We start from the raw sequence: 141,415 nt of genomic DNA, 5'->3' as shown, positions 1-141,415 counted from the left end.
TTATAAACCTATGTAAAGTCTCCTCTTTTTATTAATGTGGGATCCTTAACATGCCCCCTCAAGATCGTGGCTCTTCTGACTCATCGATCTTGGTCGAATCTCATTTTTGGATCAGATGGTCGTTTGAACTTGTTGGGCTCGAATACAATATTAATATTGATGGGGTTTCATCTCAAAACCAATTGGCAATGAGATGAGTAGTTCATGGATCCTTAACAATGTATTAGTTTAAATTCACACATTCTCACAATTCGCTTCTTTCTTCCTAGTCAACCATAACGACTTAAACGACGCAAAAAAAATCAAACCTTGAAAGGAGAAAGATCGATAGCATGCATTTTTTTAGTTCAACACATCGGGATGTGGGATCAAACTCATAACCTTTTAATTTGAGATATATGTTAATTACCACTGAACTATACTCACTTTGGCATCGGTGACAAGCATTAATTGGATCAATCCAATATAGAACATGTGTTGCACGAATTGCGAGCTATGTTATTCTTCTGCTAATGATTTATTTATATTATATTAATTCATCAAGAATAAAATTAGTTAAATAATAACAAGTTTTGTATATAACACATGATGAGAGTAACAAGTCAAAATTTTGTCAATTTCATAGGAACATTATATATCATTCTACAGATTGAGAAAATAAAATTTTTAGTAAAATCTTAAGAAAATAACTCATAACAAACTAGATGGAACAAATTTACCAATTTGCATTTGGAAGGTTGAGATGTCCAAACAAACATCTTTCTCAATGACTTTCTTTATATTACATTAATAAATAGTTAAATAATCATTAGATCATAATTTTTTTACCATTGTTTTGTCTTAACCCTTCATGTAATAATATGATATAATAAACAACATATTTCTTTATTTTAGTTTTACAACTCAAGTAAATAAGCGTCTTATCAACGAAGTAATGTTCTAATTAACAATAAAAAAATATCTACTTAATTATAACATCATTTTTATAATTCATTTTCAAAATAAATGATCTTGTTGTAAGTTTACAAATTTGTGAAGGACCATTTTAATTTTTGTTTTTAGAGCTCTAACAATATATCTCTTTTGTAACGGTGCATTTCAAAATGACGAAGACTCTGTTTAAAAACTATTCTTAAAATAATTTAGTATGAAACCTCGCACAGAAGAACCAACCATTTTCTTTTTTTTTTAATGGCTTTTTAAATTTTAGTCCTTTTTTTCTAATTAATAAATAGACAACCAGCTTCAAAATCAACCGTAGATTTATCCACATATTATTATAATTTGAAAAATGAATAATTCTGATTATGACTCGAGAAAATCTCTGTTAAACAAGATCAAATTAGTAATATTCTCATTGATTTTTATTACAAGACGGCATATTAGTGGGACCCACTGAAAGCCGTTTATTGAAGGACACACTGCCACTTAACCTACGTGGACGGTCCTAATTGCTGACAGATATGGGCCATCATTGTCCTTAAAGGCCCACGTGGCTCTGTCAATCTTGGACCAACATTTTTGGAAAGGGCAACATTTATTTTATAATTATTTCTTTTTATTAATTTTCTTTTACCTTACAAATTCAAACTCTGCCTTTCCTCTGTTAAGCTATATTCATGTTGACACTTGATAGAAAAAGAGAAAGATATGTAGTAGAAAATATTTCATAAATTTTTTAAAATGTTTATAATATGCTTATCAATTTTTAATTTTGTGTTCCATAAATCCATGTTATAAATTTCTTTAATTAATTTAATCTCTATGCAGTATATTAGTTGAGTCAATTTAAAAATTAAATGGTAGGTTGATTTTAAACGGATTTACACTTTTGATGACATAAATATTAGACCAATATCATTGACAAAGAATACCTATTAAGTATGAAGTTTTTTTTTAACATATTAAATATGAAGTTAAGAGTTAAAAATTTATAAAAAGAAAAGAAAAAAGTTAAATTAGAAAAGTTAAATAAATATAACTTTGAAAATTAATAGATGATACTTATCATTTAACCTATATCTTTTTATTTGGGAAATTTTAATTGTCCCTCGTTCCTCGTTAAATTAGGAAATCTTTCACCCCAAGGAGAGTGTTCATGGGGACTTGTGAGGAAAATCGTTGTTCTTTTACTCTATAAAGTATCTTTTTGGAAAAAGTATAACATGTAACATGTATAGTATATGTATATACATTTATTTATTGGTGCTATGGGTAAAATTTCATATGTAAATGGTGGGCCTCGCCCAATCACAATAAAGATACGCCATCGAGTATCGAAATCCTTTGCAAAATACGCTAATTTCTTGTACACTATTCTTTCTTGCTCTCCTACTTCATTTACTCCGATTCAAGCACTAATTTAGACAACAAATGGTGTTAGGATGACACCACACCGGTGTTGAGTTTGATTGACTTTAGATGATTCGTATTGAGTTTGATTGATTTTAGATGATTCGTGAGGCAGGAGAATCATTCATAGGCGCACCAAATATCGCTTAGTTGCCCAAATATTGACATCAACATTTAGCATTTAAAGTAAATGTAAGTTTCTTTAACGATGCCAACCTATACATGTTGTAACATTTTTAATATTTAATTAAATATGAGTTTCCATTTTTTATTTAATTGAAGAGTTTAAACCTTGAGAGTAAATTGGATTTGAAAACGTATTTGGAATAGAGAGGCTAAAAAATCTTATTTATTTTTATGTTAAGTTACTAAACCTACATTTCTTATAAATACCTCTCTAACCTCACTTTCAATTCACAACCAAAACAACCTACACAAGTTCTCTACTTTCTCTATTTTCTCTATTTTGCTCTTTTAAGAGTAATTGGCCAAAAGATGGTGTTATTTGTTGTGGAGCTTTGAGCTCAACCAGAGTGGTTTGAGCTACACAACGATTCAATTGGATTATTGTATCCTGTAAAGGATAGACCAGAGAATACCTGGCGACTTGCCGCATCGGTAGTTGATAAAGAAATACACACTGCAAAAGACTTGAATCTCCTTAAAGAGAGCGAGATACTCGTACCTCAACCTAATTGATTACATGTTTGTTTTTCTCAATAGTTACTCAAAATATTTGTAGTTCTCCCAATACTACCTATCTCCAATCAAGAGTCTTGAGTTTGAATCCCACTCTACTAAAAAAATTTAACTAAAAGAAGAAAATGTAGTCAATGATACAATGACTATAACATATATTGATTCTCTTTCAACATTTTACTCGAATATCAAATATTTTTGAAGTATTGTTTGGTAATGTTCATTTTTTTTTCTTGCTCCTTATTTAATAAAGGAAAAAGAAAATTATGTTTAGTAACTGTTCATTGTTTTTCGTTATTTTTTTAAATAAAAAATAAATGAAAACAAATTTGGCAATGATTTATTATTTTCTACAATTCTTAACTAAAAAAAAGTAGAAACAAATTTGGTAATGATTTAATGTTTTCTACGATTCTTAATTAGGAAAAAGTAAAACTTTTATATGTTTTAAATGATTTTATTTATGTTTTAAAAAAATTGAAATGAGTGAAAGAAACAAAAAAAAACTTTTTAATTGTTTTCGAACTTCGATTTATTAAAAATGAAAAATGAGAAACAGGAACAACACTTATGTATCTAGAGACAGAAAACTAAGATTTTAGAATGCTACCAAACAAACTTTTATAGTTTCTTTTAGTTCTCATTATTCATCATAGTATATATAAAATGGGTTATAGGTAGAAACTTTTTCTTCCTATTTTGTCCTTTTAATTTTAACTATTTGAAGGTAATTTTGTCCTTCAAATATAAAATTTTCTCTCTCACTCCCCCTTACTCTCCCTCCCACGCCACTTTCCCCTTTTTTTTTCATTTCTTTTAAAATATTTAATTTTCATCGTTACAAATTTTACATTTCTCAAATTAATTTTCTTTTTCTAATAAACTCTCCATCTTAAAAGTTAGAATATAAAGAATTAGAATATGGAGACAGTCTCTTTATTTTTATGTTAAAAAGTTATAACTTATTTTGAATTATAATTAATAAGGAATTTCAAAAGTTTCGTAACTTTTTATTTTCTACAACTATATATAAAGAGTTTTTCCTTACTCTTTCTCCCAACTTTTCTTCATCAAAACTTGAGTTTCTTTTCTCTTTCGGTAGGTAAATTTTCTCCTTTAGTCAATGTCTTGTGTTTTCTTATATTTAGTTAGATTGTTTGATCGAATATTCAACTTTTTTAGTTATTTTTTTCCAATTGACTCAATCAACTGGAAAAAGGAAAGTGAAAATGAGTGGTAAGATCAAATCAACTTGGACGGATCCACTTTAGGATGACACCTGATAACCGCGAGGACTCTCTCAATGAACTCCTCCTTGGTAAGGTGATTATCGTGTGATGAAAATAGCCAGAGTAATCCATCGGAACATGGTTGCGGTTGGCATTCCCAGCGAGCTAGGGCAAGGAATTGGACCGGAACTCAAACATGGCAAAGAACGGCTGTCCTGAACGCATCTCTATCTTTCACTATTTTTTTTTTTGTCATTTTATTTTTCAATGATTCAAATAAGAAATTGAAACAAAGTTGTATTTACTTTTATGTATTGTTATGTTTAGGGAAAAAAAAGATGAAAAATCCTTGAATATGTATTTTTTTAGAAAAAAAATTTAAGTAATTGAAGAATAATACTTTTAGTCACACTAACCACATGAGTAGCTGATGAAAATTATTGAGACGTTGATTTATGAGATAAACATTGAAAATACGAAAAAAAACTTGGTGAGGTAAACATTTAGAGATAAAAAAAACCAAATTATATTATAAATTTTAACTATTTAATTAAATTTTATCTTTTTAAACATTGAAATAAAAACTATGAAATTTCTCGTGCACCGCACATGTTTCTTACTAATACTATTAAGTATTTAATCCCAAAGGGTGGTGAGTTCAACTAGTTAAGATACATATCTCCAACCAAAAGGTGTGAATTCAACTAGTTAAGACATTTATGTCCGACCAAAAGGTGTGAATTCAAAATCCTCACCCCAGGTATTGCACTAAAAGGTCTAATAAAATTTTAGGTTATCCAAATATAAGAAATTTTCGAAAGTACAAAAATAGCTACTCACCAATCAACACCTAACTATTTTCCTCTCCAAAATCAAAATCAAAGTAAGGTAAGGAGATTTGCAAATGAAAATTCTTCCACTGTATTACTTTCTTGTAACAAAATGTATAAAATATAAATAATTTTCTCAATTATTATTACTATAACTAATCATTAATTTCATAAAAATGCATAATAAATTTCGAAAAAATTTAAGGGTGGCAATTCACATTGCCTTATTTACAAGTATAAGAATAAAATTATAATTTTGCAAACATGATAATATTGTTTAAATTTTCCGCAGTCATGTCTAGATATTTTTACGTGATTTTCTTTGCATCATCGTATATTACTTATTTACATCTATCAATCTATCAATATCTGTTAAGTATATAGTCTAAACAAAATTAAAAATAGAGATGAGAACAAAGATAGGTTAAAATATCTAAGACGAAGAATCCAACTTGGAACAAAATTGGAGAATTTTTTTTCCCATCCCAATAAAATTGAACAATTTGCATATTGTAGACCAATCCCCACGTGAAAAATTGTAAGTCTATTTATAGAAAGATAATTTAGAAGTAGAATTGATTGGACATTAGACTTTTCAAATTGTTGGGGGTCATTTTTTTTTTTTTAATTTCAAGTGTATGGAAAAAGGGCATTTGCCCCAAGAATCCTTAATGCCCCATCACATCAACCCATAAGTATTGTCGCCCAATTCCACTCTACAATAATAGTAATTCCCACTTTTATCGTTTGAGATTTTTCCCATCATTTTTAAGTCTAAAATCTTATTTTCAACTCCAGGAAATATTATTGTTTAATATTTTTTATACGTGAGTCAAAACGAGTATAGTTAAACGATAATTGATATATATCTTCAATTAAGAGGTCGTGAGTTTGATACCCGTCCTACATGTTGTATTCAAAAAAGTCGAATTTTTGAACCTTTATAATCAAGAGTCTAAAATAAGTGGTTATTAAGAATCGTTCTAAAGGCCAATTTGAGTATAGCTTGGTTAAGACATATATTTTCGATCAAGTCTTGAGTTTGAATCTCCCACCTTACATTTTGATGTACTTAAAAAAAAAAAGTTGCTATAAAGATATACGAAAACAATGTGGTTGACGGTTCGGTGAGAAAGAATTTAAAAACTATATTTCAAATTTATATAAAAATAATTATTAAAAGTAAATAAAATTTAAATCTACATAATATTGCCGTAACAAACAACATTGAATACTCTAATGAGGAAAGGGATTGGTAAAAAAGTTGTACGAAGTTGGCAATATAATTAATTAATATATATTTTTGGAAAAGAAATTCAATTCCAGGGAAGCAGCGAAACGCATCGTTTCATGATCTGTTTGACTCCATTTGGCAAAGTGGGCCCCAGGCTCATGAAGTTAACTCTCTACTCACCGTACACGTGTCGCAAAACAGACGGTTAAGTTTTAGTTAAGAAAATTTGTGGACCACGTGTTTGGGTGTGGGATTTAATATTTTTCTCTGGAGAGGAATTTTGGCAGAAAAAGTGATGGCCTCCCAAACAGAAATTCACGTGATCGATTAGATGGATTTACATATTTTATTTTATTTTATTAATTTTTTTTTATCGACCAACTCACCAAACTTCCTCAAAATATTCCTTCCAAGATATCCTCAAAATGGCTAATAGCCAAAATTAAAATAATTATTCTACCCCATACAATAAATATATTAGTACTTTCTCTTCAAATTTTAGGGTAGATTTGATTGGTGATTTGAAAATAGAAATCTAAAATAAAATATTAATGAAAAATAAAGTTGAATATTATATTTTCAGTTTTAGAAGTTAAATCTTGTTTATGCAAGGATATGCACAACAGTGTGTTCCTGATTGTAGCTCGAACTCGGCCTCCGGACCGACCTGAACACTTGGGCGGACCTGCACAAAAAGGTGAGCACTCCGACGATCAAGTCAGTATAGGTCGGATTCCGAGTTTAGTTCGAGGCCAGAAATCATCGTACCTGATCGGGGAGTGAGGTCCTCTACTTATGGGTGGTGGTCCCGCTAATCTAGCGACGGTTACATTCGGTAATCTCGGGACCGTCGGTTACACCCGGTAATCTCGGGACCGACGGTTACGCCCGATAATCACGCCGCAGACAGTTGCTCACATCGGCCCCTACCGAGCTCCCCGGTAGGTCAGACCTGGGCCAGGTTCACCTCGGCCTCCATACTTAGCATTTGTCGGCGTTGGTGGCGGCCATCTCGGCTATCCGAGCTGGGCATGACTCATGAGCCATCTTGGAGCACCAATAGGGGTCCTCCACGTGTCCAGGGTATTCCCTTCCCCAAACATTGGCCCCCTCTCTGTCTGGTCCGATCTCGACCTGGCAGAGAAGTTCATTCGACTTGCTTTGGACACGTGGCGACTTCCTATTCGTGGGAAAATACAACCGTCGCGGAAGATTTATCGTCGGAATATTCAAATATTCCGACGCTTCGGATCTCAGAGAGGATCCTAGCCGCTCGTTGATTACACGTGTACGATGGGGAAATTCTTCCGACGGGCTATAAATGCCCCCAATCCTTCAGATCATACCTTACGTTTCTTGAATTCTTGGAGTTCGATCTGAAGGCAGCTCGAACCCTTGGTAGGTCGGTCTCTTCCCTCTCTCTTTCGAACGTAATTGCCATGTCGTCCTCTATTAATAGCAACCTAGGATCCGATTTAGCTCGTAGGTTAGAGTCCGAGCTCGAGGAGATAGAAAACTTTAGAATCTCCGATGACGGGGAGGATAGTGACGCCTCCACTTCAGGTCAGGGTTTGGAATACCCTTCTAGGATACCTGAGCACTACCTCGGATCCCTTCGTAGGGGGTTCGCTATCCCTGAGAACATCCTCCTCAGGCTTCCGGAGGAGGGGGAGAGAGCTGATAATCCTCCAGAGGGATGGGTCACTCTCTACTTCAAAATGTTTGAGTACGGCCTCAGACTTCCCCTTCACCCTTTTGTCCAAGAATTTCTCTTCCGGACTGGGTTGGCTCCGGCTCAAGTGGCCCCCAATGGGTGGGGTGTCATTTTCGCTTTGGCCATCCTCTTTTGGCTACGAGCTCGGGATAATGAGGAGGCCGAGCTGTTGGACGTAGACCAGCTTCTCGCGTGCTTCGAGGCGAAAAGGATAGCTAAGAAGCCTGGTCGGTTCTATATGTGCGCAAGGAAAGGCGCAGGCGGTATAGTTAAGGGGCCGACCTCCATCAAGGGATGGGTGAGGAAGTGGTTCTACGCTTCCGGGGAATGGCTCGCAAAGGACGAGTCAGGTCGTTCCTTCTTTGACGTCCCCACTAGGTTTGGGAACCTAGGTACGGAGTAGTTCTTGCTTTTCATAGTTTTCTCTTCTGTCATTCAGGTCTAACTCGGATTTTGTCCTCGTGCAGTTTCAATCCGACCAGTCCCTGAGCTTACGCAAGCCTTCTTCGATACGCTGAAATACTACAAGGAGCGCTTTCCGAGGGGTAGGAAGGTCGGAACCCTGGTAACCAACGAACTGCTGCTTGAGTCCGGGCTGCTAGATTACAACCCTGCAGTTCGTCCCATTGAATCCTCAAGGCCGAACTCTGAACTTGATATGCCGAGCTTGCCTCCCCCCTTTTTCCTCTAACCTTGTGTTGACCCCTGTTTTTATTTCGCAGCCATGGTTTGCGGATTTGCAAGCGGCGTGAAGCGCAAGTCTAAGGGCCGAACCCATGCTCTTGAGGCCGCCCAGAGTTCGAAACCTGCCACCCCGGCCGTGGCAGGGCCTGCCTCGGAAGATCCAGCCCCGGTGATCGAGCTGAGTCTTCTGGGGGTCCCTCGAGGGAGAAGCGCCCCAGGGATCAGACCGAGGCGGTGGACGCCCAGACCGAGACGGTGGACGCCCCGCCTTTGGGCGAGGAGGTGAGGGAGGAAGCCCCTCTGAAGCGAAGAAGGAAAAAAAAGAAGGCGATCTCCCCCTCGGAGGTCGGAGCTTGCAGGGTCTTGCCTGCAAGTTTCGCAGATCGGGTGGACGATCCTGCGGCCAGGATGGGCGGGACGTCCGACGTGACGGCACGGTTCAGAATTGAGCCGTCAAGTTCCGGGGTGAGGGACCAGGTGTCCCGCATCTCAGCTGCAAGTTTGGACCGCTGCCTAAGGAGGGCGTCCAAATTTGTGAGCGACCCTGGTTCCGTTCTGCAGAGGACCATCGACTACGCCGCCGAGGTAAGACTAGTGCCCCATTTTTGCTTGATTTCGCCCAACAGGTAGTTCGATCTAACTTTTTCCTTGTACCATTTCTCAGGCGTTCGTGGCTTCCATTCAATCGGCTCTGGCTGTCAAGGCCGAACTGGATGGGAGGGAAGTTCTGGCAGCGAGGGAGAAAGAGGAGTTCTCCGCTGCCTTGGAGGCTGCTTCCTCCACCATGAAGGATGAGCTGCTGAAGGCTCACTCTGAGGTGGAGGCTTTGAAGGCCGAGGTGGAGTCTCAGGCCGAGCTGCTGAAGAAGGAAGAGGACAGGCGCAAGGCCCAACTCCGAGCTGCCCACGCTATCACCAGGGGCTTGGAGAGGGAGAAGTTCCAGCTCCTGAAGGAGAAGGACGACATGCTTCAAGTGCTTGAAGCGAAGGACAAGGAGCTGGAGCACGCGACTGCCGAGCTGGAGACGGCGAAGGAGCGCCTCAGCAATGGAGTCCTATTGGAGGAATCGTTTAGGCAACATCCTGACTTCGATGGATTTGCCAAGGACTTTTCTGACGCGGGCTTCAAGTTTCTCATGAAGGGCATTGCTTCCGACATGCCCGACCTTCAGATCGATCTCAGCGGTCTGAAAAGGAGGTATGCCGAGAAGTGGGCGTCTGGGCCTGGCGGCACCCCTGGCCCCCAAGCGTTGGTGGATCAGTATGTCAGAGATCTGGACTCTGACTACTCCGATCCCGAAGAGGACCAAGTCGGCTCCACTCAAGAGGGCGCTCCTCAAGCGGGCTTTTAGACGACCACCCTTCACGAGGCTTTTCGCTGTTCTTCCTCCCTTTTCTTTGGTTTTGTAAGTGTCAGGGTAGAGCTGCAAGGTCTATAAGCCTTGGCTCTGCTCTTCATTCAATAAAGAGACTCCCATTTGCTTCTACTTTGTTGTTGGCAACCTCTTTTCTTTGCTTTTCCTTTGAACTGCAGCTTATGTCACCTCGCACCTCTTACTTTTGAGGTCGCCCCTTTAATTAAAATAATTTGAAAGTTTGAATTTGAATCTCTGTCTAGCATTCAATGCATTGCATCAACTCTGGATTTTTAACATTTCACCCTTAACTTAAAAAAGGTAACAAGGCTAAAATCCTAAGTCCGTAGCTATTCTTCATATCATTCCTCGTACCCCCAAGTTCGGAGGCTTGATCATTTTGAACTTTTCACATCGCCCCTTTGCCTTGAAGGTTTTGAATTTTAAGTTCGTCAGTGGCTTTGGCATCGCACCTCGTACCCTTAGGGTTCAGAGGATTGAATTTGAACCAACTGCTGGAATGCGATCGCGTGGGAGTCCGCGGCCCCCATTTAATTTCTGGTCGAACTCGAAAGCATGAAATTAAATCATCACATTTATTCCGATCATAATTCTTTTGGAACAGTCTTTACAGATTCGTTGAAAATCCTTTTGGCTTTTTAAGGATAATAACGCTTCAGGTGCTCCGCGTTCCACGGGTGCGCGAGGACGTCTCCTTTCAGATCGGCCAACGTGTACGTCCCAGGTCGGACTATGCCTTTGATCTCAAACGGGCCCTCCCAGGCCGGATCAAGGGCACCCACATGCGTTTGGACCCTCCTTAAGACCAGATGTCCGACCTGAAAGGCCCGAGGTCGAACGCGGGCATTGTAATGTCTGGCCATTCTGCCCTGATATTCCGCCAGGCGTAGCTGGGCCATTGCTCTTCTTTCTTCCAACAAGTCGAGGTTGAGGAGCAGCTCTTCCTCATTTGTCGTAGGCCCGTAATGCTCTACTCTGTCAGATTGCATGCCGATCTCAACCAGGACTACAGCTTCGGAGCCGAAGGCTAGGGAGAACGGGGTCTCACCCGTCGATTCTCGTTGGGTGGTCCGGTACGACCATAGAACCTCTGGTAGCTCCTCGGCCCACCTGCCTTTCTTGGTGTCCAGTCTAAGTTTGATGCCTCGCTTGATGATCTTGTTGACTGCCTCCACCTGCCAATTTGCTTGCGGATGTGCGGGGGACGAACTAAGATGATTTATGCCAAGTTTGCTGCAAAAGTCTTTGAACTTGGCGTTGTCAAACTGCTTTCCATTGTCTGTCACTATGGCCTGCGGTATACCAAAGCGACATACGATATTTGTCCATACTAAGGACGTGACCCTGGATTCCGTTATGTGGGAGAGCGCTTCGGCCTCGGCCCACTTGGTGAAGTAATCCACAGCAACCACAGCGAACTTGGTCTGGCCCTTGCCCAAAGGGAAAGGACCAATGATATCTACCCCCCACTGCGCGAATGGCCACGGGGCCGAGATGGGGGTGAGCAGCTCGGGAGGTTGGTGGATTATGGTTCCGTAGCGTTGGCAATTGTCGCAAGTTCTAACGAACTTCTTGGCGTCCTGGCTGAGGGTCGGCCAATAGTATCCTTGTCGGATCACTTTGGCTGACAGCGACCGGGCGCCTGAGTGATTGCCGCACACTCCTTCGTGGATCTCTCTGAGGACGTACAGGCCCTCTTCAGGGGTTAGGCATCTCAATAGAGGCAGGGAAAAGCCACGTTGGTACAGTGCCCCATCTCGGACCACGAACCGAGCTGCCCGCCTTGCCAACTTTCTGCGCTCCTTAGGGTCTTGTGGTGAGTTGCCCCTAATGAAGTCCGCGATCGGGTCCATCCATGAGGATTCTGGAGCGCTGATCTCCATCAGCCAGATCGAGGGGTTATCTAGGATCTCGACGGGGACCGACCTGGCCAGGTCGGTCTCGTACGCTGATGCTAACTTGGCCAAGGCGTCAGCATTAGAATTTTCTACTCGCGGAATTCGGCTTACTTCGTAAGTTCGAAACTGGGCGAGGTACGATCTGACCTTGCCCAAATACTTCTCGATTCAGGTATCTTTGGCTTGGTACTCGTCCTTGATCTGGCTCACAACCAGCTGGGAGTCACTGAAGACCTTAACACAAGAGGCCCCCAATGCTCGAGCGATTCGCAGGCCGGCAATAAATGCTTCATACTCAGCCTCGTTGTTAGAAGTCCGGAAGCCGAACCGCAAGGCATACTCAAATCGCTCGCCCCCTGGTCCGAGCAAGAGGACCTCGGCTCCGCACCCCTTCTCATTGGAGGATCCGTCGACATAGACTGTCCAAGGTAGGTCGGACTCGTTCAGCTCGGAAGGTGGTGTGAGCTCGGCTATGAAATCTGCCGCTGCTTGTCCTTTCAACGCAGTTCTGGGTTCGAACTGGATGTCGTACTCACTTAGCTCTATTACCCACTTCATTAGGCGTCTAGAAGCTTCCGGCTTATGGAAGATGCTTTTTAGGGGCAAGTTAGTGAGCACCACCACCGTATGGGCTTGGAAGTATGGTCTAAGTCGTCGGGCCGAGGTGACCAAAGCGAGAGCCAACTTCTCCAACTGAGGGTATCTAGTCTCGGCTTCGGTCATAGCCTTGCTTGTGTAGTAGACCGGGTTTTGCCGCGCTTCCTCTTGCCTGATTAGGGCCGAGCTGACGACACTGTCAGACACTACTAAGTTCAATTGGAGCTTGTCCCCCGGCATGGGCTTGGCGAGCAAAGGCGCCGAACAGAGGTAGCTCTTCAATTGCTGAAACGCTTGCTCACACTCCGCTGTCCATTCAAACGGCCCTTTCTTTCGTAGGACTTTGAAGAAAGGAAGGCACTTATCTGTCGACCTTGAAACAAACCGGTTCAGGGCCGCAATCCTGCCATTGAGGCACTGAAGCTGCTTCAGCGTTTTAGGTGCCTCCATCTCGATCACGGCTTTAATCTTTTCGGGGTTGGCCTCGATTCCCCGGATGTGCACCATGAAGCCAAGGAATTTTCCCGAAGAGACTCCAAAGGCACATTTAGCCGGGTTGAGCTTCATTTGATATGTCCTCAAGACCTCGAAGGCTTCGGCCAGGTCGGAGAGATGCGACTTAGACTGCTTGCTCTTGACAAGCATGTCGTCCACATACACTTCCATATTCCGGCCGATCTGCTTGGCGAACATTTTGTTCACCATTCTCTGGTAGGTCGCTCCTGCGTTCTTTAACCCGTAGGGCATGACCTTGTAGCAGTACAGACCTTGGTCCGTTATGAAAGCGGTATGACCTTCATCTGGGACATGCATCTTGATTTGGTTGTACCCAGAGTAGGCGTCCATGAAGGTGAGCAGTTCGTGCCCGGCTGTGGCGTCCACGAGCTGATCAATCCTCGGCAGTGGGAAGCAATCTTTCGGGCATGCCTTATTTAAGTTCGTAAAATCTACGCACATTCTCCACTTGCCGTTAGATTTTTTAACTAATACAACATTGGAGAGCCACTCGGGATACGAAATTTCTCTTATGTATTCAGCTTTCAAAAGTTTGTTAACTTCCTCAACAATTACATCACTCCTCTCCTTGTTTATAGGTCTTCTCTTTTGTTTCACAGGTCGGAATGATGGATCTATGCTGAGGCGATGCGTCATAATTCGCGGGTCAATGCCAGGCATGTCCTCATGGGACCACGCAAAGACGTCCGAGTTGGATCTGAGGAAGTGGATTAGCTCCTCTCTGTCGGTGGCCCCCAGCTTGGTTCCTATGCTTACCTGCTTCTCGGGACTAAGCAGAGGAACAAGCTCGAGCTCCTCAGTGGGTGCGGCAAACTCCTTCCTCGGCAGGTCGGCCTCGAACTCGAGCGTCCCATCCCTACCGGCGAGAGTTTCGAGGGCGCAGACCGACGAGCCTTTGAGTGCGGAGGCATAACACTCCCTCGAAGCGGTTTGTTCTCCTCGGACCGTGCCCACGCCATTGGGGGTGGGATACTTCAAAACTTGATGAAGTGTTGAAGGAATGGCCCGAAATGAGTGGATGATGGGTCTCCCAAAGATGGCGTTATAGGCCGATCTACCGTCAACTACCACGAACTCGGCCATTTGAGTGACCCGAGTTTGGTACTGCCCCAACGTGACCGGCAAGTCGATGCAACCCTCTGGGATGACCGATTCTCCAGAGAACCCAACCAGCGGCGTCGGGCTTCTCTTCAATTGCGACCTCGTCTAGCCCAAGGCGAGGTAGGTCGGTAAGGACAGGATGTTAGCGGATGCGCCCCCGTCTACCAGCACTCTCCTGACCACCACATGATCAATCAAAGGAGCAATCACAAGTGCATCATTGTGGGGCAGGTGGACCTCCTCCAAGTCTGCAACGTCGAAGGTGATTGGGCAGGTCGGCCCCTGCTCCCTGATGATGCACACCTCGCGCCTGGCTGCACGGGCTAACTCCTTTCTTTTATGCCCGGACTGACCCCCGCTTGGCCCTCCAAAAATGGTATTGATGACCGCAGGTCGGTCGGTGCGCCGGGGTGGCGTCCTTGAACGCTTTCGCTCTTCCTTTTTCTCTGCTGAGCTGGTCCTGGGCTTTCCCACAAACTTCTTGAAGTAGCCGTCTTGAATTAGATCCTCAATTTGGCGCTTCAATTCCCAGCAGTCTGACGTGTTGTGGCCGTGCTCCCGATGGAAGCGGCAATACTTGTCCTTGCTGCGCCTCTCCGGGGCTCCCCGAAGTTTCTCAGGACGCTTGAGTAGTTTTTCCATTCCAGACTCCTCGATGTTCGTTAGGATCTCGGAAATTGGAATCGTGGTCGGGGTGAAGCGCTCGTAAGGTCGGCTCCTGGTAGGTCCGCTCTCCGCCCTTCGATACTCAGTTCGACCGCTGGAAAAGGATCCCTTGTCCTTGGACTTGGGATCTGCCCTTTCATCTTTTCCACTTCTGCCCCGGCCGATCTTTCGTTCAAGTCGGCCGGTTTTGGTTCGGAGGAGCTCCTGTCCATCGATGACTTTCTTCGCCTTCTGGAGCACCTCGGCGAAGGTGGCCGGGGCCTCCTCTCCAAGTTTCACCGTGAGGGCTTCGTCGGCTAGACCGGTGAGGAAATAGCACATGGCCGAGTCATCGGAGCAGTGTGCAACCTTCAACTGCTCCTCCTGGAATCTGGTGACATACTCCCGCAGCGTCTCACCCTCCTTCTGCCTGATGGTGGCGAGATGGGTCGCTGTCTTTTTGTCATAGTGCCGAGAAGAGAACTGGGCGAGGAACTCCCTTCTCAGCTGAGAGTAGGTCGAGATCGACCTGGCTGGCAGTCTCCGGTACCACAATCGCGCGCTGCCAGTAAGCGCGATCTGAAAGGCGCGGCATTTGATTGCGTCTGATGCCGCTTGGAAGTCCATGAGGCCTTCAAAGACCTCAACATAGTCCTTGGGGTCCTTCGTCTCATCATAAGGCTTCACGGTAGGAGCTTTGAACTTCGGAGGGATTGGTGCTTCCAAAACGTCCGAAGTGAAAGGCGATTCTCCCAAGTCGCCATCGTTCAGTGAATCGTCTTTCTGCTCACATTTGGCCTTTAAGGCCTCCACCTGAGCATCGAGCTCCCCCCTCAGCTGGTCGAACTCCTCCCTTGTGATTATCCCTGCGGGATTGTGAGAAGATTCAGCCTGCTGGTTGGAGCTCCTGTGGGAGCGGGATGGTGACTGCCCTTTTCGGAGAGACGAACCTCTCTTTCTGTTGAGATGCTCACGGAGGTCTCCCCTCTGGCGAGTGTACCCCTCGCTCTCGTTGTCTTCGGGACGTTCCTCTTCGGCTGGGCCGAGGTGGGAACCCCTTTGCTCGCGTACGTCCATGCGCGTCACTCGATTTTCAGACCGGGACCCTGCGCCTGCAGCTAGCACCATTTCGTTATACATTGCCTCCATGGAGCGCATTTGTGTGCGCATTGCCTCCATCTCTCTCTTGAGCGCATCAAAGTTCTCGCTTGTTGGAGCCGGAGCTGGATCCCGGGCGCCCTTCTTAGAGGTCCCACCTCGGCCACGGGTGGCCTTAGACGTCCTTGGGTGCGCAGGCGGTAGGGCAGGCGCGGTGATCCGTGCCGACCTACGGAGGGGTTCCGTCGCTAGGCCGTCGTGACCTTGCCCCTCTACCACTGCCGCTCCGACCTCCCTTTGGTGGGCATCGCTGGCAGCTAGAGTCCTTCGATCTGTCGTATTGGTCGAATTCGCTGGTTGAACCATGTTCGCTCGCGTGTTGGTTTAAACGAATTGGGATGACTTAGATTGTCGCTTTCCCACAGAGGGCGCCAAATGTTTATGCAAGGATATGCACAACAGTGTATTCCTGATTGTAGCTCGAACTCGGCCTCCGGACCGACCTGAACACTTGGGCGGACCTGCACAAAAAGGTGAGCACTCCGACGATCAAGTCAGTATAGGTCGGATTCCGAGTTTAGTTCGAGGCCAGAAATCATCGTACCTGATCGGGGAGTGAGGTCCTCTACTTATGGGTGGTGGTCCCGCTAATCTAGCGACGGTTACATTCGGTAATCTCGGGACCGTCGGTTACACCCGGTAATCTCGGGACCGACAGTTACGCCCGATAATCACGCCGCAGACAGTTGCTCACATCGGCCCCTACCGAGCTCCCCGGTAGGTCAGACCTGGGCCAGGTTCACCTCGGCCCCCATACTTAGCATTTGTCGGCGTTGGTGGCGGCCATCTCGGCTATTCAAGCTGGGCATGACTCATGAGCCATCTTGGAGCACCAATAGGGGTCCTCCACGTGTCCAGGGTATTCCCTTCCCCAAACAAATCTCAAGTTAAAAATTATTTAGCTCGGGTAATATACAAATGATACTAACGTTCCATCTAAAATATTTTAATCTATTAATATATGTTATAAATTTTGTATAATTATTATTTTATAATATTATATTATTTATAATATATTAATTTTACATGTTTTAAAGTTTAAAAAAGAAAACAATTGAAATGGGTTCATAACATCAAATAATATATTCATCAATATGGCCAATATGAGCCTAGTCAGCGTTTGGATCAATAAATAATGAGTTCGAATCTCCATATGTATTTGGAAATGTTTTTGAATTTGGAATATGAGGTTGAATTACATTAAAAAGATAAAATTTTTGATAAATATATTATTTCATTTTATAAATTTATTTTATTTTTATTAAAATTAAAACACGTAAAATATAATATATTATAAATTATACAACGTTGTAAAATAATAATTATACAAAATTCATACAAAAATGTTAATAAATTAATTTAATATTATTTTAGATTAAATTAGATATTTAATTGTAACTACTGCTAGTTTAGGTGAACAAATTTGAATTGAGATTCAAATACCAAATCTGCTACCAAATGCATATTTGAAATAAAGAATACAATTTTGTTTTTTTTTATATTCTTTATTTTAGAGTTAATTTACTAATTAATTCATAAGTGGATAATAATTAAAAGAAATTTTTTTTGAGTTTTGTATTTTTCTTGTAGGGTTTTGAAATTTTACCGCACTGGGATGTAGATGGCTTGACCATTAAGTTATATACAAGTTAACACGTTAATAAGTATTTTCAATAGTCTTATTTGACTTTGGAATTAAAAAGAGTGATCTCTAAAATATTCATTCTATTGATAAATTATACAGGAACAAGGTCGTTGTTAATGCTGGACTTGACAATGTGTACCAATTTTTACCTAAATTTTTAATTTAATTAAATTGCACCGTAAACTTTGACAGGTGTTGTAATTTCAGCGTAAACATTAGAAAATGTTGTAATTTTTACGATATAATAATTTTTATTTGAAAATTTGTTGAAAAAGTAATGTTCAAATGAATTATAAAATATATAGTTAGTTTGAAATTAGATAGAAAAACGAAAATACAAGAATTTTTTTTGTCTTTTTTTTGTGCCCAGCTTGATATTTTCATTAAATTAGTGAATTTTTTTGAGTTTTTATATTTTCTTTTTGTTAAAATTAGTGAGTTAATCAATGAACCACTTATTTTGATGAAATTAAGAATTTATATTAAAAATTTGATAGGAAAATCTATTTTAGTATATACCTAATATTCCAACATGCCATGCATTCTATTAGGACTCATTTTGTAACACTCTAGCCCGAATGATAAAAAACAAGAGTAAATTTGAAATGTTTCTAAAAATTTATTAATTATTTTAAATTTTCTGTACCATAAAAAAAATTGAAACTAAATTATAATTGTTAATTCTGGAACAAACCGATCAAATACTTAATCGGAATTCAGGAGTTCGAATAGAAAGTATTCTCCCCACAACCCAAAATTAGTGGGTGGAAACATTAGAATTAGAATTGGGCAGGGGCCGCGCGGACGCAGGCCCCCACTACCACAAATTATGACGTAGGCTCTGCCACTTTGGGCAGACCTTAGGCGGGCACCCCTCCTAGAGTGCAATGGAGGTCACCAACCTAGGCCATGGGCCTTGCTGATCGCCCAAAGACCCCGTCCAGGTAAGTATGTTGTTTCGTGGCCCGTTCATCCGCTTTTATACCCCACCCGCGCCTCTCTTCTTTTGCACTTCACCGATGTGGGACTAACATAAACCAAAACTACACTTCTACTTTGGATTGAGAATAAGCACTATGGCTGAATCCGTTTCGATTTTTAGAGATTTCCTCACATATTGCAATACGAGTTTCTCTCTCATCTTCCTATTCTCCTAGCCACTTGAGCCACGAGAAAAATCTAAAATTTTTGCAACTCAGATGATATAATCCAACCAAACCCAAAAGTATAAAGAATAAAGGTTGGGTTGGTTTTTGCTAGGCTGATTCTGATACATCAGGGAGGAGTCCTCTAATCCAACCCGTGTACATTCCTAACATAGATGAATACTATGGAAATGTACCCAATAGAAGAGGATATAACAGTTACAACCAAATCCCAAACCATTGAAATTCTAGAGAAATTGATAGCTCTGTCTTTGCTCAAATCGCTCTTAAACATGTGTGCATTGCAATGGAAATGAAGTCTCACAAAAGAAACGAAGAAACGAGCATTAAATGTAGGGGTGAGCATCGGTCAGACGGGTCCCTTTTTGGCTGACCCCGACACTAAAAACTGACCTTAGAAACCAACTCCCTCTATTTTGTAACAATTTTTTTTATGAAGATGTTGGTGTCGGAGCCGTAGTTAGGCTTCTGTGCAAAACGAAGTAGAAAAAATTGAGAGAGACATAGTAGTATGTCGATTCAAGAGCTAGAAAGAAGAGAAATGAAGGAAGAATGAAGAACAAGATGAGGAAGAAGAATAGAGACTAGGGAGGTGGAAAGACGAAGAATGAAGAAGAAAAGGAAGAAAAATAGGGATGAGAAGAAGTAAAAATAAGAAGGAAAGAACGAGCAGAGAGGGGAAAAAAGGAATAAAGATAAAAAATATTAGATTAATTTTTTTTTGAAAGGTACCTTGAAAACGGATTTTTTTTAAATAATTATTTTTAAAAACAAATGACAAAACTAGTGTAGGTTTCAAAATAATTACAAAAGATTTGCGCAAAAAACGAGGAATAGGCTGCAATTTGCCCAAAATCACAGACGATGGCTGCGATTTCATCGTATTGCCTGCGACTGATGTCGAAATCACAATCATTGACCGCGATTTCACTAAAATCGCAGCATGGCTGCGACTTCTCCCGACGTGGCACTAATGGAGCCACGACGGCCCTTTGTTTTTGGTTAAATTTGGAAGTCCCACCTCTTCTTCTCTCTTTTTTTTGAATGTAGAAGTTGTAAGCCTCCACTCCCCACTAATATCCCTTTGCTCTTTTTTTTTAATTTTATTTAAAAAATCATAATTTAAGAAAAAGACTATCATCTTAATTTTCTCCATATTTGGAAAATAGCTCATGAATTACCTACAACATAATGGAAATATTCTTGTAATGCAATAATTTAAAACAAAATAATTATAAAACAAACAAAACCCTAATTATACATATCCCAAAATTTGGATTTTTAAAGCCATATACTTCGCCATGCAAATGACAAAACATATGGATTTCATGTAATTTATATCTTGACTTTTAGGTTTCTATTAATTTAATAATTTTTTATCGATTTAGTTTATATTAAATTTAAATGTTATTTTATAGAACATACGAAGATGAAACACGATAAGTTAAATGACATTTTAATCGGTTTTAATATAATTTTAAACTTTTAGACTTTAAATGACATTTTAATCAAAATTTAAAATAAAAAACAAAAAATTTAATCACATCTTAATTAAATTTTGCAATATTAATAAAATAACAATATATAAATTAAAATATTAATAAAATAACAATGTATAAATTAAATTAAATTAAAAAATAAAAAGGTAATGTCAGTCGGTTCGGTTGGAAATCACTTTTCCGACCAAAAAAATAAGTTTTATAAATGAAAAATTGACTCTGACCGAATCCTTCATCAAACCAACCAATGGATGTCGGTTCGATCGGTTTTGGTCGGTCAGTTCGTTTTTTCGAACTGCTTTGCTCACCCCTAATGAAATAGAACGACATCTTCCTTAAGTGTCTAAATACTTGACTGATTGAGTTTTAACATAGAATTTGAGGAATTAGTCTAATCCCTCTTATATTTAGTAGCTAAAATTATTCTACTCGTATTTACTCATCCCAACAGAAAGCTCACATTATCAATGTGTACGTTTATTAGGCATGGACCAAAGTAAAAATTGTTTTTTTCTGAGTAGTATTGAAAAATTAGGTGCTCCAAATAATTTTAGCTTCCACAATTATATCCAGTTAACAGTTATATCTAGTTAACTAAGTCAATCACACGACACAAAAGAGAAATATAGGGAAAGCGATAAAATGATAAAACAAATTTATACTGATTCACCCCAATAGTTTATGGGTTACACGTCTGGTGTTCCACTCAAATGTGAGTTCCACTATAATTAGATTGGATACAAGCACTCTCAAATATATCTCCTCACAAATACTCGCTTTCTAGAGGTTCCAACAAAAACCCCTAGCTTCTAAGTATTTAACACTATACTTAGGTACATTAGTGAAAATACTCACAAAATAATATCGAGATACAATTACCCCATAAACATCAATCTCGATATGCCTTCTTTGTGCTGTCAATACCTGAGTTGCTGCTACAAGTCTGCTGCCAAAAACCCCCCAAATTTGGGTGTTGCTACTAACCCTTCACATACCCGGGTAACCCTAAATGCTCATGCGCCTTTTTGTCAATGTTTGTATGTTCGGAGCGTTGAGCGCAGCTGCCCCATTTTATGTTTCTTTGATTTCGCACCAGTGCTGCGGTGCCACTCCCTCAGCCAAAATGGCATGCAATGCCCTTTTCATTGATTTTCATTCCCGCTTTGTCTCGACTCAATCCTGACTCGTTTCGACGTTGATTTAGCTCCACCAATCCCAATAAAACTAAAATAGATATTTTAAAACAACCAACATCAGAAAAAGTTGTAATTGTTTAATGTTAAGGATAACGGTATCTCAAGTATCTCTATAATGGTATGATATGGACATAACGCCCTCACGGTTTTGTTTTTTATTTCACCCACAAAGTCTTGCACGAGATAATTATCTTCTTTTATGTATCATGAATCGTCCATCCCCTTAGCAAATGTAAAACTTTATTCGCACTCTTTTACCGACCCAACGCTTACAACTGCACCTTATCTTCACTATGACATTTCCTTGGAATTTAGTTGTTGGCTCTGCCACCATTGCCGGCCAAGCATAATTCATGTCAAGCATATGCCCCAAAGCATATCCTCACCACACAGCCGTTCAAATCACCACCACCATCATCAACAACGATCCCATCATCGTGGCCACAAAATCTCGAGCTATGGACAACAGAAAGGTCGTTCTAGTCACCGGCTGCGGCAAAGGCGGCATTGGCTTCGAATACTGCAAGGCATTCGCCGACCACAACTGCCATGTCTTCGCCACTGACCTCCCCAAACGTGCCCACGAGGTGTTCGACCTATGTTCCCAAAGAATCGAAATGCTAGAACTCGACGTGACATCTGATGAAAGTGTAGCAAAAGCCGTGGAGACCATAATTTCCAAGTGTGGGCGTATAGACATCTTGGTAAACAATGCCGGGATCGGGAGCGCTGGCCCGCTAGCCGAGCTTCCGCTGCAGGCCGTGAGGAAGGCTTGGGAAGTCAACACACTTGGCCTGCTGAGGATGGTACAACAAGTGGTGCCCCATATGGCCCATCGCGGAAGCGGCATCATAGTCAACGTCGGAAGCATAGTCGGAAAAGTGCCAACGCCGTGGACAGGGTCGTACTGCGCTAGCAAGGCGGCCGTCCATGCCATGTCGCACACGATGCGGCTCGAGTTGAGGCCATTCGGGATCGACGTAGTGATGGTGCTACCCGGAGCCATAAGGTCTAATTTTGGGAGCGCCACAGTTGAGAATGCGAGGAGTCAAGAATGGAAGCTTTACAAGGGGTTTAAGGAAGCCATAGAGGAGAGAGCTAATGCATCACAGAGTGGGAGATCGACTGATGCAGGGGTGTTTGCTAGAGATGTTGTGAAGAAAGTGCTGAAGAAGAGGCCGCCAAGGCAAATTGTGTTGGGGCATTTGAGTGGCTTGTTATCTTTGCTTTCTTGGCTTCCACTTTGGGTGCAAGATCTCTACTTTTCCTATCGGTTCAACTTGAATAAAAAGGTTTGAGACTTCAACTTTTTTGTTTTATCATGCTTGGGATTTGTCATGTAGTGTCATTTGGGAAATGAGAGAATAAGTTGTTGTTGTTGTTCTCTCTCTTCTTGGCTTGCATTATATGTAAGTAGTTGAATAAAGAAACCTCCATTATGCTTTGAGTTTGAAGCTCAATTGAATGAATTCCATAATTGATACTTTCAACAAATTTAAATGTTGATTTTGCTGGTTGAATTGTCATTTTAATCCATTATGTTTTCGAACGTTTAGCAAATGGTAAACGAGCTAGTTTGTTTCTTTAAATTGTATTTTGTCTCTATACTTTTCTCATTTGTATCGAGTCCTTTGTACTCTAATTTATTATTTTCAATATAGTCGATGTAGTTTATTGTTAATTAGTTCAACAAACCTCTTCATATTTCTACCATCATAGTTTCACTTTTCACTTTTTAAACTCTGTGCCTAAAGTTTATCAATGTGAGACTGTATCTGTATCCCAACATCAATGAATATTAAAAAGATTGTAACTAGATCAATGCTATATATCAGTCGCAACATCAAAGTCAAAGTTAGTTTTTCGTTACATTTAACACCATTTATTAGTGCTAAGAACCATAAAATTGAGAAGGTTGAAATTACACATAAATGAAACGTTAACGTAAGAATTGTGAGATAAAAAATATAATTTAAGTTGAAATTGAAACGAGCGAAATGATATGGTATCATGATTCATGGGCAATGTTCAAAGTAACAATCACAATGGCGATTAACAAAGCCATGATATGCTCCATTGGACAGCTTTCTCCCATGTTCTACATTTTCTGTTGCATTTACTTGATGAGAAGTAGAAGCAAATTAAATTCTAGTCATGTTTTGTCCATGCAAGATCTCGAGTATGAAACAATCGTAAAAGTGGCAGTCATATTGAATATTGTTTCTCCGATTTATGCCCATTTTGTAACTTTCTAATCTCATTTGTTTGATCTTTATTTTTCACAAACTAAAAGTACATAAATGTACTTGATAGAGATTTTTTTTTCATCCTAAGAAATGATAACGTATGCTATTGATTTCGAGAAGGTCATCTCAGACCATTGATATGTACAGTCAGAGATTTATAGCAAATACGTGTAGCTTGTGGATCTACTTGTAATGACACACGTTCCTCCAAATGGTACTTCGTAAAAATTAAAATTCTTTATAAATTTCTCGAGGTAGGGACTAATGATGAAGGATGAATTCCGAACTTGACATGTGTCATCACTCAAAGGAGCTCAATTATGCGCATGCGAACTACAAATTAAATGGTCGAACTAAACTTCATATCATCGAGCAACACTTCATGTCTTAGATGAAAATTGTCCAACTGCACGGTTGGTACTAACCATCTAAGCGAATTCCACATCGAAGATCTCGTGGTATGATTACGTGTGCGATCTTCATGCAGTTACAACTACTTTCGCTCGTCTTTAAAATACCTAAGGAAACGGTAATAAGAGGTACCACGAATTCAATTATCGATTCGAATTCGAGAACTAGGATTGAGAGCTTATTTTGGCACCAGACTTCTAGTCCTCTATTTTGCAAGACTCATGGATTTGGATTTGAGTGCTTTGATCAATTTTTGACTGAAAAATAGCAATAGTCTATTTAGTTTATCATAGAGATTGCGTTAGATTAGAAGAGAGGAGCGAGGGAAATACAATTACCTGATGTGGTGGTACATTATTGCTCTCTGACCCTAGGGATTTTCTTATAATATTATTTAAAAGCCAATAAGAGTTATGTGGCTATTTTGGGAAAATTAAGGATTTGTTGTTTTTTTTTTCTAATTTTCTTAGGAAGTTTTATTTTGGAACATGTTTCTTGTTTCTTTTCTTTTTTTTAGAGCATTCTGTATCTAATTTTAGAAACAACCAAAACAAGTTTCTTTTCTTCTTCCTGGTTTTCGTTTCCGTTTCCAGTTTGCTTTCTAAAACATAAATAAAAAATTTATTTTATCATACTTGAATTTATGGATATTGGGACTGTTCAATTCAGTTTTATTAGTTAAAAATGAAGAAACATAAATAAGAAGGAGAAACATTACCAAACGGACCTATGCATAAACAAAGATAGTTTAGTCATATGACTCGTACACTAGCATACAATGAACTTCTTTTATAAAAATTTGTAACCCTTCATTCATGACTAAAATTTCTTCATTTTAGGGGAAAAAAAAAAAGAAGCAAGATGTTAGTGAGGACAAAACAAAGATATATTCAAAAGAAAAAGAAAGTTTAATTAATAAATATAACTAGATTTTAGAGAGCACTTTGAACTTTGAAGCATAAACTCCCATGAATTTGAAGAGACCCATCCACTTTAATTTCTCAAGCCTTTGCAAGCAAGAAAAAGCTCCAATTAAAGGGCAAAAAACCCCACTCTTATTGGATGAATTATCATATCTTCCTTCCAAAATCTTAAATTATTGCCATTTGGAGTTATGCTTCAAATTATTTCAAAATTCATTGGAGATTAGAGAGATGGGCTAATTAATGTTTTCTTTTGTGGAGCCCTATGGATCCTTGGCTCAAACAAAGCACATATAAAACATAACATACAAATCATTTCACAAGATATGTTTGGCAACTTGGATTTAACTCTGTCTTCATTTGCTTTTGTTATGTTCTAATCAAACAATTTATATCTAGATATATTATTAAATTCTATTTTGGACTCTAGTTTACTTTTATTTTTTAAGATGTTATATTTTAATCTTTAGTTTTTCTAATATAATAAAGATATTTTGGACGTCAAGAAAAATAGCAACATGTCTTAATTACTAAACTATGTTTGTTTCGAAATATTTGGATCTTTTAACTTATATATTTAAAAATATGTCTGGGTCAATTTCTTTACTATATTTAATAGGAATTTCATGTGACATGACATCAATTGATATATATATATATATTAAATGGGTGTTTAGCCTATATTTTATGTTCGATGATGCTCTGTGAAATTTTAATGACAAGGAAAAGAAAGAAAGAGAACAATAACTACACAAAATATTTTAGAATATAAAAATAAAAACTCCTAAAATTTTGAGGAAGAACATAGGACTTAGGGTTTCTTATTGGTGCGCAATCGAAAAATTCTCCCACTTGACATTCTTTTTTTATATAACAATTTTATTTTTGGATAAGGGTATAATTGGATCATAAAAATAACTTTATCTTATTTTCATGTTGATGTCATGATAATTAATTAATTAATTAATTGTAATATTGTTATATTGATTTCACACAAAATAATAAACTTAAAACTTAAAATAAATTAAGTCCAAAGCGAGTATAATTCAATTATAATTAACATATATCTCTAATAAGAGGTTATAAGTTTATCCTCCATCCTATATGTTGTTAAAAAAAAGAACTTAAAATAAATTAAACTCCTAAGACAAAGATTTAAAAAAGAAAAATTGTATGTCTCTCTCATGTGAAGAGGCATATTTCATTTCTAACATATAAAATTATCCAATAATATCATATCAAATTAAAAAGAAAAAGAAAAAGAATAGACACAAATTAATGAATATATATATTATATGTGTTTTCAGTGAGTTACTTTTAAGAGTTTTGAATTGAGAAGATATTACATAAATATATAATTTATATGCTTAATAAATCATGTCAACTTCTACAATGACTATTTCTATAACTGCTCACCACTAAACAAAAGTGAGTGCCTTTTCCTTTACTTTTTATTTATATTCTAAATATAAACTTTATAAAAGGTTTAGAAAATTAATTAATCTAATTTCTTATTGTTATATTAACTTTATGGTTTCAAGGTGTAACACATACAACAAATTCAATAATACTATTCATAGAATCTAAAACTATTGTAATTTAGAGTCAAATTTGAACCTAAACTAGTGGTTAGAACATTGATCATTACCTCCCTTGATCTATGATAATAGAACTAAATTACATAATTGATAAGTAACTTAGATGTTGATTGAGGACATGTATTGAATTATATAATTATTGGTTAAAGTAATTCAAAATAATAAATAATAATTGTCAATCTAAACATAGTTTAATGATTGATTAAGGCGTTCTGTTTCTTTTTTAGAGGTCGAAGGTTCGATCTTCCCTCTCTACATTTGTTGTATTAGGAAAAAATTGTTTTTTCCTTTCATGATTCATTGTGTTGTTATTCCAATTATATAGGTTTCAAATCTTATTTCTTTATTTTTTAAGTAATATTTTCTTTTTTTTAAAATCTTTTAAAAAAATGGAACCTAAATTGATACCTAGTGAACGTTTATAGCATAAATTACAACTATTGATCAGAAGCATCCAGCAGCGTCACACCGATTTAGAATTCGATTCATATGAATGATAAATGGGAGTTAATTCAGCTTAATTCAAACTAATTTGAATTAAATCGAAAAGAACTTGTGGGCAAACTCAATTTAATAAAGATTTCATTTATGTAAATCAAAACTAACTTAAATAAATATATAAATCAACTCAATTTAAAATTTTAGATTTATTTTTTTGATACATGTGGGGTGGGGGACAAACTCACAACCTTGTGGTTGGAGATATACGTCAATTACCGCTAGCTATGTTTGCTTTGGTCATATATACACACACCCCATTTATCCAAAATGTAAAATAATAATAATAATAATAATAAAGATAATATATATATATATATATATATAATTGCATTAATTTTTTTTTTTGAAGCTAGGTCATATATACACACATACACTCCATTTATCCAAAAGGTAAAATAATAATAATAAGATTAAAAAATTTTAAACTGCATTAATTATCCATAAATTATATTAGTGGTTGAAATTTTAGGGTATAATTAGAGAAAGCTCATAGAGTTTAATAATAATAAGGGCGGTTTATGCATTTTTAAATTGCAATTAATATTTTCTCAAAAAAAAAATTTCAATTAATAAATTTCATAAACGAGAAAGTTTGCTTGCTGTGATTTCATAAGGTTGTATATTTGCAAATAAAAATTATTAGGTTGGAAGGTAATTAATCAAATTAAAAATTTAAGAAAACTGTCCCTTAAAAGCATAATTCAATTAATTGAGATATTTGTAACTTTTATGAAAGCTCGTATATTTTCAAATCTCAATACTATTTGTTACATTAAAAAAAAATCAATTACGACCTCTCCTGATTTTAGTTTTGGGTGATTTTTGCAATTTTCCTCCCAAAATATTAATAGTAGGATAATTTTGAGGTTAAATTATAAATTTGATTATTATAGTTTAAAGTTTGAATTTTGTCTCTATAATTTTAAAATTTTCAATTTAGTTTTTAAAATTTAAAAAGTTTTAATTTGATCTTATGTAGTCAAACTTTACAAATCGTTCCTATCATTATCATATTGATCATTTATATTTTCACCTAGTAGTTTTCTATTTGAGTAATCATTTTAGTTGAGAGTATTAAAGTTAAAGGTGTAGTAAAAAAATAAAAGAAAATAGGTAGATTTTCGATCGGATAAAATATAATTTAACAACGACTTGTGAGGTTATAATTACCAATTTATAAGAACCAAATAGAAATTAAAAATTAAATTATGGGAGCCAAATGAAAGCTAAATCAAAATCATATAAACTAAATTGAAACTTCGATTTTGTTCGAATCAAAATTAAAGTTTCGATGTAAAGGCTAAATTTGTAATTTAATGTAAATTACACTAACCCGGACGATATTTGTCTACATCTTCACATAATAGTGGTGATCAGCAGCCACGTGGCACATGATTGATGGCGACATAGTTGTGGCCGTATAACTGGTGGGACTGACGGGACATGAAAGTAAATTGAATGGCCGTTAAAGGTTAATAAAAGGGAAAAAGAAATTTCCAAGGATTGATTGCAAAAGAAAATGCCACGTGGTATTTTCTTAGCTAGTAAGAAAGTGGACGTGGCATCTCCATTCGGATTCTAAGTGCTTCGCCTTTGTCCATTTGGCATCTCAACTAATATCTGTCTGTCTAGTCAGCAATCAAACAATTATTTTTAGATAATACTTTTTAAAAAATTACTGAAAATAATCCATAAACTTTAATGGGATATTTTCGTATGTATTAAATTTAATTAGTCTAATATAATTTTCAGAAGTAACAAGTCTAGCTAACATTCCATTGATGTCGTAGTTATGGAATAATTTTCATCACTATATTAATATTTTTGTAAATTTCAATATCTAGCAGTGGCAATAGATATTAATTAGTATTTTAAAAAACCATGAGAAAGTAAACAAAAAAGTCAAGAAATGGTAGAGAAATACTAATAAGGTATTTAGGACTTATTTTGGAGAGATTAGAATTTTTTATTTATTAGTTCAAAGTAGTTTATATGATTTTTTTCCGGCCAATTTGAATATAATTCAACTGGTCAAAGGACTTCTTTTCAATTAAAATGTAAAATGTCGCGAGTTCGAATCCTAACTACTATATATTTATAATTTTTTAAAAATCCAACCATGTCTCAATAATCCTAACTACTTCTTTTTTTTTTTTAAGTATTCAAAATTACTTTTGGAATATACAACAATGTATAACAAATTATTATCATATTATTATTTTGTTTATAACTTTCATATTATCGTGTTGTTTTATATTGTGAAAGTATATAAGTTTTAAAGAAATTATTTCCAAGGAATAGGCTACCTACCTTTACGGCCATGAGCATATTCTACCCAATTAATTATTTTCAACTAACAATTTTTAAATGATCTTCTAGACAACAGGCTTCAAATTGGAAAATTTTTAAAGATAGAAAATAAAGTAAATGGAATATGAATTAAAGAAGAAAAAAAAGTTTCCTTCAAACAGCAGAACTTCAACAAAGAAAAAGAAAAAGAAGAAAAAGTTTAAATTATTATTATTATTTTTTTTTTGGGACTATAAATACCAATCCAACTTCCCCAAGCACTGAAACTAAAGCATTCAAAAAAATAACAAAGTTAAGCTTCTCACCAGAAAAAAAAAAAAAAAAAAAAGTGGAGAGATTACTCTTTTTTCGATTTCCTCTGTTTCTCAAAATTTATCGCTAATTTTCTCTGTTTCCATGTTTCCAATCGCCAATTCCTTCGCAGCACCGTCCAGTTTTCTGGCAGTGATTTCGCAGGAGATGATCGTCGCGGTTGGATCCATGGATTTGACGGAGAAGGAATTTGTTTACCAGTGACATTCAGTTTTACGAGATCGTCTTCGTAAATTCTACGGAATTTTTTTGTTTCTCTCTGATACTTTTTACTGGAAATGGAATCTGTCAATTTCTACGACATAAGAGCGGAGAAGGCGAACGCGATCCTCAAGCATCGGCAGCTCCGGAAGATCGCTAACCTATTTCGGTTCATCGAATTGTGCCTCGTTCTCGTTCTGATCTCGAGATTCTCCAGTCATCTGCCCAGTGCCGTCAAGAACTCCGGTGAGTACTTCAGGTGCTTGTCGGTCACTTTAATCAGTCCGCGCTTCGTGTTTCTGATCGGAAACGCTATAGTCATCACTCTGTTCGCCAAATCGGGACAGTTCTCCGCTAAAGATCCGAGCAAGAAGAATTCGGTTGCCGATCTTTACGAGGATTTCATAAAAAACAGCGAGAAGAATCAAAAAACTCGACACGCTGAGATCGAGTATCGAACGAAGCAGATCGATGGCGATGGCGATGCCTCCGTCGCGGCAAAAAAAGTCGTTAATCCTGAAGAAATCAAGCTTTATCGGAGGAGTCAATCGGAGAAAATCGCCGTCGCGCAGCAGGAGAATCCGCAGCGTGAACTCCGCCGATCGGAGACGGAGAAATGCAAGAAACTCGTCCGATTCAGCGAGGGAGCGGCGAAAAGCTCGTATCCGGAAGACAGGATGAGCAACGAGGAGTTCCGGCAGACGGTGGAGGCGTTCATCGCGCGGCAGCAGAGGTTGCGAAGGGAGGAAGAACACTGTGTATTTTAGAAATTAGCCATGTAAATCAAGTTTTTCACATCTCGTAAATCCTGCAACTGAATAGGGTTATGTAAATCCTGCAACTGAATAGGGTTATGGGTTGAATTTTACTTCAAAAAAGAGAAGAACAACAACAAAATGGTAACTTCTACAGAGTTGTAACTTGTAACCATTTCTGTATATTTTTCTTTTTCTTATATACCTTTTTCTCCATTTTAATTTTCGTACATCTTTGAAGAAGTGTTTGGATGAAATATATAACTCATTCAAATTTCGAAGTATTTTTTATTGTTCTAATTAATTTTTCCTAGTCGAATTTTGAGTAAGTTATTGGTTCATTTGAAAATTTTCTAAAATTAGTTTTAAAGAGGTACTAAATTCAACATTTATGCAAGTTTTGGTTTAAAATTTGATGAGATTAAAAGTTTAATGCCAAAAATAAATTTATCGAGTTAAATATTAAAGTAAAGCTAACAATTTTGTTCAACCTTAATATGATTTTTAATAAAAGAACAACTGTGATTTTACAAATAGACAAACAAAATTTAGGTATATTTTTCTTAATATTAGAGCATATAAAATACTACCAATAATCTTTCAAAAGGAATAGAAAAATTAATTAAGCATGGTAAAAGTATAAATATAAAAAGGAAAAAGGATAGAGAGAGAAAAATAGAGGACTTGTATAAAAGTGCATGCATGATATTTTATAAAAAAAAAATGCCTTTAGTATAATTATTATTAATTTATGTTTCATATTATGATAAATAGCACATTTAATCATTCAAATTTAGAAAAAAAAAATCAATCTAGTTTTAGCTTTAGTTGTGATATTTGTTCCATATTTATTATTCTTGTGGCTTGAGATATTAGTAAGATTTGTTAGTTGATTATTCTCTTTGAATTACACCTATACTATTATATATATATTCTTGTGTCAACTCAAGTTTTATCGATAGATATTATTGTCTCATACCTATTCATAGGAATGTCCATAGTTCGATTCATTTTAGTTTTAGACCAAATTAATAATTGAACCATAATGATCGATTTACATATACAACAAATCTAAACCAAAACAATTAATAACTAAAATTGATTTTGATTGAATTGATCGGTTCAGTTCGATTTCTCCTATATTTTCTCAATCAATATTGATTTAGTGACTATAAATGATACTGGGTAATGTCGAGAAGATTAATATCTCATCTAGACAATATTCATGTTTCTTTCTATTTACTTTAAACAATATACTAAGTACCGAAATAAGTATAACTCAACAGTAATTGACATTTAATAATAAAAGTGGATTTGAGTTGAATTCATACCTTTTTTTAAAGATAAATAATTTAAAATCTAACTGAACCTTAATCTCCGACAACTCTTTAAAAGGTAAGGAGTGTCTTATTCTCTTATATATATCACTACCTTTCTATATAGTAAATCCTAATAAGTATCAAGCCAACACGAATTTAAAAACAAATCATGTTCTTAAAATATGAAATATGCTTGTTATGAATTACCTTTGTAAACTGTGCTATACTTTAAATGTTGTGTCCAACAAGCTTAATGAAAGCACTCTTCTATCCATACTTCAACGTGGAATTCGAACTGTGCTATACTAAGTTTTTTACACTTATGAAACTAAATTAACATTTCATAAAATAAAGCAGGTGTGACGCATATAACAACCATCATCACCCATTTAATATGTTTGAATCAAATTCTAATAAGATTTGGGAATCATGAAAATATGGTACAAGAGAATATATTTGGTACACTTTTCCATGAGATCACACATGCCATTGTTCCTTTCAAGTTCTAGTAATGAAACCCATAGTTTTCAAAACTAGCTAAGAATGTGACCCAAAAATATCAATGCTTTCTATATATTTATTGAAAAGCAAAACTAGACTATCTATTTTTTATTACATAACCCAATCTCAAAATTTGACAAAAGTACTTTTAATCAGCTAAAAAGTACTTTTCACCGTCTTAAAAATCATGTCAAACTCACCCTCAACGAAACCATATTTACGACCCGATACGATATTTGGATTTGGTTAACAGCTTAGAAGAGGGGCTTCTAATTTTCATTGAATGAGAAAGATAATGGTATTAATGGAAAGGGAATTTATTCAAGTGAGGTGTTAATTGGATAAAGAGAAGAAGCAGTTGAAGAATAATAATAATTCTATTCTACACACTCAAACTCTTATATGCTTTCTCATCTACAATATTGAAATCAAGGTAAGCAGTCCATGGGATACAATAAATACGTTGGCATCCTATTCCAATTCCTATTCCTGTCTCCAAACAAGAACCCCAGTTAAGGAGGGACTCAGATTCCACTACAATTTCTGCGCTCTTTTTAGATCATAGGATTCGCATACCGCTCTCGGGACACGGTTTACACTTTATCTCCATCATCGTGACAACTCGACTTTTCTCGAGAAAACCTACTTTTGTCACCACTTCAAAAGGGCTCCATAACACTTGAGCAAATTCACACTTGAGCAAATTCTAAGATCAAACCATAGAGTGGATGGTAGAGTAGCCTTGCAATCACGATTCATTAAGATTTCACCCTTTCGACTCCTGTAAAAAAAATATTTGTTTGAGTCGGGATTGATCATGTAACGTCTCGAGAACATGAAAACTCTCCTAATTTCTCTGGATACGAAATAGTCATATGATATTCAATCTAGCAAAGGCAGCTCTGCTAGTGCTATCTTTGGAGGTGCAAGAACTGGAAAAGGGAGGTATACACAATCCATCAAACTTGCCATCATTTTAAAACCAAATTAAGTCTGAGAATTATCGATCGAGATTACATTATATTTGTATGTAGCACGGTATTATAGTAGTAGCGACCGTGTATTTGTGTGTGAAACCGTTCCATGTTTAAATGAGGAAAAACTATAGCAAATACAAAAACCCAACTAAATCACTTTAGAACCATAGGAACTAAAGGATTCTCACTACACATAACAAAGTATAAAAGTATATCCAATTAGCACTTTTTATTTGCAGAACATATCAACCAAAGCCCCTGATGCTTGTACCTGAAATATCGATAAACTGCTTCAGTACCAAGGAAAACGTGTTCTTTTGTCGATTATTCAACCCAACAAGATCGATGACGATTAGAAACAGCTCATATAACATTTTCCATGGTAAATTTACTGCACTTGCCTCAAAATTTGGAGAACATGCGGTAAAAGTAACGGAGTCTCCTTTTGTTCGTTGGGTAGTTGATCGTGTTCTATACTGCCATTTTCATTGCTATCTTTTCATGAGGGTCGTAACCGGTTAGTTCGAAATCAGCTGCTATGAAAGAATCGATATCCTTCTTCTCAGGATTAATCTTCAAAATCTACAGAAACGTAAGGTTGGTGTATATTATAAACAGCCTGGTAATAAACGCTCGGAAGAATTGCATAATTATAGTTTTTCTACTTACAGGGAAAGGTTTGGGGAGTTTCTGGAGCTGCTCCTGCAATGGCCTCACATGAGTATGGTAAACATGAGCGTCCCCAATCACATGTATGAAGTCGCCTTGAGCGAGATCTGCACGTGGGAAGGAAGAATAGTTTCTAAATGTAGCTAAAAGTATAACTGTAGAGGAGGAAAACCGCTTTATTTTGTTCAGAGATTTTTAAATGCCAAGTTGATGAGAAATAAATTTCATTTTATAACTTTATCATTAAACAGATTGCAACTAAGTAATTTAAACATTCAGCCATCTCCATTGTACTAAAGCAAAAAAGAGTAGCATACCACAAACATGAGCAATCATGCATGTCAGAAGAGCATATGATGCAATATTAAATGGAACGCCAAGGCCCATGTCAGCAGAGCGCTGATACATTTGACACGACAACTCCCCATTCGCTACATAAAACTGCAAAAAGATAAATGAATAATGTAAGGAAATGAATGGAGAACAAAGAACCATGAACTTGAATCCAACCTGAGCGAACATGTGGCAAGGCGGAAGGGCCATCAGTTTGAGATCAGATGGATTCCATGCGGAAAGAATTATCCTCCGGTCATTGGGATTAGTTTTTATCTTGTTAATAACATCTAGCAACTGATCGAATCCTTGACCAGTGTAGTCAGCATGCATGTCAGTATACCTGTAGAAGAATTTGGAAAGCATTAAAGCTCAAATCCTGCAATAAAATAGAAACAAACTTCAAAGAGATCCTTGGAATAATCCACGAACCTAGCACCAAAGTGTCGCCACTGGAACCCATATACAGGTCCCAGGTCACCCTCCTCCCTTTCGCTCAAACCAATACTAAGATTACAAAGAAAAGGGGAAAAGGAAGAGGAAGAAGAAAAGAAAAGAGGAGAAAAAACAGAATTATAGCTTAAACTTTATATTGAACAAATTCAAATTATGAAAATGTATAAGTAATTGCCTATCGAGGTAATCTCTGGATGCATTGCCATCCCATATATGAATGCCTTTCTCCTGAAGAACCTGTGGATATTGCCGAACTTTAGGATATAAAACAAGTCAACTTGAAAAGGCATTCATTTATATCAATTCCTTCATAATCCTCATTCTTAATAATGATGTGTATATTTATTTGCACATGCTATTCCTAGGATGCAAAAATTCTTCTTTTTTTGGCCAAAAGACCACTTGAAGGTTACAAAAAAGGCCATATAAAATCATAGGCCAAAACAAGATTGCAATAGCCACCAAAAAATAATTACAATAAGTGATAATTGCAATAAAGGCCTCCAATCATTTGTAATCACAGAGAGGAAAAGCACCCTTAGATACAAAGCCCCAAAGGGAGGAATTAACATTAGCAAGATTTCAGACATCCTCCCTCTACTCCCTTAAAAAATATTCCTGTTCCTTTGGAGCCAAATGTACTCCCTTAAGAAATATGCATGTTCCTTTGGAGCCAAATGTACCGTAGGATTTGGGCATCCCCATTAGGAGTTTACCAGGAAAAAAAAAGGTATCCTTAGTAGTATCTCTCTCCCATTCTAGATACTTCTCCGATCTCTCTTCTCAAAGTTACTGCCATCATGCAATTATACTCCCATTAGGAGTTTACAGAAAAAGCAATCCAATATGTATTAATACCATGGGGACAGGATTGCAACAAAATATAGATAGTGCACTCCAAGAAAGAGATACCCAAGATACTGCTAAATCAAGCCTGTCCCTCCAGTAACCATGCAGCCGGAGACAGATTGCAAAACCTTCCTATACTGCTCTAAACCCAACCACGTCCCTCTCCCTCCAGTAACCTTCCTATATTGCTCTAAACCTGAATTACTCTTGTCAAAACCTTGTGTAAAAACTCATTTTTCTTATTAATGTCAATTCATGGTTTTCTAAAATCTCCTCGGGCTTATGATGTACTCTTGACATCTTCAATGAAAATATTTACTAAAAAAAGGGTTATGAAGAAGATGGAGTAAGCAAGCAAAAAGAGACAGGCTTTACAATAAAGCACATCAAAGGACTTGAGGATCCAAGTGCTTGGAGAGGAAGACCATTCGAGAGAGATAAAAGGAGTCAATGACACATCTACAGCTTCCCTACCAAATAAAGTTCCCTTAACAAGGAAGTTATGAGAGAAAAAAAAACCCCCAAATAGAGATAACAAAGAAATGTGCACGTCTATTAGGAATAGACTACACAAAGAGTGATTGAGAAAATGAAGGGTAAAAATGCAAAGCAAACAAAGAAGACCATAACCAATCCAATGACCCTCCTAGAAACAAACACGAAATCCATCTTCTAGGGAGAATTTAATGAAATTGAGGAAACTAGGGAGACTGAAATCACTTTCCATAAGTTCCAAAGTGCCTTTAGTCACCATAATAGTATCCAGCTACCCATTAGAGTGATGTTTGTACCCTACCAACCAACAGTGTCTAAAGCTATAAAGGGAAAAACCACAACCACAAAGACTAGCAAGCAAAATACTTAATTACTAAATTCGCGATTCCTACCCCTTCCTTCTCCCATGCCTTGAAATTCTGACTTGAGAACCGCACCCCTCTGATTCACCCCTTCACATAAAAGGTGAACCTTTTCCACAATTGGATCCCAAAGAAGAAATGTCATACTATGGCCCAAAGAAAGATATAAGTCAAGGAAGAAGGATAACTGAGCCCACCCCTAAACAAGCTTATAGCCTAATCACATTAATACCAACTACCAAAAAAAAATTTTGAGACAAAATACCAACTACAAAATATTTTTTCCTATTGACTCTAAGATCAACATTAGAGCCAATGACTTGAAAAGTATTTTAGAGATAACAAAAGCAACATTCTTGCTCAATCAGAATAAGATAGTGTTATTGACAAACTGCAAGAAGGAGACCTACATTATCCCTTCCACCATACTGCTTCAGAAATTTAATTTGGGTAGCTGATAAACCTTGAAGCTCATATTTTTTAGTGGGTATTCTTTTGGATTGGGGTCCCTTTATGCAATTTATTGGGCTCCTTTTGCTGGGCTGTTTTTTGTATGCCATAGTATATTCTTTTATTTTTTTTTTAATGAAAGATCGGTTTCACATACATATATTTAAAAAAATGCCAGACTCTTCCAACTCTCGAACCAAAAAATGTGCTGGTGTGGAGGACGGTCAATATGAAGCAACTATTGGCTTATCACCTTTACTGGATCTCTTCGTGACCTGAAATTAGGACTTTCTGCAACTAGTTCACCTTCTAAATCTCTGTCTTCCTGACTCTAGAGAGTAAAATTTAATTTGGAAGCTTTGCAACTCAGTTACTCACAACTAGTTCACCTTCTAAATTTCTGTCTTCCTGACTCTAGAGAGTATAATTTAATTTGGAAGCTTTGCAACTCAGTTACTCACAACTTTGACTCCTATATGTCCTCCCTCACACAACTCTGTCCATGATCAACATGTTTATAACACTATCTGGAGTCAACAATACCCCCAAAAGTAAGATTTCTCTTGTGGTGTCTCTGTTGAAAAGTTTAAATACAACTGAAAAGTAACAAAAGAAATTTCCAAGAATGGCGCTTCCCCATCTATTCTACACTATCAAACTACTCAGAAATCAAAATACTTGGGCTCTCCCTTCCAACACTCCAAGTTTCATTTGTGTCATCTTTGCTCCACGACTCGAGCAATATAATAGCTATTTTTAGGCCACCCCTTCAAAACAAGTGATGATTATTTGAAAATGCACAGTCAAAACTGGAAACGTGCTATATGAGAAACTTGGCTAAAAAAGAAAAACCCACAAGTCTTCAATGGTAAAAGTATAAGTATTAACCAAATTTGAGAGATCAGTCAAAAGCTTCTCCTTGGTGCTTCACTAGGTGGACTCTTTTGTAATTATAATACTTATTTTACCAATGTCAATTAGATTGATTTTTTATAATCACTTTTCACCACGGTTAAGTGTTGATTATTTATACGTACAGTCATAATATTTATCATATGAACGCAGAAGGAATCTTAAGCTAATTACATAAACAGATAGCAGCCATTTGGCTTGAGAGAAACAATAAAATGAATGCAGAAGGAATCTTAAGCTAATTACATAAACAGATGGTGGGCATTTGACTTGAGAGAAACAATAGAATTTTTATGGGTGGAGAGATCAAGGGAGTTTGTTTGGGGTCTTGAGATTTAATACTTTCTGTGGGGTCAGTTTCTAAGGTTTTTGTAATTATCAGTTAGGTGTATTCCGTATGTTCATTTCTCTCTATGAAAGCTTGGTTTCTTATTAAAAAATAAATAAACAAATGATGGGAAGAACCACTGAGCAGACCGCTTCATAAATGGAGCAGATCATCTAGTCTAGGTCACAAGGCTCAATCTAATTCCTAATGGAAAATACTACAGAGAGGGAAAAAAATAGAATAACAACCACCTACTAGTAAAGTAAAGCTTAAAGTTATGATAGCATTTAACCTTTGCATTGGTTGACCCACTGATGAACCAAAGAAGTTCTTCAACAACCCCTCGCCAAAACACTTTCTGAAGAATCAAACAGTAAGGATATATATCAACAACTGGACCATTTCCATAAATGATGCACGAGATTCCTAGAAATTGCAAAAGGGAAACAAAACAAGAAAAGAGGGAGTTTCGCTTTCACGATCCAGCTAGAAAGAAATCAAAATAGGAAATTGGCACATGCCTTAGTAGTAAGCAGTGGAAAAGTTTTGCGCAAGTTGTATCGCATCTGTACATATACCAGGAACAAGACATGAACTTGAAAGCGCATTAGAATTTGAAATAAAGCAATTGGTAGGAAAAAAAAAAAGGACATTCCAAATGATAAGATGACATTACCTGGACGCCGAATCTTGACAAAGTACCAGTTCCTGTTCTATCATCCTTAGAAGTACCATCTGAGATGATTTCCTTAACAAGATTTAGATACAAGTACTCCTCGTGCCTTTCAAAAATCTCCTTAGGCAGGAAAGAGAACTTCTTAGCCTCAAAATTAGAAGAATCGGGCCTACTATAAGAGACCAGACCATTGTTCTGATCAATGGGTGGTTCAATTGAGCTCCTCACACGAACATAACTAGTGAAAGAATATCGAAGGTTATTTTCCACCACAGGAAAGGATGAGTACCATGGCTGAAACATAGACTTATCAATAGCTGGTATGAAGGTATCACATTCGACACATGTCTGAATGTCTGTGACATGGATAGCATCACATTCAGGGGCATTCAGAGCTTCCCTGCATTAAACACAAAATCAGTGCACAGAAATAATAAATAGCATACACTAAGAGAGGACTGGAAAACAGGGGCACACCTTAATATCTCACCACCGCCTATGATAAAAACTTTCTCTATTGACAAACAGTAAGGAGAAGCTGCTAATAATTCCAAAGCAGACGTTATACTACCACATATTATAACATTTTCAACAGTTGCAATGTCAAAACTCCCCGAACGAGTTAGAACAACATTGAGACGACCAGGTAGTGGTCGATGCTCAGCAGGAATACTCTCCCATGTTTTTCGACCCATTAGAACTGCATTCCTTTTCCCATGATCTGATGTTGTTGTGGTTATGTTTTTAAAATATTTGAGATCAGAAGGCAGCCTCCATGGTAGCTTCCCATCCTTACCAATACCCATATTTTCAGTAGCAGCCACGACGACTTGGAAAGTCCTCCGCGGATCAGGTGGTGCAATGACATTGGCGTTGCCATTAGAACTTGTCAAAGGATCACCAGCCATATTACAAGTAATAACTCGACAAAACATAAATAATGGTGACTTGAATGATTTCTCCCCGCACACCCAACTTCTGCGGAAGTGCGGTAGAACCTGAAATTTAACACAACTGAAAAGCTAAGAAACAAATTGTATAGAATACAATCCAAATGATTAAAGCATTCAAGACTCTTTGTCTAAATAACAATCAGTTCCGTTTCATGGAAATATTTTAAACTTGTAACGAACTTGAAAAACTTCTTAGCTTGAAATAATGTAGATGGAGATATATAACTCTCCATAGAGAGATGGCAGGGGACAGATAATGAATATTTGCAAATCAAATCCAAATACTTATGAAACAGTGAAGTTTTTGCTTCACATTATTGGAGGTGGAGGATTACAATGCAACCAAAGCAACTAAAGAATAAATTGAATCAATTTCCAAATAGATTTTATTTTCACCAGGATTAGAGGTTTAAGAATATAGATTTTCCTGATTCGGCTTTCCAGACAAGGTAAATCGATGCATATATTGACAGTTGCCTTAATTTAGAAAGGTCAAAATGAATTACCTCTATAACTTTTAATCTAGTTTCAGGAAAAACAATTTTCAATAAAAATCGAGTTCCACATTTGAAGGAGGAGGGAGGATTAACGTAAATTTTCAAATGAAAGAGTAGAAGTTGAAATGAAATTTCATATTAATTTAATTATTCTTCCAAACAAATGAAATCAATTCCAAAAAATGAAACCAGCTTCCAAATCCACAGTTTTACATGAGTACAATTCATAAAAGAATCGAAATCAAAGAACAAAAGGAAGAGGATAACCATGTTAAACAATTGTTGCATTTTTTATGGTGCAAGCATCAAATCACATTTCTCTTTTTCCCTTCACTTTACCTCCAGATTCTTCCCTACTAACAAACTGGTGGCAAAATCAATTTATAAAAACTAATCCTAATAGCTCACTTTCGCTTGGCAAGAGAAATAAGGGATAATGTCATAAAGAGCCGAACAAGAGGTCGAAATACGCAGAGAGAGAATAAAACAAACGATACATTAGAAAAAGAAAATCACACATGCAATAAACTACTCATTTCGGCCAAATGCAAATTCAATCAACGAAAAGCACGAAGAACGAGAACAAGGGACGATGACCCAATTCGAAATACAGCAATTAGCCCCCAACCCAGAAAGCAAAAACAAGAACAGAAAGCAAAAATTTAGTCCCCAACAGTCCAATTTGAAAATGGCGAAACAGAATCAGAAAAAAAAAAAAAAAAACAAATGAGAGAAAGAGAGAATTAGATAGTCCAAACCCACCGATATTGAACGAGGGAAAACCTTCGACCAGAGAGAGCCTAAGAATCTTAGGCTGGTCTCCGACTGGAAGATGGTTAGGTTATGGAGAGCAATGGTAGTGAAGTTGTGGGTTCTGATATTTGAATTTTGGGGGTTTTAGGAAATGGGCATTTCTGAAAACGGGAACAGTAACGAAGAGAATGGAGACAGAGGGGAAATCCAGCAGCTGAAGACTTTTTTTTTCGGATGAAGAACTTGAAAGCCGCTTCTTCTTTTTTTTTTTTTTTTCTATTTGGTTTCGCTGTTTTCTCTCTTTTGTTTTCTTTGTCCAACGGAAGAGGGTATTATTGGAAAAGTCCGAGGAAGAAAACGGAGGAAAATCCAAAGACGCATTTCCTGCGGATTACCGCCGTCTGTATATGATCGGAAAAGGAATATTCAGTTTCTATTCTTCCTATCTACCCATCTTTCTCTCCTCTCCACTCCATTTTCTCTCTTTTCAACTGTTTTTAACCAATTGTAAAAATTCAATTTTTTTACTTTCCATCAACATGGTTGAATGAGAATCCAAATGAAATATTATTTCTTTACCAAAGTTTCAACGGGGTGAGTTCAAACATATTTATTCAAGGTTTGATGTGGTTACTTTTTGTTGAAATTAATGGTTAAATATAATGAAACATTCAATGGAAATGAGTTTATAATAACACTTGATTAATTCTGTCCGAAGGTAACAATTAAATTCTTATAGATATTTATTTATCTAGAGTACTAATTTAATTTTTTTAAAATGAAGGGTCTAAGATGTGTTATGGGTGACATTTCAACATCAATTAATCAATTATTTAAGAACTTAAAGTTACAAGACCGCCAAAACAGTAGAAGGTTCGAATCTTCATCCCACGTGTTGAACTAAAAAGTTTACAAAATACTTGAAAACAATGTCAAAGCTACCAGATGAGAGTGAGATTAATTGGGTTGATCAATTCATTTAGTAGGTCAGCCTAGCAGAGATAAGCTCACTTAGATGTACTAGTATGAGATGTTAAGTGATTAGACACAACATCATAATAATTAAATTAAGTGGCTTAGTCGTCTAATGAATCACTTGCAAAGCACCGGTTGTAATTATAACTTATATAAATATCTGAAGAAGATATAGAATCAAGCTCCCGGAAGAATTTCCACTACCATTGATAGGCCAGTTGGGCCTCCTTCACCATATCAAAATTTGAGATTCAAAAATTGACTTGAACATGGTAAATTTGATAGACATCACGTGTGCCTTGAAGATAATCTTATCTACCCTCCATTAGCACATCTACCATTACCAATTCAGCTAGTGGCTTATTCAAAATTCAATGAGAATATAATTTTTTAAAAAATATTAAAATTATATAGACTACAAAGTGAAATTTATTTTGTGCATGGATAAATAGCAAAACAAGACATTGACATTAGTACCTATTTTTGTAATACATAGTAAAAGAACAACCACTCAAAAAAACACGAGGAAAAGAAAACTAGCTCTTTCTTCAACATTCTAACCTGCCAATGTAGAATAAGAATAAAAAAAACCTACGAATTCAATATTTAAAGATGTTTACGATAGAGATAAGTATTATTTTAGTCATTTAAGTTTACAGGCAACACATGTAACAAACTTTAAATTTATTGAATAGTATTTCTCGGTATAACCATTGCAATATGCAAGTATAAACTTTTATTTTCATTTCCTTCGAAACAAATCCCTTAGAAAGAATAAAGGTTATTGGAGTCGATTATAAACTATGAAAATCTATTTGTGAATGTGTACCGACATTTTTAAGTAAAAAGTAGGATGCACTCCAGTTAAAATTGACTTAATGCCTAATTTTACATGGTCGTAAAACTTTGATTTTCATTAGAGGTCTCAATCATTGATATCATAACATTTAAGATAGAAAGTTTGAATATATTTCTTCTCCTCCCTTTTTTAAGAGTAGTTGAAAGATAATATTGATCCAAACATTCAAGAAAGTCAATAAAAATGTTTAGTTTAATTTGATTTTAAATCTAAAATAAATATCTCTACCTTCTAGAAGGTAGATTATGAAATCCATAGAAGTTAACTTTCTAATTTAAATATTATTTTAATTCTATTTCTTCATTCACATATAAGTCCAATTTTCAATCTCAAAAGATATGACAAAAAATTTGTTTAAAAATAATTATACTTTGATGGATTACTTTTTAAGATAAACATATTTTTGGTTCGTCAACTTGAACAAATACTTCAATTTGGTCTCTAAATTTAAAATACAAAAAATTATACTAAAACTCGAAGATAAAATTTATCTCTAACTAATTACATTTGTAGATTGGTAAGCACTCCAAGATTTTACACTCACATACATGTGTATGTCATTATAGAGTTCAAAATCCTTGTTAAATTTTCCCACTGGCTTCTCATTCTTCTTCTTCTGCTACCAGTTCTCCATAATCAAGACAGCAATTCCACCATAATTTGGTAACAAGTTCTTCTGTTTCTTTTTAATCTTTAGACACTGAATATAAGATGAGAAACATGATCACTTTTTCATTTGTTTTTAAAGTTTACACAAACTCAACAACAGTCTTTCTAAAACATTACTCAACTTTGGCCAACAGCTTGATTGAATAGTTGAAAAAGCCAAGCATACATGGGGGAAAAGGCCATAGTTGAACAAGAGGAATGGATGCGAATCTCCAGTCAAAGATTTTCGAAGAATCGTATGTGATCGTCAAATGTCTCCCCATGCCTAATTTTGGACACAGATCCATCGTCTTCAACCTAAATTCAAAGAATCAATTTCTTATAGTTATATAACTTCATTTAAGATCAGACAACCTCAACAAAACACAGCAACTTACAGAGCAATCAGAATGAACTTGCATTTCTTTTCAAAGGAACATTCAGTTCATTAAAGAGGAGAGTCAAAGTCAAATGCCAAAAAAGAAGAGAAAAACTTTGCTAAGATTTTTTAAGGTGGCATATGAAAGAGAGACATCATGTGATGTTAAAAGGAACAATGTACGAGCGACATACCCAGTACTCGGGAGGACGCATCTTGAGATTGTAAGTAGATGCCATACTCATGCAGTAAGCACCAGCATCATGGACAACCAAACCAGCTCCCTGCAAAGCATTACCGATCGGAAATATAAGTAGTGTATTACAGAAACATCGCATGGCTGTGACGGTTCTTAAAAAGGTAAGATACTACCTTGTTTGGAGTTGGGAGTTCTCTTTCCTTCCCTAAGAAATCTGCAGACTCACAGACAGGGCCAACCACATCAAAAGTCGAGATTTCGGAATCAGATGCTGAAGGAGCAACCAATTCTATGTGCTGCATCAAATACCAAGTCAATCTAATTATCGCCAGAAAAAAAATACTTAATCATGTATTCAACAGCCAAGATGTCCAACATTGCAGGTCTTTATCAGACCACACTAATTGTAAAGAGTGTTTAAGAAGTCTTCTTAAAGCAAAGGAGCATAATGAAAGGTGGAGAATTATGAAGACAGAAACACTGTGTTCATCCCCAAGCACCATCAGTAACATCAAGATATGGTTACCTACTAGAATACTTACTTGATAAGCATCATAAAGACTAGGGCGGATCAGTTCGGCCATGCTACCATCAATCACAATAAAGTTTTTAGTCCCATTAGTTTTGACCCCCGTCACTCGATTAACCAAACAGCAAGTATTGGCAATAAGTGATCTCCCAGGTTCAATGATTAGATTAAGATCTCGTGAAAGGACCAGCTCCCGTACCTGCATCAGCAGTGATATGAGAATGTTGACAAACCTTCATTTGACAAAAGCAAATAATTCCATTCATATCGCTCTCCTTGAGAGGCACCGCATGGCACGACCCCCAACTAGTATTTCGTATGTTTTCAATCCAATAGCCAAAATTTAAAATCAGGCGCAAATATATTAAATTTAGTAATACAGTGCAGGAAAAATAGACAAGTTCGTTGGAAAAAAAATGGAACCTGCGATCTAATGATTGAGCTCCATGAAGCATTAATATTTGAATCATAGCACATGAAGCATAAATATTGCAAAGGTAATACAGCTTTATGCCATGTACGATGTAACTGAACTACAAGTCCTAAGGATGCCAAATTGCCAAAGGGAAAAGAAAAAGTTACTATAACACTAAAGTAATTTTCAGATTCAGATTAGGATAAAAACAAATTTATACATAAGAGATAGTAAAATGAAATTTGATAGGCTGCCGGTTGTGAATGTTTATGGGAGGAAGAGGGGAAGAGAGAGTGAGCCATAGATGTGAGTGTGGGGAGTGTAATTCTGTTAGTTATGTGGGGGCCAGTAGTAGAGCTTGTTAGAGGGACATGGGTGGGTATTTTTCAAGTGTTTTTGTAAGTATGGTCAAATAAGTTAGGCGCAAAAGGATTGGTATTTTTGGCTATCGAGTAAGTCCGGTATTTGAGAGAGATCAAGGAGCTCTAGAATTCTCCCTTAGGCGCTATGTTCTAGAATTACTGGTAATACAGACCGTATTTATTAGATCTCTGGGAGTAGGAAGAACCGCGCCAGCATGATAATAATCTATCCCAAGTCCACCTCCAATGTTGAGGTAATTAACTTCAAAACCTTGATCTCTGATCTGGTCAATGTAGTTGACCATTAGTACTGCAGCATCTCTGAATATGTCCACCTATCATGAAGACAAACTGTATCAATCTTCAAAAAGAAAATAACAAACAAAAGGAAAGGAGAAAAAGCATAAACTAGAGTAAAAGTTATCTAATCAGTTATGCCAGGTGAGAGGTGACAAATGGAGAGAAAATGATCAATTTCATAAAATGACAGCCACAATCTGTAAAACTCTCTTGTGAACTTACACAATCATCTAATAAATGTTGTAAGTTATATAGTTACGGAATATAACAAGTCCAATTCAAATTTATTTAAGATTTTTACATTGTACCAAGGAAAAAGGACCACAACAGTTAATAGCTTACCTTGGTGATGGTGGAACCAAGATGGCAATGGGCCCCGACAAGCTTAAGCTCATCAGGATGCGCCTTGACAGCATCAAGAAACCACTGCAACTTCTCATTTCTAATGCCGAACTTGGAGTTTTTATTACCGGTTGCAACATAAGGATGTACCTAAATAAATATTATTCACATTCATCAAAACCCAGAATGATAACAGACATAACTAGAATGGTTTCTAGAAATTCTAAAGACAAAATAGCAAAGTTAGGCCACTTCATATATGCTTTTCAGTTGCTCTTGAATATGTAATAGTTGCCAGGAAGCCATAATTTTTTTTTCAAAAAAGGTGCAAGTATATAAAAAAAATTGGCAATAGAAGACCAACGAGAAACCATAAGCTTAACATGGCCCAACCCAACATCCTTTTTTTCATCTCAAAGAGAGAATAGTCAGAATGACACAGCAATCTTCGTGGTACCATAATTATGGTGAGTAAATATCGATTGCCATCAATGATATGATGCAAGTTACTCGGTTTGGCGTAAGTAAAAAAACAAGGTGTATGATAATATTATAAAGTGTTATCTAGTTTGTTACAAAAAGTACATATGTACTATACATTGTTCTGACTCCTTTTCTGCCTTAGAAACTGAATAAGGGCCTCATATTAGAACCTTTCCTTAATCAACCATCATGGTGCTTAGACCAACTTGCTTGCACCTAGACTGACTCACAGGGCTCTATCAAATAAGCTGATCCAAATAGTAATGTTGAATTAGAAGCTTGAACCAGACATCAATAGGGCTCCCTATTGTACATACTTATACAAGAAGAGCAATGACAAGGTAGCAGGACCAATTTTCCCACGCATATGTTTGAGCATGGCTAGGGAATATATATGAGTTGGGTGGTTCAGGTACGCTCTTGTATCAAGGGGAGGATATTTGTTAGAAAGTAGAGTTCCATGGTAGTCGGATTGGAAGATATAGCCCTCTCTATGAAAAAGCTATCATCAGCTTCAATACCTTATCAGAGAGGAAGTGAGAGTTACACTCAACGCACTAAGTACGCTCAAACCAGCTCAACCACCTGATTGGGTTAGAAATGGTGAACTGCCTCACGCAATAACCTTGTTTCCTAGATTAGCAGCAATTTCACTGTGTTCTATAAGGTTGGTTTACTTCAAGATGGCTCGTTCCATATTGAGTTTTTTGGAAAACTGACGATTCAAAATGAGGGACAAAACAGAACATACAAGACAATCATTCAGTTGAAGAATAATAGCAGTCACACACACCCATAACAACTAGTTAGGAATCCATACCTGAGGGTCGACATCCGGATTAATACGAAGTAAAACATTAACTTTCTTTCCAGCGATTCTTGCAGCAGCCACAATATTTTCCAAGTCAAACTCACTATCCACATTGACAAAAACACCTTGTTCTGCAGCTAGAACCAAATCCTCCAAAAGCTTACCATTTCCATTAAAAATGCATCTGTTTACCGATCATCAAAGTAAAATCAGTCCAAGAAAAATGGAAAACCATGGGCCGTAGCTCAACTTTTCAAGTAAAAAAGTTCCCAAACAACAGAATGATCAATAACAAAAAGAAGTTTAGCTTAGAAATTCATCATGAGAAACCCACACCCAATCAACTTTGTTCTAATAATAGCACTTAGAAATTTTCACCTGGTGGGATCAAAACCGGCATGAAGAGCCAACCGAAGCTCATTTCCACTAACAAGCACCGCCCCACAACCCAACTTCCTCAAATGCTCCAAAACTTTCAAATTATTGTTGGCCTTAATAGCATAGCCAATAATCGAATTCAGCCCTTCCAAAGCCTCCTTATAAGCTTCAACATTTCTAGTAATCTGGGGCTTGCTGTAGAGGTAGAAAGGCCGCTTCTCAACAGATTCCATGATGTCCTGCACCTTAATCCCCTCGCAGTAGAGAAACCCATCAGAGTATTTGGAAAAGCAATGCTGGAACTGGGCTGTTTGGGTCTGGGTTTTAGAGGGGTTTTGCGAGAGAACGGCTTTTAGGGAGAGATTTTTGGAGAAGCGTTTAAGTGGGCGAATCGGAACACGGCAAAATGGGTTTGAGTTGAGAGAATGTTTGAGGGTTTTGGGGAGGGAAGGTGAAGGGGAGGGAGAGTAGAGATTCGCAGCCGCCATAGCTAAGCAACTTGAATTCCACAGTCAATTTAGAAAAATGATGTTGGCATGTAAAAGCTTCAATTCTAGGTTTATGGAGGTCTGCAACTTGAATTTCGCACGCGTGAAAATGAAAATTACTCGGAAAAGAAACAATTTTGTCCGACCTTGCTCGATTTGTGCTAAAAAAAATTGTGTTTTTGAGCTATTCAAGGATTTTTTTTCTCTCTTTCTAATAAATACAACTTGGATTCCTTTTGTAATTTATTTGATATCAATAAATAAAACCAATCAAATTGAGTTAAAATTGATTACAATAGCCAACTTAAGTATAGCTCAGCACTCGTCTTCGATAGAAAAGTCGTGAGTTTAAATTTCTACCTTCGCATGTTATACTTAAAAAATGACTGAATTGAAATCTCATCAACTTGGAAAAGATTTGTATATTATTTTGTTAAAAATAACCATTATGGTTGAAAATATAATATAATTTTATATATCAATGGGACATTAACAAATAACAACATATTAAAATTTAATCAATTAACAAATTACATAAGAGTTGGGAATATAGATGTCACTTGCTAAGTTTATATTTATTGTTTCCATTTATGTTTTTTTATATAAATTAAAATAGAACTGCATTTGATAATTATTTTTTATTTTTTTGTTTTTTTCCATCATTGCACAAACATGTTTAGCAACAATTTTTTTATTTTTTATTCCTAATTCTCCGTACAAAATTGAATTAAGAAAATTAATTTGTTAAATAAAAATTAATTTTAAATTTAAATGTCTTTTTTTTATGTTTTTCTAAAAAAAGAATTATGTTTTATTCATTTTCTTTAATATTTATTTTGTAGTTTATAAGTTAAAAAAGATGGATAAAATAATGCTTTGTTTTCAAAAAAAAAAATCTTAATATTCTTATTTCTTAAATTTCTATGCAAATTTAAAAACATTTGTTAAAAATGAGAAATGAAAATATTACCGAACACTTGTGGCTAAAAAATTAGAAGAAAAAAAAAACAAAAACTTTAGGACTCGTTTAGTAACATTTAAGCTTCTTATTTCTGTTTCCAACATCCACGAATTTCAGTATGATAAAAAAAAATATTTCTATGTGTGTTTTTGGAAACAAATTAGAAATGAAACAAGAAAGAAATTTTTTTTTGTCATTTCCAAAATATCTATAAAAGGGATGAAAAATAAGAAATATAATTAATTGAAAAATGTTTAGATTTCTTAAAAAAATTAGAAACGGGAACAGAAAATAAAACTTTTACCAAAAGAGCGGTCGCCGCACTGTAATATCTGTAATATCTCATTCTGATATTCCCACCGACCAAAGCATGGGTAAAAAACAGAGCATGCATACTCAGATTTGGACACAACCAATCATGGGATGCCTGTCATAAAACAGATGTCCCTCTCTAGCTTCTGGACTGTGTTTGAATTAAATTATTAATGCCTGTTGTTGCCCTCCACAACCTCTTAAAAAAAAAAAAAAGAAGCCATTTTTCTAAGCAATCATACAATTCAGAATAAAGGGTCATTTTGTATTAAATTCTTTAACACAAATCTTCCATCTTTTTTTCCTCTCTTTCATGAACTCACAGCTCATGGAAGCAAATGTGGAGCACCATGATGACACTAAAAGCATTTCACTTTTGAAAACACTTCATATAATAAATAATAAAAGTGTTTGGTAGAAAAGAAAATTTTTGAATAACACAGCCTGTACTTCTTCATTTGGTGGTGGTTAATTTTAGGAAAAACAGTTGGATAAGTTAGTTAAGCTGCCATGGAAACAAGAAGAAGAACAAGAACAAGAAGAAATGGGGATTACAAAATTTGGGTGGAGTGGCTAAAAAAATGGGTAACTTTTTTTATTTTTTTTCCTTTGAAAGACTGTGTCAATGGTGATGAACCAGAAATCTCTCTCTCTTGGCTGTTCTATATCAGTCAGATCCCATCTTAGCTGTCCCTTTTGGAGGCCTATTTTGGGCAAAGTTTTCTTTCTTTTTATCTCCCTCTCTCTCCCTCCTTGCATTCTTTGTCAAAAGGTATTTTCTCAATCCCCTTCTTCTACTTCTTTTGCATATCTTTCTCTTCTTCTTCTATCTTCTCAAGGAAGACGAGACATATCTCCTTCTGCGTGTCCTTTTGCATAAAGGACAGAGCGAAGAAGGAAGAGGAAGGCAATTGGCACCTTAGTTCGTCTTAAATTCGAAAAATTATATATAAGACTTGCGGTTTTAAAGTTTTCTATCTAATTTGTCCCTCGTTATGAAAATTGTATACTTTTACTTGTTTGTAACAATGTTTGACATTTCTGATTGTGTGTTTAATGTGTTTAATGGAAGGTGTAGGCGCATAGAGAGAGGACTCTAAATATTGGAGTTATATAGTAGTAGAAGAGTGCTGGATTTTCCAGCCCTTTTGATCCTTGTCTCGGCGGAGCCACCTCGCAATATATAGCAGTCATGAGTGACACCACGTCCGGCCCTCTCGACCCGTCCGGAAAAACAGGTACGTAGAAACTACATTGTTCAAGGACGGAGCAAAGAAGGAAAGAGGAAGGATTCGTATATGTTAAAAGTTAGAAGGTAAATTTCTGTGCTATTTTGTTTTGTAGGTCTCACCGAAGTTGAGATGTCCGAGGAAGAGAGGAAGACAAGACTTGCATCTCTGAAGCAGAGGGCAATCAATGCCTCGAACAAGTTCAGGCATTCGATGAAGAAGACCAGAGGCCGGAGAAACAGCAGTAGAGTAATGTCGATCGCCATTGAAGACGACATCGACACCAAGGAATTACAGCAAGTAGATGCCTTCCGCCAAGCTCTTATATTGGAAGAGTTGCTGCCATCAAAACATGACGACCATCACATGATGCTCAGGTTCTTGAGGGCCAGGAAGTTCGACGTTGAGAAGTCCAAGCAGATGTGGTCCGACATGCTTCAATGGAGGAAAGAGTTTGGATCCGACACAATCATGGAGGTAAACGACATACATATTTCATATCACTGACCAAACGTTAAAATAAGTATATAAAAATCATTTGTCATGATTCAATCTCTTAGGTTAGAATCACTCCTAAAATCATTCTCATGCCTTTACAAACTAACACTCCTAAAATCATTCTCATGCCTTTAAAAACTAACACGAGATCCGACGAATGTGGACTATTATAGGAGTTTGAGTTCAAGGAGATAGACGAAGTGTTGAAGTACTATCCACAAGGGCACCATGGAGTGGACAAAGATGGGCGACCAGTGTACATAGAAAGGCTTGGCCAAGTGGATTCGACCAAGCTGTTGGAAGTGACCACCATGGACAGATATGTCAAGTACCATGTCAGAGAGTTCGAGAGGACCTTTGTTTTGAAGTTTCCTGCTTGCTCCATTGCTGCCAAGAAGCACATTGATCAGAGCACCACCATTTTGGATGTCCAAGGAGTGGTATGTCATGTGTAATTATATCATGTTCGGCAACGTTCTCGTTTCTCTCCTAATCGTGCCTCTGCTGCTCTGCAGGGGCTCAAAAACTTCAACAAATCTGCCAGGGAACTCATCCAGAGGCTCCAGAAGATCGATGGCGACAACTATCCAGAGGTACCCATTATGTTTTTACCTTTAATGGCCTAATTTGCCAATACCCATTTGAAAAGTTCCAAGCTTTTTATCTCTTTTCAAAAGGAATGGCCTAATTTGCCAATCCCCAGTTGAAAACAGAAGCTTTTTCTGCACTAACTTAACAATGCCCATTTGAAAAGTTTTGGTTTTGGGTCAAAAGACCCTATGCAGAATGTTCATCATCAATGCTGGATCTGGATTCAGGCTTCTGTGGAACACTGTGAAATCATTCCTTGACCCAAAAACCACAGCCAAAATCAATGTTCTTGGCAACAAATACCAGAGCAAGTTGCTCGAGATCATCGAGGCCAGGTGGGGATTAATTAATTTCTCTTTTCTTCAAACCAAAATTATACATAAAAGCTTTTCAAATTTTGTGTAAATTTTCAGAAATTTGGGTTGTGTGTTTTGTTTGTTACAGTGAACTTCCAGAGTTCCTGGGAGGCACTTGCACCTGCGCCGACAAGGGCGGCTGCATGCGATCCGACAGGGGACCATGGAACGACCCAGAAATTATCAAGGTGATCACAACAACAAATTCTGATATTAAAAACAAGAAATGGGAAACGAAAAACAGAAAACGAAAACAGGCCTAATTTTTCTGTGTTGTTTGATGAAATTACAGATGGTTCAAAATGGAGAAGGAAAATGCAGGAGGAGGTCAATGTCCAACGTTGAAGAGAAGACCATTTCTGAAGATGACAACACAGGAACCAAGGCAATAATTAACAATAACAATCCAATTCTTTTGAACCCTTTCGTTAATTTTGCACAATCTTGCCAAAAATTTTAAACTTTATTTCGTTTTTGCAGAGATGTGGTTCATTCAATTCAGAAGCAGCTGCAGCTGAGGCTGGCGGGTCTCCCAAGGAACCAAAACTCTCTTCTGTTCCAGAAGAAGTAACTTCTTCTTCTTCTTCTTCTTCTTCTTCTTAAGAATCTCTGGAAAAGAGAGAAAAAAAAAAGCTTTTTAATGTTATTGTTTGGTTGCAGATTCCGGCGGCCAAAAAATTCGAATCTCAGTATCAATATGACAAGTTCGTTCCAGTAGTGGATAAAGCTGTGGATTCAAGTAATTGGGCACTTTCAACTGAGAAATACAATATAACAAAAGGTATCCACACCCTCAACTTCTATTGTTAAGGTTTAGTTGACGGATTAGTTCCTAACATTCCTGTTTCTTATTTTGTTCTAAAGAAAATATTCGTGGTTGTCGGTTCTGGTTTTTCATTTTTAAGAAATATTTATAAAATTTATATAAAAATTTTGAAAATAGACAACATTTGATTTCTTATTTCTTGTTGAGAAAAACATTGACGAAGAAGTGATTCAAGTTTCTCCAATAATATTTTTGGATTTCATGTTTCATGTTTGTTGTTTCTTATTTTTTTTATTTTTTAGAAAATATAAAATGAAAAGTCGGGTTTTGACGATCCATTTTCTTGTTCCAAAATAGTAATGCATTTAGTATTGTTAAATACTCAATCACCAAAAAAAACTTAAATTTATAAATATGATCTTTATAGATATTTTAACACTTGCACAAAGTCCAAAAAATGATAATCAATATTAAATGAGAAGTAAATAATATTATACTATTTCGAAAACATAACTTACTACTCTGTTAAACTACCAATCGATCCGAATGGTAGATTTAATCTTTTACCGTAAGAATCCATCCAAAATCTAAAAACATGGTAACATGAACTTAGCCTAGCGGTATTGACACCTATCTACAACTAACTATGTTTTTTGTTTCTCATCTTTTGGAAACGTTATCAAAATTGTATATAAATCTTGGAAACAATCAAAACAGGTTTCTTGTTTCTTATTTCTATTTCCAATTTGTTACAAAACATAAATAAATATTGTTTGATCATTCTTGAATTCACGGGGTTGGAGCCATGCAATTCTATTTTTCTTTATTAAAAATGAAAAACATAAACAAGAAACTTGAATGTTAGAGCTCGTTTGCTAACATTCATGTTTCTTGTTTCTGTTTCTTCATTTCCAATACCAACATCCGTGAATTTAAGTATGATCAACAATATTTTTATTTATGTTTTGGAACAAATTGGAAATGAAAACAAGAACGAAGAAATTGCTTCCAAAATTTCTATATAATTTTGAAGATGTTTCCAGAAAAGAGAAACAAGAAACATACTTGTAAAATGTTTAGATTTCTTAAAAAATTGGAAACGAGAAACAAAAAACAGGTACATACTCAGACGGGTTAATGGATCATGCTAGACTAATGACTAATAATTGTGTTGTGTTGTGTCATTGGTAGACCCATTTGCAGTGCATGAAACATACAAAGTGCCAGACGGGTTCAGCAACCAAATAGTAGGAGGAATAATGGCATTGGTTATGGGCATTGTGACGATGGTGCGGCTAACAAGGACGATGCCCAAGAAGCTGACTGAGGCAGCCATCTACAGCAGCACTGTCTACTACGACGGCTCCATGACCAAGGGCCACCACCAGGCCCTCCCCGCACCCGCAGCCGTGCCCCTCAGCGACTACATGACCATGATGAAGCGCATGGCCGAGCTCGAAGACAGGGTCAATATCCTCAACACCAAGCCCGCCACGATGCCCGCCGACAAGGAGGAAATGCTCAATGCTGCCTTGAGCAAAGTCGATACTTTGGAACTCGAGCTCCAATCCACCAAGAAGGTCAATACCCTACTCCCTGTTTTCTATCTAAAGTGAGTTTGAGATGACTTTTTTTAAAAACAAACAGTTTTCTAAAAGGACAAACACAAATTCTGAAACACTCTCAAGGAATTGAAAAAACACTCCCAACCATACCGTTTACCTAAAGAACTAGTTTTGACCATAATGGTGTTCTTCAACTCTTTTGCATCAGAACGATGGCTCTTTTTACTCAAATAATCTGTAACTGGAACATTCTTATATTTCATAAATACTCTCAAACCCTAATCATAAATGGCGTCGTTGAAATTCTTCTACAGGCACTCGAGGAGTCCCTTGCTCGGGAGGCCGAGCTCGTCGACTTTATCGAGAAAAAGAAGAAGAAGAAGAAGATGGTAAGAAAGCTAAATGACCTAAATTCTCATAATATGTTTTTCACAAAAACTTTAGATAGTGATCTTATTATTATTTTCATACATCTGATTGTGTTTTTGCATTGTGATTTTTTGCAGAACCCATTCCGCTGGTGAATAATGTGATGTTGTTAATTAATATATATAGGAGCTTGGAGATATAAATCCAAAAGATTAATAAAAAGAAAGAAACATATTATAGAGAGAGGGTTTCTCCCTCCTCTTTCTCTCTCTATCTCTCCCCATTTCTCTCTCTCTCTCACTCTCCATCAATGGTTTAATCTTTATTATATGTATTTAAGACATTGATTAGTTGGTGTTAAGAGATGAATCAATGTGTTTTTGTGTACATTAAAACAAAATTTTCATCTTTCTTTTGTTAGAAACAATAAGATGAAGAAGTCATATATATGATGCCCACCATACATTGTATTGTTATTGTATTCTATTCTATTGTATTGTGTATTGTATTGAATTGTATTGTATTTTGTTTCTTTTTAAGAAAATTTGAGTTCAGATTTTATAATATAAGATACATAAAAGGTTAAGTTTTTTTTTATACATTTAAAATATAACAAATGCATGGAATAGAAAAGAAAAAATGACAAATTTTGTATGAATTAAGTAGAAAAGAAACTTCATATATATATATATATATATATATATATATATATATAATTTACAAAAATAGCAAAATGGCCTAATACATCTCCTTAGTATAATTAATGGGTAACTTGAAAACTTTGTCACGTGTACAATTATTTTACAAGTCACTGTCACGTCACTTTTCCATCTTCACTTTGAGGAAAAAGTTGACAGAATGGTAGCTTTTAAACAAATTTTTAAATTTAAGAGAAAAAAGAAAACTTATCTTAAAGTTCAAGATAGTAATGTAACCTAAATAATAAGGTAGGATAATGTTCTTTAAATGATACTTGGGACCAAAAATTTACTCACCCAATAACACATGTTTTCAAAAGTTATTAAAATCTGTGGTTTTAATAATATGTCTCAAATAAATAATAATACATCACATATCAATCAGAAATCTTTATTTAATTTTCTTAAAAAGATAAAAGATATCTTTATTTAATAATTGCTGTGAAATATATATATAAAAGCAGAAGAATCAGATTTTAATTCCTATTTATGCTGTAATATTAAAATCTACCTTTGTAATAATTTCTAAGAAAAAAACAAAAGGGAATGTACAGTCGAAAGTTAATTAGTGATTTCTAAAATATGTGTTAAATGTGAGTTGTATTTCGAATAAGTCCTTTGATTTTTATTAATTTTTTTTAGTAGGGTCTTTTAAATTATTCTCAGTGATTTTTTAGGCGTTGTTCTCCACACTTTGCAAGCAATCGAACTCCATTTATGTTTATGTTTTATAATAAATTAGAAACGGAAACAAGAAACTTGTTTTTATTGTTTCCAAAATTTTTATACAATTTCAAAAATATTTCCAAAAAATGAGAGACAAGAAACATACTTAATTACAAAATGCTTAAGTTTCAATAAGAAAATGTTATCCAACGAACTTTTAGTTTCTTTAAAGTTTAAACAAGTTATTCAAACAAACAAGTATTTTTTGTTATTCAAATCCAATTAACACTCTTGTAAGCTTGTAATAGAAATATCGTTGGTATAGATTTTTTATGACACGCTGGTAGAGCTTTGCTCCCCTAGCATCAACGTCAGCGCCCAACCTAAAGCTTATACCCATAGGACATAAAAAAATTTTTATATTAAACTCATCCGAAGGTTTGACTTGAGACCTAAAAACAACATGACCAAGAAATCTCAAACCCTGCCTACGGAACCGCTCATTAGAGCATGTTTACTTCCACAATGCCCATCAATGGAGGCATTAATGGGGAATACCCCAATATTATAAATAAAATTGCATTAAAATGGTCATAGTTTTACCTCCTGTGGTATCATTCTAACAATTTAAATATATACTTATAAGTCAGGAAGACCAAAATATTGGTCTGCACTTTGCAGTCGTGTATATTTGATTGATCAAATACTTTATTCTTATATATATATATTTAAGGAAGCCTTCAATCATACGACATGCAGAGATATATTAACTGTGGCGTTTCCAATTCATTTCGATGAAGGTGAAAAACACACAACAAAAAACTTACTGAATAAATATATATTCTTTCGAAACATGAAAACTTCACATGTAATCACACAAAGTATGCGCATATGTGCGTTTTCCTCCTCATCGGAGAGATAATCACATCATTGAAATATAAAGTCAGTCAGATCAATGACGAGCAGCGCACCACCACCTTCAAATCCCAAGTCATAGCTGATACACGAGACCCAGCTGCGCTTAGCGCATTCTCCTCTTATCCCGAGACCAAGCCACATATTACCAGCAGAATCTCTTCTTCTGATGAATGGAAAGGAACACACACATCAATAAGAGAAGAGACTGAGATTCACTGCAAACATAGAGACAGTTGAATATGTGCAAAAATATTGATAGATGGCTTACCCGCAACTTTGCTTCCTCTTGGCTATCGATGTAAGCAAGCAGTTCTTCTTGCCTCATCAACGCATCATGCAAAGCCTGCTCAGTAAAAGCGGGACTTAGACTACATGTCGGTACGATACAATGGACATAGATAAATAAATTCCAGAGGACAGAACAGAGACTAATTGACCAACTTAGGAGCAGTGTCATAAGAGCATAAAACAACCTATATATGAATAATCCACAACACTGTGCTTTAAAGATAGAGGAGTGACTAAATTAGCACAAGTAAAACATTCACATCACAAAAGTTCAAGCTTCCAAAGCTGAAAAGATAAAAGAGTATCGCATAATACCTTCTTGGTAGCAATCAGCTCAGCTTCCAAGGCATCCACGCGGCAGACAGCAGCATTCAATAGTTCCTCTTTCTCATATGGCATCTGGGATGGTTTCGATTGGAGTGTATCGACCTTCTCCTCCAGCTCACCCAGCCTCTTCGTTAGATTAGAGAGGAGTTCTGCTTCTGTAAATTTCGGAATTGATGAAGGGGAGCGATTCTGCTCCATGGCCATTTTATCAAGGGACAGTTGTTCTGGAGTGTGTTGACTAACATTAGTCAATTTCTTCCCACTTATCTGGCAAGCCATTGAACGGAAGAAAGCCAAGATGGCTATGAAAAAGCCCATGAATACCATCAACATTCGAGCACAAAGTGCTTCAGGTGCTTTTTCAGTGTTAGGCAGTGGAAGAGCTCCTAAAAATAAATAAATAAAATTTGAATTCATTAGCAACGATCATCTAAAATTCTAAAATTATGAAAGAACATCTGAAACAAGTACCGGATATGCACACCCATTTCATAGTTGGAACAAAAAAAAGGTTATTTATATGTGACACAAGACAGTTTTCAATATACTGTGTCCTCCAACCAGTGAAGTATACTCAACATTGCTTTTAACAAACTGCTAAGCGGACTTGGTTTGATTGATATGTAAAATATGTCCAAAGTTATTGGCTGATATGGTTCACAGAAGTTGCGATGGATCAGATTGGACTTTGCTAACCTCTAGAGGTGCTAGGTCGTTGGAGTGAAACTTGCTTCTTCCATTCAGCATCAACAGCTTTGTCAACCATGGGAACATATTCATCATACCCAGAGAAGTTAGCGGCAAAACCTCCTTTCCCGCCAACTCTAGCCTGCAGCAACCAATGAGAAACACTAAGAAAATTACGGCTGCAAAATTTCCTATAATCTAAACATATGTCCTTATAAAAACCCATCTTATAACTCCAAGATATTGTCGCATAAACTATAATGTAGTAGATAGCACTCAACAAATGAAAACTTACTTCTTCCCGAACAGGAGTCAAACGAAGATGAGAATAGCTCTTCATTGCTTTTGGAGAAGCAATGTCTTCGGCTTCAGATCCTGACTCTGCAGTGGACGTATCACTACCTTTCACCTTTTTTAAGATGGTTAAAAGGTGAAAAATGCTTTAGTGCTTTGTTATAGAAAAAGGAATGAGAGAATAGAATTACGCCCAAATCTGGAATGGTTTTTAAAAAAATAGAAGGTTACCATTGGGTATCGTGGCTTTGCATATGCAACAACCTTCCCTTCACTATTTAGAACTTTTACAACCTGTCTGGCACGTCTTGCCTCGCCATTAAGAATCATCTGCCAAAATAGACACATTCAACAATCACCACTAAAAAAAACTAATGATGAAAGATCAAAGGTAGAATACCGGAACAAAACCTTCAAAATTTCTGGGTTTCTCCATGGCCCCTTGTCTGAACGAATACATCCTCCCAGATCTGCGCAAGTACAACTTCCTCCCAGAAATTCTGGTAACTCACTGCACGATGCATACAATTGATAGATGAACAAGTTGTGTTCCCTAAAAAAGGACAGGATGAGAGCATAATATACAAATGAAAATTAATTACCTGGCATCAATTATTTCAAGTAATTTGTTTTGGTATTTATTTCCAAGAACCTAACACGAATTCAAATAGAGAACAGTAGATGTCAGAATCTAAACAAGATAAACGAATTCTTGAATAGTGATTCCATGATGCAACCAAGCGCCAAAGGAAAAAAAATCTCCAAGTACTCCATAAAGGTGTTTTTTAATTATCAAAGTATATCGAACCAAATACAGGAGATCAACCCTCTATATTTAGAGGATTTAAGCTAAGCCCACTAATTAAATGAAAGTTACAAAATCTTCCACCCTATACAAACTGCACTACATCATTCCAGATTATAAAAAAGAGGAAATTTACTACATACGTGAATTTTGGATGTTGTTCGGGGGTCAAGAAAAGACTTCACAGTGTTCCATAGCATCCGGAATCCAGGACCAGCATTGATAATGTACATTTGGGAGAGAGTCTGTACAATAGTCAATAGTTAATATATCAACTAACATAATTACAAGTCATATTGAACATCGAAATATGAACAAAATAAACATGGACAACATATAAACAATTTGATATTATGAAAAATATGATTACATGATAAATATCAGACCACGAATGTGTGATAGAGGAAAAGAAATGGACTTATAAACCCAAAAACGTGCTAAGTAAAGAAAAACTTTTTAGAATTGAGTAAGGAGGTATAGATATGTTGATCAACATGTTATCTAATATCAACATTACGACCGTTTGGTACATCACACCCTCTGAAAGCTCGACATATCAAGTGACTATGAATTCTGTGCATGGTATAATGAGGCATTATTTTATGTAAAGATTATGGAGAAAATCAAACAGACACTCTTACAATATTTGAGATCTTGCATCACAAGAAAGTTCAAAATCAAATACGCATGCATATGCATAATGAAAGATGGTTTTAATTAAAAATTTATTATTACTCTTATATATTAGTTATATTCATGCACAGTATATATATATATAGATGTTATACTCAAATCTACATGTTTGCCAAGTTGCATGCCGCAATGTTTCCACATCCCACAGGAAGAAAGACGTGCTACTAAGATAAAAGCTCCATACAGCATACTTCACAAAAGCATCAACTTCAAGTGATGTATCGAGGTCGAAGATTAATTAGATAGTACAAAGTATTTCAGGTTATCGTTGCAAAGAAGTGAAGTTGCTTACTTCTGGGTAATTGTCACCATCAACCTTCTGCAGCCGCATTATTAGTTCCCTGGCAGATTTGGTGAAATTCTTGAGGCCCTAAATAGATAAAAGACAAAAAATAGCAAGCTAAAATTAATTCGAATGGCTTGATCATGATCATGAACCAATCTGGTAAAAAAAATAGAAACATCAAGATCCAACATACCACGCCTTGGACATCTAAGATTGTGGTGCTTGAATCAATGTGCCTCTTTGCAGCAATAGAACAGGCTGGAAACTTGATTGCAAAACTTTTCTCAAACTCTTGCACGTGGTACTTTATATATCGATCCATAGTTGTCACTTGCATAAGTTTGTTTGGATCCACTTTTCCCAACCTTTCAATGTAAATGGGTCTTCCTTCCTTATCCACACCATGATAACCGTGAGGATAGTACCTTAGAACTTCATTTTTCTCTTTGAATTCAAAGTCCTGGGGGAAATTGCTAGCATAATAAGGATAGAGAGTTTCCATTAAAAAAAAAGGTAAAAAAAAAGTTCAACCTGTACTTACTTCACCTATTGTGTCAGCACCAAATTCCTTCCTCCACTGAAGCATATCAGCCCACATATGCTTAGCTTTTTCAATGTCAAATTTCCTAGCTTTTAAAAACCTGAAAAGGTGAATGGGAAGTTACAAGCATATCATCTTGAAACAATATGTTAAAAGCAGCTTATCAGAGGAATTGAACTTCGTGAAGTCAGGACATCATGAAGTTGGGAAAATGCTTTTTTAAGACACACAAGCTCCATAGATTCTAAAGCACAAGGCATGTACAAGCCTAAGTGAGACAAAAGGCACTAATATAGTTGGAAATAATTCTTTTAAGCATATGAGAATCATACGACGGATAAAATTTCTTTGGCAAAAAATTCCTACAGAAACTAGAAATGAATAAAGAAAAGTGATAGATTTTAATCTGTTTTGTACTAAAAACACAAGGCCAAAAAACAAGCTAATGATGGAGGAAAGACAGAGAATGATAGTTTTCTATATGAAAATAAAGTAAAACAAAGGTATTGGCTGATTAAAGAAACTACAGACTTCATTGAGGTGCAAGAGTTGTAAGACACACGCTTGAGTCAGGTAGGCAAATGATAGGCCTCTGTGTGTCTTTTAAAGTAGGGGTGGGAAAAATAGCCAAAAGATAGTAATTTGAGGCATACCAAGAAGATAAAGAAAAGTGTGGACAAAAGCTGCATATAAAAGGCACCAACAATCTAGCATGATTGAATCTGTCTCATGCTAGAAGAAAGCTCAAATTCAATTAGGCAGATTGTCAAACTGAACTATATAAATCTTTGTGTTAGAAAGACTTTTTTTTTTTTTTTGAATCCGTGTGTCTAGGTCAGCTTGCGCGCACCTCGATTAATCACGGGCCAACCACCTGATCCTACTACATTTGGTTGACAAGGTAACTCGTAGGATATTAAATCCTAGGTAGGTGGCCATCATGGTTTGAGCTCATTCTCTCTAAGTCTTTTGCTATTTACATTGGCCTTCATTGACCACTTGAGCCATCCCATGATGGTTTTGTTTTAGAAAGACATTTGCTTTTTGCTTCTGTTATTGTACCATTATAACACAACCTAATCTAAATAAAACCAATTTCCAAGCAATTTAAAGCAGTAATAGAATCGAATCCTCGCATTCGACCACATATTAGAGGTAAATGAATTAAGTGGGAAAAAGGGACCAGTAAAATTATGAAGGGGCATACATTACAATATGCACAACAAGAGAAAGGTTACAGACCTTAACATCATGTGATAATCATCATGTTTGTCTGGCAGTATTTCATCCATTATCAATGCTTGACGAAATGCATCAACAGCCTGCAACTCCTCAACATCCCTAACATCCTCAATAGAAACCGAGCTGACACGACCATCACTTTTTCTCCTGCTGCTCTTCTTCTTGAGGGAATGTTTAAATTTGGTAGATGCATTTAGTGCTTTCTTCTTTAGAGACCCAATTCTAGTTCTCCTTTCATCCTCCGAGTTTTCAAAATCAGATTTCCTTTCTCTTCTTTCTTCACTACCAGAGAACCCTTCAAAGCCTAACATTTAGAACAATGACCTAATAAGAGTGAGTACAAACACCAAAAATTTGATGAGGCTGAACAAAAAGACATGCCGTATGAGAACCTCCCAAAAATTAACTACTTCAAGTGTCAATTATGAACTGCCTACCTAACCTAACACATGATGACTCTGAAACTAAATCTCACAAGGGTCCGTATCCTCTCTCTCTCTCTCTCTCTCTCTCTCTCTTCTCAATTTTTTCTTTTCCATTAAGCACAATTGTGGGATTGGTGGCAAGTAGCACTATCTTTGCAAGAAGATCCAAACTGCATGGCATTAGCAAGTGATGACATAATCCGTCTAGAATGAGGGGAAGAAATTCCAGGAATTGATACGACTACATTTCATCCCCTTGAAATCATCCGCACATTGGACTAAACCGCAAACAAGACGATAAATTTTCCATCGAATTGTGCACTCTAAATTTAACAACCAAGATAGTTTGTTATACAATCTGTCTGGAATTGTCTAAAAGTCACAGTGGAGAGTCACAGCTAGATTAAGCAATAGCATGCGACTCAAATAACTAGTCAAATTTCAATAGCATTAAAGGTGGTTGTGGAAAACTTTTCTTTATACTAAAAGCATCTTTGATCCGATGCCAAAGTAAAAGATTTGAAGAAACTGTGACGATCACAGGATGGAAGTGATATGAAAATCCCCTAGGTTAGGTCACTTCAAGAACAGACCCCAGAACTAAAATTACATAAAACGAAACGCTCAAAGCCTTGTATGTTCGAATGATGCATGAATGCCCCACAAAAAAACTCCGCTTCCCCCTCACCAAATCCCCCCGTAAATTCGGAAAATTAACGCTCTTCAAGTTCTTTTTAACCCACTCCTCGGACTGGGAAGCCCAAATTCAGAGAAAATAAGAACTCCAAACCTACCATATCTCCAAATGCGTGGATAAAAAGAACCCCAATTTCAAAACAGCAGAGGTCAAAGGAAGGACAAAACAAAAGCAGCAATTCGGAGGAAACTCACATGGGCGGGCGAATCGATCCAAGGGTCCAGACATTCTCGGCTCTCCCACACAAAATCAAGAACGCAAACAGAATCCCTCTCTCCAACGGATCTATCTGGCACCAGAAAAGAGAAAAGAAGAACACACAAGCTCTCAACCGATCAGAATCCCGCCCACATTCAGGTCCAAAAACAAAACCCTAAAAAACGATCCAAATTCCAAACACCCAGAGCGCTCAAACAGAAAATCAAGAGGAAAATGAGAGAGCCAGCGTCTGGATAGGAATTAAGTCTCGTCAAGAAATCAGACGGCCAAGAACGCGTCGGCCGAAGAAGAAGAAGAAGAAGATGACGAAGGATCCAGCTGCAGTAATGGATCAGTAAAAAATAATAAGAAGAAGAAGACAAATAAACCCTACAAAAAAGATATGAATTAATCGCCCTTTTATACGCTTAAAAAAACCGCCGATTAGAAACGGCGAGAATAACAGAGAGGATTTATGGAAACAGACACAGAAGAGCAAGGGTAAATCAGCCCAAATAATCCTTCATCTTCTTATCTAATATTTAATTGGTTTTAATGCTATAAAGAAAATACATATTTAAATGGTTTAAATACTATTTTCCACATTTTATCCTCCCTTCAAAATACTTAAATTAGTTCTTGTAATATCGACTTTAGTTCATTTTAGTCATTTTAGTTTCAAAACCTACATTTTAATTCATATACTTTGGAAAAAGTGATCAATTTAATCTCTATTTATAAAATTTTAATACCAATTTTGTACCCAATAAATACTATGTAATATAAATCTATGACTCTTAAAGAATTGACTATTGAATTAGTTAAGCATCATTTAAACTTATAATGGAATAAAATACATAAAAATAAAAATATTCACTTTTTGAAAAGTACCATTATCAGAATAAATATTTTGTAACAAAAATTTTGAAAATATGGAGAACAAAATAAATTATCGAAATAAGAATATTTAAATAAGTTTTTACTTCGAATAAATCTGACACGGCCAATGGTAGTGAAAACGGGTAGGGTAAGTGGGACCTAGTGTGGGGCCCACAGATGACACGTGGCGCCCTTGATTAAGGGAATTCATTCGGCAATGATTTGGTCGAACCGCCGCGCAGGCGCAGGCCGTCGCCGAGGCCGAGGCGGCCCCCCGTCTTTTACTTTTCTTTTTCTTTTTCTTTTTCTTTTTCTTTTTCTTGCATGTGGAGATTATATTATTTAATTCTAAACTTTTTCTTTTTTTTTTCAATTAAAAATTATTTATAAAATATGCAAAAGTGGGTGATTTCATTTCACTAATTCTTCGGACATTTTGACTTTAAAGCATATTATTCTTCTCACGATAATTTTATTAGTTATTCCATTTTAATTCATTATCTCCCACGTTTTGTTCTATAATCATATTTCCGTACTACCTATTTTACTAAAATTACTCTCCACCCCCCTAAATTCTTTCCATTCCCATCCTTAATCTCCTTGTCTTTTTTAATTAGTCCCTAAATTTCATTTAAAACAATCACAAATTACTTCAACGTATAAAATTCAAATTATTATTTTGTTCAATTGATAGTGAGGGGTAAAATAATTTAGTGCATCCAATTTAAAGATTAAAACAAAATATTTAGAAGTTTATATATAATTTTTCTTTTACGGGCCAAAGTAAGAGTTATCCTCCACGAAGGTTCGTGTGAATTATGCTACGAAAAATTAAAAAGCACGCAGGAAATAAATTATTTATTATTATTATTATATTGTTTGAATGTTTGAAAGAATTAAGTAATTTGATTTGGAGGAGGGTTTAATTAAAGGGCGGTGGGGGCAAAAACGGATGATGGCTAAGATTGATTCGAAATCACGTTACCAAAGGGCTCATTCAAAGCTAAGTTAGCTGTTTCTCAAAATAAATAAATAAAATAGTAAATAATAAATAATAAATAAAAAGAGAGAAATAATAGAGATGTATTTATAGCTGTTACATTTCTTTCATATTATTCTCTCTTTTATATTTATTTCCATTTTTCCACACCATTGAAAGTGATGCAATTAGTTCCACCCACCACTCCTAAATTATAGGTTTTTTTATTTTGTAAAAAGAGTATTTAATGTTTTTCAGTTTATTTTGGAGGACTACAACTCAAAATGGAATCTAACATATTTATATTCGCAATAAAGTTTTTCTTTTTTCTTTTGTTTAGTATATTTTTGTTTTTTATTTCTCGTTTTTTGTTTTTGATAAACATGAAAGTTGAGTAATTGTATAAAAATTTTGGAAGCAACACAATCAGGTTGTTTGTATCTGTTTCCGTTTTTTTCTTCTCATTAGTATCATTATTACTATTGACTCATAAAACGTATAACAAATATAACATAAAAAATTTGAATATATAATTACAAAATTAAATTATAAATAAAAGATTTTAATTTTTTATTTAAAAAGATGAGAAAACACAAAACAAGAAATTGTTATCTAATGTTAACAATTTCTTGTTTTGTCCTAATATGTTTAAACCAAAAATATTTCCTGATTGAATGCACATATTATCTGTCTACCTAATTTGATGGACAAATTTTTTTATTTTTTTATTTTTCCTTGTGAGTTTTGGATGAGTTGAATTTGATCTCTTTACCTTCTATAAAAGTGATGTTTTATTTAATGTTTTAATATTTAAAAACAATTCCTTCCATTTTCAAAATAGGTTGATTCGGTAAAAGAGATTTTCATGGAAGATGAGAGAAATTGACTTTTTGGGTTTGATTTTGTCACTTGCTTGTAACTTTGAGGGGATTTTATGTTTAATTTTGGTAAATTTTGTTCGTTTTCATTTTTATTTAATTTTGTATTTGGTTATTTTAGCCTAAGAATACATTTCTATTAATTTTTTCACATAAAACTTTACCAAACCCATTTATATTTTTCTAAATAATAATTAGAATTATAATTATAATATACTTGTAAAAGAAAAAAGTAAAATAGTGGTATCTAAAGAAAAGAAAAAAAAGAAAACCCATTAGCATTGAAATAAGTAATTAATTATTATTGTCTAAAAAAGCTTTTTCGGTATATGGGAAAACCTGAGTTTAGGCAAAGATGCACTTGCACGCCAGCCGTATAAAGAGTGGACGATTCCACTATTTATTTTCTTTTTCTTTTAAATAAAAGGGAAAACAATCAATTGCACTTCAAATTTTGACATGAATAAAAGTTTGGTTACATTATATATATGCTTAGAATTTTGTATTTTCCACCTTATATTTATCTAGTTTATATATTTTAAAAGTTTTGATCACGTGTTTGAATTTTGGGTTGGATTTTATTTTAAGTTATAGTTAACGACATCGATTGATATAAACAAAACGTTGGTTAATTGATCATATTTTATTCATGAAATGGGTTAGATTGATATTAGTTTCGATTTAGCCCTTTCTATTTTTTTTTTAGTTTTAAAATATGCTTGAAATTCTTTCAAACCTAAACCTATAATAAAAAGTATTTAAAATATAAAGACTTAGTAAATACAATAATTCATTTTGACACAAGGTATAATTGGACCATTCGTTCATCCATCTAAATAATGTTCATAAAATTCTTGATTTTCACCATAGAAAAAATCCTCCAACAACGATATTTCCATCGACATTTTTGTTAACATCTTTACACACAATTTAGATTCCGACATTTTCATCCACATCAAAATGAACTGAAATGACGATTTAGGTAATGATATAGCTGTCCAAAGTATGGGATAAGTGTTATGATTTTTGTTTTGTAATAAGAGAATGTGTTGGTGTGGAGACACACAAGGCATGGAGCATGTGCTAAGCCATGCCATTGCTGACCTAAAATCCATTTGAAATTCCAAGACAAATATTGGACAAGAAAGGGGAAAGTGTCATGAAATGTCCTCTTTTTTTGTTCTATAGAATGGAGACCTCAAAACTTTTGTATTTTTCATGTCCTATGTTTAAGATTAGAGAGGCTTTTCTTAGATCCTTCCCTTCTCATAATGATTTAATGCTTTATATAACCTTATCTTATATTTTTAAGGGTGTCAATTCTATATCTAGTAGTTAATTTTGTTTAAAAATATTTTAGAACAGAAAAAAAATATTATCTGAAAATGTGATGAGATTTTTAATTATATTTTATAATACTTTTAACATGATGTGACAATAAAAGAATTGATGAAAGAATTTATATAAATTAAGAAAAAATGATATATATAAAAGTTAAATCTGATAAAAAGATTATTAAGCCAACTTGAATATAGTTCAATTGATTATATAAAGATTCAAGACTCAAATATTCGAATGTTTGTTGAACTAAAAATAATAAGAAGAATCTTAAAATATGAAAATTTTAGAAACTCGTCAAAATTATCGTAATAATACCACACGCCTTTGTAAGTGTTTTTTTTTTAATTTCTGAAAGTTTGTGTAGCCAATTTGGATCATGAAATATTTGAAAAATATTTTTAATTAGTTTAAAATAGTATTCCCTATTTCCATGTTTTTCTCTAAAACCCTAATATTTTCTTCCTTAATATTAAACAAGTTTTTGCCCTATAATTTTTCAATTTCTCTCAAATTGATGTATAATATGCGCATTTTAATATATACAATATTATTTACTGATTCAACTTTTGAAGGTCAAACCAATCATTAAATTTGTCATATGCAATAATAATAATAAATAAATAAATTTTATGAAGGTTAGGTCAACCATGAACCGGCCACCAAACAACACAATTCATTACAAGGTCAACTTTTTTTTTTCTTTCTTTCTTTTAACCTAACCTACAACTATATAATAATAATAATAATAATAATAATAATAATAATAATAATAATAATAATAATTGGGCTTTTTAATATTATTTAAATTTAAATAGATACGTTAAACCAATTAGACTTTAGCAATCAAATATAAATTGAATTTGTATACCATCTATTTTTACTTTTTAAATTTGTTTGGGAGAAAGGACAGACTGTAGATATTATTGGAATGATAGCTGGCCATTTTTGTAAATATGATCAATTTTGAATTGATTCATAATTATTTATCTATTGTATAAATTCCAAATATAAGTAGTGTTTACAATTGGGCTTGAAGAACGTCGAGTTTCAGATCCAATAATGGGCCCTGAATCATGTATTTCAAACGGGCCCATTTTCTAAAAAATTGAAACAATCTATGCAATCTAACAACCTGCTGACACTCCAAAAAAAAAAAAAAAAAGGAAAAAAAAGGACTCTTACGTATGGAATGACTTTAAAGTGTTGACGAGTTGGATGAGATTAGATTGCAAATAATTCTTATTAAATAATAAACTCAATCCAATACAATAATGAAATGTTTTGATTTTCGAGTCATCTGGATCACTCGATTAATTATTGTATAAAAAAAAAAGATAGATACTAATATTTCGAATAATTATTTACATATTTTCTAGCATTCAATTAAGATTAGTAAATCAATGTTTATTTATATGGCGAAAAATTACACTAAAAAACTTTAAAATTATTTTAAAAATCTATTGGAGGGTAAATAACCCATAAAAGAAATTATATTGAATGGAATAAAATTAAAATAAATGTATCCATATATAATTTTATGGTAATTAAAAGAAATAATTTTAAAATTAATAATAAGTTCGGGTTGATTCGATTTAACCAAAATTTATTATAGATAAACTCTTGAATCAACCCAACCATAGAGATTTCATTTGTCTTTGAGATTTACTCTCAATTTAGTTCTTGTTTTAGTACAACACATGAGGGTGAGGATTCGAACTCACAATCATTTGAGTTATGCTTAGGTTGTAATCTTAGTTCAATAATTGTGGGCCAGCGGGAATCGTAATCGTCGATCTGTAAGATCGTAATTACTACTTTATCCACTAAGTTATATTCAAACGAGATATGTGTTTGGTGGGACCCACCAAACACAGGAAATATCTGGGTTTGAAAATGAAACTATAGGATAGGTATGTGTAATGTTTATACATGTAAGTTTTAATTTTGATTGGAATGATAAATTATCACATCAATTCTTTTCCCCTTTCCTTTTTGGGCCGACACCATTAGAATTTAGAACAACCAAACTGCAAAAACCTGCCTCTTTTTTCTTTCAATAACTTTTCCCAATTACTATAGAGTATTTTTAATGGGTAGCAATTTTTTTCTCTCTCTTCTTCTTCATATTTGCCAATATAGCAACAATTTTTTGATTTCACAAAATAGGGTAAAATTTATGACATCAAAATATTATTTTTTCTTTATTCTGAATTTGTTCTTATTATTTCCAAAAAGCGACATATCTAATAACCAAATATATAAATGATATACTTTATATTAGTTATATCTTTGATAAATCTTCTTAGGGTTGAATATTTTGGTTTGAGTAACACCGCATGTTTATTATTGATACATCAATTATATTAGTAATATACTTGAAAATTGAGATGTACTAACTAGTACATCAGTCATACTAAATATATAAATGATGCATTTCGTATTAGGTATAATATCATATTAATAAATCTTCTTGATCAAACGGAAGATTTTAGTTTAAGTATTGTAGTAGGTTTCTTGTTGATATATCAAGATTTATAACTGATACACCTAACTAACATGAAGTAATCAATCACATTAAATACCACTACAGTGATATGCTTCATTTTAGGTAATCACTGATACAACTGATATAACCTAATATGAAGTATATAATTGATAGGTTTGATATTAAGTCTATCAACCCGATGATTTTCCTCATTTTTAGAAAACCACCCATTTTAAGGATATAGCCTACCTTTCCACTTTTATTTTTGGGCTGAAACCATGTTTTCTTATTTATTTTTTTTTTATTTTGCTATATTTACAAATCAGAAAAATAGTTACTATATTTTCAATCAACTATAAATTTGTTGTTATATTTACAAGCGGGGCAATTAATATACATATACAGTGTCAAGAGCATCGTATATTCCTCTATTTTCTTCATTATGAAGGCAACGTGCAATTTGAATGTAAAAGCAGCCATTCAAATCCATCTCAAAATATTCAATTGGAGAAAAAAAAACTAAAAAATAAAAAGGTAAAAAGATGCCCTTTCTAGCAACCTTGTCTTTAAAAGATTATTCTAGTCCTACTTGAATATTTTTCTTCTTTTATTTATTTTTGGAAAACACTCACTCAACCAAATTACTTGTGGAAAATAGAAAAGAAATTGCCCATTTATTTGAAGAAATTGTCCATTTTCAAAGTAAGAAGATAGGGTTTGAGAGCATGGAGAAGTGGGTTGGTTGAATGAATGGAGAAATGGGAGAGTTGCATGTTCAATTAGTGGGATTGTTTGAAAAGGGGTCTTTTTTCTTTCTTTGGTTCATAGGTTCGAGCTAGTATTTTGGTCCGGTACTTTCGACTTTAGTATATTGTACTTGTCTATTTTTGGTTTCTGTACTTTTAATTTTTGTTCATTTTAACTTATCTATTTTTCAAAAATACAAAATCAAAACGGATGTTTTGAAAATAGAAGAACTAAAATGAATAAAAGTTGAAATTACAGAGACCAAAATAGACGTTTAAAAAATAAAAGGACAAAAACAAGTAGAAAGTATAATAAAAAAATAATATTTAAACATTTTTTTTAAATAGGCTTTTTGGATTTTTCACTTGGAGTGAGGTGAATATTTGTTTAGAAAAATACTAGCCATAAAAAAAATATTAAATACTTCATCACAATTCTCTCATTCAATTATAACCACGTTATTTATTTATATTGAAATTTATTTTATATCTTAGTGCAGCATATGTCACTAATTAAGACACTTATTTTCGATCAAAAGATCGTGAGTTCAAATCTTTGTCTCCAATAACTCATTGTACTAAAAAAAACTTCCAATATATTGGAATATAAAAAAAATTACTATGCATACTTCATGGACTAAATAATATATGTATGTATATATCATCCAAAATTTTACGTTCTTGAATTTTATTTTCTATGTGTGGGTTTCACATTTGATGATTTTTTTTAATACACTCCAATTACATCTATTTTAAAATTTTAGATCATATATTTGAACTTATCAATTTTTAGTAGTCTTTGTCATTTGATGGATGTCAAAAATTTATTCCTAATATTAAATCCATTTCATTTAACGCCCCCTTCAAAGTATGATAGGGATCTTAGAAAGATATTAATATAAAGTTATTATTATTGTTTTTTTATTTATGTTTTTGACATAGATTATAACATGTATGATAGCATAACTCAATTGGTTAAAATAATACTTACCTTCTTAAAAGTTAGAAATTGGAAGGGTTCGTACCCAATATTTAACTAAAAGAAATATGTGGACTTAATCAATCTGATGTTGAATCTAAATTAAATTTAAGTTGTTGCCAAACTTTATGATGTTGGGATAATCCTAAGGCCTAAAATCTTTCCACTTTTTCTTTGTTTGGCATTCCCATAAAATCTAATGAATATCATTAAAGCCTCCACTTTTTAGTACAAGAAATTTAGGGTGCAAAATTGATCCACCTTCAACATTAAAGATAGTAATTGAATGCTTTATATCGTACTAAACAATAATGTTTATCTACTAAATTATATAGGTTGTCCATATGGAAACTACTATCCAAACCTGTTTTGGGGTGAAAATCGTCGTGTCACCTGGAGGACAACATACACCCACGTCAACATATTTCAATAAGGTCCACACCTCAAACTTGTCCGAAGTGGCATAGTTAGCTAGATTTCTGTCTTGATAATCATCCAATTGCACAATCTACACTAAGGGTCGACATGTCGAGACAGACACGTTCGACCTGACCTTCGACATCAATAACCACCTGTCGGGAAATTTGTCGGATCCCAAACCTATAAATAGAGGACATCATTTCTATAGTGAGGGATATTATTTTCTCCTCGAACTTTATATGAGTCCAAGTTGTTTATTGACTTGAGCGTCGGAAAGTTTGCCTCTCTTGTACAGGTCATTCCTTGGCCAACTTCCACGTGTCCAACTTTAACCAGGTTTGACCTCATCTCGTTTTTTGCATAAACAAAACCTAAAGCTACCAATAAATGATGTTTGAAAAGTACTTCCAAGTGATTGAAAAACATGTTAGGATAGTAATTTTCTAAACCTAATATATTAACTATTCCATTGGAGGCTTATTTCCAAAATAAGGATTTTTTTAGTACAATAAATAAGGTGACAGGTTCAACCCTCCCATTAAATAATTAACCTTGTTATATGTTCACGTTGGCTTCAAAACTAAGGTCATCAACATGTCTTTTATTCAAATACCTTAATATTCTGTCCATCAGACAGATGTTAGAACGTACTCCCATTACAATATATAAAAGTCAGGCAATAAAGTTTTAAAATGAATCAAAAAATTAGAAGTAAAGATTAAAATATAGTTTTTTGATTTCAACGCTTAGGAAGTAAAACAAAAGATTTGACTAGGTTTAAGAACAAGATTAAAATAAAAACAAAAGATAAAGAATTTAGGGTATGAGATGAGAGCATGGCCAAACCAAATACCAAAAAGGCAAGAGATAAGAAATATCCCAAACTTTAGAATATGAATTGGATTCTCAAAAAAAAAAAAAAAGTTATTTAAGGGACTTAGTTGATTTGACATTGATGGAACTAAAATACCCACCATTGGTTCCCATTCCTAAAGTAGACTCTTCTCTTTTTCCTACTTTCAAAATACATACAATCTTTTTTTTTTTTCTTGTTACTTTATTATTATTATTATTATTATTTTTCTATGGTTTGGCTTTTGGCTAAAGAATAAAGATAAGATAACTCAGTACATATAATATATGTTCTTTTTACATAAAGGAGAGGAAAAAAAAACACTCACACTCAAAATTGGTCATTCACATGCAACCCCTTTGTCCTAAAAGCCAACCCAACTTCCACACCCATATCCCCAAACTCCATGGGAAAGAGTTTTTTTTTTTTCAAATTTCCTTTTTTTTTTTGGTTTTTGATTTTTTAAAGCGTAGGATTGTGTATCGTGAGTATGAAATACATAAATAAATTAATCGTACCTAACAATTTAAAGTACTAGCATGTATTTGATTGATGAGTTTGTGATTTAGGAGCCTATAATGTATAGTTTGAAAAGCATGTTTTAGAAGTTTGGATTTATGTTGATCTTGGGTAAGGAGACTCGCCTATAAAACTTAGGTTTCTGAGTTCACAACACGTACAACCACATGATTTGATGTGAATTATCACAATTATTATGATCAGTACAAAAAACAAGTATGTTACAATGATTTTATTGAGCTATAGCGGTAGTTTTTAGCACTGTAGAACATTTCACAAACTGTTGGTAGAAGTTGCGAGGAATCTAACAACAATTTGTAATTGGTGTCAACATTTGTTTCTCTTTCGATGCAACAATTTGTTTAATCGCTACTACTAGACAAGCAACAATTTCTTAAACACTAGAAGTATCTAATAACTACTGTAATTGCTGATATTATGGTAGGAAACTTAAATCAACTGAATTAGAATGTTACTTGTTTTATGCATCATTTTTTCTTAAGAGTTACGTTCATGTTAGCGGTTTGATCCATCGTCTAACTAATGATCATTTTAAATTTAGACTAGATAAGTTTGTAGCTGTCTAAGTCTAAAATCTCTTTTGAACCTAATTAGATCCATCCTACATGCTAAATTTTCCTAAAACTTACATCCAATATATATAGTAATTTTAATCCAATGAGTCGATTAGAATATATTTTTTAGTACAACATATGGGAGCGGGAGGGGAAAAGTATGTTGGAATTAGAATTTAAAAATAATTTTCTATTTTCAAAATTAAAAAACCCTATTTGGTAAAATAATTTTCAAAATAAAATAAAACATCCGACAGTTCATGAATCCTCTAAAATCCAATAAAATAAAAATTTTGAAAGCTAACACCAAAATTCCAAAATCGAAAAAATCCAACACACCCTACCTAACAAAAAATAATGTTACTCATTTATAAAGAATAAAAAACCTACCAACAAAAGATATTAACTTCAAAACCCTTTTTTTTTCTTTCTAGATTTTCATTAATATCTCTAACTAATCGAGCTATTTTCATATTTACATTTCACCACTCATTCAAGTTCGAGTCCACTCTAACACATCGAAGAATAATCGAGAATTCTTTAATCAAATTACTAAAATACCCCTATAGTTACCAAAGAGAGTGTGTGGTCCACTGAAGTTGAGATTGGCACACTATACTTGTTCAATTGATGTTTCACAAAAACAAAAACAAAAAACATACATAAAAAAGTACAAAAACAAAATTGCCTAGGAAGACACACCACACATGGTCCATACTCGCAAAACAAAATGACATCTTTACCATACAAATCCCCAGAAAAATAGTGGAAAAACCAAGGGCATTTTGGGGAATTGGCAGGGGTAATAATTTAAAAAGGTGCAGAGTTGAGCTGGGAGTATAATGAAGGGGCGGTACCTAACAACACAACAACAAGATCTGCAAAATTTTAATTTTCTTTTTTCCTTTCTCAAAGCTCAAAAAATTAAAAATTAAAAAAAAATTAAAAAAAAGTACTAAAGTTTTGTCAGAATATCATCTGTAAAATGTAATGCAATTGCAAATATTAATATTATTTGAAGAACAAAATCAGAGACAGATTCTGATTCATAGTGGTGTGGTACTTGTGGCGGTGAAAATTAGGTTGTCCCCTCCCCACTTGTTCCCTGTCCCTAGAGACTCAAATTATCATAGAGTCACAATTAATTAAGAGTTTGTTTACATCAAATTATTTTATTTTACTTTTGTTAAATCAATATATACTTTTTCTACGTAATTAGTCGGATTTTATCTTGGGTAGGTGGCTATAAATTGAATCATTGCTGCCAAATTACTCGAGTCCATTTTCCATGCTCTAGTGTCATTAGACTAGTTCAGAGTGGTTAACTGATCATGATGTTAAAATATCAATATGAATTTAGTTCAATTAATTAAAATACTTATTCTTTGTTTGAATCATCACTAAAAAAAAATCATAGTGTTAATGGTTTATTATAGAGATCATAGGTTCAAGTTTCCATTCTTTATCATAAAAAATGGCACTTGCAAAAGTAGAAAAAAAAACTAATAGTTATTTGCAAAATTAGTAACCACATTTCAATTTTGTAAAAATTGATATAGAAAAAATCCAATTTACTCTCAAAGTATATTAGTGATAAATATGGTATATCGATTAACTGATATACTTTGTATGTAGTAAATTAAGGTAAATAATGTACCTTATATAAATGTCGATGTACTAATGATATGCCTGATTTGATATACCTGAAAATATAAAAAGGTAAAATTGAAATACAAGAAGATCGAAAATGTGATTTCAAATTTCTTGTCATATTCACAAAACTAAAAGGTTGTTGCTATATTATATGTATTTTTTGAAAAGAAAAAAAAATTATCACTCTAGTTTGCGAACTTCTAACACGTCTATTTTAGTTATGAATTTTTTTTAAAGAAAAATACTTCTCGTTGTCATTGCTTTGACGTTGTTACCTAACATTTGTTCATCCAATATTAATCTCAACTAACTTTTCATAATTTCAATTAACTTTTCATAATTTCAATACATGCTTCACGTCAGTACGTTGATACGTGTAGTCAAAATTAGTGTAAGATTCAGAATTTTTATTAAGAATATTTCACTTAAAATTTAGTTGAAATAATTTAAAAGTTACTGATTTCAAAATTTATAAATAAATTATTGATTTAAATACATCATAATAAATCAATGGGAGGTTGAACACACATGTGCCACCAAGCCAAGAAACAAACTTGTTAACTTGAGTTAATTAAACTATTAACTAATAATATAATATATTTCGAAATTTAAGGGAGTTCAAGCCCCCCTGACCTGTGTAAATATGTCCCTCTGCCCATGTTGGAAGCATATCTCGATAAAGATAAAAGACCAAAATAAATTCGTAAAATAGTTAAAGATCAAAATAAAAATTTTGAAAGTTCATATAGGAAAATAAGAATTAAATTTACAATTTTTCTTATATTTTGGGTACGAAATCTATTTAACTCAAAAGTTATAGTTATATTTTTAAATTTTGAAATAGGTTTATCTTTAGTTTTGTTTATTGACCTATGTTGATGGAACATAGTATTTATTATAGAAATTTGGATAGATGAAACAATCATCCTATAGTTTCTAGTTGGAGAGAAATTTTTTCAAAAGATGTTATTATATAAATTGAAAGTAAATCATTATATCAATTAGAAAAGCGAAAAAATATTAATATAAGTATGCGTAAACTTTCCCTACTAGTCTAATAGAAAATCTCTCCTTTTTTTTTTTTTAAGACAGAAAATCTCTTTCTTCACCTTAAAATTAATCTCAATATATTATGAAGATGAAAGATTAGAAATCAAAATAAATCAACAATTAATATTTTTAAAATAGCTTACACTATTTTTTTTTATCAATAGAATAAATTGCACTTAAAAAATCAAAAAATAACATAGTTTTTGTCCTTGTATATCTCATCTTGGGTATTTACTTTTAGATATAGTCCAATTTGATTTATAAACTTTCAAAACATCTATTTTTAATATTTTATCTTTAAGAATAGCAAGGTCTAAACTTTGTCACGAACTTAGATTAACATTTATATTTGACTAATAGGTCATATGTATCTCCAACAAATATCAGGTGTGTTGGAACTCTCACTCCACATATTATTGAAAGAAAAAATTGGGTATTCCCTCAGAAAATAAGATTTAAATCAGAATCTTGTATCACCATTTTCTTTTGATTTCAACTGAAGATCAAATCTTTCTCTTTAGAAAATTATAATAAGTAAATTAGGACTAGTTTGGCATACATCTCCAACGAACATGAGTTCAATCCCCCATCTCATGTATTGTATTAAAAAAAAAAGTACAAGTAAATTAAGACTAGTTTGGTAACATTTTCAACTCATTTATTGTTCTTGGTTTCTCATTTCAATTTTTGAGCAACACATATGTTTGATAACTATCTCTATTTCTCCTTTTCAAGAAACGTTCCAAAATTGTGAAAATAACAAAATCAAGTTTTTTAATCTATTTCTTGTTTTTAATGTTTTCTTTAACATAAATAAAAGTATGATTTTATTATTTTACTTATAAAAGGTTTAATAAATAAAAAATAGTAAATATAACATAATATTTATTAACATTCGATTTTAAAAAATTAAATTTTATATAAAAAATTACTTTCATGATTATATTGTTGTCAAACATATTTCTGTTTTATTCAATGAAAAAAAGAAACAAATACAATAATATTATATCTCATTTGATAAGGTTTCCATTTAATGTTTTTCATTTGATATTATATCTCATTAATAATTTTATTAGTAATTTTTAATTTTAAAAAACAAGTTTCTTGTATCTTATTCCCATTTCCAATCTGTTCCAATACAAATAAAAATATTGTTTTATATACATCGAAAGTCATGCAATTCTATTTTTGTTTATTAAAAATGAGAAAATAAAAATAAGAAATATGAACAAACATGTCGTTAAATGTTGCTAGCTATTTATCAAAGAATATAAGTTTTTTTTGTTAAAAAAAAAAATATATATATATATATATATATTTATTGTGGTTTTGTTGGTTCACAGCTGTAGAGGTACAGTAAGAAAAGCCTTTTTAACCCTTCCCCTAACCACACGGCCCACATGTCCCATCACCTTTTCACACACCACATTCCTATTTCTCTTTTCTTTCTTTCTTTCTTCCTTTCTTCTTTAAAATTAATTAATAATTACTTTTATTTTTCTTCATTTTTTTATTCACTTCCCTCCCCCAAAAAAAAGAAAATAAAAATAATAGATTTTTGTTTCTCACCCACACCACACCCATTAGCATTTCATCTTCAATCTCCTATAAATTGCCCCTCAATGCCTTCATTGCCCCTTCCCCTTCTTCTTCTTCTTCTTCATTTCCCCCATTTTCCCCATCTGGGTCTTCTCCACAATCCCCTGTTTCTCAGTTCTCACAAAGCTCTGATGCCCAACACTCTGTTTGTGATGTTTGAGATTGATGTATCTAATTCTGAGTGAAATCCTCCGTTGTGGTTGTATGATAAATAACTTCACATTCCGCCGCGCCACCCATCATCTCGTTCAATCTTTCTCCGTCGTCTTCCTCTACTGGCTCTACTACGTTTCATGATATAACCTAATCCCCAAATTAAAGAAAAAGTTAATTAATTTAATTGATTGATACATCTGTTTTTGTTTCTGTTTCTTTTCTGTTGTTGGGTCTGTAATGGGTTCCTCGAGTGGGACGTGTTCGAATTCGTCGGTGGTTCAGAGCTGTGGGTCGGAGGAGGAGATGCAGGCGGCGGCGTTGATGGAGCAGAGGAAGAGGAAGAGGATGGTTTCGAATCGGGAATCGGCGAGGAGATCCAGGTTGAGGAAGCAGAAGCATTTGGACGATTTAATGGCGCAGGTCGCCCATCTCACCAAGGACAATCACCAGATCCTCGCCACTCTCGGCGCCACTGCGCAGCAATTCGCCGCCGTCGAAGCAGAGAACTCCATTCTCAGAGCTCAGGCGGCGGAGCTCGACCACCGTCTTCAGTCCTTGGCTGAAATCATCCATTTCTTGAACCCCACTAATGGGATTCTCGAATCCGGATGCGGCGGCCCCGATTCCACCGCCGCCGCCGCCGCCGCTGGATACTTCTCTCCTGACCCTTTTGATATCTGCGGCGGCGGCGGGGGCAGCGGGGGTGGGGGTGGGGGGTCTTTTAATCCTTTGCAAATGGCTTTCTATATGAACCACCCACTCATGGCCTCTGCAGATATATTTGAGGACTACTGATTTCTCTCTCTTGGAATGAACTTTTTCTTGGCAGCCAAACAGAGGGGGGGGGTATTGTTGGGATTTTAGATTTAGAGTTGGAATTATGTCTTGATTGGTTGGCATTTGGGACAAGGAATAATAATGGGGGAAACAAGATGTTGGGTTATTTTTGGGTGTTATCTTGTAAAACTTATGGATCTAAGAGCAATGAACATGTAAATCTTGGCCTTCCTCCTTCACGGGTAATTTTCAATCTATGCATAACTCAATTGATTAAATTCGTTGATTTTTCTAAGATCGAAGTTCGAAATTTCATAAAATTCTTGTACTTCGAGAGTGTCATAGTTCCTTTCATGTATTCAAAATGATGTGGGATCCATTACTTCTATTATTGTGTAAACAAAAAAGAGTATAATATTCATGTAGTCCTGAATTTTTTATTATAAAGTTTTTTCAATTTTAGGGAGCCTCTAATGCTATGTTCCACATTGTCTATAACTATTCAATTATAGTCGACTAAAAATTATTTGAATCTTTTTTAGTACTACAAATATGGGGTGGAAGATTGAACTTTCTACTATCAAGAAAGTAATTAGTATCTTATTAAACGAACTATACATGAATTCACAATGGATTCTTTATATCTATTTTATGATCAATGGTTATAAAAGTGACGGTTATGTTGTATCCGTCACATTGGATCATTTCTTTCTTTTTTTTAAGACCTTATCTTTGGATTTTAGGGATCATAGCAATGAAATAATGGGATGGATTTCTATACGTTTTATAGTCTAACTTTAAAAACTTATGTCACTAGTTTCTATTAATCCCATGTTTTCGTTTTTTTTTTCTTTTCTAAATTTGCATTTTTCTTTTTCTAAATTGCAACGAAACTAGAGAAAACCTTGTCGGTTGGATTCATTTTAATTTCATTTTTAGTTGAAAAGTTCGTTTGTTTTTATAATCTTATTATTTAACAGTGAATTTTATGACGCGGGTGTCCATATTAATTATGGAACAAATCAATTATAAAAAGGAGATTTTATTATTTTCTTTTAGAAAAAGAGTTCTTAAATTAATTCTCTTACCAAATGCGACCAAAGATTATATTATATAAATTTTAAGCCTCAGAAATCAGATATGGCGATGTTCTTATCAGTGACGTTTTCATCTATTTTTCTAATGTTTTTGTTTGGTTAATGGAACTCTGAGCTGTTGGTTTTGCCATTTTTTAAATGCTTATTACAATAAAATAAATGTAGGCTTACTTCATTAACATTATGGACGTAATATATATATATATATATATATATATATATATATATATAACTTAATTTTAATTATTTTCTTTAAAAATGGTTGAGTTATAATTATAGTTTCAAATATAGCCTAAAATATATCTTCTGTAAATGTTATGAATATTTAAAATAAAGTTTAATAATGTGATTTTTTTAAAAGATGTGACAGATCGCAATGGTTGAACAACAATGAATTTAGACTGAATTTTATGCTATTATTTTAGCTAAAAAGCATTAGTAGAGAAATAGCATAAGACTAACAATATTTTAGAATCTTTTTCAATTTTGTGATATATTTTCATTTTTTTTCAAGTTCAGCCATCGCAGGGTTGGATAAAAAAATGACAATAAATATCTTATTCATTGAATTATGTTTAAATTGTCGAAATTGATCAACAATATATTAGATTTTTGTTAGATTAATTACGAAAGCATTTGGCAAGTCGTTTTCATCGAATAATAGGGACAGCTAATAATGAAAACTTTAAAAAGATAGGGAGAAGAAAAATTCATTTCCAATTCCAACTTTTCATAAAATTTTCTAATATCAACAAAATAAAAATCAACATCGTTGGCACTATTATAGATAGCATAAAAATATAATCATAGTTACGTCGTATGATTGTCTATCATATATATTAGACACGTAAATTATTCTATTACATAGTCGCAATCGGTTTTTATCTTAAAAATTCTTGAACGATTAAAGTTGTTAAATTAAAGCATTTTAAAGATTTAAAAATGAAAAGATAATACCAATATTGCTATCTTCCTATCGTGATGATTATTATTGTTTCAAAAATTTTATATTTTATTGTGGGTCAAAAAATAATTTTGCTATTTGGAAGATAAAAGAAGATTTGAAAGACCATAGGATCTCCCTTGACGACCACTTGTCGAAGGATCGACTTTCATACTTAATCGTAAAACTGTATGGTAAAAACCTCATACGGCGGAAGGTTTTACCTACTCTTGAACTTATGCACCCGACAACTCAACCTTCGAAACGACACATATAACTACCGATCAGATCCTCAACCTATAAAAGGAAGACTTCATTTCAAAATTATTTATAAAATATCTCCTCAACTAGACCCTTACACTTAGACTTAGAATATTGCATCAACCATTGGAAAAATAAATAGGCTAATCTTTTCAAAATTACTTTCGGAAAGGTAATGGTGAAAAAGCCGATTAAAAGGGATATGTTTGTTGGAAAGAACATGCAACACGTGCAAGCTACAAAATTTGTATACTTTTTTTTTTCCTTTTTAATGTTGTTGATAAATTAAGCTTTAATTTACTTAATAAAATTTGAAGAACAAATAATCGGTATGAAATAAATTAAAGAAAAAGTGATGTTATATATACATATGGAAATGTTTCTAAATACTGTTTGGAATGAAAATTAAACATATTATTACTACCAAAATATATATTCCATAAGAAATTCAAAATCACGATTTTTTAATCGAAGATGTATGTTGATATATGCTTTAATCACGTTCAAGTTGGCAGTCCATTCAAATTGTATGTACTAAATAGAATAATAATTACTGATGATTAATTATTATTATTATTATTATTTAATTTGAAATTAATAATAGATAGAGCGAGGATTTCACTTTTAACTTTTAAAAAGATTATTTTGTGCCTGAATCGATTAAGCTATTCTTCCGTTGATTAGTTACACTTAAAAAAAATATTAATAATAATAAAATAAAGTTTTATCTCAACGGTTTATTTAAATTCAACAAATATTATTTGTTAAAATTAAATAATTAATAAACTAGAAAAAAATCATTTCGAACAATTTTTCATTTCAATTTTTTGAATTAGAACGAAATTTGAATCTTCAATCTTTTGGTGGAAGGTGTTTGAGTTATTTTTAGATTTTAGACAACTTAATTCCTAAAAAATTGAATTTGAGAAATCAGTTATTATAAAGATTGTCTTTTTAAGGGATGATTATATCAGTTTGATAGGTTTGTTAGTGCTTCTGAGTGCATTACTTTTAATACATACACTAAAATTATGTATTAAAAGAATCCAAAAAGTGCATATTAATTATAATAATTTTTTTTAATACAACATGTGGAGTGGATGATCGAACTCAAGATCATTTAAACTATATGTTGAATCAGAAAATCGTTCAACACCGTGAATGTCGGTTCACACAGAATGAGCTGAACCGTGAATTTCGAGAGTCGGATCTGCAAAACAGAGTGAGCACTCCGATGCCAAAGTCAGCAAAAGTCCAAACTAAATCAAGAGAGAATCGGAATGTTCACGTACCTCACAATGAACGAAATGATTCTATTTATAGGCGAAGCCCTCGACAACATTCTCGACAAGACCTCAACGACTCTTTAAAGCAATCGGCTCAGCCAGTTAGTATGGGAACGCGATCTTTAGCAAACTTGTTCGGCTCGGCCACTGAGGATAGTCGGCTCGGTCAAAGGAATGAGCCGAGATGTATATACTTAGCTTCTTTGTGGAATGAATTCATGAGCCACGTGTCACATTTTGCATCTACTCATCACCTACCACGTGTATGTTGAAATTTACCTCTAACACTATATATGTCAATTATCGTTGAACTATGCTCGCTTTGATAATTATAATAATATTAGAGCAGCGGTAGTACTAGAAAATCATTATAATAATGATCAAAGACAGGAATCATGTGCTAGATTGCTGGAAATTCCTTTCAGTGTGTAACATATTTCAAATGTTCCAGAAAAAAAAAAAAAAGGCAAATTTGATATAAGACTAATTGACCAGTAAACAATGGGCTTACGTTTGAATCATCACATTCTAAAAAATATATTTTTTAACCGATCACTTTTTTTTAACTGCACAATTGAATAAAATTATTTAGTGTTTAATTTCTTTTAAAAAGCAATATTGCTCTAATGATACTAGAATTAACATGAGAGATGATGAAAATAAAAATCAATGGAATGAGAATTAAATCATCTAAAATTATATATATATATATATATATATTAGGATTTACATAGTTAAGTCGTTATTCTTGTAACTACTTCAATATGTTGCTGCCATATTCATTATATTTGGCCTTATGTTGATTAATAAGATTGAGCAAAGTTTAATTTACCCTCAGATCTCAATATGGTATCAGATGAAAATTTTGTCTGAGAGTTAGTTTTTGTGGGTTCCCTCCTGAGTTCAACTGTCTTTGTTAACTCTAGTTTTTCTTTGTTCCATCGCCATGGCTACGCCCACTGATTCTTTTGTTCCAATTGATGATACTCCATCGGATTCGATTACCCCAGCGATTCCAGTACCAGTTTCTGCTGCTTCTATTGATTAGTGTGGAAATCCTTATTTCATCCATCATTCAGACAATACAAGCCTGCCTTGTTCTTGTTCCTGAGTTGCTTACGGATGAGAATTACACCTCTTGGAGTCGATCTATGACAATCTCTCTCACAGTCAAGAATAAACTAGGGTTTGTTGATGGCTCAATTAAACGACCTACTGGTGAGTTACTCAATTCTTGGATTATTTGCAATAGCATCGTGATTGCCTGGCTTCTGAACTCTCTGTCCAAGGAGATTTCTGCTAGTCTCCTCTTCCCCGAGACAGACCGTGAAATGTGGCTTGATCTTCGTGAGCGATTTTGACGTCAAAATCGTCCAAGAATTTTTCAATTGCGTCGCGAATTGTCTTCACTCGTTCAAGATCAAATGACTGTCAACACCTATTTCACTTGATTAAAGACGCTGTGGACTGAATTAGCGTCTTATCGACCGTCGTGCACATGTGGTCGTTGTTCTTGCGGAGGTGTGCAAGCTGTTACTGATCACTTTCAAACGGAGTACGTTATGATGTTTCTCATGGGATTGAACGACTCCTTCAGTCAATTGCCCGCCCAATTACTCTTAATGGAGCCCGAGCCCTCCATTAATCGCGCGTTTGCCCTAGTCGCTCAGGAATCTCAACAGCGGGTCATTTCGTCTCCGACTGTGATTTCTCCAACTGCTCTCTTAACAAGAGCTTCTTCTCAATCGGCCGTGTCTGGCAATTCTAGTTCTTTGGCTTCTACTGGCAAGAATAAAGAGCGCTCTATTTGCACTCATTGTGGTTTACAAGGTCACACAGTTGATAGGTGCTATAAGCTTCACGGTTATCCCCTTGGGTACCGCACACGCAGTGCTTCACAGAGTTCTTCTTCATTTTTGACTTTTGTGAATGATTCTTCTTCCAAAGGTTCTGTTGTTTTCAATGATTCACTCGCTTCTTTGAATGCCGAACAGTGTCAGGGGCTATTGAATCTTCTACACAGCCATCTCTCCAAAGCCAAAGATCCTTCTGCTACAACCATGTGGCAAGTACTTGTTCTAAATTTTCTACGAGTGCCTTAGTTGATAATTGGATAATTGATTCAGGAGCTTCGGCTCATATATGCTTTTCGAAGGATAAGTTTTTGTCTTTGCAACCAGTTTGTGGTGTTTCTGTTACTCTTCTACATTAGTCTCTGTTTAGAGTCAAGTTTGCTGGGGATATTTTGGTGAATTATGCACTTACTATCCACAATGTCTTGTTTGTGCCTAAGTTTAGATTCAATCTATTATCTGTCAGTGCTCTCACGCGCAGTAACTTATGTTTGGTGAATTTTGTTGGTAATTCTTGCCTCATTCAGAACAAGCTCTCATTGAAGATGATTGGCAATGGTGAATTTTGGAATGGCCTTTACATGCTTGTGATGGTCGAGTCTCTTTTGGTTGTTATACTCCAACTAATACTGTTTGTGATTCTATTAGTATGTCTTCCCTTTCTACTTGGCGTAATAGAATGGGACACCCCTCTGATAAGCATTTGGTTGCATTAAAAGATCTCTTGCATATCAATAAAGATGTTTGTTTCTTTGAATCCATGTCTCATATGTCCTTTGTCCAGACAACGACGTTTGTCTTTTATTTCCCATTATCATCTTGCGAGTGCTTGCTTTGATCTTATTCACTACGATATTTGGGGACCATTTAAGTCATCAACTCATGTTGGTTTTAGATATTTTCTGACTTTAGTTGATGATTTTTCGCAATATACTTGGGTGTTTTTGCTTCGCCATAAGTCTGATGCATTGATTGTTGTTCCTCGTTTTTTTCGGCTTATTGAGACACAATTTGAGAAGACTGTCAAACAGTTTAGGCCAGATAATGCACCCGAGTTATCTTTTGCTGATGTTTTTCATAGCAAAGACGTATTGCATCAATTTTCTTGCGTGGGGCGTCTTGAACAAAATTCGATGGTTAAGAGAAAACATCAGCATTTGTTGAATGTGGCACAATCTCTTTATTTTCAGTCTCGGTTGCCTATTAAATTTTGGGGAGAATGCGTACTCACAGCATGTTATCTGATTAATCGAACACCTTCTCCTATTTTGTCTTAGGAAACACCATACTTTCGTCTTCATGGCCAACATGTTGATTGTTCCCACTTGAAAGTGTTCGGCTATCTTTGTTTCGCTTCTTTGTTGCCTACACATCGGTCAAAGTTTCACCCTCGTGCCATATCGGCTGTCTTCCTTGGTTACCCGCCAGGGGTTAAAGGATTTCAGTTATTTGACATTGAACGTGGTTCTGTTTTTGTCTCCCGAGATGTTGTGTTTCATGAACACATATTTCCGTTTCATAATGTCTCTCTTCATGACACTGTTGTGGATCCTTTTCCGGACATTGTATTGCCTCGCTCATTTGATTTCTCTGGTGTTGCTCCACAACCTCCTTCTAATTTGTCGTCTGGAGGTTCTGGTTTTTCTGATTCGGCCAGTCATGCGGATGTTTTGCCTGATACAGACCAGCCTATTGCTACGGAGACGAATGATCATGGAGTTACTGCCACTGATATTCTTTCACATACAATTGCAGATGAGGCTAATTTACATACTGATGTACCTCATGAAGCTATACCTTCGGCTATTGTGCTTGCTATGCCTCGAAGGTCATCCCGACCTACTCATATGCCTTCTTATCTCCAGGATTATCATTGCAATTTGGCCAAGTCTCTTGCACCACCAGCTTCAACGTCCAACTTTTATTTACAGGATTATCTCAGTTATGACAAGCTGTCTTCTCCTTGTAAACAGTTTGTTTTCAATATTTCTGCACATTTGGAGCCATCTTATTATCATCAAGTTGCTTCTCATTCCCATTGGCGTGAAGCTATGCGTGCTGAGCTGCAAGCAATGGAAGATAACCATACTTGGTCTATTGTTGCTTTGCCTCCCACGCACCATTCTATTGGCTGCAAATGGGTCTACAAGATCAAACATCGCTCTGATGGTTCCATCGAACGTTATAAGGCGAGATTGGTGGCAAAAGGCTATACTCAGCAGGAGGGTCTCGATTACATTGAGACATTTTCTCCTGTTGCCAAACTAGTTACCGTCAAAGTCTTGCATACATTGGCGGTGTCTTATAATTGGTCATTAGTGCAGTTGGATGTCAACAATGCGTTTCTACATGATGATTTGGTTGATGAGGTTTATATGGATCTTCCGTTGGGCTATAAGCATAATATGGTTGCACCTAAGGGAGAGCGTCTCGTCTGTCGTTTGCATAAGTCTATTTATGGCTTAAAGCAAGCCTCTCGACAGTGGTTCGACAAGTTCTCTTGTCCTCTCTTATCTCTTGGTTTTTGTTAAGCAAAATATGACTATTCTCTCTTTGTGCGTGGTTCCGGTGCCTCATTTATGGCTTTATTAGTTTACGTTGATGACATTATCATCACAGGTGCATCTCAGTCTATCATTACTGATTTGAAGTCCCGTCTTAATGCTGTGTTTAGGCTTAAAGATTTGGTTTCTTTGCGTTATTTTCTTGGGCTCGAGCTTGCACGGTCTTCAAAAGGGATTTTTCTTTACAGAGGCACTATCCTCTTCAACTAATTGAAGATGCTGGGTTGCTTGGTTCTAAACCAGCTTCATTGCCCATGGATACTAATATCAAATTGATGTTGTTTGATGGTGAGCTTTTGGAAGATCCTACTCTGTATAGCAGACTTATTGGCAGGCTGTTGTACCTTACCATCTCCCGACCAGATATCATTTTTGCCGTTCATCGCCTCAGTCATCTCCTTCGCTATTTGAAGGGGTGTTCTGGTCAAGGAATACTTTTATCTGCTTCTGTTTCCTTCCAGCTTCGCGCCTTTTGTGATGCCGACTGGGCCTCTTGCCTGGACTCCCGAAAGTCGACAAGCATTTTTTTTGGGAGATAGTCTTGTTTCTTGGAAGGCCAAAGAGCAGACCACAGTGTCTCGGTCTTCAGCTGAAGCGGCGTATCGTGCACTCACTGCTAGCACTAGTGAGCTTGTTTGGCTTGTTCATCTTTGGAAGGATTTACATGTGCCTTTTCAACCTCCTGCCTTGCTTTTTTGTGATAATCAAGCGGCTATTCATATAGCATCTAATCCTTCCTTTCACGAGCGCAGGAGACTGTCACTTTGTTCGTGATGAGGTTATTGATGGCATGATTAAACTCATGCCTATTCGCCCGGATCTTCAGTTGGCAGATATATTCACGAAGCCTTTGCCCTGTAAATCCTGTTCTCTTTTGTTATCCAAGATGGATATGTTGGATATTAACCTTCCAGCTTGAGGGGGAGTATTTCCCCCTCAAGATTTACAATATGTAATTAGTTAAGTTGTTATTCTTGTAACTACTTGATTTAAAAAAGATTCTGCAGGTATAACAAGCCTAACTTTTAAAACTATTAAACTAAAAAGTGGAAATATTATCAAATGAGACTTTATATTTAAAATTTTGACTGAAATTTTAAAAATAAATTAGAAATATACAAATTTTCTTGAACAAAAGGTATAATTGTAGTATGCATATCAAAATCGTAACTGAAATAAAATGTTATGAAAATATCAGCTTAAAAATTATTATAAGTAAAAACAAAAAGATTGAACACTAAAATTATTACGATTATAATCAATCAATAACTATCTAAAGAGAAATTTTACACTCTTAGGAAAAATAATAATAATAATAATAAAGAGAAATTTTACAACACGTATTAATAAATTTGTATAAAAAATTTTATATACATAATAATATTTATAAAATTATAAATATAAAGCTAAGTGTCACACTTCAATCAAAGCCTGCAAACAAAAAGGAATCAATGAAGAGAAGATTTGTTTGTTGGTTTTCTTCCAAACAATTAAAGATAAAGTTTTGAATCAAATTCAAAATTTTGTTCTCTTTTTTTTTTTAATTTAATTAATTTTCTACTCCACAAACTAAAGACATCGTTTGGGGTCCATAGTTGTCAAGTTTCAGTCGCAGTCGAAGGTTTTATAATATTGCTTGAGATTCCGTAAACACTTCTTCATCTTCCCAAATTTTCTCTGTTTTTTTCCGTAAAAAAAGTCTATATATATATATATATATATATAACAGATAGATCCGATGTTGTAAAGGATCTCACATTGAAAAGAGAAGGGACGTTGCATAAGTTTATAATATACCTGCACTACATTTCTCATAGCCAATTGATTTTGAGATGAACTCCATGAATATTAATAGATTTTGAAAAATAAAGGACTTAACAAAATAATTAACTTTAAGATGAAACTCAAAAGAATATTGATGCTTTATTCAATAAACTTTACATTTATTAATAAAAATAATTTTTTCGATCAATTCTTAGCTCAGCCTACACATTTAAGTACATTTTTAATATCTTTGAAACGTGACCTGCTCGAATGATTACTTGAGGAATCTATGATGGTTAACTCTAAATTTAATCTATGATGAGTATTCATTTTGGTCCTTACTGTTAATTATCTTTTTTTTTTTTGCATTTAATATAAATCATATTGAATTTGTCACGTGGCACAGAAAACAAGTCCACATATGGTGTTACATAAATCTTGTGTTAGGCTCAAAGTTTTTGTGCAGCACAAAAATATTAGATATCAAGGCATAAAGACCGAAAATAAAATGTAGATAAAAATCCTAAGAATAATGGGTCAAAATCATGGTTTTGAATATTAAATTTAATTGGCATCTATATTAGTCCCTATCCAACTTTTTGAATAAATACCAAAATTAATCCCTATTGCTTAGTTTCCATTAAAAATGATTAACAAATTTGGATTAAATACAGTGATGAGGATAAATTTAATGGTCTGAACTTTGAAAAAGAAATCAAGAAAAACATGTCTATAAAAGTAGACAAGTGATGTTGACATTGTTTTTTGTTTACCCTTAATCATTATTCTAAATTTATAGTAGTCTTCTAGATCTATTATTTTCCTTGAATTTACAATTTACTGAGCAACTTGGCAGTCAATTCCATTGAAAATCTTATGATAAAATACAAAATTCTCACTTAAAAATTATTAGCATAGTTATAATCTAATTATGCCATCAAATCAAAGAATCGTGGTAATGTCACCCATGTCGTTCAATCCAAAAATTTCAATCAATGTGTCGAAAGAAGTCGCAAAATTGACCCGACATGAAGGAAAAAAATCAACTTCACAGAACTAGTAATAAGTATTAGTCATGATTAATTAATAAACTGTCAATCTGAACATAACTCAACTAGTTAAGACATATATGGTTTGAATCTCCATCTCACATCTTGTTACTTGTTAAATTAAAAATATATATTAATTATTAAATAAGTGGAGAAATCGAATTAATTAAATAAAATCAATACTATAATTATTTCATAATTAATTTGTTTTAAATCAATTATTGAGGAACAATTGAAAAATTGGAGGGTGTGATTTGAGAGAAAGAAAGAGAGAACTTGGTTATATAGTTGGTTTGAAAAATAAGAAAAAGAAAAAAGTAAAATAAAGAAAAGAAAAGAAAAAACATAAGCATTCTTTTAAGAACCATTTTAAAAAGTATATATAGAAATAAAAAGGAAAGATTTGATGCTTCACATGATTGTTAATTAAAATAATTAGTCCATGCTTTTAAAATGATTTAAAAGTTAGGTTTACATTGATCCACATAAATATAATATTATTTTAAATAGTACGATTCAAATATGACTAGTTCAATTATATTTAGATTCACGTGAAATATAACATGACATTTTACTCCCACTAAAAAAATTAAAATGAATAAAAGAAAATAAGAGAAACTGCCAAATTAAAATATAAGATATTATTTGACTTGGAATAAATAAATGTATGATAATTATATATAATTTTGTATCATAATTATAAAAATAAATCAATAATAAAATGGAAGAAGGGGAGTCATATGTTCAAGAAATAATTCAAATTTGACAAATGATAACAATGGGTGGGTTTCCCACTTTAATTATCACAACTTCTAATCTCCCCATAGAAAAATTAATCATAAAAATTATCTCTTAATGGAGTATGAGAAAAAATTCTTATCCATTTTTTAATTACGTAAAATACTTGCAAAATAAATTATTTGAAAGTAATACAAGTTTTTATTTAAAATAATTCACTTGAATATTGGACTTACCTTTTTTTTTTCTCTCTCAAATTTTGCTAAAAGATCCTTCCAGACTTCCAGCGGTGAAAAAATCTGGGCTATTCTGGGAGATGTTTCTAGAGATGGTTTATTTAATTCTTATTTTCGTCAATCATTTCAAACTTTCAAACCTTCTATTTTAAAACACCTCATACCGACCCATTTATAAATATCCTTGAATACGATCCATTTTATGTATAATATGTAGTAAAAAAAATGAATTTGTTCAGGGACAAAATATCTATAATCATTAAAAATAGGTAATAGTCGCATAAATTTGCTAAGTGTTTGAACGTGTTTTTCTGTTGACAAACAAAGATACTGATCCTAAACCCCCTTAAACAAATTCATTTTTTACTACATATTATATATAAAATATGAATCGTATTCCAGGGTATTTATAAATAGGTCGGTATAGAGTGTTGTATATCCCTTAAGTACTTTTAGCACTAGATTGCTTCAGGATTGAGGCTCCTTCTAGAAGGGTACACAATAACATTGTGAATTTGTGACCCAAATTCCACTAAAGTAGGCTCTCAATTGACTAGGATTTTACTCTCTAAAAAATAACAATAATAAAAAGTTCTCAAGTTGGATTTTGACTCTTTCTTTTTTAATCTTTTTTTTTTTTCTTTAACTTTACTGAATATTAAGTCATTGAAGTTGAAAGGGGGGGAAGAAGTTGGTTTTGGTTGGTGAGACGTAAAGAAGGTTAGGCATGGTGGTTTCTAATCTTCTTTTTTATTTATTTTTTTAATCAAATTTTCAAAACATTCTGCCCATACCCTAAAAGAGGGAGCAAATAAAATACCAAATTCAAAATCAGAAACTTTTTTTTTTCTTTTTTTGGATCTGATTGCATTTTTGGAGGAAGAAAGAAACTGGCTGGTGGCTTCATCAGTTTTGGGATGGTGAGGAATATAATATGCTTCAACAATGGTGAGAAGCATGTGCTCAGCCATGTCCTTGATGGCTTCATCATGTGTATTGGGACCAACAATCTTATCATTTGAGTTAATTTAATGGGGACTTTGAGAAAAAATTATAGTCAAATGGTGAGGAGTTTTCTTTTCTTGGGCTTTATGTTATCTCTTAAAGGTGATTGTGGAAGGCTAATGGAGAGGGAAAAAAAAGGTTGATTAGTTTAATCTTAGAGATAATTACAAATCACACCTTCGTAGGTTGCTTATTCACTTATGAGTATGTTTTGGAATAGGGACGTTCGCCTTTTGTAACAAGTAGACCCATGATAAGACTAATAGATGTTCATACTTTTACCTGAAAGTGGGATATCTATTCATAGTTTGACTAGTCTCCCACGGCTTCTCGCTTTTATGTGAGTTTGACCCGCTTTTGATTTTGCTTGTTTCTGACCCCTATGAGCCATTTGACAACCTTACTTTTTCGAAGGATTAGCAGGACATGAGAGTTTTAGCTCATGCATCTGCTTACCAAAATCAACTCCATTATCCTACCTCCTATTCAAAAAGGCATTGTCGATTGTATATCTGCAATCATATCGTTTTGTTAGCCAGATAGATACATATGTAAAATAAGCTATATGTATCAATACCATGAAATCTAACAATGGTATATATATGGTTTATAGATTTTGCAACTCAACCGATATGAGCATAGCTTAACTGGTCAATCATAGATATCTAAATTTACAACGTGCTCTTTTGACTATTCTACCAAACCACAAGAAGTGCTTACTTTAAAGATGATACTGGTATGACCTAAAGGGAGAGAAGTAAGTGGGGCAGACTATGTAGTGATAATGAAAAACAAGTCTGTCCAGAAAATATTCTCTGCTACAACGGTTTTGCCATCGAATGTTTCACAAAATATCAAAGTATTGTGGATTCTGGCAAATGTGTATTTATTTACCTTAAGAGATGGGCATGGTGGGGGAGGGGGGAATCTCCAAAATATCCACGAGGCTGTGGGCTGCAAAGAAACCTTTCCCTCCATAATCTGTGGCTTGACATGTGAGCATATGAGGGGAGCAGTACCCTTAATAATGCTACTTTGTTCAATGTCTGCATCCAAGTAGTTTCCAGGAACAGTAAATATTCCATACTTGCACCTGAAGTTAAGCTTTCAATCGAAACTAGAGATCAGATCAACTGTATTCTTGTCGTGAATTCCTAGTAGTATTGAGACAGGTTGGATCCTAGATGTAGAAATCCAAGATGGGAAGAAATGGATCCACAAATCTGTGTTTTGATTTTGAATTTTGAATTGTTGGATTGAAGATGAACTAGGCGAAGGCACTATAGTGAATAGCTGCCTAAAGTAATCCGTCACTAGGTTCCGTAGTAGTGTTCTTCTCATCCTTAAACTAGGGCAAAGTCAAATAGTAGCATAAAGTAATCAATCACTAGGTTCAGTAGTACCTATTTTATATATATATTTTTATATAACTATGAGTCTGAAGCTTTACTCCCTTATACCCAAGTACACTCTCACCTGCTTCAAGGCCCGGACTCAGGTGACATCAAGGATTTTTGGTATTAAACTCACCATAAGGTTTTAACTTAGACCTCTAAGCCAGAATGACAAACCCCCAAGTCCTAAGACCTCAAGTCCTTGCCAATTGGGCTGCCCCTTTGAGGCCCTTTTTGATCCAATTCAGCATGGTATATTGGTTGAGTGGAGGTTGTAGCCGTTCTCTCAAAAGCACTTCTTAGAAGAGACTAGAGATATAGAACACCCAATGACTTTGTATTAGGCATCCACAGTTTGCAACTTGTTAACTGCAATGTGCTGAATAAACTGAATTGGTTGGTTCATAACTTCTGCATATGCAATTTTTGTATTCTAATTCAATTTTCTTCATTGCTTCTCTACTCGCATTGGATAGCTGAAGAATTTGGTCCAACCCACCCACACAGTACTTTTGCACTTCTCATCAGTATTGCTCTGGAAAAAATCGACCCGCTACTGATAGTCCTTGCAAGAGCAGTTGCCATTCCCGAAATGGTGGAAGCAGATTCTATCCCTCATTATGATCTCCCTTTCGTAAATCTTTGAGATCGGTTTCATAAACTCATGGCAGTACTCGCAGGACCATAAATTCTTAACAATTTGAATTTCAGAATTCATGTTTAATAGGATCAGTCCAACAGCAGTAGCAAGTTTTTTCCCTGTAATGTTGCAATTGGAAAAGTTTCAAGTCCATTTGAAACTACATCTCTCATGGACATTTTAACAAACACTTGATATGCAAGACCCGAGTCGCCAAATTCCGACGTACATTTGAAACACAATGTTTGCACAAAACAGTCCAACGCCAGACCCAACTTCAGAACCAATCCATGAGTCCATGACTCTGTCTTCCCAAGTGGGTAAGCCGCAAAAGGGCACACGAATTCAGGAGAAATGGATAAGAAAACTCATCCGGTCGAGCCCTCGTATTCGTTAAACAGTAAGAGCATTGTAAAGGTTTCTTCGTCTTCGGCTTTCTTGATTTGGTGATTCGGGCATGAAATTGCATGGGCTTCTCGCTCATGCCGCTGAATCTGAACCCCTTGGTTCACCAAACGAAATTTCTTGTCATTCCATCACTTACAGAAGCTGAGTTACAATACTTGAAGTGAGAACTGGGAAGGGGCCGCGCGAACGCAGGCCCCCACACTACCACAAATTATGACGTAGGCTCTGCCGCTTTGGGCAGACCTTAGGCGGGCACCCCTCCGAAAGTGCAATGGAGGTCACCAACCTAGGCCATAGGCCTCGCTGATCGTCCAAAAACCCCGTCCAGGTAAGTATGTTCTTCAGTGGCCCGTTCATCTGGTTTTATACCCCCTCCGCGCCTCTCTTCTTTTGCACTTCACCGATGTGGGACTAATATTCAACTAAACCAATTACCCACGCTTCTTCAGCAATACAGAGCATTTTTGGTTTCCTTTATAGAACTAAATTAAAGAATTAATAAACTTTACGTAAAGTTATATTTTATTATATTCAAAAAAAAAAAAAAATTACCATAATAAAAAAATGGCTATTTCGGTCACTTATTATATTTTTTATCTCATTTTTTCTATCACAATTTCAACATGACACTACAATCAATATATGTTTTGAAAAGTAATTGACTTTATAATAAAGGATTTCTATTATACGTATAATTTGTGTTAAGATTTTGTGAATATGAACCGAAATGACATTTTTTAAAAGTATAAATATCAAAACGGACATTTTGAAAGTACTAACCAAAGTTGAAAGTACATAGACCATAATAAACCAAAAGTGGAAGTATGGAACCAAAATAATAATTTAACCCAAAATTTTTAGTTAAATATTAACTAAGATATAAAATACGGATTTTTTTAGTTAATTTTAAAATATATATAATTTTTATGAATGTTATATAATATATTTTTTTAGCTCAACTATTATGGTATTCTCCAACGTGGAAATTGAATGTTATGAGATAGGCTAAGAGGGCGTTTATGTGATTGATAGTTTGTTTTGAGAACACTTCGGTTGCTACTTACATGGGTGTCAAAACTTGAATTATCTATTTTGCAATCTTCATATTCATCACATAACATCTTAATGTATGTCATGGCGTCGGAGTCTTTTGATGATCTCGTGAAGCATCAAGGTTACCTTGTTGAGCGCTCGATAATCAATGCACAAGGCTACCGCTTTTTCTGGAATAAATCAAACAAACAGGGACTCCCCGTAATGTCCCAGAGCCTGGCTATCGACCTGAGGCACCGATCGGGAAAGTCATAAAGGGACGTTAAACGTGAGGTATCCTCGTTAGAAGCGCACAAGCATGTCCCCCTACACCTCATCGAGACTCCTTCGAGTCATTTAATTTTCACACTAGAGCATAGTAGAACAATCGTCTCTTGCGATAGTTAATAAATACGTATCTAGCATGGATCTTCCCAACAAAATATGCATATTTGATTGTATTTATTTGTTTATCGTATATTACTCTAATCCTCAATAGTATATATTTTTCCTTTTTAAATCAATAATTGCAAGGGTAAGTATTATTTTTAGTACAACATGTGTGGGTAGAGGATTCAAACTCACGACCTTCTAGTCGTACATATATACCTTCACGCACTGAGTTAAGTTTAGATTGACGCAAGGGTAAATAATTGAACTATCCATTTTGAAAATGTTAGACAAAGTATTTTAACCACTAAATTATATTCGAATGGACAATTGTATGTATATATATATATATATATATATATATATATATATAATTTTTTTTTATTATTATAATTTTTTTTTTGAAGAAGGACAATTGTATACTTTAGTTTTATAATGTATTTTTTTTCAAGAAAGGACAGAGGCGAATCTAAGCTTAGTTGCTAAGTAAGATTTTTGATTTTTTTTTTTTTACCAGGACATAGCATAGGATAAAAAGAATCAGAGAAGATTTAGAAAATGAGACATTAACATTTAAGAATGGATGAGCTTAGGAACTAAATACGAAAATAAAGAACTAAAATAGGTTTAAATTAAGATAATAATAATAATAGAGCTTGCTTAAAAAAAAATAAAAAATAATAATAGAGCTTGCTTAAAAAAAATAAAAAATAATAATAGAGCTAATAAGAGAAATTACTGATCTTCCTATTTCCGACAAAATCCCAATAACGGTTAATGAAAAATCCTCTGGACATTACTCGTTGAGAGAAAATTTGTCTGAAACCAACCAATTTCCCAGTAACCACATAAAAGATCCAATCTGAACTTCTAAATTAAGAAACCTTTATTGCATTTGCAAAAAGATTCCGACCCGATTTTTCATCTTTCCACCATCTCCTTCTCAGATTCTTCCTCCGTCGCTGTGATCCGTGTCGCTGCCGCCTTCTTCAGCAATTTTTATATTAAACCCGTTCCTCGATTCCCTAATCTCAATCATTTGGGTACTCATTTCTAGGTCGCTATTTGCTCCCCGGATCTGCTTCCATCAATACCTTGTAAGTTCGTTCAATTTTGTGTTTGATTTCTTAGTTTTCTTTCGATATTCTTCCATGCCCGTGAGGTTATAGCTGAATTTTAACAACTTGAATGCCTTGGATTTGTTGGATATGATCATTGTTATGAAAAATGGTTATTGTTTTTTCATTTTGTTCGATTTGTTCTTTCTTTCCCATTTAGGCTGTGATATCATCGAACGTGGCTGAAGTTCAAAGGCTTTGAGACTCAAAAGATATGGTGAGGGAGACTGAATATTATGATATATTGGGTGTCGGCGTTGGTGCCTCCCCTGCAGAAATTAAAAAGGCTTACTACGTTAAGGTGATTTTCCATGCCATGATGATTAAATCTCTTAAAATTTTCCGTTTTCCTGAATCTCTGAGAAATATATGTTGCTTCTTTGTCTTAGCTGCATGTTGTTAACGTTGGGGATGTCTTATGTTATGGATGACGAAACTTTGTTAGATACTTTTTTGGGTTAAATTACAAGTTTATTGAACTTTCAAGATCGTTTCTAATAGGTCATTGAATTTTTTTTTTAAAAAGTGGTTAACAAGTTCTTAAACGTTCAATCTTGTATCTAATAGGTCCTTGATCTATTTCATATTTATAAAATTTCACGAAGCACACAAAATTGGATTCTACGTCTAATAGAATAGGACCATGATTTTTTAATTTTGTGTCTAATAGATATATGAATATTAAAAGATGTTCAGGAGCCTATTAGACAATTTTGAAAGTTTAAGGACTAAACTTGTAACCTATTTTTTTCACAAGAGAGTACTGGGTCTATACTCGGGCCACCGACTAGCCTTCAAGAAGGCTCCGCCCATCCCAAGGCCAGCTTGAAGACTTTAGAGAGTATCTTTAAACATCTCAAGTCTTACCACAGGGTATGTTGGGGCGGAAACTTTGTTAAATGTTGGGACATCTTATAACTTTGACGTCTACTTTTCACATTTCAGGCAAGGCAAGTTCATCCAGACAAAAACCGAGGAGATCCAAAAGCTGCTGATAATTTTCAGGTGAACTGAAGTTACTAACTCTGTTTAGTCTCTTCTCTTCTATTTTGTGAGCCGAATCTGTCTGTTTTATTGTCAAATAGCAAATCCGAAATGTGATTATTTATGCAATTGCTTGTAATGATCTGAAGGTACTGGGAGAGGCTTATCAGGTATTGAGTGATCCCGAGAAGCGTGACGCATATGATAAGTATGGGAAGGCAGGAGTACAACAGTAAGTTTCTTAGACTGAGAATGTGCTGTGAGGCATGGACTTCTTTTCTGTTTTGTGTTTTGTACAAAATGATTATCCCTTGGTGTACATAAAAAACTTGGTGTTATGTTGCTAGTTTGGAAACCGTTGGACCACTGCTAAAATCCAAAAACTTAAGTAGATAGGTTAGGTTATATATTTATTCTTTAACTTTCCCCTTACTTGCGGATTTAGAAATAGATCATCAAGTGAATATGTGAGAGACTTAATAGGGGTTGTTTGGGGAATAGTATTATTATTGTAGTTAGGGGCATTATGATAATTAGTTAAGGGTGAGTTTGTTATAAATAGAAGTATTAGGGAGTGAGGGAAGATATCTTGGAGAACAGTTTTGTGTAAGGAACTTGAGAGAGTTCTTTGGGAGAGAGATAGCCCTCTCGAAAGGCTATCGATATTGTAATTACTCTTTTGAATTGCAGTATAGTGTTCTAGTTAGGTTCTTGTATTGGGATCCTAACAGAATATTAATTGGGGAAGACGAGTTCTCCTACTCTAATATAGGTACGAGAGTATTAAACTGCCACTACTTTTAGGTTATAGTTTATGGCGTTTAATCTTTTATATAGATTCTTAACCGAAAGGTCCGAAACTAACCTCAGTCTTCTTGATAAGTACTATTTTATAATTACGTTTCACTGATTCTTTTCAACTGCTCTGTTTTCCGTTTATCGGTTTGTTTCTTATTCTTATGGCAAAAATATGGATAGGATAATCCCCTAATTATTTTCCCCGTTTTTCATAGGGACTCCATGGTGGACCCTGCAGCGGTGTTTGGTATGCTTTTTGGAAGTGACTATTTTGAAGATTATGTTGGGAAGCTTGCTTTGGCTGCATTGGCAACTTTGGAAATTGACGAAGATTCACCAGACCCTGAAATTCGCAGGATAAAATTTCAGGAAAAGATAAAGGTATGCTTTTTCCTCAAGTTCAGTGATGCAGATGTAAATGCAGACTTTTGCAATGCTATTTACCCATACTTGTAAAAATGCAGCTGTTTCAAAAGGAAAGGGAAGAGAAACTCATAAACATTTTGAATGACCGCCTCCAACCATATGTTGAAGGTCGGACTGACGAGTTTGTGAAATGGGCAAATTCAGAAGCGCGACGACTCTCAGACGCCGGTACCTTTAATCATTCAAACACTCTAGTTACCCAGGTTCTATAATGCTTGGGGAAAAAAACATTACTTGCCTTTTACCTCCTGCAAATTTACGCACAAGTTATTTGCAATCAGCTTTTGGTGAGACTATGCTGCACACCATTGGATACATATACACAAGGAGGGCTGCTAAGGAACTTGGGAAGGACAGACGTTATATGAATGTGCCGTTTTTAGCGGAGTGGGTGCGAGACAAAGGACACCAGATAAAATCACAAGTGATGGCAGCTTCGGGTATAATTCTCTCCTGGTTATAAAAGCTTTCGAACCTTTGATTTCGATCCTAACTTGTGCACTTTTATGCAGGTGCTGTTTCTTTGATTCAATTACAGGAAGAGCTGAAGAGGTTGAACGAAGGAGATAACAGAGACGAGGACCTGGAGAAAGCCATTGAAGCCAAGAAAGATGCTGTTCTTAACTCGCTTTGGCAGATTAATGTGGTCGATATCGAATCAACTCTATCACGTGTCTGCCAAACGGTGAGTCACGATATCATACTTTTTATAAGTTAAAACTACTATTGCCTAGCCCAGGACTGTCTAGCTCAGGATTGTGAGGTTGATTATATATTTTGCCTTGTAATAAAAAACTTACTCGAGATAGGTGTCTTGTCTACTGAGCTATATTCGAACATTTTTGTAGATTGGAAAAATATCAACTTTAGTAGTCTAATTTTTAGATAAGTGTCTTTCTCATTTTAACCGATCTTCTCGACCCCTTTCCCACCATTTGTAAATCTCAAGGAAATGAAAATGAACTTTCGATTAGTTTCACAAGAAAATGAGTAGTCTGTCCTTGGTTATGCCTTGAACATATACTGATGCACACGAAAAAGGACAACATAAATAAACTTCGAGTCATCTTCATTCACAGGAAGCATATATATTGATAAACCGTCTGTTCTCTATCAGGTTCTTAGAGACCCCAGTGTGTCGAAGGACGTGCTGAGGCTTCGAGCCAGAGCACTGAAGAAGTTTGGAGCGATCCTCCAAGTAAGAGCCATCAAAAGAACTTCCATATGAGACGGTTTCGTTACGTAACATGTATGTTTATTGAGCCACATCTGCTTGCTAACTTTTTCAGGGTGCAAAATCTGCTTACAGCAGAGAAAACAGCCTGAGGCATGAAAGTGAGAGAGCAATTGGTGTTGCTTCGACTTCTTGATCTCACACTTCCATGGCAACCGTTAGTCTCTCCTTAATGCTTTTTGCTTAAGGATGGTGGTGATCTGATGATATTCTTTTTGATTCTATATATTTTGAACAAAGTGAATCTTCTTGATATTTTTGTATGCTTTTGTTGAGAATTCCTTCTTTTTTTTTTTTAACATTTTCTATCCTATTTTGTAATTTGTAGTATATAATCTACTCTTCTTGTAAATGAACTGTAAGAAATCATATTTGAGAATTGGGTTTATAAATCGTTTCTTTAATTAAAAAAAAAAAAAGAGAATTTTCATTGCAACAGTCTGCAACATTTACAACTTGGTAAACTATATAGATACTAGTTAACATGTCGTTGGAAAATTCTAGCGGGGTGTAATTCACATTACCATATTTGCAATATGATGACGTGATTACGATTTTATGAATATGACAATTTTTTTTTTTCATTTTTCACGTGCCTGGTTAGACATATCTATGTAATTCTCTTCCTACCTTTGTATATTACTATCATTATCACTTACATTAATCTAGGATCTAGTTTATCACTACAGATTTTTTAATGTTATTTTAGTCTTTTCCATGGGTAGGTTAGGGTTGGCTTTTTTTTTTTTTTTTTTTTGCTTGCTATATTGGCAATGATGTTATATTATTATGATAAATCAATTTAGATTTAAATCTTATTTTGGCTTTTGAATTTTCATGTGTATTATTTTTATTTAGAAATTTCAGTAGGTGAAGATTTTTAATATGTATGTTTTAAAATGTTATAATTTTTTTTTCAACTATAGCATTAGTGTGACTTCTTTAATTGTGTTTAATTTGATTTGGATTATGTTAATTTGGTAAAATTTCAATCTTTTTGCTATATTTAAAATACATTCTTTTTAATACATATTGATTTTATGCTATTTAGGTAAATGCCCCTATTTTATTTTAGCTTAAACTTTCAAATGTTTTGATTTTGTTTATAAACTTTATACAAAAATATATTTTGTTTATTGCCACAAATTTTTTCATAAATCACTCCGTAGGTGATGATTTTCATTATACTACGTGCAATAGATTATAAGTTGTCTAAATGCATCTAAAAATTTGTAAAAAAAAAAAAAAAGACAATGAAAAAGTTAAACGATCAAAACAAGCATTTGAAAATCTTGGGATTGAACCAAAACCAAATAGGTATAAAATTTTGAAAATAAAAGTAGAATTAAAATTTTTTTTCTTTTACATATAAATTAGGGTAAGAACTTCTTTTTTTAGTACAACAAGTGGGAGTGTAGGTTCGAACTAGTGACCTCTTATGTGTCGATTACTTTTGAATTAAGTTCGGATTGACAATTAGGATGAGAACTGAAAAAGTGTTTTAAAATGAAAATATTATCACACTAGCCCTGAACATTATAAGATTCAAAGAAAAAGTCAGATAATCTCCATTATTTGAATCTTCATTGAAAAAAAATTAGTAGTTAGGTAAATATGCATTAATGGGTGGTGTCATATATTTATTTGATATCCAAAGATCTATCGTATCATAGGAAACCAAATACGTTATGTTTCAAATTTAATATACAAAATTGAGAAGATATAAAGGGGATAGTGGTGGATGTTGTATTGCTTTGCTAACAAAATTGTTAACCACTCTAATTTGTCAAATCTTTTTGCATAAATAAATATTTTATTGTTTGGTAACAAACACAACTCAATGAGTGTGCTTTAGTTGCACCACTGGTCCCCCAATTAAGAAACTTGGCATGCCTTTTTTTTTATATATATAATATATTAAAAAAAAACTTCACTTATTCAAATTTCAAAGTATCTTTTTCTTTTTCATTGAATAAATTTAGGTAACATTGATGAGATGGCAAATTAATGTTTTGTTAATGGTATTAATAGTATATAGTAAATAAAAGTATATTTACAACTGTCTTGGACTAAATAGATATAATTATTAAAAGTTATATGGATAATAATTTAAACTCTTTTGTGAAAAATATATCATATTTGGAAGAAAGATGAATGGGGAAGTGTTGTCTTTTGAGGTCATTGTTCAATCAATGCTCTTTTGCTTTTTGTTACCCATTTTCCTTTATTGTATTATGTTTTTCAATTTTGAAAATTTATTTTGTTTGATAGTGGTTTATATAATAGTATATAAATTTTCAATTGTTTTTCCTTGTAGAATATCGAAAATTAATTCATAGATTTTTAATTTATTGGTGTGATTTCGTCCTTCAACTTTGAAAATTGTCGAATTACATCTTTAGCGTTAACTCAGGTAATTTAACTTGATATAGCACACTAGATCCTAACATGACAACATGTAGAAAATTGTACATGTTTTTTACTCACTTTCACTTAATCCTAAACTCGTCCAATCATCTTATAAATCAACAACTAGCCCCACTAGTTCACCTACTCGTATTTAGTCCATCTAAACGTCCCCACACAAAAGAAAATGCCAAAAAGCTCGATTTATAGATTAAATATTATGTGCCCATATTGTGATACTAATCTCATCAAACTTCCATGCAATTCTCATCCTATTTTGATCCAATTTCAATTGGACTACTTCAACACAAAGATAAATTGAATCTTTTTAAGAAACACGACACTCTAAAAAATTAATTCTAACAGTCTATTTGCTTTAATCCATGGACGATCCCTTCTATGCTAACTTCGCCCACAAACTCTTTGGTATTTTTTTTTTGTTAATAGTTAGAATTTTTCACTATATATGGTATTGTTACTATTACAAGTAAATTATTCATAATCACTATCATCAATGGATATAGATAACATCTTCTTTAACAAAAGGAATATTTACTAAACTTAGGAGTGCATTTACTATTATACCCTACCTATTTGTCATCTATTATTTCATTCCCTAGAAACCTAGGCCCATAAATCCATACAATATGGGTTGATAAATAATAAATAGCAGTGTTGCACAACATTCACCAGCTGTAACAAAGTAATACTAATTTTAGCCTGGTAAAGGAAACTTTTCTACTTCAATACCCATCTGATATGCAAGAGAATATTGCCTTAACTACTAAAAAAATCAAAACTTTTCTATGGAATTCAAATTGACATTTCACCAAACTATTCATCACTGGATGGAGAAAAACATCCTCAAAATTATTGGACTCAAAAGAGGACTAAGCTTACAAAGTCGTAACTTTGAAACGCTCTTCAGCTACACTTCTAGACCAAAGTGTAGATACGACACACCTTATTTCTTGAAATTTGAATGAAGTGCATGCTAATGAGGGCAATTATTTGGATCAAGCTAATTAATAATCTGCCCACTCATATAGACTTTGATGTCATGTCACCTCGTGTAAATTTTAAGAAATGGAGTGTCATGCCTACATTTCTCCAGTTGTTATGCATCATAGAGATTAAACATCATAATAGTATTTAATCTATCAAACCAACTAATTTTATATCAAAATCTTAAGAAATGGAATCAAACTAAGCATAATCCAAAGTTTAAAGACATAATTATACACATATAATGAAGATGGATTGAGAAGGATGAAAGGGGAAAGATGGGGTATTATTTTAGTAGTAAAGATCCAAGAGTGCTATTGATCTTCATCTCTCTTTATTCTCCATGATGCAATTGTGTGGTGTGTTGAGTGGTATTTGGTGTGTTGCCTTTGTCTTTAAGGATAAATATATAATGGCACTATCATTTTCCACAAAAAGCTATAATATTTTATAAGCCAACCTAACTAATTTCTCTTTTTGAGGCACTAATTAAAGCTAATTAAACTAAACTAATCCATAAAATTGCACAATTGCATAAGGTCCAAAGTTTTTTTCTTTTTTCTTTTTTGTCCTTTCCATTACAGTCCTTACATACCCTTTTTATTACACAACCCAAAGTCATCACCTGCAGCTACCAGTGATCTGTTTGTTTCTTCCTTCAATATGTCAAAGAATATTTCCAAATCCCAAGGGGGTTTGCTCTTTTTTTTTTCTACCACACAGCAAGCAGAGTCTTTTATTAGTGTTCTTAACTAATGGATTAATGACTGCTCTCATGATTCAACTCTCGTTTTTACTTTCTGTTAAAAAAAAGCTGTGTTTTGATTCTAATTATTGCCTTTTTGATATATCCCAGTGATCGTTATTGAATAAAACTTGGGATTTAAGTGTTTGAGAGAGTATGATTAATTAATCTATGGTGTGATCACTTTGGTTTTAAACCATCATTTTGATTTTTTAGTATGTTTAGATAGAAATTTGAGTAATTGAAGGCGTTTGGTAATATTTTTGTATCTTGTTTCTTATTTTCTCTTTTTAGTAAAGAAAAATAAAATTGTATTTCATAATTATTTCTTGTTTCTTTTTTTCTTAATAAAAACATGTTGGATAACTATATTATAAAAGTGAGAAACAAGAAACAAAATTAGTTACCAAATACTTATATTTCTCCAAAACTAGAAATAAGAATGAGAACGTTATTAAATGGACATATATAATATTCCATATTTACATGTTTGAGAGTTTTTTTTTTTTTAAATAGAGATTTATTTTGGCCTTTTGTTTTAGAATTGTGATAGGTTTGTGTACAAATTATCTTTCACAATCTCATAATGTGCTTTGAGGAGGAAAAAAAGGGGGGAAATGGTCGCTCGTGAGAGAACAAACAAAACGATAAATCATTTAGAACGACTTTATAAACTAATCACTCAACACATATTTTCACTACATTTTTTGTCCTAAAAATAAATATCATTTTTTTATTCAAAATCCACTCATTTTAAGATCTATTTAATTTTTTTAATTGGAGTAGACGGCCGGCCACCCAACACTATAACTATCGTGTATGACTCGTTCCTGAATGGAGGAAGCTCCGGCTACGCGTCCTACAAGGTTCAAATCGAGGAGGAATAACTCCACTCGACCACAAGTCCACTATGCCACCACCCGTGGATGATCTATATTAAATGTGTTACGAGCCCAACCATTAATTTTGTCCGATGCATAAAATTTTGACTTTTTTTTTCTTCTTCGTATTACCTTGAAGGGGAATGAGATAATTTCAAGTGGAGCGGAGCTATATTATATATCTTAAAACCCAATTAGTCTTGTTAGCTAGACTTAGTGCCCCAACAAAAGAAAAGTGGTCTCTTTCTGCCTTTTCCATTTGAATTTTAAACTCAAAAGCATCAAAGCAACAATTGTGGTCAATTCTTTATAATTTGTTCGCCAACTTTTAGCTTTATCTATAAGACCCCATTACTTTGGCCAATTCAATGCCCTTAAACCATACATAAGGACGAAGCATTATTCAGGCCAGTCTATGCTCTTTGGAAGAACAAGAGAGAAAAAATAAGGGAAAAAAAGCCAAACTTTGAAAAACACACAATACAACATCATTAGGGTTGTTATCTACCATGTTTCTCAAGTACAAGTTCAGCTTCCTCTTCTTCCTCCTCGTCTCGACCTCGCTCTTATCAACTACTTTCGCTGCAGGTTGGTCCTTCAATCTTTTTTAGATCGTTTTGTTGAAAGTTTCAAATGACCCTTTTATATATAATGTTTTTTTCTAACTAATTTTATGTCGGTGTTGTCGTCGTCGTCCATTTTCAGCTTGGGTTTTTAGTACAGGTCCATATATTTTAATTTTGAGCCTTTTCACTTCTAAATCAGTGTGGTAATATTCAATATTTTCTCAAGGGTATGACATGAACTCAAGGTGTTGTTTTCTTCCGGCGTATCTTTGGCAAAGTCGTCTTTGAAAGCTACTTTTTATATGATGTTATGGTCTATTTTCTTTCTGACTTTTCTAGTACATGTTTTTGAAAGAAAACCCAAGTAAATGATGAAATCAGTGATGTTGATTGAAATATCTCGGGGTTTCAATTTCTCAAATTGATATCAATAAATATTTTCAAAAAGCAACAAATTTATAAAAAAAAAATTAAATTAATACCTAAGTTCTTTCACGAAGTTATATATATGTAATTTTTTATGTTTCGTTAATATTTATACAAGCTATATGAAATATCGATATATTTATCCATTCAACCCTACCATTCACACATCTATCTACAAATATTTTACTCTGATCTTCCCTTAAGAACAATGAATGAAAAAAAAAAAACAATTATCCCAACATGTTCTTTTCGACAATTAGAGAGAATCTTATTTGCATGCGCAGCATGTCAGTGGTGCAAATTAAGGAAGAGAGAACTTTTATGGCTTATAATGCTTGTTTTATTTTTCCCCTCTCTCTTTTCATTGGTAACTGAGCTGTTGAGGTCTCTGACAATACATAAACCTCGTTATGTTTTTTTCTTTTTTATTTTGTCATAAAGCAAAGTTTTTAACTTTTAAGGTTAAAAAAATGTGTTGAAGCTTCTTTTGGGTTGGCTCTGGCTGCTGCTTTTCTGAAGTGTTGTGCCTTTGCTTGCAGGGAGACCTTCTAAGTTGGTTCCTCAGGCTGCTACTGGTGGAGTTGTGCATCAGGTTTGTATTATTTCTGAATTTTCTTTAGTTTTTATGAGTTTTTCTCCGATTTAGTACCGCGGCGATTTATGCCGAACCCGAGTTAAAATTATTTGGTCCCTTTCGGGTGACTCAAATATAGTTGGAACAGTTAAAACATATTAAAAAAAAGTATCTGAGTCCTTTGAAATGATAACAAATTATGAGGGGGAAAAATAATAATTCTTTGATCCAAATGGATGTTTGGGATGTGAAAAAAAGAGGAGGCATTTAGGAAATTTGAGTTCATGATGAAATCATTTAGGGTGTGATTGAGAGTGAATTACTTTTGTCATTGCTAAAATCACTTCCTTTTTCCATGATTGGCAAATAAAGAAATTGATTTTGAGACAGTTTAAAATCACTTTAAATTTATTTTTAAAATATCACTCGAATGATGATTTTGAAAAATCAATTATACTTAAATCTCTTTTTTCAAAATCATTAATACTACCATCACTCTCAAACACACTCTTAAGAGCTTCTTTTGTGTAACATTTTTATTTTCTTTTCAAACGACGTCTCGTGCCCTAGAAACTCATGAACACCCATATTAAGATCAAACTAAGGTTATTCGAGTTCAACAAGTCTATAACATATCATTGAGTTCAAACCTACATTGATCTTTTAACGTAACGTAAACACCCATATTATATATATTGAAGCAATCGAGATCACCGAGCGGATAACGAAAAATCTAACGGGATTGGCCTTATAACTAATCAACTATTGTGATTAAGTGATTAGATGAAATTAGTTTTGAAAAGATATATATATATATATATTATCAGGATGGAAGGAGGAAGAGAATGGGTGAAATGGAAGACATCCATGAAAGGCTTCTGAGGGCAAACACCAAAGATTATGGAAGGTATGATCCAGCTCCAGCTTTTGTGAAGCCTCCTTTCAAGCTCATCCCCAACTGATGAAACAAAAATCCATCACCAATATCACATCTCACTCTATGAGTAGTAGTAGGCTCTATGAAATAATCAGTACAAATATCCATGTGTTTCATAGTATAGTTATAATATATATATACTATCATAATATATGTATAATTAATGTATAATTTTGGTCATATATATATATATATATATATAAAGCTTTGGTGATGTTTTTGTTTTGCTTGCTACTATATATTTGTATACTTTGGCATAGGTTATATATATTATGATTTTTGGTTGAGTGTGTATATATGTCTACTCTACCACTTGTTTCTTGTTTCTAATTTTTTTACTCATTAAGAGTTTGTAGCTGCATTTTTTTAAAACGTTCTTGAAATTAAATATAAATTTTTGGGCACACAACAATAATATGGTTCCTCGTCCCATTTACAATTTTTTTAAAGATGTAAATAACATCATTATTTTACCATCAAAATGTGTAATAAATATGAAAGATATTAATATTTTGTTCTAAAGAACAAAATTAAATAAGTTTTGAGGGAACAAATTTTTTTTTACCAAATTATTTCTATAATAAAAGATAAGAAACAATAAACTGTAAATACTTGTCAAACATAATTTTAGTTTCATATTAATTCATTGAAATAATAAATGAGAACGTGTTACCAACTCCTTAATATTTTGGTAAATTTTTTTTTCAATGTTTCACATCGTTGGGAAAGCATGTAGATTATAGTTATTATTGGATTGTTATATATATAATGTTTTTGCATGGTCTAATTTAAAAAATAATATAAATTATTGGTATATTAGAAACTAGAGGGAAAACCAAGATTTTACTATAAATTACATCAATTTTCAACTTAAAAGCTTTCAATTCCGTTTAATTGAACTATAAAATTAGATAAATGTTGCAATTATTACTCTCTATTAATTTCAACTAATGCACTCACTAATTTTACCAAAAAGAAAGAAAAAAGAATAAAAAGACTCCAAAGAACTCATTGATCTAATGAAAATTAAATTTTATACAAATTTAATGACGACTTTTATTTTTGATTTATTGACACAGGAGGGCTGGATCATGAATGTCAACACTTAAACTCTTGTCACTGCACCAACACCCTAAAATGTACCAAATTGACAATTAAATAACTTTGTCAAAACTTTCAAATTAAAAAAAAAAAAAGAACAAGCTCTATTATTTTTTAAAAATATTTATCAATTTCATATCAAATATTAATTTTATAACTCAATGTACACACATGACACTATTTTTTCAACAATTTTTTTTCTTTCGAGGAAACTATTTTTTCAAAAATTCTTCAAGAATAAACTTAGTAGGAGATAAAATTGCAACATTTCTTAAAATTTAGCAGGAGATAATCTCTCACTCCTAGCTTTCTCTACTTTCTGTTTGTTTATTTTTCCCTTTTTTGAGAAAATTTAATGATTATATATAGAAAATAAGAACTTTTGTTTCAGTTTAATACTAATCCCACATCGGTGAGGCTTCAAAGAAGGGAGGCGCGGAGGGGGTATAAAAGCAGACGGACGGGCCACTTAAGAACATACTTACCTGGACGGGGTTATTGGGCGATCAGCAAGGCCCATGGCCTAGGTTGGTGACCTCCATTGCACTTCCGGAGGGGTGCCCGCCTAAGGTCTGCCCAAAGTGGCAGAGCCTACGTCATAATTTGTGGCAGTGGGGGCCTGCGTTCGCGCGGCCCTTTCCCAGTTCTCACTTCAAATAATTAATCTTGTTTCTATAGTAAATGGACTCGAGTTTTCGGTATATTATTCTTCGTTTAAACAAAACGGAAAATGGCCTTTTTTTTAAGTCCACTATTCTAAGGTTTTTAAACAAAGTAGAAAGGTTTATGAAAATAAGTATTTTAAAAATTGTTAGACTAACTTAATTTTTTGGAAGGCGTTACGTTTAGAATATTAAAGCTCTTTGTTGTTACCTATAATTTTATTCTCTTGTGCTGGTGCTTTTCTCTCTTCCTTTTCTTCTCTCCCTTCTCTTCTTCCTTTTTTCCACTCCAACAGACATTTCAATTGACAAGGTTGTAATTTACCATGCAATCAACCAAGTTTATCAGCCACCAACCATATATTTTAAAAAAAGTGAGTCAAGCTAATGCATATTGTTTGATCCTCAATACTGAAAACGATGAAAACGGTCAAGATATGAGAGCTGCTGACGTCTGAGGTACCAGCAAGACAATGTTAGCACTCTGACAAGCAAGTTACTACTCAATCCGATTTGGCGATAATTAGCCTCCAACACACACAAATAGATAGACCAGGAGGTCAACCTCTTTCATTATCCATGGCCTTTTATAAGTCATTTTAGAAATATCTCATTTTCTAGTTAACATATGTTCTACCACATCATTATTCTCTTAGGTCAACAAATGGTAAATTCCACTTAGGACCAATTAGAAACCAAACTCAACCTCATATGCCAATTAAAATTTAATTCAAACTTCAAGACCAAACATATCACTTTTTAAACTCAATGACCAAGTCGAAGAAAAATTTAATCTCACAAGATGAAAAGTAATTCTTTCTTAAACTCAATGACCCAATAGAAACTATGTCCAAACCTGAAAAATCAAAACTGTACTTCCGAAACTTGAGAATCAAATGGAAACTAAAGTTAAATGTCATGAAACTAAAAGTGATGGCTTTTAAAACTAAATTATAGAACTTTAAGATTAAATGAACAGCTTTGCTAAATAAATAAATAACAAATAACTTCCAGTGGCGCTCCAATTAACAAATTGTTTAAGAGAAAAGAAAAGGATTTTAACAAAAATAAAGCATAAAAAACCAAAGGTCGTCTTTGTTCCGAAGTTCATGTATTTGTTCCACATCGGAAGAGTTCAAAAGAAGGGTTGGGCGCATGGGCTATAAAACGTGATCCACTGGCCACCGACAAACATACTTACCTGGACGGGGTTGTTTGGGCGATCAATAAGGCCCATGGCCTAGGTTAGTGACCTGCATTGCACTTCGGAGGGGCGCTCGCCTAAGGTCTGTCCAACGTGGCAGAGCCTACGTCATAATTTGTGGTAGTGGGGGCCTGCGTCCGCGCGGCCCCTGCCTAATTATAAATTAAAATGTTTGTTCGGTTTTAAAGTGCATCTCCTATTCGTTTCTCTCTCTAATTTACTCTTTGGCCTTTATGTCGGCGTTCGTTGAATTGAAATGCATTCTTAAAATTTGATACACTTCGTTTAATCAAATAATACTAAAGAAAATTTATTGATTATATATGGACAATAATTAACAAAATGAGAAAGAAAATACATTGAGATGGCTTGTTGCAGATCAACCTCGTTTTTCTGGTTGATCTTGATCGGCCTTTTGGACTCATTGATCTTTGATCGACCTTCTGGCTTCATTGATCTTGATCCAACCAAATTCAAGGTTGGATTGGATTATGAAAATTTTCGGTTTGAATTTGATTGAATTTTTTGAGAACTGAAAATTCGGTTCGATTTGTGGATTAGATGAATTTTGATCGGTTCAACTCGAACCGAACCAAACCAATCACAAAATTTGAAAATATATACATTAAAAATTAGGGTTTGTGCCGCCTTTCTCCTTCCCCCACTCCTGCGCCTCTCTCTCTCCCCCTTTGGTATTCTCTCACTTCCCTCAATCTCCCTCATCTTCCTCCCCTTCTCTGACCTTACCCTTCCTCTCCCATCTCCCTCCACCCTTTTCTCACCCCCCTCAATCTCACTCTCTCCCCCCCTTCTCTCACCTCCTTCAATCTCACTCATATCCTTCCCCCCACCTTCGCTTTCCCTTTCGTCGAACTTCGCAACGTACGAACGAAACCCATCATCGATCGTCGCAATCGAAGAAAATTATGGACGGAAGGTTGGTGATGGAAAAGCAAAAGTTGTCTTCAGTTTCTTCGCCGATCTTGCCCTCCTTCGCAGCAAATAAAATAAGCTGATTCAAGCGATTAGGGATTTCAAACATTTTGGTCCATCCTGCCCTCATTCACAGTAAAGAAAATAAGCTTCGTTGGAACCCGATGACCCAACCTGAACCAACTCGAAAAATATAGGATTGGGTTGGGTTGGTCATTCACTTCGGTTCAATTGGGTTTACAAACTAACCAATCCGAATTTTTGGATTTGTCCACAAAATTCCCTTAATCCGACCCAGAGATATTTTGAGAGAATTTATCCACGATTTTGATCATTTCCAAGATGAATTAGATGGTGAATGAACCCTTTATTTATAAGGTATTTCATGAACTTGGGGTTTACCGAATGAACTATTGCTAACTTGAACGTTTTTGCTAACTTGAGCCTATTGAATTTTTAATATCTTTTAATTTAATTTAAAGACACAGTGAAGTTCTAATTGGTCTTAATTTAATGACATAAAATTTTGTCATTGTTACGTGACATTTTGTGATTCGTCATTGTCGAAATGTATCAAATCAACCCACGTACATTTAAAAGAACATACACGCATCAGTGTCTTTTTTCATTTTTAATTTAAATATATCTTCCAGGAAAATGTTATTAATTCTTTAATTTAATTCTATTAAGGAAACGGAAAATGGGAACTCTACTCTACTGCTCAAGAAGCGAAGCAGTAACCAATATTCAAACAGAAATATTAGATATTAGTCCCACATCGGTGAGGTTTCAAAGAAGGGAGGCGCAGAGGTGATATAAAACCAGATGGACGGGCCGCAGAACAACATACTTACCTGGACGGGGTTTCTGGGCGATCAGCAAAACCTATGGCCTAGGTTAGTGACCTCCATTGCACGTTCGGAGGTGTGCTCGCCTAAGGTCTGACCAAAGCGGCAGAGCCTACGTCATAATTTGTGGCAGCGGGGGCCTGCGTTCGCGCGGCCCCTTCCCAGTTCCCACCTCAAATATTTCGTTTCGCTCCATAACTCACAGCTTGGTTGTGTTATGGTTAATATTTTTAATTTGACTTTGATTTTTCAATCTTACTTATTTAAAACAAACTGAACTCTTCTAAGTTTTTATTAAAATAATTAAATGAACATTTTGGAAGTTTTAGGCTGACTACTTTTTAAAATGGATTTTATTTATTTATTATTATTTTTTCAGTAATAACATGAAGTTTGGATTTGGTCCCGACTTTAAAAGAAATATTTATTTTTTGGTCTTCAGTTTCAATTTAGTTGTCGATAGTTTCTAAGCTATTTATTCCAGTTTCTTGGTAAAAAAAAACTATTTTGATTTTGACTTCTAATTGGGACATGAATTGAGTTGATTGTGGGTAAAATAACTCTTTTGATTTTTTTTTTTAATTTCTGGTACATGAATTGAGTTGATCGTTAGTTGAATAAATAGAATGGCCATGTTTTTAGAAAATTAACGATCATATATAATTTTTCTATTCTATAGAAAATATTGAAACACAACCACAATATGCAAAAGTGTTTCACTCATATGAGTTCTAAGTATCTGAACACAATTAATACTTAGGTACAGGAATAAAAAACTCAAAAGAATCCAAGATCTAATTACCTCGAATATGTTGATCTTGATTAAGCCTCAATGCCTCTTCCAATACTCGAGCCTCTCCCTTCAAACCGACACAAAAACATTCTGAAAATCGATTGAAACGACTCCAAGTTCGATTAGAAAAAAATCCTAAAACGGAAAACTGCTGTTTATAAACATCGACACAGTGCTATGGCGCTACGGACGGAAAAAAGCGCCCAAGCGCCCATCAGGACAGCGTCGAGGCGCTGCACTTTCGACTCCATTTGCCTATAGCGTCTGCTTCCCTTGTTTTTTATGACGTCGTTTTGGCTCTACCAATCCCAACACATGTGATAACTAACATATAATTGTGATGTCCTCCGTTTCTTTCGGAGGTTGGGCAGTACCTCTCAACAAGATTGATCTGTTTGAATCTTGGTCCCAAGAGAATAAAGAGTGAGTTTAGTTTTTTTTTTTTCTTTAATACAATATGTTGGGGAGGAGATTCAAACTCACAATTTTTTGGTTGGAGGTATATGTCAATTACTGAGCTATACTCACTTTGGCAGGACTGAGTTTAGTTAATGCATACAAATAGACGACCAGGGATGAGGTTAACCTATTTCATGATCCATGATCTTCTCTAAGTCATTTGAGAGATCTCTCGTTAATTAGTCAACCTATGTTAATTTCATTCTAATACATCATCATTCTTTTACCATTGCCCAACCAAAGTCTAGTCCAAGTTCTGCCGGAAAGTCTCTCTGTACCAAATAATACTTTTCAAGCTTTACCTTATTCTGATTGTTCAGAGGGTGATCGCGGAGTCACTAAATGAAGTCCTCTGTTTCTTTCGGGGGTTGGGCAGTACCTCTCAACAAGATTGATCTTTTTGGATCTTGGTCCCAAGAGAATAAAGAGAGAGTATTGCCTGGAAAAATTAAAAAGAGAATCTCAGGCATTTTTTGTAATTGACACATGTTTTGTTAAACGACCCATATGAACCATATTCTTACTTTTATCTGGAGAATATCAGGCCTTTGAGAGCGTCTGTTGTCTTTGTAGAGCAACAATACGATCCTGGACTGGCCCCATTCGCATGACCTAAAAGTCCAAATTGCCACAACATTTTGTGAGCATTTCAAGGATAGGGATCACCCGCTCGGCAATGCTACCTTGAGGAGAATCAAACTAATGTTCAATTCAACACGAGATCAAACTCAAATTTTAGGGACCAATTAAAACTTAAATTCAAAGTTTAAGAATTAAACGTGTCACTTTTGAAACCTAAAGACTAAATAGAAATTAAATTCAAATTTCAAAGGTCCAAAAGTGATGATTTTTTAAATTTAATGACCCAATAGAAATTAAGTTCAAATCTCACGAAACAAAAGTATACTTTTGAAACTCCAACATCAAATAAAAAAAAACTAAATTTAAACCTCAAAAGGACCAAAAGTAATAATGTTTTAAACTCAATGACCAAATAAAAATTAAGCCCAAACCTCATAGATCAAAAATATACTTTTCAAACATAAAGTCAAAATAGAAATTTAAATCTCAATAACCAGAAATTATAACTTTTAAATTGAAAGACTAAATAAAAATAAAGTTCTACCTTCAAGTTATAACATTTGAATTTCTCTGGCATTCTACGTTCCCGAAATGGATCCTATCAAATATTTCACATTTTCCATGATCATCTCTATTTTAGGTATTCGGAGAATCCTCCTTAATACATGAAATATTCCTATTAGGTAAATGCCAATTGAATCAATGTAATTCGAACTTTTTCCTATTTTTCGTTTCTTCAGATGATATGATGGGTCAATCATTTGCTTCATTGATTCCAGCGGTGGCAGCAGCGGAATAAGCTATTAGGTTAAGCCATTTTCGTTATTACTTTCCGAGTCCGAGGGACTATTACTGTAAGTCTCAAAAATCAAAAATGTATTTTACCATTATTTTTAGCTACTATATTTTAAATGAATTTAGGACTAAATTAAGAGCTTCTTTTTCCGAAGTGTATGTGTGTGACCCACATCGGAAGAATTGCGAAGAAGAGATGCGCGCATGGGCTATAAATGGAGATTTACTGGCCACCGTCAAACATACTTACCTGGACGGGGTCTTTGGGCGATCAACAAGGCCTATGGCCTGGGCCGGTGACCTCCATTGCACTTTCGGAGGGGTGCTCGCCTAAGGTCTGTCCAACGTGGCAGAGCCTACGTCATAATTTGTGGTAGAGGGGGCCTGCGTCCGCGCGGCCCCTCCCTAATTCTAAACTTAAAATATCGTTTGAGTTCAAAGTAATTAAATTTGGGTGTTAAATCTTTACATTCGTTGAACTTCATAAAAAATTAAAGAATAATTTAAAATAATGGAGGTGTGCCGATCTTTTATATTTAACTTTTCAAAGATAGTTTATTAGTTTATAAATTGAGAGTTTAAATCTTATAGTTTATTAGTTACTCAAATCATGAGTGTTCAAAAACCCAAACATTGGGTTGGATTGTAATAATATCTTTATCTTCAATGTTAATTGTCTATTTAGTGTTAATTCTAGTCATCTCAACTCTCCGCTGTGATAATTAAAAAAAAAAAATACAAATCGGTTGACCATCCATCCAATTCAAACCCAATTCTTATATATGACCAATTCGAAAATTCTGATTGGTTCCAAAACCTCTCCTAATCCAACCCGTGAACACCCCTAACTAAAATCTTCACGAGGAGTGAATAAGAGAAATTTAACTCCATGATACAAAATTAATATTAATATGTATTTTTTAAAATGTCACAACCTTTCATTGTTTAAAAATATAGCATAATTTTTTGACATTTAGGTCACATTTAAGTTAGACTCGAATGTTTTGTAAAGTTTTAAACTCTATGTTATATTTGAAAATACATATTTATTTTATGCTATTTAGATAATTTTTTTAAGTATAAATACTATTTAGATAATTGCTCCGAGAAATAATTAGTTTTTTTAAAATAAAAAATATAATGAATCTAACGAATATGAAAAAACGTTTTAATGTCAACTTAGGCATTAACTCACCTGTAAGATTGTTTGACTTTTCGTCGTCATCCATTCCCAATGATTATAGTAAAATTATGTACTAAGTTTGACATTTTAACTTATATTCTTATCAAAAGAAAAATAAAATTAAAAAATAAAAAATAAAAAGCCCTACTTATAATTGTACTAGGAAAAAACTTTACCTATTACATTTTGTCAATTGTCGATAAAAATTTTTCACGGCCCTTTATTTATAAGGAATCAGAATGAAAGCAATCAAAATAGATATATTACTCATTTGAGGTTGTTTACCATAAATTTTCTGAAATCGAAATCAGAAATCATTTAATATTATTTAGTAAAACTGTTTATATTGTATGCCTCTTTCTTATTTTAGTTAATTACAAAAATATTATTGTGTGAAATCTTTTAAATTTAAATAATAATAAATTTTGTTTATTTATTTTACTATTTATTGATTCTAAACATTTATTATTATAATAATTTATTTAATATTAACAAATAATAAATAATTAACATCAAATAAAGTAATTTTTATTAGAACAGCTAACATTTAATAATAAATATTATTAAATTTTAATATTTTTATTAATATTAATTAACAATAACAAATTAAAATTAAAATTAAGCAATTAAACAAAAAATTTGTAATATTTTATAATAAAAATCACATCAATTAATACAAGTTGTATAATTTTTTATTAGTAGTATAAATAAGAAAGAAATAATAAAAGTGTAAGATGATTATAAAGTAATTATTATAAAGGTGTGAGTCTTACATAATAATAAATTTGAATGAAATTGATGAGATTGTAGGAGTTTAACTAGATAAAGTTTTCTATCGAAATTTACAAAGAAACGATCCAATTGATCAAGATTAGCTAAATCTTCTTCACGTACAACCTCACTTTTAAGGGGAGTGATTATAAGTTCCAACTGAATCCCACCAATTATTTAATTCATACCATTTATTAACATCATTCAAGGGAATTGGATTACACCTTAATGAAAATTACCCTCAAAATATCAATACGAACTTAACTCAGTAATTGGTACCTATCTCTGACCAGAAAATCATGAGTTCGAATTACCTACAACAAATTGTTGTACTTAAAAGAAAATTGCCCTCGAAATAGTTTTTTTTTTCTTTTTAAATGTGTACCTGTTACATCTATCAAGAAATCATATGTTGCAAATAATTAACTTTTTTTACTACTCTAAAAACTAATATTTACCAGTCTCTCAACCACAAATTTAAAAATAAAAACAAAACATTGATGAAATCAATTCACCAAAACAAACGAGTTTTGGGAGTTGGGACCCATTTTTTCTATGAGCAAAACATGGAGTAAAAAGAAATTCTAATTTTGCATTTTTAATTCGATTTATTTCTTAATTTTTACGTTTATTTTCTTATGCTCTATTCAGTCTTACTTTTCTTTTTAGAATAAAATTAGCAACAAAGTTCTAAGCTATCAATATTATTTCCCTTTATTCACAAAGATCAAAATGGTAAAATTTTCAACAAACTTGTTTGAGGTGAGGTTATGAAACCGTTGTCACGGGAACCCATTTTTTGGGCTTCACTTTGGATATGCCGAGAACAAGGAGATGGTCTATAACTCATTTGCCCCCTAAATGCGAGCTTAGCTTGAGCCCAACCTCAAGATGCACATTATTATTGATGCAGACAATTCCTCAAGTTTTGCAATAAATTCGTTGGTTGTTGGATACAGAGAACCCTTTTCAAGGCTCTCTTGTAAAAGGTGGAGTCCCCTCCTTATAAATATATGCAATCTCTATGCAACCTTATTAAGTTCAACTTGACGTTAACTTGGACTAAATTTTAACTTAATCTTTGAAGTGTGCGTGTTCGAACATCACACTGATGCAAAATACTTTTTTCAGGTCATCAGTCTAATATATTCAAAATTTAGCTAAGTTTTTCCACTGACGTGTCAAATCGTCTAGAATTCTTTTATCAACGAAAATATGTCATTAACATGAAATTATTTTTCACATACCCTAAATGACAAATTGTTTTCCGTCTTTTAAAATTAAAATGTATTTCTAAAAGAAAAATAATTTGGATTTTTTTTTTAGAAAAAAAGCTCATCAAAGAATAAAAAGAATTTTTTTATATAATTATATACATATTGGGATGCTTGCGTGTAAGGTGAAAAGCATGATTTTGCGTATTTCCCACTCTCTATTTTTCATCGCAAAGCCACCACCACCTTCTTCTATAGCTTTTTTTCCCCACTTTTTTTTGTCCTAATATTTAAATTATACTCACTTTTGGGCGCCTTTTTTTTTTTTAATTTTAATTTTTAGGTTTAAGTTATATTTCCATCATGAATTTCATAGTTTACCGCGGGAGCCAATTTCATACTTTCTTGAAAATATCACAACATCACAACATAGGTACGAGAGCATGGAGAACATAAGGTATCGATAAGGGTCCATTTGGTAAAGTTACTATTTATTGTTTCTATTTCAAAGATTAAGTTAAAATTTAGTTGTCAAATGCCCAATTGTTTTTAAAAGATTAAAAACGAGAAACAAAAAACAGAAACGTTACCAAACGGGTTCTAATGATCTTGTTTCTCGTTTCTTGTTTCAATTTTTTGAGGAATATGATCATTTGGTAACTGTTCATGTTTACCCTTTCTCATTTTTAATAAATATTTTCCAAATTATGTATAAACTTTAGAAATAACAATATCTTTCTTAAAAAAAAAAAGAAATGACAATATCAAATTTTTTGTTTTTTCGATATAACATATGGGGACGAGGGTGCGAATTCAAGACCTTTTGGTCGAACATATGTGCCTTAACCAATATAGTTATACTCAAGTTGTCATCAAATTTCTTGGTATTATTCTTGTTCCATTTTTTTTTTCAAAACTTAGTTTAAAATATTATTTATCATTTTTAACTTGTAAAATACATAATAAATATTAAAAACTAAATATAAAATAAAAAATGAAATGAAATGTTATTATTATTTTTTACAAAAAAAAAAATCATTACAAAACGAAATTCTATTTTTCTTAATGGAAGAAATAGGAAACGGAACAAATAATGAACAACATTGGCCTTAAATTTATAATTAACCAACTTTTTTTTAATTGTTAAAAAAAGAAGGATATGTTTCCTGCTGTACGTACTGGCAATAGTGCTTCAGTACACAACTACTTAAAGCATACTTTTGAGGAATTTCTTTTTCTTTTCCTTTTTTTCTTCTTCTTTTAATAATTAAATAATTAAAGTGTAATAATAAAAATAATAATAATATTGTAGATTGTACACGTAGGCTTTCATGGCGGAAAAGCTCCCAAGTAACGACCGTACATGAAAGAGAAAAAGGTTAACTCGCCGTCAACTTCCAACGTCACTGTAGAGGGAGATTCTCCAAATGCCCTAACGCCGTTACTTTAACCGTCTAGAACGACCGCTTTCAGTCTTTCTGTGTTGTGAAGAAAACCCAGCTTCTGGCTTCTCCCCACTTTCTCCCTCTAAAACCCTCTTTCTCTCTCCTCTCTCTTCTCTCTCTCTCTCTCTTGCGCGTTTGAGATTGGCCTCTCTGAAGGTACGGTTTAGATCATTTCGGTGTATTGATTGCTTTTGTTTGTTTGTTTGTTTAACTGATTGGGTTTCAGAATCTAATATGGGTCTTTTGTTTTGATCAGTTTGGGTTTGGATTTTTTTTTTCCTTTTGATTTTAATGTTTTATTTTGTTGGGTTTGATTTTTTTTTTCTTTTGGGGGTGACATTTGACTGATTTTTTGCTTAGTTTTGGCAAAAAATTCGGATCTCGCTGACTTGTCCTAGTGATTGAATCTCTGTTGTTGATATATTTTTTTTATTTTGTTCCATTTCTAATTTTAGGGTTTTCGATTTAGACTTACTCACAGCTTCCACAAATTTTGCAGATTGAACCGATTCTGTGCCCTTTTTTATTCCGTGAAAAAATAGTTCTTTGTGCGGTTGTGTCTGTCTGCGTTTCTAGTGAGTGTGATTAATTAGTTACAGGAATCATTTGGGGGAGGTAGAAAGTAGATGTGTTAATAGAGAGGGGTTTTGATTGGAAGTCTCAGTTTGCTTAAGGAACTAGAAATACATCAGGATTTCAATCTGATTGTCGATGTACTTACTTGTGTTGTGAATTGTGATGATCCTGGAGTGATTTGGAAATGGGAATCGAAATCCATGAATTCATTTACCATCGGGTAACTTTCGTGTAATCTCAGTTTTACGTCTTCAGTTTCGGAGATGCTCTTTTGTGTTGGGTTAGCTGTGCTTGAGTTCTTGTCTGTACTCTGGAGTATGTTAGTTTATATTCTGTTTTAACTGGGAAATGTTCATACAGTTATGTTGGATGGGCTTTTTATCAAATGTTTTTGCATCAACAAATTTAGGTGGCTCTTTGTGTTTTGTGGGAAGATTTTTGTGTAGTGAAGTGTGTACTTCTTTTCCCCCCACTGCCCATGGTTTCATAATCCTATCTTATGATAGCTTTCTTCTGTTTATCATGATTCTAGACAAAATACTGTTTGGTGTTTCCTTGAGAGGCATGGTGCTGGAATTATTCTCAGACTTCTAATTTTGAAAAGCTTCAGCAACTCTTGTGGCAAAGTCATAAAAATCTAGATCTTGGTCCTTGTACAGCATGGGATCTGCTTGCTGTGTTGCTGCTAGGGACAAGACTATAGTAAGTGGATCTGGAAGTGAAACCTTATGTAGGAATATAAGGTATTCGCCTAGTTGGAGCTTTCGATGGGATAATCGTGGTCGGGTGGCAGGCGAAGAGACCTCGATAAATTGGTTTTCTGATGGCGTTAGCCACAATGATAGAGTTGAACTGAAGTGTGAGTCAGCGTATGCATCAGAGGATGGAAGTCCACTTGATCATCTCCGTAGATGTACATGGCAAAAGTCCCCACCGCAAGAAGGCACAACTAATAGTTTGAGGACTCCTAGTTCAGGTAATCATTCAGATGATTGGATTAATTTTTTTTTAATTTTTTTTATATCCTCATTTGAGAATATAGTGAGGTTGATATATTCAAAAAGACCTGAATTTTTCATTCCCCCTTACGTTCTGCATTTGATTTTCCGTTTTTCAGGCTCCTGTTATAATAATTATTTACCCCATGTACTGAATTCTTTGTTAGTTTATTCTCAATCTCATAGGTTAAAGAATTTAGATCTGAGTTCTTGTTCAAAATCAATAAAGTATGGATCCAAATGAGGATATGAAACAAGGAACATGGACAGAGTAGTAACACGTCAGTTTTAAGAAATAATAAAACGGAGTACTTGAAAGATTATATTCATTTAACGCTTTAAAGTACCTTTATGAAGCTAAAAACACTACTAAATTCACCATCCCCTGACTGTCACCTGCCACTCAGCAAGCAAAGGAAGACATTGGAGAACAGTTAAGCTCCTGACTGGCACCTGCCACCTAGCGAGCAAAACTCCTAGGTCTGTGGTTTTGTTATGTGACTGTCTGTCTGTCTGTATCTCTCTCTGATTTTTTGGGTGAATTCTCTCTCTTCCCTCCAGAATGTTCTTAACTAAGAGTCACATGGAAGATACAAATAACAATAGTTTTCAGCTTCGTAGTGGCGGGATCCAATTTTGATGACATTTACACTATTGGCAACCAAATCACCAACGCCAAGTGATAATTTGACGGTGTACAGATATTTCTTCTGTTTTGCCTCCAACATCGGATGGCAAAATCCTGCCTATTGAGAATGCAGGGATAACTGAACTGGCTTCTTTGTTGTGTTTTTTAATGAACATATGTGGTAGGGGTGAATGTAATTAATAATTAAAAAACTGATCAAACAGACTGGACCAACGTAACCAGTGTTAGTTCATTTGAAGAAGTCGAGATATCAGTTGCAGACAAACTGATCGTCTGTTGGTTGGTGACCCTTGTTATGTCTAAACCTACCGACCAACTGAAGTCGCTCTCTAATGCATTGCTATTTTTCTTCTTTTTCCATCTCACGTTTTCACTTCCTCTCTCTCAACTAATTGTCCCTCCTCTTTTTCCTATAAGAAATGCACTGCCCTACCCAACTTTACCGTCTTTATCATGACCTTCATTTTTTTTCTCACCCTTTCCCTCCCTGTATCTCTCATTCTTCCTATCAGTACCCCGGCCCTGCCTCACTCACTCACCCACTATAATACCTCCATTTTCCTCAACTCCTTTCATTCTCTCCACCCCCTCATTCTTTCTATCTGCACCACCAACCTCCATAATTATCTCTCTCACTTGCACTGCAGTTTAATTCTGTCTGCTGTCCCTCTCTGATGTAAAAATAGCCACAGCAGCTTAACTTGGAGTCTGCCCTTCACTAACCATTTGATCGATAGTTCAGTCAGGTTTCATAAACCAATGGTAATCCTCAGTTTCTATCTCACCGAGCTGACTGTTCGTTTGGTCTTTGGTTCTAATCCTACTCTGAAACCAAGTTTCACCCGTGCAAGTATGTGAAAATTGAAGAGAGAGGATAAGGAACAAAGTGCAGTTTTTTTTCTTTGAGGAGGTGGAGGTGCGGGGTTGGAGAGGTTGTAGTTTCAGATAATAATTGAGGATATCGTATAATACATGTCTTATATCAGTGTTTATAAAATTAGTGGTATTATTCGTGGTTTATGCTCTTTCCGAGCTTCTTATTTTGCAGACAGAATAACTGAGAAAATAATGACTATCTAACGGTACTTTCTATAAATACTTATGAAAAAAAATATCGTACCCACCTTCTATAAATAAAATTTGTTCAAATTGTGGTACTTGCCAATACTTTGTTATAAGGCTTCCTGTTTGAATCTTCCTTGTAGTTTTCCCCCCTCCCCTTAATTAAATGATCTAATTACCAGTTTAAGAAGATTGATAGCCTTTTTTTTTATTGTGTTCATGTCTCACATCATCTTTTTGTTTATGACAGGTCAATCAAATTCAAGGAATGTATCGTCAGATGTGAGTTTAGAACAGGTAACATAAGGTCTATTATTCCAGTTATCTGTTTGTTTCCTGGTTTTCTAAACCCGTTAATCCTGGTCAATTGAGATATGCAATTTTCTCTGTTCCAAGCAGGTGAAGGAGGCTGCAGAATCTCCCACAGCCTCATACAAGTCTCCTGCAAAATTGTCACTTTCATTGCCTTCAGCTTCATCTTTGTCAACATCTCCTTTGTCATCACAGAGTTATCTGCCCCCAACCAATTCATCCCTAACAAGATGTTCACATCGATCTCCAGGACATCAGCTGTTGCGTCAAGTGTCTGACAGCCGAATCCGAGGATTAAAATCACCAAGTAGCTATTTAGCTTCTGAAGATAGACCAACGCTTCCCTCTTGGAGCAATGAATCGGTCCGGGATTCACATGGAGGGTCTTCAGATTGTTGGTCTGTCCATGCTTTCTCCGAACTCATGGCCACTTCTCATAGAGAAAGGTGGTCTTTTGATAGTGACTCATTCGGCTTTAACGGTGAGAAAATAGCCAGATCTAGTAGCCGAATTTCAACTTCCTCAGTTGATTTGCAAACATGTGGAGTTTGCTCGAAGCTGTTGACCGAGAAATCCTCGTGGAGTAGCCAGAGGATTATTGCTAACAACGAACTTTCTGTTGCTGCTGTACTAACCTGTGGACATGTTTATCATGCTGATTGCTTGGAGAATATGACACCTGAGATTTACAAGTACGACCCGGCTTGTCCTGTTTGTACCTTCGGGGAGAAGCACACGCAGAAGTTGTCCGAAAAGGCGCTCAAGGCCGAAATGGACTGGAAGAGTCTATACAAGAGACCCAAAAACTGTGTTTCAGATAGTGATTTTGATTGTGATTATGCTGCAAACGATCCCTTCAAAAGTAGCGCGCGTCTTGAAAGAGGTTCCAAAATGTCTGCTAGTTCTAGCATGAGAAGCTCCTCGGGAAAGCCTTTCTTGAAACGTCACTTCTCCTTCGGCTCAAAGGGATCTTCTAGAGTGATGTCTGATAATCACTCCTCAAGAAGGAAAGGATTCTTCTGGGCAAAATCTAGCAAAGTATGAGATTTTATAACGCTCCCGACTGCCAACAGTCGCTTTCTGTAGGTGTTTCGTGAAACAGGGATCATCAACTTGTGTGCCTCTGTTAATGGAAATATGGCCATAAGAAGCTCCATTGCATTGCTTGCAGCCGATGAAATGGTGCTCCTTCAAGCAGAATCAGAATCAGGTGCCCTTCAAGAAATTGTTTGTAGTGTTTGAAGTTTCATGAAACACAAATTGTTAGTCAACTTCTTCATAACTCCAATTTAAACGTCTGTATACATATCAAAGATATGATATATAAATGTTATTTGAGTTGAAATTCTTTCTCTGAGGTGGTTGTTTTGTTTATACACAGTGCCATTTGTGTAAAACATATTCCTTACTCATTGTTTCTAGTCACAAGCATATATTAATTAGCATACATATGTTTTAAGAGCTTCACTAATCATCTCCATACTCAACTTATTAGAATATCCTGTCCAAGGTAGGTGTGTAGTGGAGTAACAAAATTTTCAATTGGTCGAAGTTAGATATTGTAGGAAGTAGTTAAGGAAGTTGTGGGTGGAATGGTGGGTCAAAAATAGGGTCTGGTCGATCAATTTGTAAACAACAAAATAGAAGAAAATAGGAAGAAATTATAATCCAGAGAGATCTCAAAAGTTTGAATCTTTTCGACGAGTTTAACGTATGCTTGACGCTTGGGAGGGATGCGAATGTCTCTAAATATAGAATGCTCTGACACCTCGATCCATAAAATGCTTTTGAACGATAATATCATAGGTGTCGTTTCAGAACTCCAACATGAGTCATATGTTTCAAGGTTTGAGGAGGCCACACGTGTTGGGAAGAGGGCGACACGTGGCTTATACGTGTGAAGTTGTGGCTACATGCAAAGCCATTTATATATTCGGAATTAAGGTGGAGGTAGAAGCTGATCTTCTGCTGTGTGTTTGTTTTTGGATCATTAATGGCGGATGTACGTGACGAGCGTGGGAACCCGATCCAGCTCACCGACGAACGGGGCAACCCGGTTGAACTGACCGACGAATTCGGCAACCCCATGCACCTCACCGGTGTCGCCACCGCCGCGTCGAAGCTCGAGTCCACTGGTGGCGACGTTGGCCAGACGCAGCTGCTTCCGGATCCCGCTCCCGACCAGGCCGGCTCGCCTCGTCGCTCTACCAGCTCCAGCTCCAGCTCGGTGAGCCCATCTTAAGATTTTGAGTCCTTGTTTAACTTGGTCATCAAAATCATTTTGATTATGTTTGAAAAATTAAAAGATTGATTTTAGAAAGCTTAAAATCACTCGTTATATCATCATTTTCAAACACACCTCTACTCGTCGTCGCTGAACATTAATTTCAAAGTAAACAAGAAGTGAAGTTGAAAATTTGAGAGATGAGGTGATGTGTTTGCAGTCAGAGGACGACGGGCAAGGTGGGAGGAGGAGGAAGAAGAAAGGGTTGACGCAGAAGATAAAGGAGAAGTTAACCGGGAGCGGGAAACACAAGGGCGAGGCTGCCCCGGCACCGGGCTGCCACCAGTACACCACCGTGGAGGCGAAGACGACGTCGACCGTCGACGTGGAACCACATCATCAGGATCGTGAGAAGAAGGGGGTTATGGAGAAGATCAGGGAAAAATTGCCAGGTCACCATTAATAATTTCACTACTGTCCCTGATCTCCTTGGAGTTTGGATATATGGTTTCCAAATTCCAACTGTCTTTGTAATTAGTTTAATTTGGTTATTTTGTTTTTGTTGGGGTCTGAATTGTAATATGTCACTATGTTGGTAGTGGTACATATATTTGTGGCTTTCTGGTTTTGTTTGAAAGCTTTATGTGCTCATCTCTTCTTTTCTTTGCAACAACAAACTTTGTTTTTCTCAAAATAAAATAAATGAAATGAAATGAACTTTGTCTCCCATTTTCCTTGCATCAAGATTAATTAATTTTTTATTTTTTGAAAGATCATATTCAATCTCTTCACAATTTCTTCAAAAAGGGTCTTTTTACCAATCTAATATTGGTATATTTTTAAAATATAATTTTAGTCATCTAAATTTAAACTAAATTAAGTTCTCCCTGCTGATGACATATCCATATTTTTATTGGGTTGGGTTCGACATCGATACGAAGGAAAAAAAATAAATATCCGCTTATATCCATCACTATTTTGTGGATATTTTCATGTATCAGACATTTTGTTATATTTTCATAAACATTTAAATCCTCCCTTTAAACTCATTCTAAATAAACTTTCATCGATATTTTCATCTCAATTTTCATGAATTGATATCTCACTATTTCCGTCGACATCTAAACTCATCCAAGATAAATAAATATTTTTTTTTCACGTCATTCAAAAATACACCGTTGGATAAATATTCCTTTCTTGTGTAGCCGACCATAACATATTTTTATTGAAGTTTAGTTTCGGTCGACAGGGGTCAAGTGGTCATTTCTTTTACTTTTAATTTTATATAGTTAATATAAGTTTTTCCTGTACATTGATGGATAGAGATTATAATTACATGAAATGATTGAAATTTATGAAACAATCTAAAAAGAGATCAATCTATTTTAGATGGTATCCATTACTCAATTTAGTATGCATTAGTATCTCACTTTAATATTAATTAATTTTTAAATAATTAATATCTAAAATTGATTAGTTTGGAGATTACATTTTAAATCTCTTAAATTCCAATTTAAATTTTGTCTAATTAGACTTTTCAAAAGTAAAAAATACCAGAAAAAATTCGAAAACCTCTCTCCTCCGACTTTTCTTCTTCTGTCGTTCTGTTTCCGTCCATTCCTTCGTCTCCGATCGTCGTCTACGTTCCTTCGTTTCCGACTGTTATCTTCGTTCTTCTTTGTCGTCGGAACAATCCGTCTAGCTTCTTCTTCGTCTCTAGTCACCCGTCCATTGTTTCCATTCGTTTATCCTGAGGCTTCTTTTTTATCGTCGGTTGTCCGTTGATCATTCGAACCCTCCGTTTATCCCAACTATTGTCTAGTCGCCGACCAGAAGTTTTGTAGGTTATTTGTTTTGTTTGTTAATTGTAGAAGGATATAGCCGTATATACTTTATAGTCAGATATATGTTATATCTCTGTATATTATAATTGCTATAGTTTATATCACTATTATTAAGTATATGTTGCTTAAGTTTATAATCGGATATAGTTTATATTTCTATATAACTTAAAATGTAATCGAATATAGTTTATATATATATATATATATTCATATAAGTGTGTGTTATAATGACTATATTATTGAAATTTGGCCAAAAATCGTAATAAAATGAAAAAATATTTGTAATAAATTTCATTGTTTAGTAGAATATATTAAGGAGTAAATTAGGAGATTGTGAGAATGATTGATTTAGGTCCCACAATAATTTAATGTTTGCAAAATCAAATTTGGAATATTAATCTTTTGCATTTAAATAGAAGACGAATTACAATAAATATAAATGTTATAAATAAGGGTAAATTTGGTATTTGAAAAAAGTTTTAAATCCAGAAATCTAAGACTGTAAAATTTGTAAACATTAGATATTTATGAAAATAAATTTCCAAAATAGCTTATCTAAGACATTATCTCTAAATTTTAAGACCCATAAATTTAGTCCATATGGGAAGTACAATGTGTGCTTCATGATTGGAAAAGAAACTTAGAAGTACATCGTGTGCAACAATCTTTCCTATCCTATATAAAAGGATTCTATGATTGGAAAAGAAACTTAGAAGTACATCGTGTGCAACAATCTTCCCTATCCTATATAAAAGGATTCTATGATCTTGAATGGGTAAGATCGCAAATTCACCCTAATAAAAGGAGGGGAAGAAACTTGGAAGGATTCCATGATCCTAAATCGATATTACTTGGATCACTCAGGATAAAAGAAACAACAAATTCACCCAAGATAAAAGAAACAACATGTAGAATCAATGAGATTCATAATATCGAATCGGTGATAAAGTAGTACTTATCTTCAATCGGCTTAAATGATTATAGTTGAAGCACTCAAATCTACTTGATAAAAGAAGTACTTATCTTCATGGTTGAAGCACTAATCTTCTTCAATCGACTTACTTGATAAAATAAGTACTTATCTTCATGATTGGAACACTTATCTTCTTCAATCGACTTACTTGATAAAAGAAGAACTTATCCTCATCGTTGAAACACTTATCTCAGATCATTCGAATCTTCCCCTTAATATTTACTTTTCGTAAATTTGACCAATAAATTTAAAGATAATTTTTGGAAGTTTAAACCTAATAGTTGAATAATATTTGTATTATTTTCTTTTATGACAATTGAAAAAAACAAGTATTATAATATTTTCCCTCACCTCCACTCTACTTCTGCAGTTGACTGTTTTTTGACAATTGAAAGACAATTTGCCAATTTTGTGCTGCTTTCCGCTCATTGAAAAAGCTTGTGCCTTTTCCTTTTTGAGCCCACTTCCCAAGTCCCAAAGAACACCAAAAGCGCTTCTTCTTCACGGATTGCCCGCTCACTGATTTGCCCTTTTCTTCAATCCCATTGCCACTCCCTGCTTCTCTCTTTCTCGTGCGCGCCAACAATGTTCTCACTTTCGCGTTCGCTCTCTCAATCTGCCACCAATTTTCCCTCTGTTTCCACCGCTTCAATCCCCTTTAAACCCACCTCCCAATCGCCCCATTTCCCCACTTCTTCCCCCCAATCTCCTCCTCCCCTCTTCGTCTCTCTCCCTCGCCGCGGTTCCAAGTTCAGTTCTTCCGTAATGTCGTCCAATTCCCACTTCTCTAACGATGTCGACTCTGCCATTGACGTGGGTTTCGAGGGCCACGACCTGGACCGCTTTGCGGAGGTTGCCAATAAGGTCGCGGATGCTGCTGGGGAAGTGATTCGGGGATATTTTCGCAGGAAATTTGAGATCATCGATAAGGCGGATTTCAGTATGTGTTTTACTGTTTTTGAGCTTTTTCGTGGTTTAGTTTGATTTGGAGGGTTTTCTATTCTTTGTTTAGGTGCTGATAAAATTCGCTAAAGGGGGAGAGGGCTGAAGTGCTAATCGTTTTGTGTGTCGTTTTGTTACTGTAGTGGAAATGTTTTTGAAATGCCAAGGTGAAATTTTTAACAGAATGAAGAGCGAGGGAAAAGATTGTTGATTAGGTTAGAGGTTCGATGGCAGATCAATTTCTTTCGTGAGAAAAGTGAAGTGGAAATTTTTTTGAACGTGGTTATAGTATTTGTTTTTGCATGCTAATATACGTCAAGCCAAGGAAAAGGAAAACAAGAGAAAATCGTACTTGAGATTTTGAAGTTCTCTGTCTTCAATTCTTCCAGCCCAAGGCATTGATTCTTTTTGATAATGCACACAATTCCAAGACATTTTTTCTCCCAAGAAAGATTATTAGAGACTCTCCAATTGTCAAAATGGAGATTACGTAGCATAATTTTGCCAGGAATTGATTACCAATGTACAAAAATCAGGCACCTGCTTTAGTTCTTAATGAATATGGGTGTCTTGTGTCTTGTTTACTATATTTCCTTTTTTTTTTCTTTTGGGTGCCTCTTTGATGGGGCACAACTGCTTAGAAGGTCATTTCCGGACGTTTGTGTACCTAATAACAAAGGCATGATTTTGGAGCTGTTTCTGTATCGACGCAGGTCCTGTGACTGTGGCTGATCAAGCGGCAGAGGAATCTATGGTTTCAGTTATATTGGACAACTTTCCTTCTCATGCTATGTTAGTTTGTCCCTTCAATTCTACCTTTTTTTTCCTTGGCCTTCTGAAGCGAATGCTGAGTCTTGCTCAAGGCTATTGCTTCCTGATTTTCAATCCCTTCAGAAACTCCTATGTTTAACTCTATCTGAAAAACAATGATGTTAATCTATAATTTGCCATATCGTTAAATAGATGTGTTTGCAATTGCAGTTATGGTGAGGAAAAGGGATGGAGGTGCAGAGAGAATTTAGCAGATTATGTTTGGGTTTTAGATCCGATAGATGGGACAAAGAGTTTTATTACTGGTACTTTCCCAGTGTTCGTGTTCCTTTACCTGATTTAGTCTGTTATTGATCATCAGAATGTTTCAGGAAAGCCCCTGTTTGGCACTCTCATTGCATTGTTATATAGAGGGAAACCTGTAAGGACAATCAATCATCCTCGTCCTCTCTTATGCATCGTTATACTTCCTCTTTATTTTGTACTATTGTGAATTGTTTAACCTCATTTCATAATTGTTGAAAAAATCCCCACATTGATTTCAAATTCAAATAATTTTTGTGAATCGAATGGAAAAGAATTATATTAATGGTATTGTGAAATTATAAATGAAAAAGTGGAGTGAAATTTTCTAAAAAGTTCCAATATTTTACCTTTTATCTAGTATAGTAATGATAAGATTGGTTATTAATATTCAGATTTTGGGCGTCATTGATCAGCCAGTTTTGAAGGAAAGATGGATAGGGTTAAGTGGAAGGACAACTACATTGAATGGTCAGAATGTATCCGCACGATCTTGTTCAGACATATCAAAGGCCTACTTGTATGTTATCCTTTTTATGGTGTTTTCTTCTCTTAGCTTCAGAGTTAAGATTATTCCTTCATTTGTCATGGTGAGCAATAGGATTTTCATTTGTTTTACATTTGTTGTATGCCCCTTTTTTGTTTTGGGTTGTGCAGAGATATTAGTGGCAGCGTAGAGATTTTACCTTCTTTTTATGTTAGTTCCCATAAAAAGAAATTTCTTATTTTTAGTTACTTTTGGTTCTTTCTTATGGACCCTGTGTAGATATACTACAAGCCCACATCTATTCAGCGGAGAAGCAGAAGAGGCATTTGCTCGTGTGAGTAATAAGGTATGTACAATGACGAGATAACTTCAATAGTCTCAATGTTCCTCTCGTGGTCAACATGATCGGTGACTTTTCTCATTTTCTAGTAAAAACATTAAAAGTTCACTTGATGTTTTATTTGGTCCAGTTGCCACATGGTTAGAAAGAAACCATAGATTCTTTCTGTAGGAAAATATGTAGAAATTTTTCATCTCAGAGGGAGGGGAATGAAGTATGTGTTTCAGGTATGCCGGGTTATAGCAATAGGTTCATTTCCTTAGCCTAATGGGCAGCTTATACTCCGCCATTTGGCCTTATCTTCTACCAATTGGGCCACTTCTATTTTCTGATTAGTATCAACAGTTTACTAAGCACAATAGCATACTGAACACGAAGTTGATTCTCGATGTTTTAACTCAGCTAAGCAATCTACTATTCCTCCTATTACTACCCAATCAAACGATATTATACAATTTAAAGGAAGTACTCTCTCATCTGCTGTAACTATCTCTCCTATGGCGATTTGATTTCTTTTGGTTACCATTGCTCACGTAAGTATGTGCAAATCAAGGTCTAACATTACCCCTAGAGTATAACATTGCCTCGTCCTTGAAATTGATCCTTGACAAGGCCTCTAGGTTCCCAAGAGGCTTCAAATGCTGGAAAATCCTTCCATTTGACTAGTACTTTCCTTTTCCTCTAATCTGACAACTAATGCACTTACAGGACATTTCTTGGTCAATTGCCCACTTCAAATAGCAACCAAAAGAAAAGGTAATGAAAGTTGGAAAAATCAATTGGTGGCATACGTACTATATTTCACCATGGGCTGGGTAATTCTTGATAATTTTAAAAAATATGACAACTCATACAATTATTAGGACAACATCACTCCCTTGCCTTAATTTTCCCATGGCGACACTGTTTGCCAGATCAAGAAAGTTAATAGAATTGATTCCAAGAAGTTTTCCTTTGGCCCATTGATCCAAAAGAGATCTTGAGCAAGTTTGATATTAAATTTATAATCACAATTTGGTGTTCTTGTACAGGTAAAAGTCCCCCTGTATGGTTGTGACTGCTATGCGTATGCACTTCTGGCTTCTGGTTTTGTAGATCTTGTGGTCGAATCTGGTCTCAAGGTAATTGGTTAGTCTGCCATATGCATAGTTTACTGACTATACATGAGCAATAGTCAAGAAAAACAAAATGGACGGAATATCATCTTAAAGTCCTTGTGAAACATTCTTATAACTTGAGCTACAAATTAATATGGGCATTTTATGCATCATTGAACTGCCTGGCATATGAAGATCTGATCAATATAGTTTCTTATTCTTTCAGCCGTATGATTTCCTGGCTCTTATACCAATAATCAAAGGTGCTGGGGGTGTAATAACTGATTGGAAAGGGGATGAGCTTCATTGGGAAGCCTCTCCCAATTCCCAAGCAACAAGTATGTACCTCTCATAAGTTAACTAGAACTGTATCTGTTTTCTGTTTACTTTTTCTTTATGGTCTCGGGATTTTGGTTGAGTGATTTACATCCAATTCCATGGTTTGTTATCTAATGAAAGTGAATGATTTGAAATCTTAAAAAATTTTCCTTACCAAAACAATGGGATTTTGTTGGATCCTTAGAACTTTAAAGTAAATAAACCCTGTCATATTTTAATTTAAGTAATAATTAATATTAAAAGCCTATGTCGGTAAACTTTTTATTTTATTTTCCTGTCCAGCTAAACATTCAAATAAAGGAATTTAATTATTTTATTTAAAATCATTTTTTGAACTTTCTTGATCTATGAAGGGTTTAGAGTGGAATAAAGCAGCCAAGTCGATTCAGATGAGTCTCATTTAAGTGTCCTTTTTACGTGAAACTGAACTGATCCTTTATTCCAGGTTTTAATGTGTTAGCAGCTGGGGATAAAGGTATACATCAACAAGCGCTTCATTCATTAAGATGGCTCTGAGAATACTTACAAGAGAAGGATAATTCAATTCAAAGCATATCTAGTGCAGGTTCATCTTTATCATCATGTGTTGTTAGTGTCTATTTAAAGTTCAATTTTAATACAAGGAGCAGATCTCTCCCTCCTCTCCCCTTCAACATCCTTCATGTTAAGATAGGGGAGACAACAACTCTCTTTTTCTGGAGTCTACTGCTTTTTAACAAAGCCATTAGATGTTAATAAATAATTGAAATTGCCACCCAAATGGAGATCATGTTGCATACTGTTCCTTTGTATTCCCTTGAATTGGTTAGTATTGAGCACTTCTGGGAGGGAATTGCAGTTTCAGACCATGTTGATACCCAATATGGAGGAAAAACTGAAACAGGAGGAAATTATCTTATAACAAATCATCCACAGGAGCAAGAAACTTGAAGCTTTTTTCTTCTTATGTTGGTCAACTACCTCTTTTGTACCATGGGGAAAGTGGATTTCCTTTTATTCTATACAAGTTAAAGAATCTAAAAAGTACACCTGTTTGTGAAGTGTGATTCTCTGTAGAATAGGTAGATTATAAAAAAAGTAATTTTTCGAAATCTATTTTAGAACTTCTTTCATTATTATACATTATTTATCAACTTAACTAAAAATTTGTTGAGATATTTAATTGACCACTGTCATCTGATAGTGTAGGTGGTTTCCAAAAGGTCGATACTTCTGTTTTAGTGTTACAATCACTCTAGCTTCTAAATTGAATGCTTGGAAATATGACAACATTCTATAGCTTGCTACATTTGAACTCATAGTATAGGACAAGGAGAGAATAATCGAAGGGTCACCTAACTCCAAAAATACACATTAAGATCTAAGAAAAATTATGAAGCGCCTAAAGAATATCACCATTTCTCCCTAACTGAACAAAATTAGGTTAGCAGTCATCGGTTAAGTCCGAGAAGCAGATTATTGCAATCTTTTCTTCTTGTTGGCAGCTGCATCCCCATCATCAAACATGACGAAGTCGTCATCATCGTCATCAAGCACTTCGAGTTTCTTTGAGCTATTAGCTTCATTAGAAGAACTTGATATATCGACAGTGGAAGATGCATCGTCCAGTTTTCTTTTCTTTCCAGAAGCAACATTGTCCGAGTCATCGTTTGTATCAGCATCTGCAGCCAATGGCAATGTCTTCGAGGTGCTTTCTCCATTGCCCAAAGACTTGCTGCTATCGCCCTTTTCCAGTGAAGCTTGTTCCCATCCAGATAGAACCATTCCATCTGGTTCCTTCTCCTCATCAAATTCATCTCTGCACGGTATATATGTGATTATTGTAATAGTAGTTCAAGCTTACAAATATAAAGATGGAAATTTATTTTTATAGCGCATGAGAGCACTGTATTCAATAAAAAAGCAATTAGCTTTAATCCGATACCCAGAACACCTTTATAAAGGAAACAGAGATCAATCTTCTTCTGTGTAGCTACCACCTATCCATGATGTTTGTAGATAAAAATATAAAATGGAATGTGCAAAATGGGTGAGTTGAAATACCTGTGTTTAATGTTGATACTGCAGCTAAGCTCTTGTTGGAGATCCTCAACAGATAATATCGTCCCGCTAACGACAGGTGAAGGAAACTCCGTTAGCACCTGAAATATGCGCATGAAAGGGCAAATTTTCATGGGAACAAAGGGCCAAAGATTTGATGGATTTAACGAGATAAACAAACCTTCTCAAGGTTTGCGGCGTAATTTGCCGCCATGTCCTGATCAAGATCATCGCCAACTTCATAAAGAAGGGCAGTTCCATGCATAATAAGTGGAAAGTTCATTCCAAGCTTGGCCTTGACAATCTTGTCGACAAAATCCCGCAGCTTTGCCTGACGAGTATTTATCTCAAGTGATAGCGGTGTCTGTTTACATCACAATATATGCGAGCAAAGTGTAATTCTGCAATGAACTTCCACAAAATAATCCAACAAAGCTACTTGAGGGTGAAAACTAATAAAAGTACCTCAGAACAGACGTAGCAGGACTTATTAGGTTCAAAAGGTTCCACTGGCATAAGTAGCATTTTCCTTGAAGGATGTTCGAGACAATACGTCATCCTATCTCAGAATTTAAGTTAAAATTAGATTCGAGAGAACTAGAAGACTAACAGTAAATTCAAAACAATCTTTCTTACTTTCTCAAGATATCACCAGCATTCAAATGTCATGTCCGATAGAACATAGAATTCCGAATAATACGGTATCAGAAGAGTAAAAAGATGTAAACACAGACATAAGATACCGTGTAAATGAAATTACAAGATTGAGTTGAATAAACCGATGAACAAGCACAGAAATAATAAACCACATAACAAGATCCCATAGCATCTATAAAAGATCTCTAAAGTACAATGTCTAAGATTAAAACAGAACATAAAGAGAAATCTCGTTTTTATTAAGAGCAATGTGAAGAAACTCCACACACCTGTAATTGTTTGCATCGTTTTGCAGCACCTTAATCGCCTCGATCACAATCAAGCCAGCAATAATAGCGTTAGTTGTTGCAACAGCATGCACAATGTTACCCGCAATACCTTTAGATTCGAAAAGGCTATGCATTGGAATACCGAAAGATTCTGCTCTAATGTTTGCAGCAGCAGTGACAAACTCCACAGCTAACTGATCATCTTTATCAAAAGTCAAGTTCCCAACATCCTGCATAGCATACCCCAGAAGAAGTTTTAGAAGGTCCACAGACCTAAGACTTGCTGTGACAAGAATATCAAGAAATCCAAAGGTTTTAATCATAAAACAAGAACTTAAAACCAAACCTTTTCCCGTTTCGTGAAAAACAGTTTAATAGCCTCGATTAAGATTCTGGAATTTTCCATAAGACTCCATATCTCCTGGGGATTTTTCATGCCCAGAGATGTCGTGGCAGAAATTAAGGATTGGCCATCCTCGGCACAATTTTTGTCCATGTTTCCATTCTGTTTAGTGGGCTCATCAGGCAGGATGTCCCTACTATAAATAGGCCGAGGTTTATTGCGATTTTTCCAAGTATCTTGGTTAGATAAAGCTGCTTCAATGTTGTACCCAAATACATGATCAAATACTCTTCTTCCATACTGCTCAATGCTTTCCTCTTTTTTAAGTTCAAATACATCTTCAGCATGATTAGATGAACTTGCAGGATCACTTGAACGCACATTTAGATCATTTTCTTGATTCTTATCTCCAAATAACTTTGCAAAAAGTAGATCCTTCGCCCAAACGATACAGTGAACAAACTGGAAAATTCACACAACCATATTAGACCACAGAAAAACAAAAGCAGAAACTCATAATATTGAACTTCATAGATTAAATAAATAGTAGAAACTAAGGATTGACTGCACCACCCGAGGAAAAATATGTAATCTAGCAACCAATCAATGCCTCTATGAGGTGAGCCTTGACAATGAATCAAGCTATGATCACACATTCTTTAAATATTCATCTGCCCAACTATTGAGGGTAGTAAATGAGTTGGTTGTATTAGCTATGGATGTTATTAAGCAGTCTCAGTTGTATAATTGTATTAGCAGTTCTAGCAGTAGTTTGTTACAGAGGCCAGCTGGTATATGTATCCTTGTTAATATTAATTACTGATAACTACAGCTTAGTCACTCAGTAATTGTATTAGTTCTCTCTATGACTTGCCCATTTATGAGAGCGTTCCTTTTCATATACTTCGTCACGGTGGGTCTTATCCAACCTCATCGTTTTTTTTTTTATCAATATGCACTTTTCCACAATTTGTATAATGCTAGTTACCAAGCCATCATTAGATCTATACTTGAGTAAAATCGAACTCACGTAACAACCCGATCAGACGTAAGAAACACTTGAACCAGAGGAAGTACAACCAAGAACATAAATGGATGATGTAAGATCTCTGAGAAGACTAGTAGACTGCTGAGGAAAACAACATAGGAATCATAACCCTTGTTACTACCTTTGACGGAGTACTAGTAATGGTACAGACAGGATACGTTTTTGGTGCTGGTTTTGGCTGGCACTCATAGCACTCTGTTCTTCCCTTGACATGGACTGTGACCTGCGCCAAAGTTGTAAACAAATAGTTCAAGCAGGGGGAAAAACACCATGAATATTTATAATGCTGAAGTAACATTCAAGTCGTAGAGTAGAGATGAGTGCAATTAGGCCTCATTAATATTTATACTTGGGACTCTACTAGATTTTTCTTTATAACTATTAGTATTTGAGGCGACTTACGTCCACCTCGACTAATTTCATGAATACCTTTAAGATCTACTCAAATCTTCACATGGTTCCAAAATTGTAATCATCTAGTGCTCACTTTGGAGGATAAAAGGAGGAACTTCCACAAATCTCTCTTTGAAAATCCACAAAAAATAATTTGAAGCATTGCTCCCACAAAACTACATTTGAAAAGTTACCAGCATATTTTCCAACTTTACCAATTCATATTAATTCCTTTAAACATTAACTAGAATGAGTCTTGATGAGCATCAGTACTCTATATCATATGTAGTTCAAGGAATGGCAAGGGAGATACATTACAACAAAATAATTTTTTTGGAAAGCAGAAAAACTAAGTACTTCACCTCACTAAACATTGCTGTGCCTATGTTTCCAAAATTTTTTTTTTTTTTTTTGATAAGAAACTTAATTTATAGGATGTTTCCAAAATTATAAAAAATGCATAAGCAAGGATGTGATAAGTTTCATATGCATAACTATTCAAAATACAAAGTTTCTTGTCATGCATATTAAAAAATATAAGATCACCTGTCCAAGGAATCCAGTGGTCCCACTTTCAACTAAGGGAACATCAGCTGCCAAGCACAGACGATTCACATGTCGCCTCGCATCTAAGTTGTCAAGTCCATTCAAAACAACACTAAATTGCTTAAAGAAATCTACATTAAATTCTTGATTCTTGACATTTGCATGATATGACGTAATGCTAGCATGAGGTCTAAATCTTAATACAGCATCTCGAGCAACCTAACATGAAAAAATAAAACATCTGTAAGAAGTTCAAGAACAGAAACTGCATTGCCATCGTGAGATGAAAATGAAATTTTCCTAACCTCGGCCTTTGATTGCCCTACATGAGATTTTCGGAATAAAAATTGTCGGTTCAAGTTGCTCACTTCTATGGTGTCCATGTCAATCTGCAAAATAGAATTTTATTTGATAAGTCGATCTGCAAATAGTATTAAGCAATGCACATGAGTATATAGAAAAAGAACCACGCCTAAGTCAAACCTACAGTAGATGAACCACCATAGGCCACGTTCAATATTGTTCTTTTGAACCTCTAAAAGTGATTTTTTAGCAATTTCAATGTACACTGAAAAAATTATAGTACATATCAGCCCTTTCAGTTAAAAAAAAATGTATTGGTACAATTAGTAGAGGTTCCAAAGTACATTTTCACTTGCAATACAAACAACTGAAATAACTAACATTTATTTATTACAGTAAACCCGTCATTATTAGAATACAAATATCAAGCATTTACATATAAACCTGAACACATCGATCAAAAGAGAAGAATATCCAAGGAATCTCCAAGAATGGAGGTTATTATCAACAGAAAGAGAATAAATATCTTTAAAATCTTAGTTGTTACATAACTTGGTTTTCGAAAGAAGTAGCTCTCGACCATAAGATCGAAAAACTTTGCCAGGGATAAACAATTTCCATTGCCATAACACCAAGCGGCTTAAACATAATGCTTCTGTGAATAGATTAATTTCTCCTTTCCTCCCCCTTCTTTTAAAAGAGGGGATAATGACTTTTTTTTCTTTTTTTTCCAAAGGGACAATGAGATATTTTAAATCCAACAAAATTACCAAAATGGCAACAATTTCGATCCTGCAAATATTATTTTGCAAGGGAAACCTTCCACAAAATAATTTACAAAGAAACATCCTTCTACGAACAAAACAAAAGACAAGGATGACAAAGACAAATAACAATGTCCACCCGCAAACCTTATTGAGCCGAAAGAGACGCGCAAACATATTAACCCATTTAAACCCTAACCCACCAAATTCCCAGTACATTTATCGCCAAAGTTGAAACTCCGCAGCACAGAGGAAACAAAATTGGGAGAGAACAAAACCCAAAAAGCAGTGATCCTCAACAAAGAACCTAACAAAAGAGAAAAAAAAGAGGGAGAGAAAAGCCATATTACAATATGAATGTCCTGAAACCCCGAGAGAGCCAAGGTCTTGAGAAGCTCGCAGCCGATTCCACCCGCTCCAACCATGAGCACTTTGGCGCCCTACACACAGTAACCCAATTGAGATATGCATAAAAAACAGCCGAATTGAGTGGAGAAAGGAGATTCGAGAGAAAAATGGTTGATGGGTGAAGACCTTAACGGCGGATAACTGCTGCTGGGAAGCCATTGGAGGTGGGAATTGAGAGTCCAATGGAAAATTGACTTAGAGAAGACGCAAACAAGTGAGAAGGACCATACAAAACCACAGGGGAGAGTGAAGAGTGGTTTTTGGGTTGTGGGTTCTGGGATTTGGAAGAATCGAACGCGTAAGCAGTGGAAAAATATAAAGAAAGAATCGCCCAAGTGGTGAGCCCAAATGGGTTCTTGCAGAGGAGGGCGGCTGAATGAAGCGCCAAATAATAAATGGAAATTACATATAAAAAACGAAGTCAGAGCCTTCAACTCTGAAGAAGCTTTCGCTATATATATTCTCTCTTTTTCTTTTTTTTTTTTTTCCCTTTTTCTTCCTGAGATTGTGTTTGGAATCGAAGTTAGGTTGAGCTCAGCAAATTTCAACCGACTACTTGTCGGCTTCTTCTTCTTCTTTGTTTTTTTTTTTTCCTCCCTTCTAAATCATCAATCATGTCTCTTTAATTAATTTGGGAAAATATTTTGATTTTGATTTTTAATTGGATTTCTAGTCCTTTTAAAGTTTTGTTATGGTCTTTTAAAGTTTTTAATTACCTCCTACCAAGTTTAAGAAATGATTTGAAATCTAAGAAATAATTTTAAGAAATAATTTTAGATTATTTATTTTGTTGGAGATGAGAGGAATTTGAGATTAATATAATAAATTTTCTTTATTGCTAGAAATAAAAAAATAAATAATAAATAATCTATTGCTTTTGACATTTTATATCAATTTATTAATCAAATTAAAATGTGACAGTCTATGAAATCTTATAAAATCAAATCATTTCTTAGTTATGAATTTTTTTTACTTGAAAGCACGATTTGAAATCATGTGTTATATTTCATGGGATGATAAATAGCAAAATTAATTTGAAATCCAATAAAGACTTAAAATTATTATACCAAATATACCCGTGGTGTTTATTAAATTATGTTAAAAAGTTGCAAATTTGAGAGTTTTCTCTCTATTATATATACAATATTATGATGATATATTTTACTAACTTCTGTAACATTTT

At 34.6% G+C, this 141,415-nt stretch overlaps 13 protein-coding genes and 6 non-coding genes across 25 annotated transcripts; 13 read left to right on the top strand and 6 right to left on the bottom strand.

Annotated features, from left to right (window-relative positions):
• Positions 1-18,466: 18,466 nt before the first annotated feature.
• LOC148212756 (U1 spliceosomal RNA) lies at positions 18,467-18,629 on the bottom strand. The gene has a single exon (XR_015789564.1). It is a non-coding gene; the product is annotated as a U1 spliceosomal RNA (small nuclear RNA).
• Positions 18,630-21,690: 3,061 nt separating this feature from the next.
• Positions 21,691-22,985, top strand: LOC111015500 (short-chain dehydrogenase ptmH-like). Its single transcript, XM_022290544.2, has one exon. It carries the CDS (start codon positions 21,892-21,894, stop codon positions 22,834-22,836), a length of 945 nt encoding a protein of 314 aa, XP_022146236.1. The 5' UTR covers positions 21,691-21,891; the 3' UTR covers positions 22,837-22,985.
• Positions 22,986-29,783: 6,798 nt separating this feature from the next.
• On the top strand, positions 29,784-31,025 carry LOC111015401 (uncharacterized). The gene has a single exon (XM_022290415.2). The coding sequence runs from the start codon at positions 30,118-30,120 to the stop codon at positions 30,805-30,807; it is 690 nt and encodes a 229-aa protein (XP_022146107.1). The 5' UTR covers positions 29,784-30,117; the 3' UTR covers positions 30,808-31,025.
• Positions 31,026-33,563: 2,538 nt separating this feature from the next.
• LOC111015400 (bifunctional dihydrofolate reductase-thymidylate synthase 1) lies at positions 33,564-41,788 on the bottom strand. The gene is made up of 12 exons (XM_022290414.2): positions 41,335-41,788; positions 39,600-40,120; positions 39,123-39,522; positions 38,968-39,012; positions 38,739-38,804; positions 35,226-35,287; positions 35,027-35,101; positions 34,772-34,937; positions 34,579-34,702; positions 34,262-34,368; positions 33,994-34,174; positions 33,564-33,863 (listed from the first exon to the last, which is right to left on the bottom strand). Exons 2-11 carry the CDS (start codon positions 40,055-40,057, stop codon positions 34,064-34,066), a joined length of 1,614 nt encoding a protein of 537 aa, XP_022146106.1. The 5' UTR covers positions 40,058-40,120; positions 41,335-41,788; the 3' UTR covers positions 33,564-33,863; positions 33,994-34,063.
• A 1,796-nt stretch (positions 41,789-43,584) lies between these two features.
• LOC111015479 (diaminopimelate decarboxylase 1, chloroplastic) lies at positions 43,585-48,577 on the bottom strand. Of its 2 annotated transcripts, XR_002602055.2 has the most exons (9): positions 48,006-48,577; positions 47,637-47,811; positions 46,334-46,483; positions 45,865-46,026; positions 44,928-45,113; positions 44,559-44,681; positions 44,381-44,470; positions 43,951-44,125; positions 43,585-43,859 (listed from the first exon to the last, which is right to left on the bottom strand). XR_002602055.2 is itself a non-coding variant. In XM_022290515.2 (8 exons), exons 1-8 carry the CDS (start codon positions 48,491-48,493, stop codon positions 44,045-44,047), a joined length of 1,455 nt encoding a protein of 484 aa, XP_022146207.1. In that variant the 5' UTR covers positions 48,494-48,577; the 3' UTR covers positions 43,867-44,044. The 2 variants fall into 2 exon arrangements, 1 of the variants encoding a protein (XP_022146207.1); XM_022290515.2 differs by lacking the exon at positions 43,585-43,859 and having other exon boundaries at positions 43,867-44,125.
• A 1,869-nt stretch (positions 48,578-50,446) lies between these two features.
• LOC111015389 (phosphatidylinositol/phosphatidylcholine transfer protein SFH3) lies at positions 50,447-55,653 on the top strand. Its single transcript, XM_022290402.2, has 13 exons — positions 50,447-50,538; positions 50,839-51,004; positions 51,111-51,472; positions 51,667-51,933; positions 52,009-52,086; positions 52,268-52,419; positions 52,529-52,628; positions 52,733-52,825; positions 52,921-53,007; positions 53,101-53,221; positions 54,398-54,786; positions 55,086-55,160; positions 55,278-55,653. The coding sequence occupies exons 2-13, from the start codon at positions 50,959-50,961 to the stop codon at positions 55,293-55,295; spliced, it is 1,788 nt and encodes a 595-aa protein (XP_022146094.1). The 5' UTR covers positions 50,447-50,538; positions 50,839-50,958; the 3' UTR covers positions 55,296-55,653.
• Positions 55,654-57,266: 1,613 nt separating this feature from the next.
• Positions 57,267-64,314, bottom strand: LOC111015388 (phosphatidylinositol/phosphatidylcholine transfer protein SFH8). The gene is made up of 14 exons (XM_022290401.2): positions 63,902-64,314; positions 62,586-62,889; positions 61,344-61,443; positions 60,996-61,262; positions 60,809-60,886; positions 59,967-60,068; positions 59,621-59,670; positions 59,430-59,529; positions 59,250-59,348; positions 59,020-59,133; positions 58,734-58,866; positions 58,026-58,423; positions 57,691-57,765; positions 57,267-57,585 (listed from the first exon to the last, which is right to left on the bottom strand). Exons 1-14 carry the CDS (start codon positions 63,933-63,935, stop codon positions 57,565-57,567), a joined length of 1,875 nt encoding a protein of 624 aa, XP_022146093.1. The 5' UTR covers positions 63,936-64,314; the 3' UTR covers positions 57,267-57,564.
• A 14,572-nt stretch (positions 64,315-78,886) lies between these two features.
• On the top strand, positions 78,887-80,033 carry LOC111015395 (bZIP transcription factor 44). The gene has a single exon (XM_022290408.2). The coding sequence runs from the start codon at positions 79,255-79,257 to the stop codon at positions 79,810-79,812; it is 558 nt and encodes a 185-aa protein (XP_022146100.1). The 5' UTR covers positions 78,887-79,254; the 3' UTR covers positions 79,813-80,033.
• A 15,170-nt stretch (positions 80,034-95,203) lies between these two features.
• Positions 95,204-95,368, bottom strand: LOC148212755 (U1 spliceosomal RNA). Its single transcript, XR_015789519.1, has one exon. It is a non-coding gene; the product is annotated as a U1 spliceosomal RNA (small nuclear RNA).
• A 1,866-nt stretch (positions 95,369-97,234) lies between these two features.
• LOC111015376 (chaperone protein dnaJ 10) lies at positions 97,235-101,450 on the top strand. Its single transcript, XM_022290388.2, has 10 exons — positions 97,235-97,551; positions 97,733-97,873; positions 98,518-98,577; positions 98,706-98,788; positions 99,570-99,735; positions 99,819-99,948; positions 100,062-100,220; positions 100,293-100,465; positions 100,898-100,978; positions 101,070-101,450. Exons 2-10 carry the CDS (start codon positions 97,787-97,789, stop codon positions 101,148-101,150), a joined length of 1,020 nt encoding a protein of 339 aa, XP_022146080.1. The 5' UTR covers positions 97,235-97,551; positions 97,733-97,786; the 3' UTR covers positions 101,151-101,450.
• A 4,814-nt stretch (positions 101,451-106,264) lies between these two features.
• Positions 106,265-108,768, top strand: LOC111015421 (aspartate carbamoyltransferase). The gene is made up of 3 exons (XM_022290436.2): positions 106,265-106,639; positions 107,583-107,635; positions 108,445-108,768. The coding sequence occupies exons 1-3, from the start codon at positions 106,561-106,563 to the stop codon at positions 108,577-108,579; spliced, it is 267 nt and encodes an 88-aa protein (XP_022146128.1). The 5' UTR covers positions 106,265-106,560; the 3' UTR covers positions 108,580-108,768.
• A 1,364-nt stretch (positions 108,769-110,132) lies between these two features.
• On the top strand, positions 110,133-110,295 carry LOC148212754 (U1 spliceosomal RNA). The gene has a single exon (XR_015789553.1). It is a non-coding gene; the product is annotated as a U1 spliceosomal RNA (small nuclear RNA).
• Positions 110,296-111,510: 1,215 nt separating this feature from the next.
• On the top strand, positions 111,511-111,673 carry LOC148212753 (U1 spliceosomal RNA). The gene has a single exon (XR_015789511.1). It is a non-coding gene; the product is annotated as a U1 spliceosomal RNA (small nuclear RNA).
• A 1,627-nt stretch (positions 111,674-113,300) lies between these two features.
• On the top strand, positions 113,301-113,463 carry LOC148212752 (U1 spliceosomal RNA). The gene has a single exon (XR_015789528.1). It is a non-coding gene; the product is annotated as a U1 spliceosomal RNA (small nuclear RNA).
• Positions 113,464-116,173: 2,710 nt separating this feature from the next.
• Positions 116,174-116,336, top strand: LOC148212751 (U1 spliceosomal RNA). Its single transcript, XR_015789575.1, has one exon. It is a non-coding gene; the product is annotated as a U1 spliceosomal RNA (small nuclear RNA).
• Positions 116,337-120,551: 4,215 nt separating this feature from the next.
• LOC111015480 (RING/U-box superfamily protein) lies at positions 120,552-125,515 on the top strand. Of its 3 annotated transcripts, none has more exons than XM_022290518.2 (4): positions 120,552-120,700; positions 121,653-122,096; positions 124,080-124,126; positions 124,229-125,515. In XM_022290518.2, exons 2-4 carry the CDS (start codon positions 121,781-121,783, stop codon positions 125,183-125,185), a joined length of 1,320 nt encoding a protein of 439 aa, XP_022146210.1. In that variant the 5' UTR covers positions 120,552-120,700; positions 121,653-121,780; the 3' UTR covers positions 125,186-125,515. The 3 variants fall into 3 exon arrangements, with proteins under 3 accessions (XP_022146210.1, XP_022146208.1, XP_022146209.1); XM_022290516.2 differs by having other exon boundaries at positions 124,226-125,515; XM_022290517.2 differs by lacking the exon at positions 120,552-120,700 and adding an exon at positions 120,839-121,340 and having other exon boundaries at positions 124,226-125,515.
• Positions 125,516-126,084: 569 nt separating this feature from the next.
• Positions 126,085-127,016, top strand: LOC111015482 (uncharacterized). Its single transcript, XM_022290520.2, has 2 exons — positions 126,085-126,368; positions 126,586-127,016. Exons 1-2 carry the CDS (start codon positions 126,135-126,137, stop codon positions 126,826-126,828), a joined length of 477 nt encoding a protein of 158 aa, XP_022146212.1. The 5' UTR covers positions 126,085-126,134; the 3' UTR covers positions 126,829-127,016.
• A 2,587-nt stretch (positions 127,017-129,603) lies between these two features.
• On the top strand, positions 129,604-135,083 carry IMPL2 (inositol monophosphatase family protein). Of its 3 annotated transcripts, XM_088121214.1 has the most exons (10): positions 129,607-130,122; positions 130,838-130,916; positions 131,106-131,200; positions 131,267-131,316; positions 131,594-131,718; positions 131,965-132,031; positions 133,057-133,146; positions 133,349-133,460; positions 133,907-134,026; positions 134,946-135,083. In XM_088121214.1, exons 1-9 carry the CDS (start codon positions 129,768-129,770, stop codon positions 133,975-133,977), a joined length of 1,044 nt encoding a protein of 347 aa, XP_087977340.1. In that variant the 5' UTR covers positions 129,607-129,767; the 3' UTR covers positions 133,978-134,026; positions 134,946-135,083. The 3 variants fall into 3 exon arrangements, with proteins under 3 accessions (XP_022146125.1, XP_087977340.1, XP_022146124.1); XM_022290433.2 differs by lacking the exon at positions 134,946-135,083 and having other exon boundaries at positions 129,604-130,122; positions 131,615-131,718; positions 133,907-134,252; XM_022290432.2 differs by lacking the exon at positions 134,946-135,083 and having other exon boundaries at positions 129,609-130,122; positions 133,907-134,252.
• On the bottom strand, positions 134,596-140,696 carry SAE2 (SUMO-activating enzyme 2). 2 transcript variants are annotated; one of them, XM_022290430.2, is made up of 11 exons: positions 140,359-140,696; positions 140,175-140,264; positions 139,063-139,146; positions 138,758-138,976; positions 137,940-138,041; positions 136,774-137,232; positions 136,428-136,657; positions 135,967-136,060; positions 135,683-135,865; positions 135,505-135,602; positions 134,596-135,259 (listed from the first exon to the last, which is right to left on the bottom strand). In XM_022290430.2, exons 1-11 carry the CDS (start codon positions 140,389-140,391, stop codon positions 134,917-134,919), a joined length of 1,935 nt encoding a protein of 644 aa, XP_022146122.1. In that variant the 5' UTR covers positions 140,392-140,696; the 3' UTR covers positions 134,596-134,916. The 2 variants fall into 2 exon arrangements, with proteins under 2 accessions (XP_022146122.1, XP_022146123.1); XM_022290431.2 differs by lacking the exon at positions 140,359-140,696 and adding an exon at positions 139,245-139,325 and having other exon boundaries at positions 140,175-140,249.
• Between the last annotated feature and the right edge of the window lie 719 nt (positions 140,697-141,415).

The sequence above is a fragment of the Momordica charantia genome (genome assembly GCF_013281855.1).
Source record: "Momordica charantia cultivar OHB3-1 chromosome 2 unlocalized genomic scaffold, Mcharantia_2.0 BLBB01000002.1, whole genome shotgun sequence".
NCBI lineage: Eukaryota > Viridiplantae > Streptophyta > Magnoliopsida > Cucurbitales > Cucurbitaceae > Momordica > Momordica charantia.
Note: the sequence above shows the minus strand (reverse complement) of the source record. Positions and strands in the feature narration are given on the sequence as shown.

Bases quoted from the DNA above. Each gene is read 5' to 3' on its own strand.
- LOC111015401 (XM_022290415.2), top strand. From the start codon at position 30,118: ATGGAATCTGTCAATTTCTACGACATAAGAGCGGAGAAGGCGAACGCG.
- SAE2 (XM_022290430.2), bottom strand. From the start codon at position 140,391: ATGGCTTCCCAGCAGCAGTTATCCGCCGTTAAG. The intron at 137,233-137,939 runs GTAGTAACAAGG...TGAATTTTCCAG, and splicing joins TTACTAGTACTCCGTCAAAG to TTTGTTCACTGTATCGTTTG. The intron at 136,061-136,427 runs GTGTGTGGAGTT...ATTCTGAGATAG, and splicing joins AACGATGCAAACAATTACAG to GATGACGTATTGTCTCGAAC.
- LOC111015421 (XM_022290436.2), top strand. From the start codon at position 106,561: ATGTTTCTCAAGTACAAGTTCAGCTTCCTCTTCTTCCTCCTCGTCTCG. The intron at 106,640-107,582 runs GTTGGTCCTTCA...CTTTGCTTGCAG, and splicing joins ATCAACTACTTTCGCTGCAG to GGAGACCTTCTAAGTTGGTT. The intron at 107,636-108,444 runs GTTTGTATTATT...ATATATTATCAG, and splicing joins CTGGTGGAGTTGTGCATCAG to GATGGAAGGAGGAAGAGAAT.
- LOC111015479 (XM_022290515.2), bottom strand. From the start codon at position 48,493: ATGGCGGCTGCGAATCTCTACTCTCCCTCCCCTTCACCTTCCCTCCCC. The intron at 47,812-48,005 runs GTGAAAATTTCT...ATCGGTAAACAG, and splicing joins GCCGGTTTTGATCCCACCAG to ATGCATTTTTAATGGAAATG. The intron at 44,126-44,380 runs GTATGTCGCTCG...CTTTGAATTTAG, and splicing joins TGCGTCCTCCCGAGTACTGG to GTTGAAGACGATGGATCTGT.
- LOC111015395 (XM_022290408.2), top strand. From the start codon at position 79,255: ATGGGTTCCTCGAGTGGGACGTGTTCGAATTCGTCGGTGGTTCAGAGC.
- LOC111015400 (XM_022290414.2), bottom strand. From the start codon at position 40,057: ATGTTTTGTCGAGTTATTACTTGTAATATGGCTGGTGATCCTTTGACA. The intron at 39,523-39,599 runs GTGTGCCCCTGT...TGTTTAATGCAG, and splicing joins GGCGGTGGTGAGATATTAAG to GGAAGCTCTGAATGCCCCTG. The intron at 35,102-35,225 runs GCAATTACTTAT...TTGTAATCTTAG, and splicing joins TCCAGAGATTACCTCGATAG to TATTGGTTTGAGCGAAAGGG.
- LOC111015376 (XM_022290388.2), top strand. From the start codon at position 97,787: ATGGTGAGGGAGACTGAATATTATGATATATTGGGTGTCGGCGTTGGT. The intron at 98,578-98,705 runs GTGAACTGAAGT...AATGATCTGAAG, and splicing joins AAGCTGCTGATAATTTTCAG to GTACTGGGAGAGGCTTATCA. The intron at 98,789-99,569 runs GTAAGTTTCTTA...CGTTTTTCATAG, and splicing joins GGGAAGGCAGGAGTACAACA to GGACTCCATGGTGGACCCTG.
- LOC111015500 (XM_022290544.2), top strand. From the start codon at position 21,892: ATGTCAAGCATATGCCCCAAAGCATATCCTCACCACACAGCCGTTCAA.
- LOC111015480 (XM_022290516.2), top strand. From the start codon at position 121,781: ATGGGATCTGCTTGCTGTGTTGCTGCTAGGGACAAGACTATAGTAAGT. The intron at 122,097-124,079 runs GTAATCATTCAG...TGTTTATGACAG, and splicing joins TTTGAGGACTCCTAGTTCAG to GTCAATCAAATTCAAGGAAT. The intron at 124,127-124,225 runs GTAACATAAGGT...CTCTGTTCCAAG, and splicing joins CAGATGTGAGTTTAGAACAG to CAGGTGAAGGAGGCTGCAGA.
- LOC111015389 (XM_022290402.2), top strand. From the start codon at position 50,959: ATGAGTGACACCACGTCCGGCCCTCTCGACCCGTCCGGAAAAACAG. The intron at 52,826-52,920 runs GCAATAATTAAC...TCGTTTTTGCAG, and splicing joins ATGACAACACAGGAACCAAG to AGATGTGGTTCATTCAATTC. The intron at 54,787-55,085 runs GTCAATACCCTA...ATTCTTCTACAG, and splicing joins AGCTCCAATCCACCAAGAAG to GCACTCGAGGAGTCCCTTGC.
- LOC111015388 (XM_022290401.2), bottom strand. From the start codon at position 63,935: ATGTCTGGACCCTTGGATCGATTCGCCCGCCCAT. The intron at 61,263-61,343 runs GTAAGTACAGGT...AATTTCCCCCAG, and splicing joins GTGCTGACACAATAGGTGAA to GACTTTGAATTCAAAGAGAA. The intron at 59,671-59,966 runs GTATGTAGTAAA...AATTCGTGTTAG, and splicing joins GAACAACATCCAAAATTCAC to GTTCTTGGAAATAAATACCA.
- IMPL2 (XM_088121214.1), top strand. From the start codon at position 129,768: ATGTTCTCACTTTCGCGTTCGCTCTCTCAATCTGCCACCAATTTTCCC. The intron at 130,917-131,105 runs GTTAGTTTGTCC...TTGCAATTGCAG, and splicing joins AACTTTCCTTCTCATGCTAT to TTATGGTGAGGAAAAGGGAT. The intron at 133,461-133,906 runs GTATGTACCTCT...CCTTTATTCCAG, and splicing joins TCCCAATTCCCAAGCAACAA to GTTTTAATGTGTTAGCAGCT.
- LOC111015482 (XM_022290520.2), top strand. From the start codon at position 126,135: ATGGCGGATGTACGTGACGAGCGTGGGAACCCGATCCAGCTCACCGAC. The intron at 126,369-126,585 runs GTGAGCCCATCT...ATGTGTTTGCAG, and splicing joins CCAGCTCCAGCTCCAGCTCG to TCAGAGGACGACGGGCAAGG.